Below are 144,179 nucleotides of genomic sequence, written 5' to 3'. Positions count from 1 at the left end.
CAGTACAAAATCAACTGAAGGGACACTGACCTTGTCACATGCTAATTCTACTCTAGTGGGTGATTCCGAGATGCGTGACATGCGACGTGAACTTGCCGATTTGATATCTGAGCTTCGCGAATTTCGAAAAGAGTTCCGTCAATCCATATCTAGTATTGGGGAACGGATGGACGGGTTTGAGAAACGACTAGAAGCGGTCGAACATAGGGAGCTGGCAGTAACGACGCCCATTACAAATGAAGTTGTCGAACTTCAGGAGACGGTATCTCAGCTGAGGCTTCAGCTTAACGAGCGTGACCAAGAATCACTGCTGGCGGATCTGGACATCGGACATATCCCTGAAATAAAAGAGGAGAACCCTGTTCACATTGAAACGTCCTCGCCACCAAGCTTGGTATCACTTTGGAGGACCGAGACTTTGTCTTTGCCGAGCGGGTTGGAGCGCCAGACTTGAGAAATAGCACTGACAATGTATCTGGTGAACGCGCCCGCCATCTCGTCGTTAGGCTGGCGCGTCGACAACTGCGAGACGACTTACTACGCGAGGCGCGCGTGCGCCGCAATATTACATCGGCCGACATAGGTGTGAACGGCCCGCCACGTAAAATATATATAAATGAACGACTAACGCGTACAATCGACAGTTATTTTATCAAGCCAGAGAACAATGTCGAAAGCTGCAATGGCGATATGCTTGGACGCGAAAAGGGCGCATCTTCGTCAGGCAAAACGAGGGAAAGCAGGTGCATACCATTCGTTGTGAAAAGATCCAAAGCTTAAAACAAAATTCATATTATATCAAATTAGTTTATTTACTAGAACTATATCTCGTAATAATTTCAACCTAATTCAATCAATATTAAATCTTAAAATACAATTTATTGTCTGCACTAACATAACTCTAATAATTAGTTACATAGATCAGCTTATCTCCAATTAATAATTAGTTACATAGATCAGCTTATCTCCAATTTAACTTTCTTAAAGTATTTTAAATTATTTAAAAAATATATACAGTCATTAGTCTTAAGACTTATCACTGGCAATCATTATGTTCAATACTAACACACTTAAAATAGGTTTGTTTAATGCAGGTTCTCTAGGTTCAAAAGATGATAATCTTGCTGTATCCGTTTCTCGCAATGACATTGATGTTCTTGCAATAAATGAGACTTGGCTGAGAGCGGGCGAGGAGGGCCGAGCTCCTATGTTGCCAGGGTACCGGCTGCAACACATCCCGCGGCCACCCTTCGTGCGCTCACGCGGAGGCGGTGTAGGCTTTTATACTAAACAGAATATAAATGCACGCACTTTGGTGCATCCGGAGGATCCACAGCACAAGTCAGTAGAACAAATGTGGCTAATGGTGACTCTTAAAGGTAGGAAAATAGTTATTGGTACGGCATACCGTCCTCCATGGCATGACATTGATATATTTTTTGATGCAATTACTGACACTATTAGTTCTTTACGTGGCTATGACAATGTTATATGTTATAAGGAATCAATCACCACCCTGGATCACAAACACCATTAGACTCATGATGAAATTGCGTGATGAAGCTTTAACAGCATACCACAAGACCAAATGTGATAAGAAAAAAGCATACTACAAGTCTTTAAAATCAACTGTAAATCAAGTTCTCTTTTCTGAAACAATGGCTTATTATAAATATAACATAAATAATAAAATTCATAATCCAAAACATCTTTGGCGGAACTTAAAAAATACTTTGCTGCCCAAAAGTAATGTGGAATTTCCTTCATTCTTAAATAATCCAGCACTTATTAATAATCACTTTCTAAATATAGCACACACATCAAATGTCAATATCTCTTCCCTCACTTACTTTAAATATCATAAATATAATATAAATGCCACATTTCACATAAAACAAGTTAGTTCAGAGAGTTTGACTAAAATTATTAAGAGCTTAAAATCAAATGCTGAAGGTTGTGATAACATTAGTCTAGACATGTTAGTAATGACTTTTCCCTATACAATATATTGTATTAGAGAACTCATAAATGATTCAATAACAACATCAACATATCCTGAACTTTGGAAACTTGAAATTGTGCGTCCTTTGCCTAAAATATCAAACCTGTTAGCTTGACTGATTTAAGGCCAATCAGCATCTTACCATGTTTATCAAAGATCATTGAAAAAGTTGTGTGTTCTCAGCTAACTGATTATCTCGAAATCAACAATATTTTGCCTTTGAGTTACAATCTGGGTTCAGGTTCATGTGTAGAATCTTAGTGTAGTTAGATTTTTCTAGGGCATTTGATTCTCTGAATATAGACCTGTTATTATCAAAACTAAATTACTACGGTTTTGATCAAAATGCCTTCAAATGGTTCAATAGTTACCTTAGTAATCGTTACCAGTATGTAAAGTTAAAATGTAAAAATGGAGTCCCGCAAGGATCAATTCTAGGACCAACTCTTTTTATATTATATTCAGCCGATATTACGACTAAATTAAAACACTGCAAATATCATATATATGCAGACGATTTACAGGTATATATTTCATTCAAACCTTCTGAAATAGACAGCGCTATTTTAAAACTAAATGAAGATCTTTTGAGAATATGCTCATGGTCTGTTAAAAATAGTCTCTTTCTCAATCCAGTTAAGACTAAATACATGATTTTTGGTAGCAAGTACCAACTGTCAAAATTATCGCCCTCCGTTTGTGTAACACTTAAGAATGACCCTATAGAACGTGTGTATGAAGCACGTAACCTAGGACTGCACATGGATTGTGATCTTCGTTTTGAAAAGCAAATATCTAATTCAATCAGGAGCTGTTTTTATAAATTAAAAATTTTGTACAAAATGCGACCATACCTTAAAGAAAGCTTGCGTGTTCAATTGGTTAAGTCACTTGTGTTATCAAAACTAAACTATATGGATTCAGTGTTCGGTCCACGTTTACTCGCAAAAACACAAAAATTAATACAAAGAGTTCAGAATGCGTGCGCCCGTTTCTGTTTTAATATCCCTTTGAGAGCCCATGTAACTAACATTTACCAGTGGGAGGCTCCTTTGCACAGGATGCCGGCTAGATTATGGGTACCACAACGGCGCCTATTTCTGCCGCGAAGCAGTAATGTGTAAGCATTACTGTGTTTCGGTATGAAGGGCGCCGTAGCTAGTGAAATTACTGGGCAAATGAGACTTAACATCTTGTCTCAAGGTGACGAGCGCAGTTGTAGTGCCGCTCAGAATTTTCGGGGGTTTCAAGAATCCTGAGCGGCACTGCATTGTAATGGGCAGGGCGTATCAATTACCAGCTGAACGTCCTGCTCGTCTTGTCCCTTATTTTCATAAAAAAAAATGTAACACCTTACTTAAATAGACAATCAATCCTTAAAATGAGACACAGGCGCAAATTCCATCTCGCTTGTCTTCTCTTTGATGTCATTAAGTATAAAGCTCCTTCATATTTGTATGATAAGTTGTCATGGGCATCAAGTCGTCGTTCTCTAGGCACACGGCAATGCGCAACGAAGCTTTTGACGCAGAGTCATGCCACAGCTACTTTCAGAGGAAGTTTCCGTCGCGTCACCCAAAATATGGAATAAGGAAGGAACCAAGGAACCTCCAATATAAACTAGGTTTTCGTAGTAAACTTAAAGTGTTCCTTAATACTCATCAAAAAGTACAGGAAACTCTTTTACTTGACACTAGTGCTATTTAAAAATAAATTATACGACCTGTTATTGTCATTTCTTTTTAGAGAGATTCTTATTAATATCAGCAGTATTAGCACCCAATCAATCACGCAATTATACTCACTTGTTATTATTATTATTTGCTTTTAGTGTTCTTATTTATATTACTAATTATTGAAATAGGTCATGAAATATTTTGTAATTTTTGTTTTGTGTTAGTACTTTTTTTTTGTAATATTATTATTATTTTAGTTGTAGTAATTGTAACCCTTCATATAATATGTATAACCTTTAAGTAGTTTGATAATCCGCTAGACCACCTGGGGTTCTCCAGAAGACCAGCACTGATCATATCACCTGTGGGTATGATCAGTATTATGCTGAGGTGAACTCCAATTCTGCATGTTGATGTAAATTAATAATTAAGTTTACTTGTATACTAGGTTTAAGTTGCAGAATAAATGATTTCTTTCTTTCTTTCATTAGTCAAAGTCAAAAGTTTTTATTTGCATAAACATGTTAGATTGATGTTACATAAATATTATGAAGTACATGTTTGCCACATTTATGACGTGCAAATTTTATAAAAATACATTTCTAAATCATTAGTTACAACAATATCAATTTAACAAAAGCTTAGTAGCAGTATTCTATACTATATATAGTCAAGTTTTTAGTTGAAAATATTCGTCTAATGAATATAAGCAGTTTTTACTAAGGTATATTTTCAATTTGGATGAGAAATTCCTATTTGACGATACCTTATTATCTTTGGGATGTGATTATAGATTTTTATGCACATACAAAAACAGTTTCTCTGTAATAATGTAGTTCTACAGCAAGGTACTTGTAGTTTGGTGGAGTCCCTGGATGGGAAAAGAGAAGTGTTTTCATGTTTACTGAATTCGCAAAATTTTTTTCGAACAAACATACAGCACTCAAATATGTAATTCAAACCAAAACAAACAAAAGAGTAGATATGTTAGAGCGAGACAGCGTTAGCCGCCATTATTCTTAGTACAATGTCATACATTTTCAAGCAATTTTGCCCTGTGCTGCCCCGGGGCGTAAAAAGAATAGGGTACTCCCAGGTCCAAGGGTGTCGTAAGAGGCGACTACGGGCTTTTTGAAAGTGGGAGAGTCACGCTGCTGTCTTATGACGTCAGCACAATCGGGCCAGACTCGTCCGGGTTACTTACCACACTCGCACAGAATACCGGCGTGAAGTAGCGGCCTAGTGCCGCTATGTTTCGCATAGGTTAGTGTCGAGGACCGGAGGCCATTCCCCCCCGTTTCTCCCCCCCCCCCCCCAACCAAATATGAGAGCGGTCCTAAAAAAGAAATTACCCCAGGAGGGTACCGGCTCTTGTAGCGCCGGAGAATCCCTCCCCGAGCATTCGCGCTCGGGCTGCCCCTCGTATTCTGGGGAGGGCACAGTACCGCGTATGTCACAGGACAAACAGGGCAGCAACACCACGGCACCCCGCTCCACGCTTAATGTGGACTTTTGTAACATCCGGGGAATTCACTCCAACTTAAACGCCGTCCACCACCACCTTGAGACGGCGCAGCCGGCCTTGTGTTTCCTTACGGAGACGCAGATATCTCGACCTAGCGATACGTCATATTTAACGTACCCCGGGTACAAAATTGAGCATAATTCATGCCTCATGCTGGGGTATGTGTGTACGTTAGGGAGGATATCTGCTGTCGCCGTCTCGGCAATTTTGAGGGTGGGGGCCTGTCTACTCTCTGGCTCCGCGTAGATTTAGAGGACCGCGTCCGCATCTATGCGTGTGTCTACAGGTCCCATAGTGGTAACGCAGAAACGGATCACCTCATGGGCTGCGTTCAAGCGGCATTTGATGACGTGCTTGCTCAGATCCCCTCCGCTGAAATCGTAGTCTTGGGTGATTTCAACGGGCACAATGCCGTATGGCTTGGATCACGTACCACAGACTACGCAGGGCGATCTGTGCATAATTTTGCATTGGCGTATGGTCTGTCCCAATTGGTTGTGTCGCCGACGCGGCTCCCGGATGTGGATAGCCACATGCCGTCCTTATTAGATCTTCTGCTGACTACACATCCCGATGGTTACCAGGTCTCTGTCGACGCCCCTCTCGGAACGTCCGACCATTGCAGACCACCAGCGACCCGCCGCGTTTGGCACTACAAGTCAGCAGATTGGGATAGGATGCGTTCCTTTTTTGCATCCTACCCTTGGGGCAGGGTTTGTTTCCCTTCGGATGATCCTAGTGCCTGCGCCGTTGCAGTAGCCGATGTGATACTGCAGGGCATGGATATTTTTATACCAAGCTCTGTAGTACCGATCGGTGGCAGATCACAGCCCTGGTTCGATGCGTCAGTTAAAGCAGCATCTGACTGCAATAAACAGGCGTATCGAACTTGGGTTGCGGCGCTGGGCTCAAAGGCTCCGAACTGCAAAGTTCTGAAGAGGAAATATAACCGTGCCTCCAGATTTTTTAAGCGGCAAATCGCCCGTGCGAAATCGAAGCACGTCGTCAAAATTGGCGAGCAGCTTTCCAGTTACCCGACCGGAACACGCAAGTTCTGGTCGTTGTCGAAAGCTGCTCTTGGTAACTTCAACCAGCCGTCCATGCCGCCGTTGCACATGAGGAATGACACCCTGGCCCATACTGCAAAAGAGAAAGCCGATCTCCTGTGCACTCTTTTTGCCTCCAACTCGACTCTTGACGACAACGGAAAAACACCGCCGACCATCCCGCGGTGTCAGAGCTCCATGTCTGAAGTACAGTTCCGACAGAAAACTGTTAGGCGAGCTCTGTTTTCGTTGGACGTCAGGAAGTCGAGCGGGCCGGATGGCATTTCTCCAATCGTGCTTAGAACGTGTGCCCCTGAGTTGACGCCGGTGCTAACGCGTTTATTCCGGCACTCTTATTCAAAAGGCGTAGTCCCTGATTCATGGAAGTCAGCCCTTGTCCATCCGATCCCAAAAAAAGGAGACAGTTCGGATCCGGCAAACTACAGGCCTATTGCTATTACCTCCCTACTCTCCAAAATCATGGAGAGCATAATTAACCGCCAGCTCTTGGTATACCTTGAGGGTCACCAGTTGATCAACGACCGGCAGTACGGCTTTCGCCATGGTCGGTCGACTGGCGATCTTCTGGTATACCTAACACATAGATGGGCGGCGGCTATTGAAACCAAGGGGGAAGGCCTGGCAGTTGGTCTGGATATAGCGAAGGCCTTTGATCGTGTATGGCACAAGGCGCTCCTCGCAAAACTTCCATCATTTGGGTTTCCCGAGAGCTTATGCAAGTGGACCTCCAGCTTCCTCACTGGGCGCAGCATACAGGTCGTTATCGACGGTTATTGCTCGAATCCCAAGCCCGTGAACGCTGGAGTGCCCCAAGGCTGTGTGCTATCTCCCACGCTGTTTCTTCTGCATATCAATGATATGTTGGACACCGCCAACATGCATTGCTATGCAGACGACAGCACTGGTGATGCCGTATACACGGGCCATGCAGGTCTCTCTCGGGAAAACGTCGACCAGTGCCGGGAGAAACTTGTGTCTTCTATCGAGTCCTCTCTCGAGAAGGTCGCGGAATGGGGTAAGTTGAACCTTGTCCAATTTAACCCCCAGAAGACTCAAGTTTGCGCGTTTACCACTAAAAAAACCCCATTTGCCGTATCACCGCTCTTCGAGAACACTTCCCTTAAAGCCTCGCCTAGTATCGGAATATTGGGTCTCGAAATCTCGAGCAATTGCCAATTCCGTGGCCATCTGGAGGGCAAAGCCAAACAGGCTTCAAAGAAACTGGGCGTCATAAATAGAGCACGGCAATACTTCAAGCCGGCCCACATTCTAGCGCTCTACAAAGCGCAGGTCCGGCCTCACATGGAGTATTGCTGTCATCTCTGGTCTGGCGCACCCCAGTATCAGCTCGATCCATTTGACCGCGTGCAACGCAGAGCAGCTCGAATTGTCGGGGACCCAGTACTCTGTGAACGGCTGGATCACTTGGCGTTGCGTAGAGACGTCGCTTCATTGTGTGTCTTCTACCGCATTTATCACGGGGAGTGTTCCGAAGAGCTGTTCAACCTGATTCCTGCCGCCGAATTTCACCTTCGCACGACACGCCACTAGTTACGATATCATCCCCACCATCTGGATGTGTGGCGGTCCTCCACAGTGCGGTTTTCAAGGAGCTTTCTTCCTCGTACCACGAAGCTGTGGAATGAGCTTCCTTGTGCTGTGTTTCCGGGACGATACGACATGGGTACCTTCAAGAAAAGCGTGTACACCTTCCTTAAAGGCCGACAACGCTCTTGTGATTCCTCTGGTGTTGCAGGAGAGTGTGGGCGGCGGTGATCACTTAACACCAGGTAACCCGTACGCTCGTTTGTCCTCCTATTCCATAAAAAAAAAAAAAAAGCATAGACCAAGTATAGTAACTAGACGTCGGTTTGACGTGACCAACATGAGACAGATAATATCCTATAGACATGGGTACATAATATAACACAAGTGTTCTTTTACTATCACTTACATCGTAAAACACAACATCGCACTGTATTTCCTTCGATTCTACTTAAAATTGTCACTGATGATGAATAAATTGTGGATATTCACACGATTCACAACAATAATAGCTTTTTTTATAGACGCTAATGAAAGTAAACAAAAAATTTGTGCAGCGCTGTCAATTTGTTTAGCACACCGGGTGTGCTGACCTTGAAAAAACCGGCATGCATGGCGAAACGAAAATCAAATCACTCTATCTCATTTCTTTACATAAGACTCGCAAAGTTTTTCTTTTTCTCGTGTGAGTGAGACGGAAGCTATCAATTAGTCTAGTTACTAAACTTGGTCTATGTTTTCAAGTTTATTAAGTAGTTGCGCCAGGCTGCGTTTCTATACTATCCGGTTTCTTCGTCCATTATTAGGACAGGCAAAGGGTTCGAGACCATACAGCCATATTCGTTAGAGCGCTTTCGCACTACGTCTGATCAGAGGAATGTCCGAATCCGGAGTGGTAGTAGAAGTATTCTATGGTACTTTATGATATGTATTTTAATATGTGGTTTTAGTATATGATATAATGGTATAAATGGATAACTTATCCGTAAACTATTTCATTTTTGACTTAAGACTACCTATATATTCGCCATACAAATAATTCAGTCAATACCATTATTTCGTTACATATAACAATAATTGATATAATGATTAAAGCTTTGCCGTTTGCCGGTCAGCAATTGTAATTATATTATTGTAACTATCTGACCCAGCAAACGTGACATCACGGATGCAACTGCGACGGTTTCACCTCTTACGAAATTTAATTGAAATAAAATAAAATATTAGGATTCCAAGTGTTTAACTGTGTTGTGAGTAAAGTATAGACTTCGGTTCAGTAGTGATAGTGTTTTAGTGGATAGATTTCAGCAAAAAGTGACGGAAAGCAATTAATTCAACACACCAAGTACAAATATTATATTGTTTTAAAAGTGGGTAGTTCAAAAAGCGGCTCGGTGACTCAAATAAATAATTAATCTAGCCAAAAATTACTGTTGCGAGCGATTTACACAGACACGTGTTTGTGCAGACTGCTTCACGATAATCAATACGAAGGTTCAATATGGCGAAGTGTCGCGGGTGTGGAAAATTCCTGTCACCGCTAGGTGCCACCCAATGTGCGTGTTCAGCGATTTATCATAAGGCGTGCGTTGCAATTCCGGAAAATAAACAAACTCCATCAGGTTGGATATGCCCAGAATGTAAATGTAAACGTCCAAAAACAGACAATACGGCAACCCCAGTGAAAGGCACTAAAACAAATACTTCAGTTTCCTTAGATAAATCCACTACGGAAAATGCTGCTAGCCAATGTACCGAGCCTTTGATCTCCGCAAGTCCAGAGATTCACAGTCTCAATGACACGGCACAAGATATTACCCAACCATTTAGGACTGGTCTGGAAATTCGTTTGTTTCGGGATGAACTACGCCAAGTTAGGCAGGAATTTAAAGAGATACTGCTTCAAAAGTGAGTGCTTTGGAGCAGACTATTGTCCAACTTAGGCTAGATATCAATGTCCGAGAGCAGGACATATTACAGTCTGATATTGAAATATCCAATCTGCCCGAGGTAGCAGGTGAAAATCCAACCCAAACGTTCATGGTTTTGGCGACAAGGCTAGGCGTGTCACTTAAACATGAAGAAGTTGTGTTTGCTGAAAGGATTGGCAGAATGGTCGAAATAAACAAAGGTGAGAATAAAACAAGTCTGCGTTTAGTGGTGCGGCTGTCGAGGCGCCAGTTGCGGGATGAACTTATCCAGAGCGCTAGAGTGAGGCGCGGTGCTACATCGGCAGACCTCGGCATAGACCTTCCGCCACAACGATTTTACGCCAGTGAACGACTCACTCCGGCTAACAGGAAACTTTTTTATTCCGCACGCGAAGCAGCTAGAAATCAACAGTGGAAGTTTACGTGGACAAAGAGAGGAAGAATTTATATCAGGCAAGGAGAAGGAAAACCGATCCATAACATCCGTTCTGATGACGATCTGGCACGTGTTTTTGGCTTTGGTTCCGTTGGAAGTGCTAGCGAGGGCTAACGCACGTCACAAAGGCGCCGTTGGTACTATGGTTTGTTTTATTTCATTATAATGTGTGTATTACTAACAAAGGTGTATATTTGTTCAGTTGATCACCAACGAAAAGTGTCGTTCTTAATTTTAACAAAAAAAAATATTGTCTCACTATATTCGTTATGGATTAGAAATATTTTTGTTAAGACTTATCATTTGCGTGTATGTCATGTTATGCTATATTATTTTTTATGTTTATATTTAACACTAATACAACAAATGTTATCTTTTTTTCGCTATATATTTATTATTCAGGGTATGAATAGTTTTTGTTTCCAGCCATTCTGTTTTGTAACATTATGTTATGTTCCAGCAGATTCAGCCTGCTTAAGTTATAAGAATAATCATATTTTGTTGAACTCTATGATAGAAAAGACTATATACAAGCATAGGCAAAAATAAAAAATTGTTTAAAGTTGGACTTTTCAATGCTGGATCTCTAGGAACACGACACGATGAGTTTGTGGTGGCTCTGGAAAGCTTAAGTATTGATATTTTAGCGATTAATGAAACATGGATTCGGAAAGGGCAAGATGAGCGGGCCCCTATCGTACCAAGTTACAGATTAAGGCATATCCCCCGACCTGTTAGTATACGTGGTGCTAGAGGCGGTGGGGTGGGTTTTTATATAAGACAGGGCCTTAACGTGCGAACTTATCAGCATCCTGTCTCAAACAATGTTGAACAGATGTGGCTCGGGACAAATGTCAATAAACACCGTTTTATTATTGGTACGGCTTATAGACCCCCCTGGCTTGATGTGAATGATTATTTTGATGCAATCACACAATCAGTATCTTCGTTTGGTAATGCAGACTATGTTATACTATTAGGAGACTTAAACATTAATTTATTGAAAGGAGAGGATAGTAAATCAAAACTATTTTGCGAGTTTTTACACTATACCAATTTAAAGCAACTAGTTACGGAACCAACGCATGTTACAGACCAAAGCAGTACACTTATAGACGTGATTTGTACAGACTCACACATACAGGAGGTTAAAGTAACTCACATTCCAGAACTTGGTAATCACGCGATAGTTTCAGCCACCATAAATCTAAAAAAAGACAAATCCTTGCCAAACTGGATCAATATAAGACCCTTAAAAAACATTAATATCGTAAGTTTTAATAGGGACCTAAACAATATACCGTGGAATTCTCTTAATAGTTTAAATAATGTAAATGAAATTGTGTATGAATTTAATAGAATAGTTGAAGAATTATTCAACTTATATGCACCGTTACAAAAAGTTATGTTAAAAGAGCGCCATCCATAACTGATGTTGTGAAACTTATGATAAAACTTAGAAATGAAAGTCTTGAACGGTCAAAAGTAATTGAGCTTGAGACTCATAAAAAACAGTATAAAGACATGAAAGCTTTAGTCACACACGCATTGGAATCGGAAAAAAAAGCTTTTCATGAAACCTATATTAATGCCTATATTAATTCCCCAACTATATTATGGCGAAATCTAAAGAAATCATCTCTTATAATAGACAAGAAAAAATCTAAAGAACTCCCAGCTATGTTAAATGATCCCAATATAATAAATAAAAAATTTCTTGATATACCAGGCGATGGGATAGTATCATTATCGGATCTTACTTATTTTGAGTTTCACCGGCATGGAATTTCACAGTTTGTGCTGCAGCCAATTGATGAAATCATAGTTTCTAAGATTATTCAGAATTTGAAGTCTAATTCTCAAGATGTGGATAAAATATCTCTTCAGATGCTGTTACTGACATTGCCTCAAACTTTACATATTATCACTTCTATAATCAATAAGTCTATGACAACATCTACATTCCCTGATGCATGGAAAGTAGCTAAAATCATGCCTCTGCCTAAAAGCAATAACCCCCTTAGTTTTAAAGATCTGCGACCAGTCAGTCTCCTGCCCTGCATATCGAAAATTCTAGAAAAGGTTGTGGCTTATCAGGTAACTAAATACATCGAAGAAAATAAAATTTTACCACCTTTCCAGCCAGGATTTAGGAAAGGACATAGCACAACAACTGCAACAGCAACTGTTATATGATATCCTGACAGCACAGGATCAGGGTAAGGGTACCTTGCTGGTTCTTCTGGATTTTCCTATGGCGTTTGACTGTATAAACACGGATTTTCTTCTCTCTAAAATTTCATATTACGGGTTCGATATTTCAACTGTTAAATGGTTTGATAGCTACCTAAGCAATAGAGCACAGTTCGATGAAGTCAGAAACAACGATGGCAAGTGTGCCATCATGGGTTGAGAGTGCTCAACCTCCGATCTATCCCCTGTAACTAGAGGCGTTCCCCAGGGATCGATTCTTGGCCCTTTGCTGTTTGCAATTTATACAGCCGATATTACGAATTGTATCAAATATTGCTTATATCATCTTTATGCTGATGATACGCAACTCTATATTTCCTTCGACCCTATAGACACTGTGGCAGCCACACTTAAGCTTAATTCTGACTTAGAGCAAATACGTTTATGGGCAAAAAGGAATTGCTTAGTGCTAAATCCCATTAAGTCTCAGTGTATGGTACTTGGCTCTAAAAGTGTTGTTAATAAAGTAAACATGCTTAATCCCATAATAAAAATTAATAATAGTATTATTGAACAAGTCAAGGAGGCTCGTAATTTGGGAGTTGTTTTTGACACCGCACTGCGCTTCGAAACCCACGTCCTTAATTCTGTCCGCAATCTCATACCATAAAAGCGATATCTCTTAAAGTTGCTTTATAAACTGAGGCCCTATATTAGTGTAAAGTTAAGAATACGTCTATGCGAATCGATTGTATTATCAAGACTGAATTATGCTGACGCTGTTTATGGACCTCGACTCTTAAGCAGGACTGCAAAGATTATTCAGCGAGTCCAAAATGCCTGCGCCAGGTTTTGTTTCAACATCCCTGCTCGCTCACATGTCACTCCTTACATTAATGAAGCAAACATTTTATAAATGGAATCACGCAGAAGACTACATCTCGCGACTCTACTCTTTGGAGTGTTTAAGAGCGGTATCCCAAAATACTTACTTACGTGAGAAACTTATGTGGTTGACTGATAGGTCAGCAGGTATTAAGCGAGATTTTTACCTGACTTTATTGGCTACTCCGAGGCATAGAACAAACGCATTTAAGGGAAGTTTTAAGTTTGCCGCAACTAAGTGCTGGAATGACTTGCCACCACCAGTAAGATCACTAAAATCATCATTTAAAAATAAATTAAAAACTGATCTTTTAACAACACAAAAAAATTAAATTAATCATTCCAGTACTTAGACCGTACGTCCTTGGTGCCTACAGGCAGCGGTTGTGTTTTTGTAATACTGCTTTTGATTTGTTGTCTTACTGTTTTCCTGTTTATTTTTATTTGTTTTTCGTTTATTTTATTTAGTGTTTTTTTTTTGTTTCTCATCATATTTTAATTTTAATAAGTTAGTAAATTGATTGATAACTCGACCAAGCTGTATCCGTGATGACACTTTTGATTTGTTGTCTTACTGTTTTCCTGTTTATTTTTATTTGTATTTCGTTTATTTTATTCAGTGTTTTTTTTTTGTTTCCCACCGTATTTTAATTTTAATTAGTTAGTTAATTGATTAATAACTTGACCAAGCTGTATCCGTGATGACACCCAAGTAAGGCTCCCACTGAAAACCAGCGCTGCAGCTTGCTGCAGCACAATGCTGAGTGAGAGATCTGTATTTGATCACATACTACAATTATGGTTGATTTTATTTTAGATTTAGTATTGTTTTATTGTATATATTTTTTGTCAATTTTATTTTAGTGTTTTAAGCTGTGTGATCAAATAAAATAATTTTCTTTCTTTCTTATGAAGTATGAAGTTAACACACAGTTGTTTAATTCAGTAGAGTGAAGGTAAGATCGAACTACAAGGATGTGTAGTGTTGATCTACCTTCATAAGTACTTATAATTAAACATTCATAAATACTGTCTGATTGAGAACTGAGTTTTACTTACCTTAATGTGACTGCAAGCATTTCTTCTGGCGGTATACATTGTCTAAATGTTGTGTCTTGCCGCATATTATCTTTTTTGTGATGTAAACTAAAATCAAAAGTTTACACACTTCCGTAGTAAAATACTATAAAATTTGCTGTCGTATTGACGTAACACTGCGCGATGATTGAAAAAATATCTAACAATGCTTCAGCTCTTCAGCGATACGTGAGTGATAGTTGGTAACGCGGCTTTAACTAAAGTCGGAAATGTAATTCAAGATCAAAAATGTAAACAAATAAATATCATTGTCAAAATGACAATTAAGAGATTATCAACATTTTTCTAGGTAGTTTAATACTTAACTTATTTTGATTAATAATACAGAAATATATATTATATATTTACAAATGTTTTTATTTGATAATGGTAACCAAACATATAATAAATAATTTCCATATTAATATTCGCTTTCTGATTTGGGGTCTGATGTTGACGAATCGGAATTGGTTATTTTTATAATAAATTTTATTTTCCGCAGCCAACTTGTCCCCAGCAAAAGTTTGATAATTTCAGTTTTCTCTTTTTATGATTTCAAACTAACTTTTATCATATTTTCTTCAAAATTTATTTTTTTATTTTTGGATTTGAGCTATTCAATAATTTTCGTGTGGCAGTTGTGGGGCTCGATTCTTACCTTCGGGAGTGGTAAGGGATATTAAAACGAAACGAATTGGTTTTTAGCTTTGACAGTATGCCGTTTAACCATTTTTCATAATGAGCGAATTTTCAGTGTTTTTTTTTCTTGGAATCGAACATTAATAATGATCAATGAGATAAATCTCCATCTACAAAATCGTCCTCGCTGACTATATGCGATATTATAAGCTTTCTTTTTCGGTTAGAGCTTTTAAGCCTGTGGTTAGGCACTCTAAGAGCCTTCTGCTTATTTAGGAGTTTTAATTTGAGTATCAAACCACATTTTTGATGTTGCGTGACCTGTGGCGCTTGTAGGTGGCATATTTAAAATTTATATATTTTAGGACGATTCTCATCGTGTGCAATGAAAAATCAAGCAGATCAAGATCGGAGTTAACAGGAGGAGGATTGAACAATCTTAAATAATATAATCATCTGTCATCTGGATTGTAAACATCGTTTAGTGAAGCTCCGTGCAATTTATAATTTAAAATAGTTAAAATCGAATATCAGAAGTAAAATTTGAATACACATATAAAATAACAATTTATTAAATGTGTTTAATAAGTTTTTCTTAAGAAATAGTTAATATTCTCGTTACATTTACGAAATCAAAATTATAAGTGTATGATGTGTTCGCAGTAAATCATTGACCTAGTTCCATCCAGCAGTCTTTTAGTGTTTTGTAAATTCAAAATAGTGTAAATAAAATACTTTTCTCTGTGAAAGTGAATGTATAAGAAGATAAGTACTAAAAAAAAGTTATATACTATTTATTATTTACAAACCAAAAGTGCCTATTGTGAGTTGTAACTTGTAGGTAGTTAAAAAACTTTGCCCTTGATTCGACCTAGTAAGACGTGTTGTTCGTTCTGCTCGAATACTAAACGCTTTTTACTGTCTTGACGTCACTGTCCTAGTGGCACACTGCATGACTAGAGTTTTAAATCAACACTGCATCGAACCGAGTTCGAATCCCATCCGCATAGATCAAATATTTTTAATTTAGTTTAATTGTTATCACTGTTAATTTAAATATATTTTGTTTTTATTACATTATGGCAAATAACTGTAATGCGTGCAATAGCAAAATTATGTCACTTGAGTATTTCGAATGTGCCTCATGTGGTAAACTCTATGATGTAGATTGTCTCAAAGTCAATAGCAAGCAGTTTGACACCTTTTCTTAAGAATTTAAGGACACTTGGATCTGCCCTGGGTGTGTATATACCAGACCGAAAACTGATAATTCCACAACACCTATACAAAGCAATTTGAACTCAACCTACACGAACGAACAAGGAAATATAAACTTAATACGGGGAAGCCGAGGCAGTAAGGCTGAAGAGAAGTCAGAGCTAGCATCTGTTTTAACCGAAATCAGACTTCTGAGACAAGAGTTACAAGCATTGAAGCAGCAAAACAGTGAGATATTCCAGGATTTAAAAACAGTTAAATGTGAACTACATTCGCTTACCATCAAACTCGAACATTATGACAGGAAATTTTTGACTCAACAGACAGAGATCACAAACCTCAAAGGGTCTCTCCAGCGCATTGAGTCAACAATAAATAACTACGAACAAAGTCTTTTAAAAAAAGAAATAGAAATTGTTGGTGTTAATGAACAGAAAAATGAGAGCATAACTCATATAGCCATGCTTATATCCAAAAAAACTTGGAGTATCACTTAGCGAAAATGATGTCGACTACGTAGAAAGAGCTGGCCCAAAAGCCTCGCAAATGTCTAAATCCCGATCTTCTCCAGTTACGCGCCCAATTGTTATTCGCCTTGTTCGACGATCCAAAAGGGACGAAATACTACAGGCAGCAAAGCTAAGACGTAATCTTACATCCGAAGGAATAACTGCTGAACAACCATCAAACATATTATATATTAACGAACGCCTTACGAAATTTAATCGGCAATTATTTCGTGAAGCACGTCAACAAGCTAAGGAACATAACTTTAATTTCTGTTGGGTCCGAAACGGAACTATATATGTCCGTAAAGCTGAAAAACTCCGTTACGTCACCATCAAATCTGGCGAAGATCTGCAAAATTGTTTCAAAAATAAGGAAACACAACAAAACATTTCAAACATTCAAGAAAATACATCTTAAGAGTTCTATTTTGTTACATTTCATAAGTATTAGTTTCACCACCTTGAGGTTATATAATTGTTATAGATACAATCTGTTCTCAATCATATTATCATTCTCTCGCGGCGCTGCGATGTGAGTCGGTCGTGTGCTTGTGCATCGTAATTCGTAAACATTAAATCTAAGTACGATGTCTAATTACCAAGGACTAATAGTGAACGAATTTCTTACTTTTGTTCAAAATAAGATTGATGTGCTTGATGAGTTAAGCATAGTGCAAATATGTTGTTCAAACTATAGTGATAAAGAAATCGAAACCGGCAAGTCCATATTGTATGAAACGATTTCTGATGGATCGAGATGCGTGGTAAGAAAGGGCGAAGACAAGAATAAAAAGAACATAAGGGACGTTATAAAGCTTTTAAAAGAAGTGGACCCTGACAAGGTGCCAGTGTGTGTCGCCAATGATTTAAACCGTCTGCCGCCGGTCACATTTGACCACGTGGATGTGACCCGCCTCTTGAAGGATATAACTTTGCTCAAAGACGAGTTGCAGAACTTACGTAATGACACTATTTCCAAAACGGAATTAAATAATTTTGAAACGAAATTGTGTAAACAATTGATAGAATTACGTTATGATAAAACTAAAATTAACAAAGTCAGTTCCCATCATCGCTCTGACTGCATCCCAAACGTCAAAATGACGAGCAATCAACATTGCGTAAATACTCAAGGAAGCGATGCTACGGACACAGCGGAACGCCTGTATCATACTGATAGCACGCCCGCGTCGCACGCGCCAGCTGCAACCGTACCTACCTACAGGGATATTGTATCGCATGATTCACGCATACTTACTCAAACTTCAGACTTAGAAACGCGAAGCGTTATTGACGAAACTGAACCATTCACGTTAGTGACAAAAAAAAGGCGTAGTAATAATAGAATGAGAATTAATATGCGTGGTACTTCGACAGGTAATTGTAATATAGAAGTGGCTGAGTCATATGGTGCAATATATGTATCACGTTTAAAGAAACACATAACCGCCGATAATATATCAGCGTATATCCAAACTCAAGGTCAAACATGCACTAACGTGGAGCTCTTAACTCCTAGCAGAGAGACACTGTTTAACTCTTTTAAGATTACTGTGCTACGTAACAGCTACCTATATTTTTGGATAAGGAGTTCTGGCCAGTAGGTTCTGTATTCCGCCGTTATTGGGAGCGTAAAAGGACAATTAGCGTCCCCTAGAAACCTAATAAACATAGAACATGAACAGTACAAACAAAGATAATACTGCTATAATGGCTTCGTTTAACTGTAAGTCTATTAAAAGAACGATTCAACACATAAGATCACTCTGTAAGAGGGCTGACGTCATAGCCATTCAGGAAACGTGGCTGCTTCCGCATGATCTTAATTTCCTAAATGAAATTGACGATGATTTTGGGTGCATGGGAAAATCATCGGTTGACACGAGTGTAGGAATCCTGAGAGGGCGTCCCTACGGCGGGCTGGCCATCCTGTGGCGCAAGTCCCAGTTCTCCTGAGTGACTATAGTGGAATGTAGTAGTGACCGTTTATGTGCTGTCCGTGTTAATACAGGTGCCAGTGAATTTCTAGTCATTAATGTGTATATGCCAGTGGATTGTTTAGACAATCTCCCTGAGTATACTGATGTGTTAGCTAGCATGTATTCCATAGTGGAAGACAGTGGTCTGGAAGTGTCTTACGTACTAGGAGACTTCAACTCACATCCCGGTACCAGATTCGCTGATGAAATGTTATCATTTTGTACGGAACAGCAGTTGCTGTGTGCGGATATGGAGTTTCTAGGATCTAACTCTGATACCTTTACGTTTATGAGTGACGCCCATGGCTCACGACGCTGGCTAGACCACTGTCTAACTACTTATGCTGCGTGGGACACTAACTAAAGTACAAGTAGACTACAATGTTAATTGGTCAGATCATTTCCCACTATTGATGTATTGTAATATGAATGTAATCATATCAAAATCTAGAGTGACCGATGTGCCAAATATTATTAATACTAAGATAAAATGGGGTAAAAGAAATGATGAACAAATTGATCAGTATAATAAAACATGTAATTATAATTTTATGACTATGTCTCTGAACTGTGATAATTTATCTAGTGATATATGTTTTAATACGTCTATTGACACTTTTTATGCAAAAATTATAAATGTACTTTACACTGCATCCATTTTAACTAGTGGTACTCGCTGTGGTCGTCAGAAAAACAAAAAAGTAGTGGGCTGGAACTACCACGTTCAACAAAGTCATGCAAAAGCGCGCCAAGACTTCACATGTTGGCTTAATAACGGTAAGCCTAGAACCGGTTTTATATTTGAAAGAATGTGCAATAGCCGTAAAATTTTTAAGAAAAAGTTAAGGTGGTGTCAGGATAACGAAGAAGTTGATGACAGTATTGTGGATCTGTTGCGGTACTGGTACGAGAACCAAATTAACAATGTTAGATGGGCCGACACGCTCTCTAGCGATTATAGGCTAGCTTGCGGTGTGCGGCAGGGGGGGTTGACCTCTCCCGACCTTTTCAATTTGTATATAAATGACCTGATCTCTGAATTGAGGAGGACCGGAGTCGGATGTCATATCGGGGATTTGTGTGTAAATAACCTGAATTACGCTGACGATATGGTCCTCCTCAGTCCATCGATCAGAGGTCTCCGAAAACTTCTTGGTGTATGTGTTAAATATGCTGAATCACATGGTCTTAAATACAACGCCAAGAAGACAGAAATGGTGATATTTAAATGGAAAAGAGGCCCGGAGAGGATACCGGAAGTTTGTTTAGATGGCACGCCAGTGCGAGTTGTAGGGTCCTTTAAATACTTGGGGCACATACTTACCGATGATTTGAAGGACGACCAGGAGATGGAACGGGAAAGGCGAGCCCTGTCAGTACGGTGCAACATGCTCGCGCGGAGTTCGCCAAATGTAATGATCAGGTTAAACTTACTTTGTTTACAACTTTTTGTCAAAATTTTTACACCTGTCAACTTTGGTCATCATATAACAGAAAATCATATAGCTCACTCAGAATACAGTACAATAACGCTTTTCGAATATTAATGAAAAAACCTCCCTACTGTAGCGCATCGGGCATGTTCGCCGAGGCAGGAGTTGCCGATTTTTTTGCGATAATGCGTCTCCGCATCGAGTCGTTCTGGAGTCGTCTGCGCGGCGCTCAGAATCGTATCCTTCGAACCATCGGTGATTGCCCGGATAGTCATTTCTTCAGGCATTGGTTGTCCGTGTACCACAGCGAGAATCAAATATGACCGTGTGTAATTTTATTATTTTTAATTCTACACTTTTGTTTTATATTTTATATCTTATGTTTTAAACTTCACTTATATTTAAGTATATCTTATTTGTAATTTTATTTTGTGATATGGACTTGCTCTGAAATAAATGATTTATATTATTATATTCAAAGTATCACAACAACTTTCACAACACACACACACCCTACGCATACAAAAAACATTATCTTATACACGCATTATCTTATACTTATTCACAAGCATTCACTATCCAACACAGCTCTTATAAAATTCAAAACGTAATTAAAAGAACCCGTAATTATTCGTTGTCCGACAACTTATGTATCTCTCACTTCAGCAATTTAATAAATATAATTGTCTCTTGTCTTCAACCAACAACCCCAAAATACCAAAGAATATATTATATTTACCACAACTCAAATGGCTAGTAACATGATAAGTGAAATTGATAACATCTTGAATATAACGTGCCATAAGGTTGAAGACATAGAATCGTGTAACGCTCTGCTTAAGTTGGGAAAATATAATTTTAAAATTTTAACATTTAATATTCGAAGTCTAAATAAAAACTTTGACCTATTCAGAGCAAATCTGCAACGTTTTGTTATAACTTACGATGTGATTATTTTGACGGAATGTTGGCTTGATGATTATTCAATAGTCATGCAGTTAGATGGATATGATTCGTTTAGAACTTATCGAGCTATAAACCAGTGTAGTGGTGTTGTCGTTTATGTCCTAAACGGAACTTCAGTGTCTGTATGTGAGCCTGAACTGAATGACGCAATTTGTTTACAAATTGATATTTACAAAGGTCTAAAAATCATAGCTATTTACAGATTCCCATCAGTAAAGGACACCACGAATTTTTTAGACGGCCTGGAAAGCCTCCTTACGAAGGAATCCTCAAAAAGCTCACTAATAATTACTGGTGACATGAATATAGATATATGTCCTACAAGTGTGGACCCACGACGTCACGAATACCTGTGCCTGATGGCCGAGTTTGGTGTGTTGCCTGTATTTTTAAAACCAACTCACGGCAAAACTTGTTTGGACCACACTTTCATAAAGAACAACATGTGAGCAGAGGGTTTCATTTGCAGCGCGGATCTGACTGATCACGATATGACGATTACGTGTTTAAAAACTAAATACCCGGTTGGTCACAAACACTGTAGAACTGTAACAAAAACTGACTATGACGCAGTCACGCGCGATCTACAAAATACTGACAGGATACTATGGACGTCTCAAGGTCAGTAGAAATTTTCTCACATACAATTAATACAATTATATCCAGACGACACAGATCAGAGGTCACGCTCAGTAGGAATAAATTTAACATTAAACCCTGGATTACGCCTGGTTTAATCCGATGTATTCGAAACAGAGACAAACTCCATCAAAAGTACAAAAATAATCCAAACGATGAAATTAAAAAGGTAATTTATATAAAATATAGAAACTTCTGTAATAATCTACTACATCGACTAAAGTACAATTACGAACGCTCACTTTTGACAGAAAGTAAACATGATAAAAAGAAGCTATGGAAGGTGATTGGAGATATTACTCATCATAAACGCTCACAGCAGAATGCTGAAGAATTAATTAAAACGTCTGATGAAGTAGAACATTGTTTAAAGTTGCATAACGAATATTTTGCATCTGTGGGTAGACAACTTACTAAGACAATTCTTGACAACATCAAAAAAACTGAGGAAAATTTAGCATCCGAAATAATACATATAAACACTCCAACAAGATCATTTTTCATGAAACCAGCTGACGAGACTGAAATAAAACACTGGTTAAACGATTTACTAGTAGATAGTGCTTCAGGAATAGACCAAATAGGAGCAGTAGTACTTAAGCAAAACTCGGACCATATTACTTTACCGCTGACTCATATAATAAACTTGAGTATCACTACTTGAGTCTTTCCTGAATCATGGAAGCTAGCAATGGTAATTCCAATATATAAATCTGGATCAAAAGAAGTGCCTGGAAACTATAGACCAATCTCATTACTCAGTGTAGTATCAAAAGTTTTGGAAAAGGTAGTCAATTCCCGACTCACTTCTTATCTTGAATCTAAGGGCCTACTCTGTGATCGTCAATTTGGTTTTCGTCGAAGAAAATCCGCAGAGGATGCATGTTTACTGGTAACAGAATTGATCTCACGGTACATGGACAGTGGACATCGATCTATTGGGGTATTCTTGGATCTGTCTAAGGCATTTGATACTGTCTCAGTTTCAATACTTTTGAAGCGACTGGAATGTATGGGCATCAGAGGCCTTCCTTTGAAGTGGTTTTGCTAGTTATCTAACTGGCAGGAAACAGTGTCTGCGTGTAGGTAAACACATTAGTGAATTGCAAGAGGTCACAGTGGGTGTTCCACAAGGCTCTATCTTAGGCTCAACCCTGTTTTCAATTTACATGAACTCCCTACTTAAATTGAACATTGAAAACGCGGATATCGTTTGTTATGCTGACGACACCGTAATATTATTTAAAGGTAAGTCATGGGAAGAAGCAAAACACATGTCGGAAAAAGGCCTCTCCGTAGTAGCTAACTGGTTAGAAAATAACCTCCTGACTCTTAACCTCGGGAAAACGAATTACCTGTCGTTTCACATAACAAAAGCTAGTGCTCCAACCGACTGCGAATTCATTCAAATACATAGATGTGATAAAGCAGCAGAAGCACCATGTTTTTGTCCAAAGATACAGAGGACGACAGAATTACGGTACCTGGGAGTCCAATTGGATGAAAAACTCACCTTCTTGCCGCACATCTTATCCTTATCTGGAAGAGTTAGAAAACTCATGAATATCATAAGACTACTCAGGAACTCAGCTGACTGCCAATTGCTTAAATCAATCTATATTGCACTATGTCAATCAATCATTATGTATTGCATAACAGTCTGGGGAGGAGCTGCAAAATCTCATCTAATAATATTAGAGAGAGCTCAACGAGCCTTTCTAAAAGTCATGTGCAGGAAGCCACGACGACACCCTACGGACAGTTTGTATACGGAATGCGGCGTGCTAAGAGTTCGACAATTATTCACATTGGCTAGTGTAATGAAGGAGCACAAAAATGTTCTCAATACTCCGGGTTTTGCCACTAATAAAATGAAACGCACGTTTAACATAACTCGCCCAAGAATTAATACCAAGTTTTCGGAACGACTGGCACCTTATATATCTAAATATTTTTATAATTTTATGCATAAACATGTTGGTATATTAGACTTAAGTACAAAAAATATGAAAATAAAAATCAGTAAATACCTAGGAGAATTATGAAAAAACTGAAAATATTTTGATCCCTTGTATTTAATTTTACACACATAAACACACACACACACACATGTTTTTTTTTACTGTAGGTAGTCCTTCTGTAAAAGAAAGCATGCACTTTTCTTCTTATTGCTGAAAAAGTAATTTCCTCAAATTTGTCTGGAATATTATTTTAAAGAGGTGGTTCAAATTCTTCAGTGGTTTTATTTTCTGCTCGTCTCATCCCGTATTTTCATAAAAAAAAGACCCCATACTGATGCTTAGGCCAATTTTGGTAGACATGCTGTTATGATAAATAATGCCTGTAAGGCATTCATTATCAGAACCGTTTCAGACACAGAAATAGCGTTGCGCGCGTTTTTCAGCGGTGACAGAATGTCCTGTTTGGTCGAATAACCTGGCTCAGCATCCATGCTTCGTTATGTTAGTTGCAACAACGTAATAAAAAAAAATGATAAACAAAATAAAGAAAACTTAACAACAAACAAAAACTTAACTACTACAACGGTAAAGCAAGACAAGCACATTCAATCACAACGAACGTCAGAAACCGAATGAAAACAAAATGAAAAAAATATGGCGATCAGTGTCAGTCATACCTGTCACTACGACCAAGATATTATTGTTTACGTTTTTATTCTGTAGACGAGCCAAATGTTTAGAGCTTCTATCTTATTGCCAGTGTCAAAGTAAAGTTTGCACAATAAATTTACATTATAATTTTTGGGTGTATTTTACGTTAGATTGCAAAGAGAAAACGTGCAATATTTAAGTACTTATATGTATATAGACTACACTTATAATTTTAAAATGATATTTTAGTACAACAACATTGTTTTTCATTTTTGATCTCGAATTATAACTTCGACTATAATGTATATAATTCTAATGTATTCATGTTGTTTCATTATTCACCTGTTTATTATTCCTAAAGTTAATTATCATTAAGTTTTACTTCAATCGCGCGTAAAGATTACACGCACACATTTTTTATTGTAAAGTATTTCCTTAAATTAACGGAATTCTCACTAGCAAGGGACGCGAGTATAAACTATTTAATAGAATAAAATATATTTGTATACTTCAATAATCCACTGTACCCCATGATCCATTGTTAAGTTCGAAATATCTTATTATTATTAGGTACGTAAATTTTCCTATTTCAATCAGCTATTTTATGTTTGGCACTAAAGTTACCAAGTTTAAACCACGTACTACTCACCAATTGCGCACTGACGTATCTCTGTTCGTACGAATTGCCGCGAACATGCATCGTTATGCAGGTGACAGTAGTGCCGTTTGTTCCGCCCATGCAGGTCTGGCGGGGAATTGCGACCAGAATCTTGTTTCTTCTATAGAGTAATCTCTTGGGAAGATCGCGGATTGGGTTAAAATGATCCTCATTCAATTTAACCCATGGTCTCAAATTTGCGCATTAACCACAAAAACAGGCCCATTTTCGTAACACCGCTCTTCGATAACATTCACCTGGTACGTATTGAAATACTAAATCTGGACCGATTGCCAATTTCGCCATTTTCCATCAAAAATAGGTAAATATCCCGAATATGCTCAATAACGTTATGCAGTTTTTCTTTTTTTTTTTTACATAATCTAGTGTTTTAGCTAATTACTTAAGTATATTAATTAGTCACAGCACTAGTTTCTCAATATGAAGTTAACACACAGTTGTTAATTTAGTAGAGTGAAGGTTAGCCTTAATAAAAGGCAGTTGAATGATTGCATAACTTTACTGTTGATACATCATCTACAATACACTCAAAGCACACATTCAAAATAATCAAGATCATTTAGTTTAATTCTAACAAAAACGAAATTGTACTAAAATACGTCATGTAATGATCTAGGTACATGACACGATATCATTGATTGAACATTCAATTATTAGCTATTTTAATATTTTATATTTTTAATTAAGATATTGTTTCAATACACTATTTTATTTTTATTATTCCGTATTATTTACTTTTATCCTATCTTCAAAAACACCAATACAATCATTTACATTATTAAAATTTTGGGCATAATGTTAGTGGTGTCTTCAGCTTGTTAGTCAAAATAAAAGTGTCAACTGACACGATAGGGTTAAGGTCGATCTTCCCAATAGTTCAGAACAGCATATACGGTCACAGGATCAGATCCAAAAATAATGTTGTCACAAGAATAACAATAATGTCCATAATTATACACTCTCATCAAAAAATTTATAATAATATCTTTGAGACGGCAACTAGTTAAGAAGATTCTTTAGGACATTAAAAGAAAATTGTCTAATTTTTTAAAACTTTAACAAAACTATGAAAATATGAAAAAAAAATTCTTTAAAAATCCGATTTCAAAACTAACAATGGAGCAAAATTTTTAAATTAACAATCTGACTCTGTTTTAATTTATTATGTCAAGCAAGATAAATACTCGATACATATTTGGAATAAAATTTACATCATTGTATAAGGAATTTAATTTTCTAGACACTAAAGCAGCAATACTTGTTATATATAGCTGTGTTTGATTGCTGAGTTCCGCGATCTCATCATCATATGAAACGTTATTGCATTTTTGTTTTATCATAATATAAATCCTTTTAATCTCATTCAAACAATACTATATTATTTTGTTTGACACTAAATTTTCACCTCCTTCATCCAGTACAGTTTGCCCTGTTTTAGTTGCCACTAAAATTTATCGATAATTTTTTCTTGCTAAGAGAGTATTCATCTACCTTTTTATAGATTCTTTAAATAAACGTGGACTCATTTTGTAATGAGAATTTGGCATTACATTTTTTTATTAGAGATTAATACTATGTCATTCCCTCCAAGTAAATATATTTAATGGAGTAACATTAAGCTTTTCATTGAAATACATGTGCCTATGTCTACTATAACATTACAAATTTTGAATTATAACTAATCTAACATTTATAACACAAATTATTTCAGTCTAACAATTTGCTAAATTAATAAAGCATTAACAAATATCCTACAGCAGTAATATCAAAACAGTGATAAATACATAACAGATTGCATCAATAAATATAGTATTCCATAATATTTATTTTAGGCTTCATTCCAAATTTCATAATTTCACAGATCATTTAAAATCCACAACACAAAGCCCATTCATTTAAAAAACACTCATTAATATAATTAGTGTTTGGAATGATCAATAAATTAATAATGTTCATCTTCATGTATATGTAATATAATACTGGGCTCATGACAGTCACGAGCTACACCTAATAACTATTAACATCCATCGCTACAAGCTGAATATTGACAGGAACACAAAACAAAACTTCATGAACATTACCCACTTGAGTACAAATGGGCTCTAACTAGATTTGTACTTAGACAGAAGGCGACAAATAAATACACTGCATTATATTAAATGAATACACAACATATTTCAATTCACAGTTCAAGGTTCACTGGTCAGGGTGTCACTCACTCACGAGAACTTATAACGGGACCGACACGATATCAATTGGTGCAGTATTTAACAGAAACGACCTACAGCATTCATTACAGCGAGCTAAGGGTAGGGCCTCACTCTGACTTGGATTCTATATTATGTTCTAATCGAGTATTTATTCCATTTGAATATTCGTACTACTGAAAACCTCTTTCAAGCATGAATTTAATTATTCAGCTAAATATAACTATCTTTCTTTCTATCTTTATAAACTTTTTTAAAATATTGAATAAATCTAGAAATATTCTCGATGTTATCTTATACTTAATATTACCAAGTATAATGTATGTGGCGCCATTTGTATGTACACATAAGTGTTAGCAAAATTGACGCATCCTCGACTTTTGAAGGGGATTTGCCACTTTTGACACAACAGACGACTCTACACCAAGCTCGATAAAATGAATATATCAGTAAATCTTGTATTGAGGACGGCAAGGAACAACGGTGCCCATTTCCGTGTAGTACAACTCAAAGGTAATATCGGGGAAGTGCAATATGTTAGTGCCTGTACTCGGGCCGGTCGCGGGCGTGTCGTCTCGCGGGTCATTCGCGGGGCTGCGCCGGGCTCCAGGGGTGCGCGGGCGGCGGCTCCTGCCCGCTCACGTCCAGCGACAGGCTGTTGAGCAACATGTCGAACAGAGTGTCCTGGAACGACGACACATATTACTGTCAGCGGGCTGTGTCTCGTGAACTACAATAGTGAGACATCTGTCAATTTTTCGCAGTGTGTCTATTGCCACTGTAAATAATAAAAGCATTACGGCAAATATTACCTCCAAACAAATTAAAAATAAAATATTTTTAACGAATTTATATCAAAACTACCTACTTACGAAATAAAGATCGACGCATCTAATGTGAATTGTACTATTGTTGTTAGCCTTTCATAAAGACAACACTTTTTTTTTATGGAATAGGAGGACATACGACCGTACGGGTCACCTGTTGTTAAGTGATCACCGCCGCCCATACTCTCTTGCAACACCAGAGGAATCACAGGAGCGTTGCCGGCCTTTAAGGAAGGTGTACGCGCTTTTTTTGAAGGTACCCATGTCGTATCGTCCCGGAAACACCGCACAAGGAAGTTCATTCCACAGCTTTGCAGTACGTGGAAGAAAGCTCCTTGTAAACCGCACTGTGGAGGACCGCCACACATCCAGATGGTGAGGATGATATCCTAACTTGTGGCGTGTCGTGCGAAGGTGGAATTCGGCGGCAGGAATTAGGTAAAACAGCTCTTCGGAACACTCCCATGATAAATGCGGTAAAAGACACACAATGAAGCGACGTCTCTACGCAACGCCAAGTGATCCAGCCGTTCACAGAGCACTGGGTCCCCCACAATCCGAGCTGCTCTACGCTGCACGCGGTCAAATGGATCGAGCTGATACTTGGGTGCGCCAGACCAGAGATAAAACCAATACTCCATGTGTGGCCGGACCTGCTCTGTGTAGAGCGCTAGAATGTGGACCGGCTTGAAGTATTGCCGTGCTCTAATGATGACGCCCAGTTTCTTTGAAGCCAATTTGGCTTTGCCCTCCAGATGGCCACGGAATTGGCAATCGCTCGAGATTTCGAGACCCAGTATTCCGATACTAGGCGAGGCTTTTAGGGAAGTGTTGTCGAAGAGCGGTGATGCGACAATTGGGGTTTTTTTAGTGGTAAACGCGCAAACTTGAGTCTTCTGGGGGTTAAATTGGACAAGGTTCAATTTACCCCATTCCGCGACCTTCTCAAGAGAGGACTCTATAGAAGACACAAGTTTCTCCCGGCACTGGTCGACGATTTCCCGAGAGAGACGTGCATGGCCCGTGTATACGGCATCACCAGTGCTGTCATCTGCATAGCAATGAATGTTGGAGGTGTCCAACATATCATTGATATGCAGAAGAAACAGCGTAGGAGATAGCACACAGCCTTGGGGCACTCCAGCATTCACGGGCTTCGGGTTCGAGGAATGTCCGTCGACAACGACCTGTATGCTGCGCCCAGTGAGGAAGCTGGAGGTCCACTTGCACAAGCTCTCGGGAAGCCCAAATGATGGAAGTTTAGAGAGGAGGGCCTTATGCCATACACGATCAAAGGCCTTCGCTATATCCAGGCTAACTGCCAGGCCTTCCCCCTTGCTTTCAATAGCCGCAGCCCATCTATGTGTTAGGTATACCAGAAGATCACCTGCCGACCGACCATGGCGAAACCCGTATTGTCGGTCGTTGATCAACTGGTGACCCTCTAGGTATACCAAGAGCTGACGGCTAATTATGCTCTCCATGATTTTGGAGAGCAGGGAGGTAATAGCAATAGGCCTGTAGTTTGCCGGATCCGAACTGTCTCCTTTTTTTTTTGGATCGGATGGACAAGGGCTGACTTCCATGAGTCAGGGACTACGCCTTTGGAATAAGAGTGCCGGAATAAACGCGTTAGCACCGGCGTCAACTCAGGGGCACACGTTCTAAGCACGATTGGAGAAATGCCATCCGGCCCGCTCGACTTCCTGACGTCCAACGAAAACAGAGCTCGCCTAACAGTTTTCTGTCTGAACTGTACTTCAGGCATAGAGACAGACATGTCATTCCTCATGTGTAACGGCGGCATGGACGGCTGGCTGAAGTTACCAAGAGCAGCTTTCGACAACGACAACTTGCGTGTTCCGGTCGGGTAACTGGAAAGCTGCTCGCCGATTTTGACGACGTGTTTTGACTTTGCACGGGCGATTTGCCGCTTAAAAAATCTGGAAGCACGGTTGTATTTCCTCTTAAGAACTATGCAGTTCGGATCCTTTGTGCCCAGCGCCGCAACCCAAGTTCGATACGCCTGTTTTTTGCAGTCAGATGCTGCTTTAACTGACGCATCGAACCATGGCTGTGATCTGCCACCGATCGGTACTACAGAGCTTGGTATAAAAATATCCATGCCCTGTAGTATCACATCGGCTACTGCAACGGCGCAGGCACTAGGATCATCCGAAGGGAAACAAACCCTGCTCCAAGGGTAGGATGCAAAAAAGGAACGCATCCTATACCAATCTGCTGACTTGTAGTGCCTAACGCGGCGGGTCGCTGGTGGTCTGCGACGTGGGCGTCGTATAGGCACTACACTCCTGACCAGGCAATGGTCGGACGTTCCGAGAGGGGCGTCGACAATGACCTGGTAACTATCGGGATGTGTAGTCAGCAGAAGATCTAATAAGGACGGCATGTGGCTATCCACATCCGGGAGCCGCGTCGGCGACTCAACCAATTGGGACAGACAATACGCCAATGCAAAATTATGAAATTATGGAATGGCCTCCGGTCCTCGACACTAACCTATGCGAAACATAGCGGCACTAGGCCGCTACTTCACGTCGGTATTCTGTGCGAGTGTGGTAATTAACCCGGACGAGTCTGGCCCGATTGTGCTGACGTCAAAAGACGGCTGCGTGACTCTCCCACTTCTAAAAAGCCCTTAGTCGCCTCTTACGACACCCATGAGCCTGGGACTCCCCTATTCTTTTTATGCCCCGGGGAAAGTACAGGGCAAGCACTGTCATTTGATACACATACATTTGATCAGATATAATGCAAGTGGCTCGGGTGTGGCTGTATATAGTACACCATTTATTTCTGCCAGATTCTGCCCCACCAATTAACATTGTTTACACAAAATGTAAATATTCAAAAATTAGGTTAAGAATACAATATGACCAATAAAATTGAATAAATAATACAAAACTTGCGGATAAAAAATATTAACTCAACCCTTCTCTCGTCCACTTCACATTTCTTAGGCGGCCATTTGTATTACATATTTTCAACGCATAAACGATCAATAAAACGACTTTTTTAAAATTTATTATTTTTCATATTAAAATTTACGTTTAAACAAAACTAGGTCAACTTAGGATCTAAAAAACTACATATGTTACAATTAATGCAAAATATTAATTAATATTACGTCACAACTTTAGTATCTAATTAGTTTAATAAAAAACACTGAAAATGTTGTAGACTTAAAACAAAAAAATATAACTTAGCAGGTTCATTAATATTGTCTTAGCTGCAAAATTTTTTTCAATGGTTAATCCTTTAATTTGTAACTACTGTTTTGTGTTGTTAAATTTTACTACTCAATTAAGGGCAGCTCATATAGCAAGCGAGGTATGAGGTAATCGTCAGTTCGTTCGCCGTACTTAATTAAATTTGTAATAAAAATACTGCTATTTGTTTAAATTAATTGAAATATGTTGTTAAGGGGCTGTTTCACAATGTCCAAGTAGAGTTCCTGATTGACTACTTGCTACCTATCCGTCGAATCGAATAAAGACATCATTTGCGTTTCACAATTTATAGATATTTAGCAAATAAGGGCCATTTAAATAATAGGATGGATCTTAGAATAATAACGCTACAGAAGTAGCGTCGGTAACTTCATTACAAATAGAAAGGAGAAGCGATATACAACTATGGCTGAAATAGAACGGGACAAATCTATTGATCTTACATCTCTGTCGCGTAACACATTTATTTGTTTGGCCAGATGTTAACTTATGGGACGAATAAACAAAGATATGTTATTTCATCGAGTTAGCGAATAGTATTTTTGTGATTTTATTGTTATGAAACATATTTGGTGTGTTAAAGGTATTTCTATATAGTTATAAAACTTAACAATATGGTTGGGTGTATTGTGTATTGCTACCAAAGCCGTAGTTAATATAAATAATCCAGGAATTCGCTTCCACGCGTAAGTATAATTTTCACCTAACGTTTCAATATAATGTGCAACAAGCTCGACTTAAATACATTTTATATGAAATATTCTTTCCAAAAGTATTGATTTTTTATTCATAGTCACCTATTTTCAGTAAATTTATCGTAATAATAAACATAACATTAACCAGTGACAACGAGAATTTTGCAATAATTTGGTGCCATAGTTTTACCCATGTAATAGGGTTTTTGTTTAAGGCGAGGTTTTCCCAACACTTTAGGTAAAAATTGCGCGAACGTTAGATTCGATGGGTACGCATGGACACGGGCGTCGGGCATGGCTGAGAACGATCCGAGCGATGCGGGTCAACGACCGCCGACCCAGAAGGACCGCGTAATATTTTTTAAAACTTTACAGTTGCGCTAGAGTACGGAATTACTGTGATATTTTTTTATGCATTTTTGAAGTAAATCGTTTTTAACGACATGAGAGAAATGTTATATTACGCGCAAAATTATGATTTCAACATTATGGATATCGTATTCGAGATTCTCGAGGCTGCAGAGAACGAATTTGGGATCATTTTTGAAATCCAAGATGGCCGCCACGCAAAATTATTTTTTCAACAATATGGGTATCGTATCCGAGATTCTTGAAGGTGCAGAGAACTAATTTGGGATCATTTTTGAAATCCAAGATGGCCGCCGCGCAAAATTATGATTTCAACAATATGGGTATCGTAACCGAGGTTCTCGAGGGTGCAGAGAACGAATTTGGGATCATTTTTGATCTCCAAGATGGCCGCTGCGCAAAATTATGATTTCAACAATATGGGTATCGTATCCGAGGTTCTCGAGGGTGCAGAGAACTATTTTGGGATCATTTTTGAAATCCAAGATGGCCGTGTCGCAAAAATATGTATTCCACAATATGGGTATCATATCAGAGGTTCTTGTGGGTGCAGAGAACGAATTTATGATTATTTATGAAATCCAAGGTGGCCGCCACGCAATAATATTTTTGGATCCGTCCACCACCACCTTAAAATTCGCAGCCAGCCTTGTGTTTCTTAACGGAGACCCAGATATCTCGACCTAGCGATACGTCATATTTAACGTACCCTCATGCCGGGGTATGTGCGTACGTTAGGGAGGATAACTGCTGTCGCCGTTTCGGCAATTTTGAGGGTAGGGACCTGTCTACTCTCTGGCTCCGCGTACATTTAGAGGACCGCGTCTGCATCTATGCGTGTTCTACAGGTCCCATAGTGGTAACGCAGAAACCGATCATCTCATGAGCTGCGTTCAAGCGGCAATTGACGACGTGCTTGCACAGATCCCCTCCGCTGAAATCGTAGTCTTGGGTGATTTCAACGGGCACAATGCCGAATGGCTTGGATCACGTACCACAGACTCCGCAGGGCGATCTGTGCATAATTTTGCATTGGCGTATGGTCTGTCCCAATTAGTTGAGTCGCCAACGCGGCTCCCGGATGTGGATAGCCACATGCCGTCCTTATTAGATCTTCTGTTGACTGCACATCCCGATGGTTACCAGGTATTTGTCGACGCCCCTCTCGGAACGTCCGACCATTGCCTGGTCAGGAGTGTATTGCCTATCCGACGCCAACGTCGCAGACCACCAGCGACCCGCCGCGTTTGGCACTACAAGTCAGCAGATTGGGATAGGTTGCGTTCCTTTTTTGCATCCTACGCAGGGCGATCTGTGCATTATTTTGCATTGGCGTATGGTCTGTCCCAATTGGTTGAGTCGCCTACGCAGCTCCCGGATGTGGATAGCCACATGCTGTCCTTATTAGATCTTCTGCTGACTACACATCCCGATGGTTACCAGGTATTTGTCGACGCCCCTCTCGGAACGTCCGACCATTGCCTGGTCAGGAGTGTAGTGCCTATCCGACGCCAACTTCGCAGACCACCAGCGACCCGCCGCGTTTGGCACTACAAGTCAGCAGATTGGGATAGGTTGCGTTCCTTTTTTGCATCCTACCCTTGGGGCAAGGTTTGTTTCCATTCGGATGATCCTAGTTCCTGCGCCGTTGCAGTAGCCGATGTGATACTACAGGGCATGGATATTTTTATACCAAGCTCTGTGGTACCGATCGGTGGCAGATCACAGCCCTAGTTCGATGCGTCAGTTAAAGCAGCATACGACTGCAAAAAACAGGCGTATCAAACTTGGGTTGCGGCGCTGTGCACAAAGGAGCCGAACTGCAAAGTTCTTAAGAGGAAATATAACCGTGCCTCCAGATTTTTTAAGCGGCAAATCCCCCGTGCGAAATCGAAGCACGTCGTCAAAATCGGCGAGCAGTTTTCCAGTTACCCGACTGGAACACGCAAGTTCTGGTCGTTGTCGAAAGCTGCTCTTGGTAACTTCAACCAGCCGTCCTTGCCGCCGTTGCAAATGAGGAATGACACCCTGGCCCATATGGCAAAAGAGAAAGCCGATCTCCTGTGCGCTCTTTTGCCTCCAACTCGACTCTTGACGACTACGGAAAAACACCGCCGACCATCCCGCGGTGTCAGAGCTCTATGCCTGAAGTACAGTTCAGACAGAAAACTGTAAGCGAGCTCCGTTTTCGTTTGACGTCAGGAAGTCGAGCGGGCCGGATGGCATTTCTCCAATCGTGCTTAGAACGTGTGCCCACGTTGATTCAAAAGGCGAAGTCCCTGACTCATGGAAGTCAGCCCTTGTCCATCCGATCCAAAAAAAAGGAGACAGTTTAGATCCGGCAAACTACAGGCCTATTGCTATTACCTCCCTGCTCTCGAAAATCATGAAGAGCATAATCAAACGCCAGCTCTTGGTATACCTAGAGGGTCATCAGTTGATCAACGACCGACAGTACGGCTTTCGCCATGGTCGATCAGCAGGTGATCTTCTGGTATACCTAACACATAGATGGGCGGCGGCTATTGAAAGCAAGGGGGAAGGCCCGGCAGTTAGCCTGGATATAGCGAAAGCCTTTGATCGTGTATGGCCTAAGGCGCTCCTCTCAAAACTTCCATCATTTGGGCTTCCCGAGAGCATCAATCTTGGATTTCAAAAATGACCCCAAATTCATTCTCTGCACCCTCGAGAACCTCGGATACGATACCCATATTGTTGAAATCATAATTTTGCGCAGCGGCCATCTAGGTTTCCAAAAATGATACCAAATTCGTTCTCTGCACCCTCGAGAACCTCGGATACGATATACATATTGCTGAAATCATAATTTTGTGCGGCGGCCATCTTGGATTTCAAAAATGATCACACAACCGTTCTCTGCACCCTCGAGAACCTCGGACACGATATCCATATTGCTGAAATCATAATTTTGTGCGGCGGCCATCTTGGATTTCAAAATGATCACAAAATCGTTCTCTGCACCCTCAAGAACCTCGGATACGATATCCATATTGCTAAAATCATAATTTTGTGCGGCGGCCATCTTGGATTTCAAAAATGATCACACAACCGTTCTCGGCACCCTCGAGAACCTCGGACACGATATCCATATTGATGAAATCATAATTTTGCGCGGCGGCCATCTTGGATTTCAAAAATGATCCCAAAATCGTTCTCTGCACCCTCGAGAGCCTCGGACACGATATCCATATTACTGAAATCATAATTATTTGCGGCGGCCATCTTTGATTTGAAAAATGATCACAGAATCGTTCTCTGCACTCTCGAGAACCTCGGATACGATACCCATATTGTTGTTATCATAATTTTGTGCGGCGGCCATCTTGGATTTCAAAAATGATCCCAAAATCATTCTCCGCACCCTCGAGAACCTCGGACACGATATCCATATTGATGAAATCATAATTTTGTTCGGCGGCCATCTTGGATTTATCTAACTTCCCTAAAGTACATACATACAAAAATCCCGCGTGGCATAATATTCAAAAAATATTACGTAAATTTTATTTTAGTACTTTTCGACTTCCATTTACCTATATATTTCAATAAATACGCTGTCGGATCATCATTATTTTTTTAACTATGATTCCCGCTTTGTACTTGTTTGCTAAAATCTTACGTAATGTGAGCCCGAGAGACACGAACACAGTATCTTCCTTGACAGTGGTCACGGGCGTACTGCTGGCATGAGCGAGCATGTAACCAAGGCGTCGCGTTTGGTTTATTACGAAAAAAATTTATATAAAATAATTCACAAAGCGTATTGATAAATCCCACAATGAAAACTTATAAATACTAATAAACTATCGAATAAAATAATTTTTGTGTTTATAGCTATCATAGTTTTATGATAATATAAAAAATAAAAAAAAAAAAGAAAACCCACCACCACCTTGAGACGGCGCAGCCGGCCTTGTGTTTCCTTACGGAGACGCGGATATCTCGACCTAGCGTTACGTCATATTTAACATACCCCGAGTACAAAATTGAGCACAATTTTTGCCTCATGCCGGGGTATAATCTGTGCCGATCTGTGCATAGTTTTACATGGGCGTATGGTCTGTCCTCATTTGGTTGAGTCGCCAACGCGGCTCCTGGATGTGGATACTGACTACACATCCCGATAGTTACCAGGTCTCTGTCGACATCCCTCTCGGAACGTCCGACCATTGCCTGGTCAGGAGTGTAGTGCCTATCCAAACCACCAGCGACCCGCCGCACACATCGACGAAGTTCGGAACAATAGACAATATTCAAGTCAATATCAGTCATATATTTATTTGTTTTTTGTTTCACTAAAAATATTGCCTCCACATATTACCAACTTCTCTTCATGGGTATCATTTTCATGGTTTTCGGGGTCAACAATAACGAATATGGGGTCAAAATCGAAATCCAAGATGGCGCATATGAAATTTACCAACTTCTCTTCATGGGTGTCATTTTCATGGTTTTCGGGGTCACCAATAACGAATATCGGGTCATAATCGAAAGTCAAAATGAAGACTATGAAATTTACCAACATCTCTTCATGGGTGTCATTTTCAAGGTTTTCTGGGTCAATAATAACGAATTTCGGGTCAAAATCGAATTTGAAGATGGCGCCTAAGAAAATCACCAACTTCTCATCATGGGTGTCATTTTCATGGTTTTTGGGGTCAACAATAACGAATATCGGGTCAAAATCGAAATCCATGATGGCGCCTATGAAATCTACAAACTTTTCTTCATGGGTGTCATTTACAGCGTCAGAATTAGAATTCATTCATAAACTTAAATTTAATTATAAAAGGCCTGTGTAACAATATCCCACATTCTAAATTAATTCTTCATTCCATAAATATAGAAATATTTACGTTTCGACTTTTCACCCACAATATTTACGAAACACATTCCGTTACCAATCTAATTAAAAAATCTCAAAATTTAATCTTGAAAGACCTATAAAATGATACCCTACATGCAAAAAAAATTCATCCCCTTTTTAACCACTAGAAACTCTACCCCTCTTATCAATTATAATCACCATATGATGTCAAGAAGAGTTATTTCAATAGATATTGTAATCATAAGGTATAAGCTATTACATAAATGTAACGTATATCTTCCTTAATCCCGCATTATTTTCAAAATACCAAAGGAAATATCATGTATCAAACCTGAATTTAACTTTCAAAGACCTAACTCACGATACCCCACAAGTTAAGTCTCCAGTATTTTTTTCAACTCCACTTTTAGGGGAGGTGTCTTTAGGGGGGAAACTACGTCTAAAGCACCAAACAAAACGAAAAATGACGTGCGTAAAAGTAGTGAAGTTGTTTTACTTCATAGCGGTACCATCTGCTTCATGCTACATTAACCCTTTCTTAATCTATTTCAATCAGACTCAATCTCCCTCCCCTCTTCTTGGATAAAAACGTCCTTAATTTTCGTGACACTTTATTCCGTTTCATCCGTAAAAAATTTACCCTCATGCGGGCAACGAAGTTTCACTTCAGAACTGATCCCAAATTCGTATTCTGCACCCTCGAGAACCTCCAATACGATATCCATATGGTTGAAATCATAATTGTGGGCAGCAGCCAATTTGGTTTTCAAAATTGATTCCAAATTAGGTCTCTGTACCCTCGAGAACCTCGGATTCGGTATCCATATTGTTGAAATCATAATTTTGCGTGGCGGTCATCTTGTATTTCAGAAATGATACCAAATTCGTTCTCTGCCCAGTCGAGAACCTCGGATTCGATTCCATATTGTTGAAATCATAATTTTGCGCGGCGGGCATCTTGGATTTCAAAAATGATCCCAAATTCTTTCTCTGCGCCCTCGAGAACCTTGGATCCGATATCCATAATGTAGAAATCATAATTTTGCGTGGCGCCATCTTGGATTTCAAATATGATTCCAAATTTGTTCTCTGTACCCTCGAGAACCTCGGATTCGGTATCCTTATTGTTGAAATCATTACTTTGCGTGGCGGTCATCTTGTATTTCAAAAATGATCCCAAATTCGTCCTCTGCGCCCTCGAGAACCTCGGATTCGATACCCATAATGTTGAAATCATAATTTTGCTCAGCGGCTATGTTGGATTTCGAAATGTATCCCAAATTTGTTTTCTGCACCTTCGAGAACCTCGGATACGATATCCATAATATTGAAACCATAATTTTTCGCGGTGGCCATCTTGGATTAAAAAAAAAACTAAGTTTACTGCAGACGACGTTATGCGACAGAATTGCCATCTAAAGTTCTAATATTTAACTACTAAACGAATACATCAACCAATTATCAAAAATACATAGGTATTAAAAAAAACAAAAAACAAACTTGCTAAAGTATCAAATTCATTTGAATCCCGCAATTAACTTTAAGTACGTGTATGTGTTTGAGTGGTGTCAGTGTAGTGGTGCGATTCGATACCTCTCTGTTTTGAGAACGCGTCCTTAAATCGACACTACAACTTTTAAATCGTCACTACAAATATTTTTCTTAGGAAATTAATTTATTGTAATAGCATAATTTATTGTAATGACAGCTCATAATCTCCAACATTAACAAAGATATCGACATAGTTGTTTTTTTTAATTCGCTATGTCTTAAATAGCATGGCTGTTTTTATAAATGTGTAATGAAGTGAAAATGTGTAATGGCTGTTTTCTGCATAACTAGGTCCAGTAATTAAATAATATAAATTATTAAGTATGTATACATATTGTAAGGCAAATATAACTTCGCTTTGCGCAATTGTAACGACATATTACTGTCAATGCCATCGTTTACCATCTTTGTTCGACTGTGACTTGTGTTATGTTGCATTTCGTTATAAGTCCGGATTTTTTTGTTGATTTCGTTTCTCGCAAGGATAGAAGATTTATTTGATATATGTTGTTTATTATTTATATTCCATCTAGTTAATAATAAAATCCGGGAAAGGTAGAGATCCGGATTAGAGTCTAAAAGTCCGAATTAATCCGGACGGATGGGACCTAGTCTTAACAATTATTTTGAAAGTTCAACTTAGATTTAATAAGAAACCGCAAGTTGTAAGAGAGCTATTAAATGCTGCACGTGGCAAGCTTGTAAACCAATTTCAATAGGTGGGACAAAGCTCTATAGATTTTCTGGCATTGTAATTTTATACAAAAATTTGGCAGTCATATCTATTTTTCTGTTTCTGTTTATGTGTAGTTCAATTTAATAAATGAATGAGTTTGTCATCTCACGTTATAGTCCAGTATGGCCTCCACGTCCTCGGTGTCACTGAGGTCTCCGCACGAGCACGGCTCCGGCGCGGCGCGGGGACAAGGGCTGCTCGGGGGACTGGCGCCGCCGGCCTGACCTGGGACGGGGAACTACTGTAGGCATGCTCTCTGTGTGTAGGCACGTAGGCTAGCACTAGGCATTCGATCTCGATGCTTTTTTATGTTTTTATATTTTGATAAGCGATTATCAAAATAAAAAAACATATATTTATACATATGTATATTGTTATATACCCAATAGTTTTTTTTAGCCACGCACCTAATAGTATGACTTCTTGAAAAGCAAAATCATTTACTTATTTAAAGTGACTATGTCACGTCGTCCTTAACCACAGCGCTAGGTAGCCCATTCCATAATTTGCAGCAGTGTAACAGAAAGATCCACATGGTGTGCTAGTGTCCAGGCCAGTTCGCTCACCGACGGGCTCGGTCCGCAGCTGGCCCGGCGACAGCGGCCCGGCCCGCGCCCTGCTGCGGGTGCGCGTGTCGCTCCCGCTGCCGCCCACGCTACAGCCCCCGCTGCCGCCCATGCCAGATCCCCCGTTGCCGCTTACGCTGCCGCCTTCGCTTCCGCTTCCGCTGCAGCAACGCTCCAGCCCGTCTAGCTCTTCCATACACATCGACATCCAGTTGCGTTTCGGGTCAACTATCACAAAAGAGATAGGATTCACGATTCTATTAACAATTAAATCCTGCAAAGCTCACTAAAAATTGAAATTGAATGGACGAAGGCAGTGGGGCTCCTATCGTAATGGTCATGTGGCACGAGCTACATAGTTCGCGTGAAGAGTAAATTTTCGGATAAATACATAATAACAATCAAAATCGAAGGACAGGACCTAAGCATGGAGTTTGACACTAGCGCCACTTTTTCAACTATCTCGCTAAAAGATTATAAGAAGCTACATATAGATAAAAAGCTATTCCATACAAACATGAAACTAAGAACATATCCAAGCGAAGTATTCACACCCATCGGTGTTACGTTTGTCAAATGCAATTATAAAAACCAAACATTCCAAGGAAAATTTTACATAATCAACAAACATGTAGATCCTATCACGGGAAGAAGTTGGATGAAGGAGTTTGATATCGAACTGGCAGAAATGAGAACGATCGAGAGATCTGAAAACCATTGAATCTTGAAAAAATACTACAAGAGTACGAATCCACCGTCTTCAGCAAAGGATTGGGTGAAATTCCAAACGTTCGAGGCCATTTGACCCTCATAGATAATGCGCAACCGATCTTCATCCAACCATGGACAATTCCATATGCTTTATATGCTCGAGCCAAAGTAGATAAGAAATCGACCGATTGGAAAAACAAGGAATCACAACAAAGATAGAGCACTCAGACTGGGGGACTCCCGTGGTTCAAATAGTTCAAAAAGTCCCAATGGGACTATCAGACTGTGCGCCGACTACAAAATTACCTTAAACAAAATGATTAAAGACTAACAATACCCAATACCATAATTGAAGATGTACTGGCTGAAATGAACGCCGGGCAGCTCTTCTGCACTCTAGACATCACTCAAGCTTACTTAAACATGGTCATGGATGAAGAAAGATCCATTTCTCGAAAAACTCAAAGAGAGTAATCTTCGTATAAACAAAGAAAAAAGCCAATTCTTTAAACGAAGTATCAATTATTTAGGACACACGATAGATAAACATAGATTAAGTACATAAGAATCAGGACAAAATAAAAGCCATTTTAAACGCACAACGCCCAACAAATGTAAATGAACTGAGAACGTTACTAGGCATGGCAAATTATTTCAATAAATTCATACCTAATCTAGCATCCATCACGGCCCCATTAAATAATCTGTTGAAGAAGGCTGCAAAATTTAATTTGTCCGCAAAATGTGAAGAAAGCTTGAAGAACATAAAGGATGAAATAATTAGCGAAAGAGTCCTAATACACTTCGATCAAAACAAATCACTAATTCTAGCAACAGACGCTACAGGTCTTGGGGCAATCCTAAGCCACAAACTACCAGATGGCTCCGAAATACCAATAGCATTCGCTTCCAGATCTCTCACAAGCATCGAAAAGAAATACAGCAAATAAATCGATAAGGAAGCAACCGCTATTTTCTGGGGCTTAAAGAAGTTCTTTCATTATTGTAACGGCCGGAAATTCACCCTAATCAGACTATAACCTTCCTTCACCTTCCTTAAAGGCCGGCAACGCTCCTGTGATTCCTCTGGTGTTGCAGGAGATTGTGGGCGGCGGTGATCACTTAACATCAGGTGACCCGTACGCTCGTTTGTCCTCCTATTACATAAAAAAAAAATATAAACGCCTTACATCTATTTTACATCCGCACCAAACCCTGCCAACCCTGAGTACTATGCGGCTGTTCCGCGGCTACGCACATTTCCTATCAGGATCCGACGACAACATTGAATATATTCTATATTCTAAGTCAATATTCTAAGCATTCAACTTACAAACGTCGCAGAAAATTTGACACCTCTGTTAGTTGACATACTTCTCAAATCAATGTGGCTAATCATCCTTTCAGAATCCAAATTCGTACTTAACATGAGATCTGACACTTGATTATTACATTTTTGCTTTTGTTCTGGACATGGTTAATGTCGAATCATTAATTGAATTGTCATGTGACACAGGATTTAAAGATATAAGTATTTAAAAAAAAAGCAATGATAGACTAGGTTCGCGGTAGTCACGTTGTCTATAATTGTGTTTTAGCAGATTCTATTCTAGCCTAGCAGATTTTTTCCCATTTAATTATACAGTAGGAGGAGGAAACATTAAAATAACTGGGACAGGACATAATAAAGTATGAGATGGAGCTAGCAGCCAACGTCGTCAGTGGACACCTACCCAGGCGCGTGCAGTAGTTGGTGCGCGAGCACTTCGGCGTGAGTCCGTTGATCTTCATGAGGTTCAAGAGCAGCATGTCGGTGTGCGCGGCCGTGGACAGCTGCGGGTCTGCGCGGGGCGCGGGGCCGAGGGGCGCGGGGCCGACGGGCGCGGGGCGCAGGCCGGGGGCGCTGCCGTCGCTGGCCGCGGGCGTGACGCCGCGCCCGTGCGCCGCGCACAGCAGCCGGCTCAGGATGTCGCTGTCGTCGTAGCCCTGCGCCACGTTCAGTCCGTACGCGTCCTCGATGTCGTTCTCACCTGTAATGTTTTAACAGTTAAACATATATATATATATTCATAGCTTTTCTGTGTTTGGTAAGAAAAGTGATGCTATATTATTAACGATATTATGTCAGAACAATATATTTATATAATACATTAAAATATGTCCAACATTAATATATTAGACAGTTGGTGCAAAGAATGACTACATTTTTCTATACAATATAAAAATACAATACGTCAAAATACAAACCGTAACTTCCAAATTATATTTACTGCAAATAAAATGTTGCAAGAGATATCTAGATTGTTTTTATGGGTGTCTTTCGTTTTTTTGTTGATTAATTAGTATGTTACACAACGTATAAATTCCTGGCAAGAATTGCGATTACGATGTTCTTATACGAAAAATTAGTAATTTTTTGAATACACTAGCATGTACAACGCCAAAGCGTCACATTGCTGCCAACATAAACTCACATCTACTAACGGCCGTTCCCAATATTCCCAAGTCTATCTCTTACTTGAAATAAAAATCGTAACTATCGTTGGACTTTTCTGTCCCAATTAAATTATCGACGGTAACTCACAGTACACGCTGTCTGTCAATGGGACGACGTATAGCTTACCAGCGATAGAAGTTTGTATGGAAATTGCAAATCACGCGTCCCAATATAAGGCGATAAGAATGACTTATCGGGTATATTGAAACAGATTCACATTATTGACAGCTAATTACTTACAGTAAAAGGTAGTAATTTATCTCTATCTGTAGATAGTATATTGGGAACGGCCGTTAAGGACGCGTTCTCAAGACAGAGAGGTATCGAATCGCACCACTACACTGACACCGCTCAAACACATACACGCACTTAAAGTTAATTGCGGGAATCAAATGAATTTGATACTTTAGCAAGTTTGAATTTTGTTTTTTTTAATACCTATGTATTTTTGATAATTGGTTGATGTATTCGTTTAGTAGTTAAATATTAGAACTTTAGATGGCAATTCTGTCGCATAACGTCGTGTGCAGTAAACGCAGTTTTTTTTTAATCCAAGATGGCCGCCGCGAAAAATTATGATTTTAACATTATGGATATCCTATCCGAGGTTCTCGAGTGTGCAGAGAACGAATTTGGGACCATTTTGGAAATACAAGATGACCGCCGCGCAAACTTATGATTTCAACAATATCGATACCGAATCCGAGGTTCTCGAGGGTACAGAGAACGAATTTGGGATCATTTTTGAAATCCAAGATGGCCGCCGTGCAAAATTATAAATTCAACATTATGTATATCGAATCCGAGGTGCTCGAGAGCCAGAGAACGAATTTGGGATCACTTTTGAAATACAAGGTGGCCACCGCGCAAAATTATGATTTCAACAATATGGATATTGTATTCGAGGTTCTCGAGGGTGCAGAGAACGAATTTGGGATCATTTTTTAAGTGAAACTTGTTTGCCCGCATGAGGGTAAAATTTTTACGGATGAAACGGAATAGTTTCACGAAAATGAAGGACGTTTTTATCCAAGAAGAGGGGAGGGAGATTAAGTCTGATTGAGATGAATGAAATGAAAAATGAAAAATATTTATTTCAGTAACAAAAATGGTACAAACATAATAGTGTATGTGACTTTCTATTAAGTGAGAAACACCTCTGCCAGAAGGACACGCTCTTCCACATCAATTAAAATTAACCGTACCAAAAACTAGGGATCACAAATTAAGTTTAAAAATATAATGTAACAAAAGAAGAGAAGAGAGATAGAAAAGAAGGGATAGAGTAAGAAAGGGCGAATGTAGCATGAAGCAGATGGTACCGCTATGAAGTAAAACTAGCGTTGTATCATGCAGGTTTAGCGCGCGGCCGCGAGTAAGTAGAACATCTTCCCTACTAGCTTTGTATCGTGCAGGTTTAGCGCCCGCATGCGAAAACGTAGAACATCTTCCCTATCAGTGCGGGTTTAGCGTACGGCCGCAAGTAGAACACCTTCGCTCCTAGCGTTGTATCGTGCAGGTTTAGCGTGGCCGCGAGTAAGTATAACATCTAATAATTTCCTATATTGACAAAAACCAAATGGCTTAGAGAACAGATAAGGATAATTATTAATATAAACGAGATTTAAAATTTAGTTTTTACAAAGAAGTTTATTTTTTCTGTTGTCTGATGCTTTGGACGTAGCTTCCCCCCTAAGGACACCTCCCCTAAAAATGGAGATGAAAAAAAACCTGGAGAGACTTACCTTGTAGGGTATCGTTGGATAGGTCTTTGAAAGTTAAATTCAGGTTTGATACATGACATTTCCTTTGGTATTTTGAATATAATGCGGGATTAAGGAAGATATACGTTACATTTTTGTAATAGCTTATACCTTATGATTACAATATCTATTAAAATAACTCTTCTTGACATCATATGGTGGTAATAATTGATAAGAGGGGTAGAGTTTCTTGTAGTTAAAAAGGGGATGAATTTTTTTTTGCATGTAGGGTATCATTTTATAGGTCTTTCAAAATTAAATTTTGAGATTTTTTAATTAGATTGGTAACGGAATTTGATTCGTAAATGTTGTGGGTGAAAAGTCGAAACGTAAATATTTCTATATTTATGGAATGAAGAATTATTAATAATTAGATATTGTTACACAGGCCTTTTATAATTAAATTAAAGTTTATGAATGAATTATAATTTTGACGCTGTAAATGACACCCACGACGAGAAGTTGGTAAATTTCATAGGCGCCATCTCGGATTTCGATTTTGACCCGATATTCGTTATGGTTGACCCCGAAAACCATGAAAATAACACCCACGAAGAGAAGTTGGTAAAATTCATAGGCGCCATCTTGATTTCGATTTATTATAGACCTTATATTTAGAGATGGACTTCAGATCACAAATTCTTCAAAAAAATACAGAAACATAATTTTTAGAAAATCTGACTGCGTACAAAATATGTTAAGTATCAAAGACAGTATTGTAGAGCTTATAAAAAATATTCATGTTCGTACAGCGATCTTTCCGAGCACGAGCTCGACGACTCGGTGTCTACTCACGACGGCGGCCGAGCACTGACTGACGTTGTTTCGATAGATCTTTCTGTGCAATGCGTACGGAGTGACAAAATAAAATTACCCTTAATACCACACATTAAAGCATGAGCTATGCTTTTCAGAAAAATATATGAATTTTAGACGATTAATTTTTATTTTATTCTGAGATTATTTATAACATATTTATTTCCCATGTTTTTGAAAATATTATATCTGCTTTCCTTACCTATTTTTTAAGAGACAAAATTATGCAAGTAGTAGCAGAAAAATTTTCCTGAATGAAGCTCCATTTCGTCAATTTTGTGAAGAGGTAACGGATAATCGTTTTACGACATAAAATATCAACATTTCAAAGCAAATATTTCGCGCTAATTGGATATAAAGAAGTTATCTATTTGCGGCAGTTTTTAGTTTTGTTAGATTTAGTTGCATTTCATCCCAAACTAAAAATATCTTATTTTTGTCGCATTCGCAAACGCGTCCTTAAAGCCTGTAAGCAGTATAACCAATTTCGCGTGCGCACTCGCACATAAACTTCGTTTATTCGGAGAGTTATTGTCTATTAACAATAATGATTATTGATTATTGTATCATTTACTTCTACTTCTTACTTCGACTACACTCTACAAGTGTAGTCGAAGTAAGAATACGAGAAAAAAATTACCTACAATTTATTGACATTATAATGTTGACTTCTCTGACTTGGTTACTTTGGTTTATTCATTTATAAATGTTTTAACACTTATTTTAAAAAGTTCCTTCACTGCACTTTTTTATTATAAATAATCTTAAGTCAAGTCACTTTTGCTCACTATTTAAGTTCTAGGCACCGTGTAACAAATAAAACTAAAACTTCATTTTCAGATAACTTTCCTGAAAATTGTTAGCTGGCTGAGAAATAAAATAATAACGTTATTATAGACAGCATTTATAGTAAGCGATTGACTTTAAAAATTCAAATATATATAGATAGGTTATCTATGTTACAAAAAAATTCAGGAAATTGTGTTTTTTCAAAATCTTTCAAAAAGAGATCGATAAATGGTTGTCATACATATACTCGTACTATGACTCAGTCACAATATCTCGTTTGCAACCTTAATAATTTTTAAGTTTATATAAATTTAACAATGATATTAAAAAAATGAGGAAGTTTTTAATTCTTGTAAATAAATAGAAAATTAACATTTTTAACACAAAAATTGAGTACATTAATGATATATCCAGTCAGTAATGTTATACTTACCTTTACCAATTTTATAACAATACTAACACTGTGATCAAAACAAATAGGTTCTCTTCTAAGGATTTTTTAACTAAATAACAAATATAATATTAAAATAAAAAGTAATTCTTAGTCAATAAAATCCACAAATAAATTTAAAATACAAAACAGATGAACGAATGAGATTTTATGATCTCATTTGCCGTTAGTAATCGATAGTCAAAATTATTTTTTATTCTTAAAATATAATTTAATTAATCTGAAGACGGTAAGCGCATTTTTTACTAGAAACAACATGTAGAATAGGTGGACACATACTACCACAGAATAGAAAAAACTTGTAGAAGTGCCACGCAGCTATTGGGTGAGAAATTTTGTGAAAAATATTACAAACATGATTTATTGTGAATGTATATATATACATATATAGACATGTCATTGAAATATATATATATATATATTTCAATGACATGAGGAATCTAAATTGTATTAATATGGTTACAGCATCATCTGGCATTGTAAAGTCAAAATCGTCACAGAAGTTTAGGGGCACTTCCACTTGTCTAAACTATTCCGTGTCTACCTTAATGGTTCAATATACAATAATGCACTAATTACAACTTTGAATATGTTACTATCAATAAAAACAGGTTTTAGCTGATTTCTAGATCATTGTCCGCACCAGGTTTTGGGTGCTGTTGCTTCTGTCCCGTGATTACAGATTAGTTATATTTAGCGAATGACGGATACAAAGTCATCAATCTGCGGTTACGCTTCAATAGTTGACGTACTTCATGCAGTACGGGGCAACAACACAGTGTGATCATGTCACAGCCCCTCGTATGATAATGGGTTCCATATGTCTGCCATCTATAACTGGCGTTAACTAAGGTTGCAGAAATTGGCTTGCTGTAGTTCCGCTAGCTCATTCTATTTAAATTAGCAATATTTAGAAAAAAAAACAGTCCAAACGAGACCCAAAGAGAAAGAGCAGAGCTAATCCGGTAGATGTCTGATCCATTAATGGGCTTATAAATGATGTCTAAATGATAAAACTAAAAAAATAGATGAGCGAGGGAGGCAAGCTTCAGTTTTCGGCCCGACTCAATAAAGTTCATGATCGGGGCTATGGTGTTATATTTTAAACTTTGTGTTATGAAAGAGCTGAATGACATCCAGTATTAATGATTAATAGACTTAAAATATCGTTAATTTAATAAAATTTAAAACACGACATAGATGGAAAAACAAATAGCAATTTACAACACAAATATTATTATTTATTTCCTTTCTATTGTTTACTTTTAAACAGATCTTTCACATCACTATTCCCCGCCTACTTAAAATTATCACATTCGGAAAGAATTGTTTTTACGGACACATTGTCGGCTTCCTACTTTAATATTTGTTTCGAATTTATTATTATTATTATTTATTAAAAGGGCCCGGGCAGTTTTCTAACAATGATGATCATATTGTATACAAGCGGGAGGTAAACTGTGGTGACATTTTCACGAATTATCAAATGTTGAGTAATTAAATATTAATTTTCGAATGAAAAAATATTGTGCGAAAAGATAAACACTTCTTTCAAATGCAACTGGACGTGTTGGGATTAAAGCGTGTTACTAAACAAGCAAACGTGCGAATAGTTAATTAGAGGAGGTGAAAGGGAGATGTGGATGTGGTGTGGATGTGGTGATGTGTCGCAGGTCGGCAGGTCTAGGAGTGTGAGTGGGGCGCTCTGCGGCGGCGCCGCGGCGGCCCGTCCGAGCTCGGCGAGGGCGGGGACTGGTCCCGCGAGCACCAGGCGCAGCCGCTGAGGCACGAGTCGTCTGCGGACAGGGAGGGGGCTAGGGAGGACACTAGACATGGTTCTTGGATAGGTGGTCAAACTACAATGGTTTTACATACAAACATATTTAATACCGGGTTGATATGCAAAATTATTCGACGATTTTTGAGTTACTCAATATTTAAACGTGGCTAAAATCACGGTTGCTCTGTGACCATGGTATTTAAAACAACGTTACAATTTCGGAAAATTTCAAAAATCCTCGAATCATGGTAGATGTAGTACAGGAATCCCGTGCCCGCCCACGATAGTTAACTTTTTGCCGTCCACAAGTTCCAGAAGCATGCTTTAAGCTAGCCAGAGCACACCCGCGAACGCGACACGATAATAATCATTATTCAAATAATAAAATACTTTCAATGTAACATGCATCGTCTTAATTAATCCGCGACTATTGACTTAGAAAAGGCCGCTTATCACCGAGTCGCCATCGCGTCGGATCGCCAAATATGTGCTATATTACATAATAATAAGCTCTACAAAAACTAAACGGTCTAAACGCAAAATCGTTGCACAACGAAACCTGCCCAACTAATGACTCATCATCTTTTTATCGACACACAACTATCCCATTGCATTTTCGGTATCTACTCTGATACCTAAAGAAATTCACGTTCAATGCAAGAAACTTCAGCAGAAAAATACAAAAAAAAACGTTTCAATTAAAGTTACTCCCGATAAGCTAATATATAAGTGCAATAAAATACTCAAATGTAACATGTGCACCCCGGTAAGCTGATACTCACTGGCTCATTTCAAACCGCCAATGCTACCGAACTACAACAGATTTACAAAATATGGAATATAGTATCAACCAATAGTACCTGACATAGTTTCCTCGTCGACGTCATTTTCTTCATTTGAGTTCTCTTCGATCTGATGCATGTTATTTTCGTCAATGAAACCGTCCAGCTCGCTGAACATCAGATCCTGTCATCAATACATATTACTAAGGAGGCGCTGCTAATATAGGTAGTACCTATATTAGATCTATCTGTTTTCAGTATCAATTAGTTGCTTTCCGGCTTTCGTAGCGTGAGTTTCTGCCACTTTTGTAGTAATAGTCGGAGTATTGCCAATTTTCCCCAGTTGAGTTCCATTTTATTTGAGATATCAAAGCTAGACTATATTGTTCTTGCACTGCACAGTATGCGACCAGGCTAGTTACATGATCAAATTTATAAATTGTAATATACGAGCGTATTTTTTTAAAATAGTGTTTTTGTGTTTGAACCAACTTAGGCCCACCTAGAAAACCACCCAAAACTCCACATGCCAAAAAAGAAGACGACACTGTGAGTAAATCTTGCCAAAAACCATCTGTCTACAAATACCACCTCCGAGGCAATAAATGGTGCTAAACTTCATAAGACAACTATGACAAATACTATCTTGACTCACTTCATCTGCAGTCCCCTGAAAACGAAAACTGGAAAGGTCTTGAATCGTCGGGTTAACTAAAATAATGTAACTTTTACGCTAAATGTAATGTAAAAAACAGTTCCAACTACACGCGTTTTAATCCTTTAAAGTGTTTTATTGTGATAATAATAAAAAAGAATATAAAAATAATGTGTAACACTCGCGTTAATCAAAGAAAATAATATGTTATGAATATATTGTTACTTTAGTGAGAGGCACTCTCTCAGGATCGAGAGAAGCTCTTTAGAGTGCCTCGTGTGGAGGTGAAACACGCATGCCAAACACAAATAAGGAACAGGTAGAATTATTTATTTCTTCGCCTTTAACTAAGATCTACATTTAAAGTCTTTGATGCTCTAACACTGGCGCTTAAGTGGAAACTGCACGTTATTTTGCGAGATAGTTTACAAAATCCCACCCTTCCGATTGGCCATCTCACTACTAATCGACGCATAGTACCGACCCTTGTACTATACTTCCTTGTAAATGAATTTAAAAAAGGTGAAGTGAATACAATAACTTGAATATCGCCGTGTAAGTGGACGGACAATAGAATTACTAATAACTTGTAGTGTTGTGTGAACACGTGGTGGCAGCAATACTTCGTGCCAGCAGTCAGGAAAGGCAAGTGAGTTGCATCCCCTGTTCACTACCTTTCTGTTAAAATCAGTTTGTTCTGCCAATTACATAGACAGTAGGTAATTTTAATTCTGAGGAAAACGCTCATCCATTAAGAAAAACCGATAAAAATACAGTACATTAAATTGAGAATATGGTAATTAAAAACCTCAAACAATAATAGAAAATTAATCACTATTGTTCATATTTAATAATTAGCACTTCTTCAACTATTTTCAATTTCGTGAACCTAAATTTGTCTGTTTGAATGTCAACTAATAAATTATCTTGATCCTTTCCTAGTTTTCACAAGTCATGACATTATATACAGCACATAAATATGTAGGCGCTTCAGGTTGGTTAACAATATCTAATGCATTGTGAAACGCAAACGATATATTCGTTTGATAGATGAGTCGCAGAAATATTTTATTTGTACATGCGAAACAGAGCCTTAGTCTTTTATTTAACACTAGCCGACCCGCCTTGGAGGCAATAAATGAGCAGATTTTTAATTTTAGTAATTTCAAGTATTTTAATGATTCTTTATTGGCTATGTATTCTTGTGAAGAAGACATTTCGACATCAGGTGCAAAAATAAATAATGCAGAAGGTCTTCCGACCTGCGAACATGCCATCATGGAAAAAACATGGATTTTCTATATTCAGACCACAAATTTTCAAGGATTGGCCTCGTGATTTGTTTATGGTCATGGCGAATGCAAAACGGATCAGAAATTGAAGTCGTTTAAACTCAAACATATTCCATATCACATCGCTTCGCTGAATGTGGTATTAAAAGAAGTCAAAATTACCACTTCACTCTTAGTAGCAAAATGTTGCGAGTCAATAATGGCTACGATGTTTACCTTTGTTAAAACAATAAAATGTATATATAAATACACTAAGTAATAATGTATATATAAATGTATATATTATTACTTAGTGTAGCCCACTCGCACAACAAATATAATGAATAGCATGCTTACGCCGGTATCGCTGCTGGACTCCGAGTGTGTGTTGTTGGTGGGCCCGGGCGGCTCGCTCTTGGCGGCGGTCGTGAGCTCGGGCGACGACACGGACGAGCACAGCGCGCCGCACGACGCCGGCGCGGGGGCGCTGGCCACGGCTGCCGACACACGGGACTGATATACCGACACTGAGCTTCACCGAAACGGGAAACCGCTCTTTATATATATACTAGCGAACCCGACAGACGTTGTCCTGTGACTAGTGACTATATACGTGGAAATCTCTTATATATATATAGATTGACCATGGGAAATGGATTTTCTAGATTCGCGGATTTGCGGGCTAACTCGACATGCAAAATGTTCATGAAGGAGTTGCTGCAGATCATGAAGAATTGCTATTATCATTGCTGCATTGATCTCTTCATGTCGTTGTTCCTCCATTGTGCCCATGAAATATAATTGTTAAAATTTATTGTGTGCATCTTCGAGAGATTGCAATGATCCAATTCGATGGTGAATCTGTCCTTGTATCTACAAAATCAAAAGCAAAGTCCGTATTACTGATTTGTAAACACTTTTTTTTAGAATGAGTATACATAATACATAGGAATAGGTATGTTATTCTTCTACTGTATTGTGTGTAAGAATATAAATAAATTAATACCCTGAATATCGGATTAAATCGTCGTTCTTAGACAATGTCTGCCCCAAATGAGGACATTTGGAAACACACATTGTATTTTTGAGTGTTTGCTAGAAAATGTCGTGATTACGGTAGTTCCCCACTAAGGCAGCACAATCCTGGCGTTTCTCCGGAAAATACTTGCAAACAACGTCCATCGACCCAATGTGAACGCTAGTATGCAAGCCGTAATCAGTACTGCAATCGTATCGAAATGCTGCTCGATTCAAATCAGTACTTCATAAATTTCTTCTTGTGCGTCGAAAATTATCTAGTTGTTGATCTCCGAGGTTTTCTGGCTGCCTCGCTTTGCTCTTGTGCTTCAGAAACACAACGTCGAGCCCATACTAACGCGGTGCTTTTTACCTGCAATTTCTTGTTCGTCGACAGTACAATTCGCAATGTTTCGAATCCTAGTTGCATTACATCTATGTCGGGAAAGATGGCACAATAAGCTAATAGGAACTCGAAACAAACACACCCACAAATGACATTCTATACATCTTATGTATTTTTTTTTATTTTATTACGTCATTGCACCCACCAGTCAACTTGAATAACAAGACGTGCACTGTCAATTGTATTTTCTTACCTATGTAGCGTGAAACTAACAAAAAACTTCATTGAATTCTTTCTATTCTCGAGATGTTATGAAAATGTCAATCCATACAAAATGTATGAGAAAATAAATGTTTTTATAATAATATTTTTTGTAATTTTTTCGATATTTTTTTACTTAATATCCCATTCCGGACTAAGAGAAACCCAAAAAATCAAACAACAGAAAAAATGGTCTAGCCGTTCTTGAGTTATAAATGGTGTAACTAACACGACTTTCTTTTATACATATATATAGATATACACGCTAAAGCAGTATGGAAACTACAGACATGCATGACACCTGCTTATGTGTGCGTGCGTTATATCTAACGTTTGTACGTAGTTTACATAATGCTTTAGCTGATATATATACTGTGGCTGTAAGCGAATGAAAAGAAAACAGCTTGAGTTCAATGTTCCCGCCCACATCTCATGATATCGACTTAAGATATTTTAGTTTTTGTAATGTCCTAGTGACCTAAATTATCAGAACCAGTACGAGGAATCAAATATTTCCGAAAATCTTCACACAATTGAGATCGATGAAAGAATACTTAGAAGGTTGTTAAGTAAATTGGATATTCGAAAGGGCGCCGGTACTGACGGTATACCAGCTATTTTTATAAAGAAATGTGAATCGGGCCTATTACATCTACTAACACTCTTTAAGCGCTCCATTAGCGAAGGGACCTTCCCTAAATGTTGGAAGGAAGCCCGAATAGTACCAATACTTAAAAAGGATTCAAAAACAAATATTGGTTAGAAAAAATTGTTTAAGATCATATTTATAGAAATTGCCTACAATGCATCCCTATCAACCAACACGGTTTTATTAAATCTCGTAGTGTCCTAACTAACTTGCTTGAGTTCACTCATACCGTTAAGTGCGACATGAATGATAGAACACAAATAGATGTAATATACACAGATTTTGGAAAGGCTTTTGATAGAGTCAACCACAGTACAATACTAAAGAAGCTTCACGCACTTGGAATCAGAGGTAACCTTCTTAGATAGACAGAATCGTATATAAGGAATCGCTGTCAGGCCGTCATCCTCGGTGGTTTTAGATCAGACTTTGTTGAGGTGACTTCTGGTGTACCTCAAGGATCGCACCCGGGTCCTTTGTTATACAATATATATTTATATGACAAAAGTGATTGTTTTGCTAATTCAAACTTCTTGCTGTATGCTGACGACAAAAAGATTTCACAAATAGACGATTGCTTTATGTTACAAGATGACTTAAATAGACTGTCACAATATTATAAATTAAATAAAATAACATTTAATATTGCTAATGTCAAATTATTACATTTTCACGAAAGCAAAATAACATAAAATTTAATTAAACTTTAAGTAACCAAATTATTTTGAAAATAACTCAAATAAGGGATTAAGGTGTGATCCATGATAGCAAACTAACCCATAATAAACATATCGAAATAATAACACAGAAGGCTCATAAAAATCTAGGGTTTATTTTTCGCACTTGCGAACCTTTAAATGACATTTTGTGCCTAAAAGTTCTATATTATGCTTACGTGCGAAGCATCCTTGAATTCGCAAGTGTTATCTGGAGGCCTACATATCAATGTTATATTAACTGCCTTGAAAAAATACAAAAGATATTTATGAAAAAAATTTAAATCTCAATTCATTCCTTTAGACTACAAAGAAGCATGTCATTATCATAAAATCAATACCTTGGAGGATAGAAGAGATGTTATTGATATGTTACTCCTTTATGATATATTACATAATAAATTTGACTGTCCAGATATCTTAACCAAAATATCATTCCAGGTACCAACATTGCGTACCAGGCATACTAATTTATTTAACATTCCCTTTGCTTCTACTAAGTATCTTAAATATTCACCTCTATTTCGAATTCCTGACATATAATAAGATATTTTCTTCTGTCGCCATTTTCAACTTATCACGTTCGAGGTTCAACAAACTGATATTAAACTGTTTAAATTGCAGGAGTTGATCATCAGTATATTCAGGATAATTTATTAATCGTCACACCGTAATTTAAACATTATATTCGAACAAACACTCACATTCACTCACACCACTCACATTCACTCACACTATTCACATTCGCTCACACCACACAACCGACTCACCGTTTCAGTTACTCAATATGGATACGATTTCTTCTTTTCTTTATATTTAATTTTTTCTTGTAAGTTTTTCTTAATTCTTATTTAGTATTTTTCGTTTTTTCTCAGACTACTTTGTCACATACTTATTGTACTGTTAATAGTATTCCTTTTAATTGGCGTATCTACTCTGTATTTTTTTTTTATATAATCTTTTCATTTTGTTAGCTGTAAGGAATCATAAATAAATAGTTAGATACTGTAACAAGGACACTTTACAATACCTGTATAGTTTTGGAGGCCTTTCCGGCTGATGAGGATACATTTTTATACATTCACTTGGAAATATGAAACTACTAAAATGGTAATTTTTGTAATATTAACATATAATAATTATTAAAACTAAAAAATAAATTTAACAAACTAGTAAAGTACTGCTTCAGCGTCTATTTAATTTTTCATTCCCATATAGGAAATTCAACCAGTCTTTTTATTTATTTAACACCAACAAGACAAACACTAACAAAAGTATAATAACATTATTACAATAAATAATAAATTCTAAGTGTTGACTTAATTATAGGTGTTACACACATTTCAAAAACATAGACACAAACATATTTCATTAAAATGAATGCAGCATTAAGAGATCAATAATATTATATAATAATTAAAACATGCATCATTTCACAATTATATAAAACAGACTTAAACTTATCAGTATTTATTCATTATTTGAATAAAATATACTTATTGCCTATAAATTACAAAAAAAAACTATGAATATAAATTAAATAAATTCCACGTCCCAGTCTTCACGCAAATATTGTGTTGTTCAAGAATCGAAAACTGTCGGACGGTTTAAATTGAATGCGGACTGAACGGGCGAAGCAACCTGCTATGCCCTCCGTCTCATCCGATCGAAAAACTGTCCCACACATCTACGATGTGGTACAGTTTTTCGATCAAATTATAGTCATAAACAGCTCGATGACTTTGTGTATTTAAATAGCATATTGGTAGTATAGGGCCCCCCTATCACAATGTCCAAGTAAAGTTACGAGTAGGCTACTTGCTACTTATTTATCGAATAAAGACATCATTTGTGTTTCACAATGTACTAATAGTACGTGCCATTTAAATTATTGGATGGATGTAGCAATCCTACTAATCTGATGGATCGCCTGACAGAGTGACAAGCATTTGACAAAATGATGTCAATTTACACAAATAAAATTTGAAAAACAACAAAATTTTATGAACGATGCGGGACTCGAACCCACGACCTCCGGCGTTCCGTGCCGGTGCTCTAACCAACTGAGCTAACCGTTCGAGTATCGTATCGTTATAAAATCTTGTATGCTTTGTTCAACTCTCAGGTTGTGGCTTCATCTACAGGATCTACTTTATAGTTGATAACCTGCTCAACCCCAATATTTGCATATTAGGAAATTGACTTGAGATGTCGCTCTTGTAAATCTAAACAATTTGTTATGTTTTTAAAGTGATAACCCTCACTTCTAGGATGAATACACAAATAAAATTTGAAAAACAACAAAATTTTATGAACTATGCGGGACTCGAACCCACGACCTCCGGCGTTCCGTGCCGGTGCTCTAACCAACTGAGCTAACCGTTCGAGTGTCGTATCGTTATAAAATCTTGTATGCTTTTATTTGTGTATTAAAGAGTGTGAACCTAGAAGTGAGGGTTATCACTTTAAAAACATAACAAATTTATGTCAATTTATACAATGGTAGAGGAGCCCAAGAGCTAATTAGAGATTTACTCGAGCGTCGTGGGCACCTATTGGATTGTAATGATTAGCTATCAAATAAAAAAACGTTTATAATATGATGTGTACCCTGTCACTGGTGGGGGGAGTATGGACAACAATGTAAAAAAACAGTCACAAAGAAATACTAAGGCGATTCAGTTGTTAATAGTGAATGCGCCCCACGTGTTACCTACTGATAACGGAAAAATATTAATCTGCCGGATTGCAGGGTGGGATGTATATACGATGGGTTAAAAAATATGAAAAAAGATCTTATTTTTACGCGTCGATGAGATATTAAGTGAACCCTATTGTAAATCTTATTCCAAAAGACTAACGATTTGGACGTGACGAAAAGATCTACGTGTCACATATAATAATGCGTTTAGGAGGTTGTTGTCGTGGCGTTGTAGTGCTTCTGGAATGTTTGTTGATGCATCTGTGGAAGGTTTCCAAGCCATAATGCGCAAACAAGCGGTCTCCATGCTGCAGCGTCTACGAGTAAGCAGTAACCGCATCCTAAAGATGATTGCTGCCAGAGGTGACTGTTCCTTCCAGAAACACTGGATACAGTTAGCTCTAGGTTTATTAAAATATTTGACTATTAATACTTACATAGTTCATAAAAAATATTTTTACTTATATATGTATATGGAGATCTCTCTGAATTAAATAAATAAATAAAAGAAGTAATGAACGATTTTTGAAAATGCAAATAAAAATCGTTCCATCATATGCTCATCGTGATCTATAACGATTGATTTTTTACTAATGTGATTGGCTGATCTAAACGTTCGACCCTATATACAGGACTCAGGTATGTTGGGAGTACTTCACAAGGTGCAATTTTGTCCTTTTTATGTTATTCTGAATGCACTTGAATAAATCCCAAAATCCCCGCTTGGGCTCCTTTACTATAATGGTTTGTTTATGTCATGACTTATTGACAATTATGAAAGGCACATGATAATTTATAGTAGTAGTAAGTATATTAGTTGACATTCTCAAATTTGGTTATATGACAGCGGAATGCAATTATGACGAGATGATTGATTTTATTGTGAAAATAGTATAGTAGTAAAAAAATATAAATTACAACTGTAAATGTTCGGAAAATTTAGCTGTTGTTTCGTAGCAGTAAAAATATGGATTACGATTAATCAAATCTATTTATAAATGTAAAAAGGATAATGATTCAGTGTTAAATTAACCTTTTTTTTTCAATTTTATTGATTTTCTAATCCATATTTTTGCTGCTACTTAATAACAGGTGTGAATTCTTTATGAAATGTCTTTTGTTGGACTTAAATTTTCCGAACATTTTCAATTGTAATTTATATTTTTTTACACCATCAGAAATAAGTTATTTCAACGAACAAAGAGCCCACAAACTTTTTGAAATAGTTGAAAAAAATTGACGTCAGAATTTTCGATTGAAAAATAGGGTGCTTTTTTGATATTAAGTTAAAATAAGGCGAAAAAATAAATATTTGAAATCAAATAAATTACAGTGTATTTGGGACATAATAAGGTAAGTTTTTACCAAATTTCGTAGAAAAAAAATTTTTTTTTGAAAATTATATAAAAAAAAAAACAAAAACTTGGTTTTTTGAATTTTCCACCTAAATTTTGAGGTTATGTGAAAAAAGTGCAATTACAAAAGTTATAGATCTCTTTATTACCTACAACTTTGCCAATTAACTGTTTGCTATAGGACTTGTAGTTTTGCCGGAAAACGAGATTAACCGTTTTTTACCCTAAAACACCTCCCCTTTTCCACTTCCCGACCTCAGATCGCCGTAATTTATTTTTCCCTTAATTTTTGTTATATTCTCGTCCTTCTCCAATGGATTTCATCCTACTGTACTTATTTTGGTTTCAAAAATTATCGACCCTGGTCTATCTATTTTCCATACTTCTTTATCGTCATTGGACATTGTGAAACAGCCCCATAGTATAAATGATGTATCTAGTAAGAAATAAGTCTAAATAAATGTAATATATATAAATAGATCAGTTTAAGTTCTTTTCACACCCGGGTCACCCGTTTCACCCATAATAAGTGTAAAAGTTGTATTGTGCACAAAACATTGTAGGGAGTTATAAATTCAATTTTATAGATGTGAGAAGTAGTAATTGTTTAGTACACAGTGTTATCGTTACCCGCGAGCGGCGGCCCCTTGTCGGGCGCCAGGCGCTCGGGCCGGTGGCCGCGCTCGGCTCGGCGCCGCAGCCGGCCGCGCGGCGCCGGCGCCGGACACTCCGCGCACGAGAGGACCGAGGTGGCCGACCTGGGGACGAGCAACTGGGCTCACATTTTACAATTCACAAAGCAATATTGAAACCTTTAGGAAGTGCCAATAAATTCAATAAGAAAAGTAATGTCTCGACATTCTTGTGTGACATTTCCGCGACTTACATGAATAAAGTGATTTCGATTCGATTTGAGGAATCGAGAATGTTGCCGTTATACGTTACAACACTACCTTATTTGTCCGTCACTGAACTGTGAGTTATATTAGATAAGAAATATTGGTGTGACGATGGTTTCTTGGGTGACCAGACATACCTAGAAGTCGAGGGGTAGTTATAGACGGCGTCCAAGGCGTGCTGGTTGCTCCGAGCCAGCGGCGGGTAGTCCAGCGAGCAGCCGGCGGCCGGCTCCAGGAGGGAGGAGCCCGTCACGACTGTGGTCAATATCATAATAAGGTTCAGCTGGCGGTAGTTGATGCTTCGCCTGTTATAATGCAGTACCGCTCGGGATTCTTGAAAAACCCAAAAATTCTAAGCGGCACTACAATAAGTTGTTAAGTCTTATTTGCCCAATAATTTCAATAGCTACCGCGCCCTTCAGACTGAAACACAATAATACCTATACACTATTGCTTCACGGCAGAAATAGGCGCCGTTGTGGTATCCATGATCTCGCCGGCATCCTGTCCTGAGGAGCCTCCCACTTGTAAAAGCTCCTGTTAATCAATAACGGGTTCACATGATTTCAACAGTTGATATCGATTGACTTATAAATTGCATGCAATTGGAACTGTGTGTACTTCGAATTCACACGATAAAATTAGATTCAATATAAATTTCTCATCTACTAACATTAATAGCTTTAATTCTCTTGTTGATTCAATTACGACAGGTATGTGACGCTTCAACCGTCAGCGTTACACGTTCCGCTTTGTGTTTGTTTATATTTTTTACTTATTAACATTATTTCCGTATTATTAATGTGTGGCAAGTTACGGTGGTGGTGGCTTATAACAAACTTTTTGTCATGTTGGAACGCAAAGACTGCCTCGACTAAGTATTTATCAAAGCGAAAAGGATATCTTATTAGCTTGACTCTCAACAATAAAGTGACCCCCGATACCCTGCCTCGCGCGATAACTTTTCTTTACGTGAGGTTCCACAGTTCACTGTGTGCACTCTGGCCCACCTCACTCGCAAGCGGTTCACGAGCTGCCGGTGAGTGGATCACTAGGTAAACCCTCTGCACTGATGCATTTCTCATTATGCGTTCACTGGTGAAAAATGCGGCGTCTGCAGATAGATAACGTGGCTACAAAGGACGAGAGCGAGTGACAGACAACGATGCGGTGCTGGTCGAGTCCCGGGGGCATCCAGGACGAGTACTGAGCTTAACGTTTATACAGCAGGTGGCCCCGTAGCGCCGAAACAGAAAGCTTGAAATTATTTGACTGAAGCAAATGTCGCTACAGAACATACTTGGACTGTTGATACGCTGGCCGCTGAGCACGGCGAGCGGCGGGAACTTCCACTGCGAGTAGGTCGCGTCCGGGCCGCTGCCGTCCACGGGGTTGTTCTGCGACGGGTTGTCGACGTCGAGGCTGTGAGAGGGCACGGAGCCCGACGAGGGCCTCGTGGCCGCGATCGAGTTGCGAGATATCTCCAGACTGAGACGCTGGAAGGTGTTGTCAGAGAGAGAGCGGGTACACGGACTAAATATATTTGGCGACTGGTTAGTGAAACAAACGTCTAACGTTACATCGTATGCATTTTACATCAAAAAATCGAATAGTTCTTAAAATCAACATAGCAGCTATATTATTTACCTAATTTTTGGCACAATATTATAAATAATAATAAATTAAAAACGATATTCTGTGAGACTTAGAGCAAACTTTATAATTATTTTCAAAAAATTATTAGTATATCATGTTGTCAAGCAATATCAACAACGTTTGTAATTTTTTTAAACATGGTTATAAAAAAAACATTCAATGACGAAAACTCAATATTGTAAATGCTCGCTCTTTATAAAATCTGTGTTCATTTATTTTGGTTCACATATGTATTATTTGACTGCCCTTATTTTATACCCGTGTAACATACAGGGTTATTGTTAACTCGACGCATTCCCGTTAGGAGGTGAAACGTCGTATTTACTATATTTTAACCTCGATATATATAATGCAAAAGAGAACCATTTTTGAGTCATCAAGAGACTCGTCTCGCGTTGCCAAAGAGCCATATTTGTATGATCCAAATACTGGATTGTCCTCCTAATTCTATTATTTAAATTATTCTTCATCGCTGGGAAATTACATTCTACATGATTACATATTGACCTACTTCTTTGAGATCATTGATTTGCACAACATGCTGGTTCTGCATAGATATGAGCTGGTTGATGTACCACTGCTGGTCGCGGCAACGTTGGTAGAACGTCGGAGGCCGCACTTGGAACCTGGAAGAGAGTCAATACCGAACCTAACAACGGAACATCTATATTACTTATGGGGCTACATTTAAAATAGATTGGAACGGCATGGGCTCGCCACAACGTGCACCACCACATTTTAAACAAATTAGTATACTAATTGTGAAAATATTTTCTTATAAAGCATTGTTGAGAAAAGGAAAATATACTAGAATAGGCCCATAAGATAGTTACATGTTAGCATCATAAGCAAAAAGTAAAAATACCTACCCCCTTGAAGTGCTACCAGACCTGATCATGCAATGTAAACCTAGTTCGCTACAATTCCGTCCATGACCGCTGCATAAAGTTGTGCACTCTATCTACTGAGGGTAAATAGACTGTTGGTTGCAGCCCGAGCCAGCCATCAGCCAAGTGGCTCATATGTTTCATACGCACTTTTTCCACACACTTACGAAGAAAATACAAACATGTATTGTATAAATCGTTCGAACAAATATGTACGAATGACAAAATATGACAAATGAATGGCGCGCTTGTTTATTACATATAGCCATACAGCCTACTTGAAAACATGTATTTTATAACAAATTATTGTAAAATATAAATAATTGTTAATAATATTTTTTCGTCTTAATTAGGGACACATTTATTTAATCCAAAAATGTAAATGCATTTTTTGTTGTTACAAAATACCCGAGTAAATCGAAAATGCTCTGTTTACTCACATATAATTTGCAGTTAGGTACTAACTTAACTTTTGCAAGGATAATTCTGTTATGCACTAGTGTGTTATATTAATATTACACGCGTGTGTTATAGTTCGGTTTATGGCCTAAAGAACGATGTAATTCGTTCGTAGATATTCAAAATAATATTATAGTGATGACAAAATAGTTACCTCAATATAAGCGTGTCGTTCTCAGGGTTGAGGTATCCCTCGCTGGCTAGCAGGTCAAGTCTGAAGAAGCGGTTGTATCCCCAGCACTCGCCCACTTCGAAGTCGGAGGCGAACTCGCGGACAATGTTCTTGGACGGGTCGCGAGACACCTGATGCAGCATCTCCACACGATATTCGTACCTGACCCCAAATTAATAACGACATTAACGATAACAATCATTTGATAATTCAACTTCATCAATAATCTACCATCACCGCCACCTTGAGACGGCGCAACCGGCCTTGTGTTTGCTTACGGAGACGCAGATATCTCGGACCAGCGATACGTCATATTTAACGTATCCCGGGTACAAAATTCATCATGATTTTATGTCTCATGCCGGGGTATATGTGTGCGTTAGGGAGGATATCTGCTGTCTCCGTCTCGGCAATTTTAATTGTAGGGATCGGTCTACTATCTGGCTCCATGTAGACTTTGAGAACCGCGGCCGCATCTGTGCGTGTGTCTACCGGTCCCATAGTGGTAACGCAGAAACGGATCATCTCATGAGCTGCGTTCAAGAGGCAATTGACGACGCACGCTTGCACAGATCCCCTCCGCTGAAATCGTAGTCTTGGGTGATTTCAACAGGCCCAATGCCGAATGGTTTGGGTTACGTACCATAGACTACGCAGGGCGATCTGTGCATAATTTTGCATTGGCATATGGTCTGTCCCAATTGGTTGAGTCGCCAATGCTGCTCCCGGATGGGGAAAGCCACATGCCGTCCTTATTAGATCTTCTGTTGACTACACATCCCGATAGTTACCAGGTCTCTGTCGACATCCGACATCGACTCTTGACGACTTCGCCGTCCATCCCGCGTCATGTCAGAGCTCTATGCCTGAAGTACAGTTCAGACAGAAAACAGTGCGGCGAGCTCTGGACATTGCTCTCATTGGACGTCAGGAAGTCGAGCGGGCTGGATGGCATTTCTCCAATTGTGTTTAGAACGTGTGCTCCTGAGTTGACGCCGGAATATGACTATATTCAAAAGAAGTAGTCCTTGACTCATGGAAGCCGACCCTTGTCCATCCGATTCAAAAAAAGGAGAGAGTTCGGATCCGGCAAACTCATGGAGAGCATAATTAACCGCCAGCTCTTGGTATACCTAAAAGGTCACCAGTTGATCAACGACCGACAGTACGGCTTTCGCCATGGTCGGTCGGCAGGCGGTCTAGGCGAGAAAGCAAGGTAGAAGGCTTGGCAGTTAGCCTGGATATACCGAAGGCCCTTGATCATGTATGGCACAAGGCACTTCTCTCAAAACTTCCATCATTTGGGCTTTCCGACAGCTTATGCAAGTGGACCTTCAGCTCCCTCACTGGGCGTAGCATATAGGCCGTTGTCGACGGTTATTGCTCGAACCCGAAGCCCATGAACGGCTGTAGTTGGAGTGCCCCAAGGCCGTGTGCTATCTCCCACACTATTTCTTCTGCTTATCAATGATATGTTGGACACTTCTAACAAACATTGCTATGCGGACGAGAGCACTGATGATGCTGTATACACGGGCCATGCAGGTCTCCCTCGGGAAATCGTCAACAAGTACCGGGAGAAACTTGTGTCTTCTATCGAGACCCCTCTTGAAATGGTCGCGGAATGAGGTTAATTGAACCCAGAAGACTCAAGTTTACGCGTATACCACTATAAAACCCATTTGTCGTATCACTGCTCTTCGACAACACTTCCCTTAAAGCCTCGCCTAGTATCGGAATACAGGGGCTCGAAATCTCGAGCGATTGCCAATTCCGTGGCCATCTGGAGGGAATTGGCTTCGAACAAGATGGGCGTCATTAATAGAGCACGGCAATACTTCAAGCCGGCCCACATTCTAGCGCTCTATAAAGCGCAGGTCCGGCGACACATTGAGTATTGCTGTCATCTCTGGTCTGGCGCACCCCAGTATCAGCATCGATCCATTTGACCGCGTGAAACGCAGAGCAGCTCGAATTGTCGCTTCATTGTTTCTTCTACCGCATTTATCACGAGGAGTACTCCGAAGAGCTGACATGATTCCTACCGCCGAATTCCACCTTCGTATGACACGCCACAAATCAGAATGTCATCCCCACCATCTGGATGTGTGGCGGTCCTCCACAGCGCGGTTTTCAAGGAGCTTTCTTCCACGTACTACAAAGCAGTAGAATGAAAACTCATTCTGAATGAAACCATTGTGCGGTGTTTCCGGGACGATACGACATGGGTACCTTCATAAAAAGCTCTTTCACCTTCTTTAAACGCTCTCTCCTGTGATTCCTCTGATGTTGCAAGAGAATGTACAATCGTTTTTCCTCCTTTTCCATAAAAAAATCTATTGAATAATACAGTAAGATAATAAAGTGACAGCAAAGTGATGATCTGTTCATCAATTTGATGTTTCTGAAACACATTTCATTACATTCATTTGTTTCAATGGTAGATAAATGTGGTTTCGAAAATTGCCTTTCTATAAAGAAAGTGATTACTTCTTAAAAGAGCAATAAAAAGGCAAAATTTCTTTTCTTTTTTTTTCTGATATTTCCGAGCAAGCAATGATTTCAATGATTTATCCAAATGACATGTTGAAGCCTCTTACATACACAAGTAGATAATGCAAAAATTATAGTTTTTAAATATGCTGTAGATAGCGCAGTGTCTAAATAAGGTATAAGTTTAACCTCAGTCTGGTACTTGATTATTTATTACTTTTGAATGGAAGCAGTTAGTAGACATTAAGGAAGAATACAGCAACAATAACACCAACACAAGACAAACATCAAAGTATTTATGAGTAAGTAAGAGTAGATAACAGCCTACGAGGTCTGAAGCAAAAGCTGAAAAACTTGCTCGAAGGGGCAAAAAATAACAACATAAGTTCACATACGATCAGCAAGATACTGAACGTGTATTACTATGATCAGCAATGGCAATGTCCTTACAAACTTTTAATGCAACTGAAATATTAACGTATTGTTCTTTGTGTAAAGATGTAATGGAACAATTTGGCCGCCTGGTGTAAGTGATAGTTTTGCCCATAACAATCTCACCCACGCCAACAGCCAAGGAGTCTTTTAACGGCCAAATTTTAAATTCAAAAATATTTCAAAAATTGTCATAAGTGAAGTAGTAAGAGGTGGTACTCCTAAGTCCAGTGTTGACATTTTATACATAAACTGCATTTTCAACTTATTTCACCAGGCTTATGTTTTGGTAAATTAATCAGTTCATATGTAAATATTGTATTCAAAAACAGGAAAACAAATGTAGATAAATAAACCATTTTATAAACATTTCTTTAATAACCCACTGATAATTTCTAAGAATTAAGGATATTAAAGCACCATGTTGAAACTTTAGAAAAGAGGTGTCTGTCTGTACCTCTCTACTGATAAGAGCATCCAGTATATTTTACATGTTTTACTATTCCTTTTATACATTTTAGACGAACAATAATATTTCCGAATGTGTGAATGATTTAGCTAGCAGGAAATATTTTATTTTTAAAAAAGGTACTGGGAGTTTGTTGCGTCATTTCTTCACCTACATACAGCGCGCCATATGCGTGTTGTATCAATTGATCTTAAAGGAATCAACTTTAGGAAACTAAATGCTTATTATGCTTTAAAACTGTACTTTTTTATTAGCTCCCATGAAAAAGTATCAATCTATCCCATAACTATAGTTTACATTTTTGTCCCAAGATGCGTAAGATGTTTGTGCATAAATGGTTGCCGTAAAAGTATATCATGCGTACTACAGATGGCTAAATTAACACAGATTTATTATTTAAATATTGATAGTAAAATATTATATATTTCAGTTGCATTTGGGCATAAATGTCACGTGGTGAATGCATGAATGATTAAACAGCTTGGTAGCCATGCTCAGAATCCGGCGTACGTTCCACTATGCCAGTTGCTTCTATCCTAATTACAGAGACAATGTCTTTTTACTCACCTCTTGCCTACACTGATTCGAGCTTGGCTTGCAATCAAACACTCATTACAATAACGATTATTAGGTCATGAAAAAATAAAATATTTACTTGAAATTTGAGAATTATAATACATAGATAGCAATAGATTCCTGCTACAGATTTAAAAATTCCACTTTACGCCACTAACCATCCGATAGCATTCATCCGGAGTTTTTTCACGGAACTGTGTTCGATTATGTAATAATTTAAAAAAAGAGATTATTCCACTTCTTAAAGTGCCGGCCTTTACGTTAATAATTATTAATACCTGTTAATATCTTGTTGCAAGAAACCGTGAGCGGCGGTGATGACTTACCGTTTGGTGATCAGCAAGGTGGTTTTACACCTCATTCCGTCGAAAACAAATTCTTGTGAACACTAACCCTACTCCTTAGACCTTCTACGAAGTTTCGACTGTCGACCAAAACTTTGAGCAACTAGGCTGGAGACCAAGCTTAACCACTAGGAATAATCGTCAGTCGATGATAAATTGCATATAGCTTTTCGTAATTATATTTCTAGTATATATTTATCTGTATCGAAAGCCTGAAACAATTTTGTACGCGATTTTCTGTCACCTTGACAGTTTGAAGGCTTCGAATATGAACCTGTGCTCCAAATTTTTTTTTTTCATATAAAAGGGGGCAAACGGGCGCGAGGCTCACTTGATGGAAAGAGGTGTGGCAGCCGCCCATGGATATCGACGACAGGTTATCGACGACGGATTATGCTATAGTTCATATTGAACGTCCGTAAGGTGAATCGGATCGGGAAAACATGCGGTGATTGATTTCACAAAGTGGCTGTGCGAGGCAAGAAGTTCCTCGCAAAACGCGGTTGTAGAATGCCAGACGTCAACATGTTTGCCGGCGGAATGTAGCATTTAACATAATGACCGGTCCTGGAAATCAGCCGCTGGTATCAACCCTAACCACACCTCTGAGCACTCCCCGTGAGGAATGCGGTAGAAGATGCAGAGAGAATTCCAAATCTCTATGCAATGCCAAAGAATTAAAGCGATCGAAGATTGGTCGCCACTCGCCAACGACCAACAATCGTTTCTGTAGACACCACTGCAAGTCACCAGCTGTCCCGGACAATCGAATACGTACAGAGACACGAATATAAACCATTGAAAGGCACAGTGAGTAATATAAATAGCTCCTTAAATGTAGGTTACGTGTAATGCAGTCGATAGTTAGCGTTTTGTCTAACGAAATCTGTATCAATAACAGAGCATGTTTAATAAGTAATGGTGCCATCTGATGGAATGGTGCTCAACTGCCTCTAACAATGACAATATGTCCGCACGTGTACCGAGTACTACCGCGATAACAAACCATGCGCTTTAAAATGACTCATGTGCCTTTAGGTTAGGTTATTGACCTCCAATTTTCCGCAGACATTTCAGATGATCCATTATGCGTAAAATGTTGGCTGGTTACTGATTCATGGTGTTGATTGAGGTTGCCAAGTATATTTGCCTAGATAAGGTTGTCAGTTCTCACATTACAGATACCAACAGCATATATGTGTCTTTTCAGAGAGCCGTGCTTGTGCGTGCCTTGTTATGGCGCATATAGCGCGAACTTTATTAATTCTATTTCCGAAATACTGTGTCTATGAACGCTGTTGGTTTTGGGCGTCCTTTATAAACCACGAGGTCATATGCTTTCGATGTCAATACTTTGGTGCCCAGACCCATTAAACGAAAACCGAAAATAAGCAATAATTAGGAATACATCCTACACACACGGCTTACACTTTACAGTGTTAACAATACATTTGAAGGACCATTGATCTGTATTTTGAGGACGATACGAAATACCTTAAAAAAGCGTGTACATCGTAAAGGCCGGTACTTCTCTTGAGCGAGAGCATAAGTCGTGGTGATCATTCCCGTCAGGTGAGCCCTTGTTTATCCTCTTATTCCATAAAATAGTGAATACTACATAAATAAAGTAAACTAACTTGGTTGTCTCTGGTAGTCCAGCACTGAGTTCAAGGAACACAGAGAGGTAGTTGCCCCGAACAACTCCATTGCCATCCGGGTACACCTTGAGCCTCCAGCAGAGTCCATGCACATGGAGCGGAGAAGAGTATACAGGAGCGGCAGCGTGCTGCAGCTGCGTGAAGTTGCTGAGAGGAAATGTGCTGCTGTCGTAGCTCGGGACGATTTCACTGACACAAAGCATTCAAGTTTCATATTAGATTCACTTGTCTTGTTATGCATTTATTGCTATATGTATGAATAATGTTTTTGAAAATGTTATTTGATAGTTTACATCAATTTATAAATTAAAATATTTAGTGCAGAAATAAATTAAATTATTATTTTTTAAAAATGCCAACAGACGCTCGGCACTTGTAAACGCCTGCCATTTTGACATCATTATCATATCAGCCAGAAGACATCCACCACTGAACAAAGTCCTTCACAATGATGGGTACTGTGCTATACCTCATCCAACACATGCCAAAATGACATAACAATAAATAACCAAGAAGAGACTATTGGTTGAACACTGTGCACACGCATTTGTCGCCATTTTTTCAAATTCGTATTAAATATTATTTATTTAAAATAGTTAAATTGTAATCACTCAATTAAAAAGTTGAAAGTTTATTATAATATGCATATACTACAATAATTATTACATTTGTAAATAAATTACCTATGGAAGTCAGCTGGCACTGGAGCAGTGACAAAGCTTGCCATTGGCTTCTTTCGGATTTGGTGAATCATCTGCATTAGTTCTCCACTCCTTGTAATTAATTCGGATCTGATGCAAGAAAAAGAAAATTAAAATAATATAGCTTATTATTGTATATTAATAAATAGTGTTATATTGTATAATATATAAATGATTCTTCTTGCTACTTGATTGTATCATTTATGTTGAAGTATTAAGTGTTCCACTAGAATGGTCCATATACAATAGTACCTTAGGGCTACAAAGCTCCTTCAAAGTTTCATATCAAACAAAACTGCCAATATTGATGTGGAGAATGCCCACTTTACCTAGAGCAAAATATGCTCTATTATTATTTCATAAAATAATGTTTTTATAACGAAAATAATTGTTATAAGTATTATTTATTATTTGTTCCAACAGGGTGAGCACTGTGCATACAATTCCTTAATAACTAACAAATATATTATAACTATATAAGTGACACCTCAATTATAGATGCAAAACGAGAGCAATTAACAAACGAACACAAACAAAACATTACTTACGTTTTAGCAAATTAATATCAATATAAAAAATAAATTATATTACTATGTATTTCAAAATTTTAAATTAATTAAAACTGTGAGAAATATATTAAATTTGACCTAAGGAAAAAGAGCTCATAAAATAAATCATTGTTAATACATTAGTGACTAAATTTCAAAATAAGACGTATTACACATATTATTAGCGAAAGCTGTTTGTAGCTGTGGATGTGATTAGAGAAGATATCAATAGCTTGGTGTCTTATCGACAGCCCACCACCCTTAATATAATTATTATCGCCATTGACAGTGCAGTTATGAGCAGCGTTGTTAGTACTTGTGATTCTGTTCAAAGGAGAATGGAGGCCCAGATTCGACCGTGCTGAACTCGTTCTTGGGACAAAAATGTTAAATTTTGAAATTAAATAAGGACTGTCGATTGTGCCATTGACCAGTTTGTACAAAAATACAGCATCATGTAATTTTCTGCCGTTATTTAAGGAAACTAAATCGAAGCATCGCAAACGATCTTTATAGTTTGGGAGTTTCTTGGCCAAATTACAAGAATAAGATAGGTGCCATAAAAATCTCGTTTGTACACTTTCCATACGACACTGCAATACTTTACAAAGCTACGCACTAAACAGTTATATTGTAATATTTTAGTGCTGGATAACTTAAACTCCCTGCTGCTTCTTATGACAAATCCAAGAGTCTTGAAGCTTCTCTTTACAATGTTGTCAATATGTACATTGAATCTCAGCTTACAGTCAAGGGTGACTCCCAAATCGCAAATATGATCAACCATGATGTAGTATGACCTGGGTATTTTTGTTTTCTTTCTCGTGGAGCTTATAACATATCATTTCTGATTATTTAGGGACATGCCATTTATACTACACCATCTGCTCAATCTATCCAAATCTCTCTGTAGCAAAACACAGTCATCAGACGAGTTAGGTCAATGTGTAGTCTTAAAATAAGGGATAGCTGATGTAAGCCATTCTTTAACCAACTTAAAATTCTTACTTTGACCTCACTATATATCTATGAAATAGCATTATTTGTAAAAACTAACCCTGATACATTTGTCAGAACATCTGAAATCCACAATATAAATTTGAGAAGCAAGAATAGATTACGTTTACATGGCAGCAACACAGCTTCGATGTACAATAGTGTTCTTGAAATGGCGCCGAGAATATTTAACAAGATACCTACACATATCACAGAACTTAAGTTGAAGTGTTTTAAAAAGAAACTATAATGTGCTAGTGACAAAATCGTACTATTCCATAAAAGACTTCTTTTCAGATGCAACACTCAAGTAACATTTTTTTAAATATCATTTTACTTAATTTAATTTCTTTTTACCAATTTCACTTGTTATTTGTTATTTCAAAATATTCAATTATTGATATGTATATCAATTAACTGTCATTGTGTATATATATATATTTGTTTGACTTGTTATTAATTACTATTTGTACGCCACAGCATGCGGGCAAGGAATGGAGAACTTTTATTGTGATTTGAAACATCTATGCCCATGACTACAAATAAATGATCTTATCTTATCTTATCTTAATATCATTTATAATTATATTGAAGAGCAAGGGTCCAAGATGAAGGCCCTGCGGTACCCCAGACACGGCTGTAAAACATTTAGAGAAATGCCCACGATTCGATCCACTAATTATGACTTAAACCAGTTCAACAGAATACCGGACAACCCACAGGACGAAAGTTTCAGAAGGGACTCGTGATGTACTCTGTCAAAAGCCTTGCTGAAGTCAGTATATTTAGCGTCTGTACAGCCGCCATGGTCCACTTCCCCAATAACGTCTTCGACAAAAGAAAACAGATTAGATACAGTGGATCTAGACTTTACAAAACCATGTTGTTCTAGGACAATCAACTGTTTGAAGTGCTAGATGAGTGTGGTAAAAACTAGCTTTTCAAAAACTTTAGCAAAAATGGGTAAGAGAGAAATGGGTCTATAATTTGTTGCTCTTGTAGCATCACCACTTTTATATAACGGCAGGATACGAGACGTTTTCCATGTCGTTGGGAATACTCCAGTTTCCAAGGATTTGTTGAAAATAATGAAGAGAGGCCAAGCCAAACCACTGGCACAATTTACTGCAAAAATGGACGGTATTCCATCAGATCCGGCGCCCTTACCAGAGTCAAGTCTTTTTAATACTATATATACCTGTTTCTTAGTAACAGATATTGAAGCCAAAAAAATTGAGGTGAGAGGTGTATTAGGCTCAACAAAAGTAGTTGGTCTCGGTTGTAAACTGATGAGAACTGAGTGGCAAAGAGATCACAAATTTCAGGACCATTTCTTGCAGTGCTGTCATTTAGAGTAATTTGAGCGGGATACTTAGTCTTTCCTCCTCTCTTAGATTTAACAAAGTTCCAGAATAACTTGGGATTAGATGACATTCTAAGTTGTTTAAGTACCTTGCGTTATTAGTTTTATGAAGTTTATCCAAAACGTTCACGTAATATTTCAAACGTAACTAGATCTCTAGGGTTATTGTATTTTCGATATTTTATTCTGTATCTATATTTTTCTTTTATAGTTCTTATAAGTGCAGTGGAGAACCATAAGGGATATTTAGTGCTGCGGGGTCGGCTTTTTGGTACATATTTAGATATCAGAAATCTCAGAGTACTATAGAATACTTACACCATGTCATCAACTGTAGAACAATTCTTAAGCTTAGCATTCCAATTAACATTATTTATTTCATTCAAAATCTTCGCGTAATCCGCTTTGTAACGAAGTTTAAATTCGCGGCTCGCGGATAGGTTTCTACGCTAGTGAAAGAGATATAGAATTCAAAAGGAGGATGTAGCGGATCGATTGCAATTGAAGGCTTTAGGCATGTTAGTTGTGATAAAGGTATGGAACGTAATAAATCCAGCGTTTTATCCTTATAGTTAAGACCTGAGTTGTTTTGACTGAGATTGTTCAGGGATATGAAGTCTATGTTATATATGTCTATGCTAAGTTAATTGTGAAGCGAACTGTTAGAGAGTTGCGGAGCTAGAGCAAGAGAATTAGTTTTCTCCCAGATTATGCCACTTAAAGTCGCATAAGATGAGAGCGCCGCTAGAATGATTTTCTAATATGTGATTAGTATTGATGAGAAACGTGTCGAGTATATGAACTTGAACCGGCGGCGGAAGATAAACACCACAAATAAGTAAATCTACAGGAAAATAATTTATCTTGTACTTCAAGTTTAAACCAAAGATCCTCGCAATCCGATTCAAACCCAAATAAACGAAAGGATTTTAATCACTTGGAGACTGCAATCAAAACGCCGAAAGCCACGACTTTTGCGATCTCGCCTATACACATTATAACGATCATCGAAAATTTCGCCATCGGATACACTGCTATTCAGCCATGTCTCTGTAAGAACTAATATGTCATAGTCGCAACACACTATGCTATTAAATAGCTCGACAATTTTAGTTCTGAGCCCTCTTACATTTTGGTTATTTAAATTAAGATTAGATGTAGTGCCCTTTAGTAAGTAGTAATTATGGCAAACATAGCTTTATTATGGCACTTGATTTAGGATATGTATACTTTCAATATGAATATAATTCTACTCCTCGTTCCTGCGCATGAAAAAACGTCCATCGAGCACCCAACAGATATCTATACTGAAGTACTTTCGCCTTGCTGCGGGCTGCGGCGTGGGTTCTTGTCGGAGGCAAACTTCAAATAACTTGAGTTTAATTTGTAATTTTTGTTGTTCTTATTATATTTTATGGTAGCTGCAAGAAATTCATCGCGCATACGCGGGCTGTTGAATTTTACAAGTATAGAGCGTGGGCAGGGGCCTGTATTATCCATTTTGGCCAATCTCGAGCAGTAATAGATATTACTTTTGCTGACGGGACATTTAATTATTTTGCCGAGTTGTTGAACGATGGTGTGCAAGTTTTCTTGTTGTGCTCGGGTACACATTGTAGTTCGATATTGGTTGACCGCAACTGCTGGTCCAACCGAGAGAGCCGCGATGAAACCAAGTTGTAATTTTGACGTAGTGTTTCATTTTCTTTTTTTAAGCCTTCCACCACTAAGGACTGCGCTTTCTGTACTTCTCTAACTTTTTCCAGCTCATCATTAAAAAACGAGATCGAAGCTTCAAGAGGCGATACCGTTTTCTGGATATCTAATAATTGAGGCATAAATTGAAGCTTATAAGATGTTAGAAGCTCTTCGCGAATGATGTCACGAATACTACTTGCTGTTAGGCACGAGCAGTTAGCCTTGCTTGCTCTGAACAAAGTACAAACAGTCACAGTGTAGGTATGCGCGGCGAAAAAGGTCTAAGCGACGTGCATATCGCGTCGCTTACGCGTTTAATGCAGTGACTCAGCACAGTAATGTATTATGAGTATTATTAGGGATAACTTACAGATTTTAAGTTCAATCACAATATGTATCACTATTATTATATCTTTAAGGATTTTAATACACCAAAACTCACATTTTAAACTGTATTCAACTTCGAAATATAACTTATTATCGTGGTATTTAAAATAAAATGACGGATCAAAACGAGTAAGCAGCTGTCCGTTTGAGCGCGCGCGAACTATCATAATAAAATATTATAACTTTTTAGTAACGGAATAATATATATTATAAGCATTATTTGGGCACTAATTAATAAAGTGTTGTTTATTAAACCATTATCACCTGGTGCTAGTGTGGAGTTTATGTTCAACCTCCTGTAACAAATGCTCCAGTTGTTCAGTCTCTTGCGTGAGGCTATTCTTCTGTCCCATCAGTGTCAGGAGCTTCGCTTTGAGGGCAGAATCCAGTCTTGAGATCATCAGTTCCACTGCATTGCGTATCTCGCGCACTCGCTCATCTTTCGCCGCACGCACTGATTCTACATTGCGCTCCTGGAAGAGATAAACAACAATACTATAAAAAAATATTAATAAAACAATCCGACAGACTGATACAGTCTCTGGAATATTTGTAGTATAACATGTGAAATCACAGCAGTCATGATTGAAAGCAAACCTTTATTAATCCATATTGAATTTATAAGTAAATAACACTAATCCCTATGTTCAAACCAAGTTTTTGGTAAATTCTGTACAGAAATAAATGTGTTATCACCTATCACAAACATTTCTGTATTATAGAAATGTTTTTATGATTGTAGTGATGTAAAAGTATGTGATCAAGTAAGTAACATTCACATTTATTTGTAGTAAAAAATAAAACTTTCTTTTGAAAAAGTCTAGCAAAATTGTATTGTACATTACCACATCTTGAAACAAGCTTATAAGCTCCAACAGTCTACGTCTTAACTGTGAGATCTCATCTCGGATTTGAGTCACATGTTGGTCATAGACTTCTTCCAATGGCTTGAAAGTGTGACCTGAGTGAGTGCCTCCCCACAGAGCACACTGGTGGCAGATGCAACGCCGACATGTCCAACAATAAACTGATAACTTCTCCTGATGTGATGGACATCTAAAAATTATTCATTTTTAAAAAAGATAATTGCTTATATAGTATACATGTTCTAAGCAGATGAGTAGTTAATTTTTTTCTAAAAAGTGAAACCTCAGAATAATAATCAACTTAACATAGTAACAGCCTCAGTTTCTGATTCTTAGATAATATTTTCATAGAAAAACTTCTATGATCAAATTAATAATAATAATAAAATATGCCATATTCATTTCAAAATCTTTAAGTAGTTTACTTAAATAATAATTATGATTAAATATGTAGATCCAAAAAATATTTTTTTCAAAATATTGAATCACATTTTTCTTAAATTGTCAATGTTTTGTGCATTTCCTTCTGAGCTTGTTTAGTTAAAATTTGGCAAAATAATGTTTCAGTCATTCAACAGTGTAATCCAACCTGTTATCCAACATGTCTATATGTTGGATTACAGCTGATGAAAGATTACAGGATGCAAAGGATTACAGGGAGTGCGAGTTTAGAGGGGATCTACTGTAATTTGAAAACAAAGATGTAAAAAAATAGAGAAACTGTTCAAAGCCATTAAATTTAATTCAGAGTCAAAGTCAAATAAACTTTATTCAAATAGGCTAAATTCACTTGGCTGTGAAGACACCTTGCTTTGGTGTGTGTCTTCTATTTACTTCTTCGTACAATGGGAAGTGTTCAGAAGAGGTGTTTGACCTGGCACCCAATTCTACCTTTCCATAACTCCGTGTACAATCACTTAATAGGCTGGCAACACATGTGATTCCTCTGATATAGATTTTCCATGGCCATGAAATGAATTAAAAATAAATCTCTGATATCTATAGGAAAAAACCGATGTCCACAGGATGGTAAGTGATATGATCTGCCTGCTGCAATACAGTGTCATTCAAGATTCATCAAGTCCCAAAACTGTTAATAGTGTTCAAACCTAATTGTCGCCTTGATAAATAATGAATTAATCTGGTAATTTCAAGCTCTAGCACAATTCAAACATAAGCTCAAAATTGCTTACACAATTGAGTTTGGAAACAATGGTGCTGTGATATCAATCCAGCTAGAAACTTAATCAAAGTTGCCTCTTACTGTGTTACTGCCTAATACAGTCAGTATTATTTACTATATATAATACTGAAAGTATATATTATTTACCTTAACAGGATTTAATATGTATGAGGTCTCACAAATGTATGGAGTTGGGACTTCATTGTACTTTAAATTATTTAAATATATCTTCGATAAATACCTATCTCTGTAGCTATCTCTTTGACAAGCAGAATTGGTCTGTTGCATTGTTTCTATCTGCTGTGTGACTTCTTCCACCCAGCGACAGTTAACCAGTTCATGAAGGTGAAGTGATGCACGGCAGTGCGGACACTGGGACCTTTGTTCTGTCAGCCATCGACGAATACAGGCGTAGCAGCAGAGTTTGGAACAATGAGGGCACAGGTGTGCATCCACAAGTTTCTCCATACAAATGAAGCAACGGAATACATCAGCCAAAGTCTGCAAAACCATCATTATCAATTCTCAGTTCAAGGCAGGTCATCAACAGAATGTAGGACAAATCGATTTACCTCAACAATCTGCTCCTCGCCATTTCCATTTCCTTTGTCTCCTCTTGCAGCCATGTTTCTGAGAATATGTCCTTTCTACGGGGGTAATTTGTATATCACCATAATTTGGACATTTTTATTCCTTATTCCTTTTAAAATAAGAACAAAACATATTATACAAGTCAACGCTCGACTTAAGGAGCAAACGATCAATAAGAATTTCGACACTTCCGTATTCGATTCTCAAACGCGAATGAAAACAAATTTTTAGCAGAAAAAAAATACATAGTAATTGCCAGTACATTAGAATTTTCCGATTTTCAAGTACTATGGGCTAATCATTGCAATAATTGAAATACTTCGTGAATTTATGATAAAATGTTATTTTTAAACTGTGGCTACACTAATGGGAAACGTCAATGCTTCATCCCGTGCCACTATTTAAATAAAGATTATTAATTAACACTAAAAGTGGTCACGCTTGAACGGTCCACGTTCGCACCCATAGTAAAGCAATAAATTGAAAAGACAACTAAGTACATGCATCTGCACTATAATTCCTCTGGATACCCGAATGTACTGGGATTCACGCTATATTATTTCTATATACACAGATTATTTTGCCTCAAACTGGGTATAGCCTGTACTATGGGTGCAAGACAATAATAAAGTTATTACAATACACGTACATACCTAAACAACATCCACTACTCGGAAACAAACATCCACATTCATCATATAAATGTTTGCACCTACCGGAATTTAAACCTCCCGGGGTCACTTCCCTCTAGCTCAGTCGACAGGTCGCTTACCACTACCACTAGGCTAATAAGTTATTATTGTTTTGATAACACTACTACTGACTAGGCAATTTATTCAAAACAGGACTTAAAATTACTCATTGAAATTCAAAAACTACCACCTATTCGATAAAGCATGCCTCTAGTATGCATCAGCATGTCTAGATGTCGCATAGAAAATAAACCAACTGGATCCATAATTTTGCATTGAAGTGTAGAATGTTACAACTGGGTGTGTACGTACGTGTCTCGAACCACGTAGTTTGTAATGCGCTCCACAGCGATTCGGCATTATCGGCATGGCGGGCTTAGCCCATATTTAAGTAATACAGCAAGATAGAAGAAGAAAGAGAATCTTTTGTGACTATAACCGATTTTGATTGAAAAATTGTAAGCAGTTAGCCTCGTTTGGCATTAGCTCTTTACTATTTTGAATATTACGATTAGGGTGGTAACAGGGGTGCCCCAACACCCCACCCGAGCAAGCACGCGCCGATTTATTGAAAATTATTGACTGTTTCGCTCTAGCATTTGCGTGTTCTTTTGACTTACTGTGAGACATCAGTAGCTGTTCCGCGGTGGGAGTAGCAAAACGTTAATTTCGTTCGTGTGTGGGGTGTTACGTCTCACCTCTTACTATTTACGTATGTATTTTCTTCTGTTAATATAATTTTTGAAGTGAAACTTCTTTGGAATCGTTGTGATTTGAAACTCGATGAAACGAAAAATTGAGACGATATAAGCGCGTTAGCGTTGCCAGCTATTATTAATAAAACTTCTATTTTGGCTGCCGCGCCAAACTATGGTTTCAACAATATGGTTATACTATCCGAGGTTCTCGAGAGTGCAGAGAACGAATTTGGGATCATTATTGAAATCCAAGATGGCTGCGTGCAAAATTATTTTTGGGGCTGTACGGATAAGTGGTGGTTATAATGATAACCCTAATCCCCCCAAATAACTAAGAGGTATATTTCGGAAGTTGTTGTGCCACATGGTACTAAAATCGTTGAAATAAGTAAACTGTGTGGTGCTAATGAAGACGAACGCGAAACACTAGAAAACGTCAGTATTTTGATGTGTTCTTCTTCTCTGCATAATATTAATACAACTGCTCCAACTTCACATACTGATGATGCAAATGAGAATGCAAGTTTATGATTATATATAGCAAATAGTTGGATATATAGCTAGTTTTGTGGTGAGATCTCTATGTCACCATTTAAAATGCGTGGGATGCAAGTGACGTGTTAACTGTGAATAGTAAGTTTGAGTACTTACCACAAATTAGTAAGCTCACGAGAAGCAGATCGAATAATACATGAGGTTTGTAAAGTTACATAATTTGTAATACTTTTATGTAATATAATTGTTTACATTAAAATATTAAATATTTTTTAAGCTTGGTGAATAATAGTAAACCTTACATTTATCCTGGTACTCCTGATACTCTATATCCATATGAATCTCTCGTAGCCTACCCCTGATTAAATACTCATTGAAAAGTATTGAAATATGTGAGTTTTCATTACAGTAATTGTCAAATTCACTTTGGCAATGGGCTTGTGGGGCTTGTAATATTTCTTGAGTTTTCTCTTGAATCTTGATATTGTCGCACACAATTAATAGTTAAATAAATAATTGTATTATATTAAAAATATTTTGCTTTTTAAACTATTTTTACAGTGGGCGCAAAACCAGTAGAACAGTCTGAATACAAGGCGTATGACTGTGCAATTGTACAAAAACACATCTCAGTCAGGCCTGTGTATTTAATCCTTAGTTTTATTTTAATTGCAACTTTAACATAAACAGTGACAGTGAGGTATGTCTTGGCTAAGAGATACCAATTCACTCTTGATTTGAAAGTATTTAGGTTTTATGTTGCAGGAAACTTAGATGCTGGAACCCATATCTGACTTGTGTCATGATTGTGACTTAAGATTGGAGTATTTGCTTTGCGATCGCTCTAGACTGGTCATTTATCTAAATATTTTTAGTCTTATTTGCGGACTCTAATGCCAAAGGGACGCTGCTATTTTGCCATGGCTCATTAATGCAACAATCAAGTTTCTTGAAACCATAGAATTATTACTGCACTTATTGAACTTTCTAGGAATCCTAGAAAGCTCCAATGAGACTCGATGGGTTGACGCTAATTTTCTGGGAACGGCGAAGGACCTTTAATATGGAACACAATATTGGCCGTGTCGTGTCAGGGAGATATCTAGATAGATCAAAACTGTAAGACGCAGCAAAAATACTGAGACCGGCAAGCGGCGCAAAGATGTCACTTTCCGAAAATTACATATTATTTGTTCCATTTTCCATGGTGCTGGAGATCTTGGGGTCATAGAGTATTAGTGCTTAAAATTAGGCTAGCTGTCATCAGTGTTATTGTTAAATAAATCATAAAAATTATATATTTTTTTTGTTAATTTCCTTGATCCTAAATTTTAGTACTATAAATATAATCGTGATGGAGGCGCTCTAATCAAAGCAGTGAAAAATGCTGGGAAATTTAAAAAAATTGATTGTGTATCTACGGATTGACTAGGGATAAATTTCAAATATATTTTCCTATAATATCATCAGATCAAAATGTAAACAGTGGTGCTGCCAACAATGTGTTGTTCATTGTGCGTGTCGAAATGTACCAAAATATCATTTTAAAATTATATGCGTTGTCTGTATACATATAATTAAATATTGCACAAAGTTTTCTCTTTCTAATATAGCATAAAATACATCCAAAAATTAAAATGTATTGTGCAAACTTTGCATTGACACATTAAATATTGCACAAAGTTTTCTCTTTCTAATATAGCATAAAATACATCAAAAAATTTAAATGTAAATTTATTGTGCAAACTTTGCATTGACACTGGCAATAAGATAGAAGCTGTAAACATTTGGCTTGTCTACAGAAGAAATACCTACGTAAATAATGTTACAAGAAATCTTGGTCGCAGTGGCAGGGATGACTGATCGTCATATATTTTTTTTATTCGGTTTCTGACCTGATCATCGTGATTGAATGTGCTCTTCCTGCTTTTCGTTTATATATTAAACTATATTTTATATGTTTATGTAATAAACATGGGTCAATGAAAGTGTGTATTAATAAGATATACCTATACTATATACATTTTGAAAGTGGGAGAGTCACGCTGCTGCCTTATGACGTCAGCACAATCGGGCCAGACTCGTCCGGGTTACTTACCACACACGCACAGAATACCGGCGTGAAGTAGCGGCCTAGTGCCGCTATGTTTCGCATAGGTTAGTGTCGAGGACCGGAGGCCATTTCCCCCCGTCCTTTCCCCCCCCCCCCCCCCCCCCTAACAAAATATGAGAGCGGTCCTAAAAAATAAATTACCCCAGGAGGGTACCGGCTCTTGTAGAGCCGGAGAATCCCTCCCCGAGCATTCGCGCTCGGGCTGCCCCTCGTATTCTGGGGAGGGCACAGTACCGCGTATGTCACAGGACAAACAGGGCAGCAACACCACGGCACCCCGCTCCACGCTTAATGTGGACTTTTGTAACATCCGGGGAATTCACTCCAACTTAAACGCCGTCCACCACCACCTTGAGACGGCGCAGCCGGCCTTGTGTTTCCTTACGGAGACGCAGATATCTCGACCTAGCGATACGTCATATTTAACGTACCCCGGGTACAAAATTGAGCATAATTTCATGCCGGGGTATGTGTGTACGTTAGGGAGGATATCTGCTGTCGCCGTCTCGGCAATTTTGAGGGTAGGGGCCTGTCTACTCTCTGGCTCCGCGTAGATTTAGAGGACCGCGTCCGCATCTATGCGTGTGTCTACAGGTCCCATAGTGGTAACGCAGAAACGGATCACCTCATGGGCTGCGTTCAAGCGGCATTTGATGACGTGCTTGCTCAGATCCCCTCCGCTGAAATCGTAGTCTTGGGTGATTTCAACGGGCACAATGCCGAATGGCTTGGATCAGGTACCACAGACTACGCAGGGCGATCTGTGCATAATTTTGCATTGGCGTATGGTCTGTCCCAATTGGTTGAGTCGCCGACGCGGCTCCCGGATGTGGATAGCCACATGCCGTCCTTATTAGATCTTCTGCTGACTACACATCCCGATGGTTACCAGGTCTCTGTCGACGCCCCTCTCGGAACGTCCGACCATTGCCTGGTCAGGAGTGTAGTGCCTATCCGACGCCAACGTCGCAGACCACCAGCGACCCGCCGCGTTTGGCACTACAAGTCAGCAGATTGGGATAGGATGCGTTCCTTTTTTGCATCCTACCCTTGGGGCAGGGTTTGTTTCCTTTCAGATGATCCTAGTGCCTGCGCCGTTGCAGTAGCCGATGTGATACTGCAGGGCATGGATATTTTTATACCAAGCTCTGTAGTACCGATCGGTGGCAGATCACAGCCCTGGTTCGATGCGTCAGTTAAAGCAGCATCTGACTGCAAAAAACAGGCGTATCGAACTTGGGTTGCGGCGCTGGGCTCAAAGGATCCGAACTGCAAAGTTCTGAAGAGGAAATATAACCGTGCCTCCAGATTTTTTAAGCGGCAAATCGCCCGTGCGAAATCGAAGCACGTCGTCAAAATTGGCGAGCAGCTTTCCAGTTACCCGACCGGAACACGCAAGTTCTGGTCGTTGTCGAAAGCTGCTCTTGGTAACTTCAACCAGCCGTCCATGCCGCCGTTGCACATGAGGAATGACACCCTGGCCCATATGGCAAAAGAGAAAGCCGATCTCCTGTGCACTCTTTTTTCCTCCAACTCGACTCTTAACGACAACGGAAAAACACCGCCGACCATCCCGCGGTGTCAGAGCTCCATGCCTGAAGTACAGTTCCGACAGAAAACTGTTAGGCGAGCTCTGTTTTCGTTGGACGTCAGGAAGTCGAGCGGGCCGGATGGCATTTCTCCAATCGTGCTTAGAACGTGTGCCCCTGAGTTGACACCGGTGCTAACGCGTTTATTCCGGCACTCTTATTCAAAAGGCGTAGTCCCTGATTCATGGAAGTCAGCCCTTGTCCATCCAATCCCAAAAAAAGGAGACAGTTCGGATCCGGCAAACTACAGGCCTATTGCTATTACCTCCCTACTCTCCAAAATTATGGAGAGCATAATTAACCGCCAGCTCTTGGTATACCTTGAGGGTCACCAGTTGATCAACGACCGGCAGTACGGCTTTCGCCATGGTCGGTCGACTGGCGATCTTCTGGTATACCTAACACACAGATGGGCGGCGGCTATTGAAAGCAAGGGGGAAGGCCTGGCAGTTGGTCTGGATATAGCGAAGGCCTTTGATCGTGTATGGCACAAGGCGCTCCTCGCAAAACTTCCATCATTTGGGCTTCCCGAGAGCTTATGCAAGTGGACGTCCAGCTTCCTCACTGGGCGCAGCATACAGGTCGTTATCGACGGTTATTGCTCGAATCCCAAGCCCGTGAACGCTGGAGTGCCCCAAGGCTGTGTGCTATCTCCCACGCTGTTTCTTCTGCATATCAATGATATGTTGGACACCGCCAACATGCATTGCTATGCAGACGATAGCACTGGTGATGCCGTATACACGGGCCATGCAGGTCTCTCTCGGGAAAACGTCGACCAGTGCCGGGTGAAACTTGTGTCTTCTATCGAGTCCTCTCTCGAGAAGGTCGCGGAATGGGGTAAGTTGAACCTTGTCCAATGTAACCCCCAGAAGACTCAATTTTGCGCGTTTACCACTAAAAAAACCCCATTTGCCGTATCACCGCTCTTCGAGAACACTTCCCTTAAAGCCTCGCCTAGTATCGGAATACTGGGTCTCGAAATCTCGAGCAATTGCCAATTCCGTGGCCATCTGGAGGGCAAAGCCAAACTGGCTTCAAAGAAACTGGGTGTCATAAATAGAGCACGGCAATACTTCAAGCCGGCCCACATTCTAGCGCTCTACAAAGCGCAGGTCCGGCCTCACATGTCATCTCTGGTCTGGCGCACCCCAGTATCAGCTCGATCCATTTGACCGCGTGCAACGCAGAGCAGCTCGAATTGTCGGGGACCCAGTACTCTGTGAACGGCTGGATCACTTGGCGTTGCGTAGAGACGTCGCTTCATTGTGTGTCTTCTACCGCATTTATCACGGGGAGTGTTCCGAAGAGCTGTTCAACCTGATTCCTGCCGCCGAATTTCACCTTCGCACGACACGCCACAAGTTACGATATCATCCCCACTATCTGGATGTGTGGCGGTCCTCCACAGTGCGGTTTTCAAGGAGATTTCTTCCTCGTACCACGAAGCTGTGGAATGATCCTCCTTGTGCGGTGTTTCCGGGACGATACGACATGGGTACCTTCAAGAAAAGCGCGTACACCTTCCTTAAAGGCCGGCAACGCTCTTGTGATTCCTCTGGTGTTGCATGAGAGTGTGCGCGGCGGTGATCACTTAACACCAGGTGACCCGTACGCTCGTTTGTCCTCCTATTCCATAAAAAAAAAAAATGTTTATGTAGCGGTATATTGTGTGTGGTATATTTGCAAAAAAGTGGAAAGTGAATATTTTGCTTTCATACAATATGAAGATTTTATGATTACATTTACTACTATATTATATAATACTTTTACAGTGGTTTCATACTCAAATTAAAACTCCTAAATAAACCTTCTTAGTGTCTTACCACAGGCTCTAAAGCTAAAACTAGAAAAGGGAGGCTTCTTATATATTTTAGGCAGTGAGGATGGTTTTGTAGATGGAGCATTATTAATGTCCGAATTGAAGTGGTTAAAGGGCATAATGCCAAAGCTAAAAACCCATTCGGTATTTAAAGTGAAACTTTTATTACACCGTCTCAAACTTTTTCGTCTGTGTATTGCATGTCGCGTGACGGTCGCGCGGCGCCTATAGTTCGCAGCAGCTGACCGTGTTGTGTATAGACTATTACTACTGACTAAGTCTACTTTTATTATTTCCCATTATCATTCCAATTTTCCAAGTATAAAATTAAGATTGATAAAGAGATTTTTATACCCGTAATGGAATATTATTCCAAAAATTTTTTAGTTAAATGTGTATACTAAATGTGAAAAAAAGTTTCACATTTCACCGTGGTTTCATAATACCACACAATCCCTTTTTTGTTTTATTGTCCCTTACCACTCCCGAAGGTTAGAATGGAACCCGACAACTGCCCGACGGAAAGCGCAAATTATTAAATAGCTCATATCCAAAAATATAAATTATGAAGAAAATATGGTAAAAGCTCAGTTACTAGAAATCTTAAAAAGAGAAATATCTTATTATCAAACTTTTTCTGGGGACAAGTTGGCTGCGGAAAATAAAATTTATTATAAAAGTCACCAATTCCGATTCGTCACTATCAAGCTCTTCAGACCCCGAATCAGAGAGCGAATATTAATATGTAAATTATTTATTTTATGTTTGGTAACCATTATCAAATAAAAACATTTGTAAATAATTTATATACATATGCTTATGTTTTATCTATTATAAATCAAAAGAAGTTTATTAATAAACTACCTAGAAAATATTGATAATCTCTGATTTGTCATTTTGACAATGACATTTCTTTGTCTACATTTTTGAGCTCGAATTACATTTCCGACAATCAGCTGGCGTGCCAAGCTGCCAAACCGCGCTTGGCGGACGAGCCATTTGTGTCTACAGACCCCAAGGTCACCGCATGACGCAACGGGCTCGGATTACAAAATAATTTATTGCTTTTGAAGTGTTTGTTTATAAAAACGAACGTCGACGCTTTTGTTTTTAAACAAGCTAGAGCTTTGTTAGATAACATAAACAATAGATACTGCATAATTTAAACAAATTTCGTATTAAATAATGTTATGACTGTCATGCATTTTTTATAATTTTTTTAGATTTACCTACAGATTACATTTCGATTATTACTAATGAATGTAGTAATTTTTTATAACTAAAACATACTTCAAAGTTACTAATTAGTAATATAATAGTTACTAAAACATCAGATAATATAAAAAAGAATTTTTAAATCGACTGCTACAGATAATTTTGAATTAAAAAAAAAATCTTTTATAGTTACCTTTCTTGTGGTATACATATAGTAAATACGGTGTAGGTACGCAATCCATTTTTAAATTTCCCACCATTTCCGTAGCTTTCATTTGATTTGTAGTTAGAATATAGTAGGTAGGTACTTAGTCATACATATATTGAATTTAAATATGACCACTAGATGGAGCTGCTTTCCAAGAACCAGAATTTGACGTGAGATTGAGATGTACATCTATTTTAGGTTAGTAGGTACTTAGTACTTTAGTAGGTATCTATGTATTGTCAATTTTGGTGACTGATAACAGTACCTTGGCTTGAACTGTAGATTGTTTTCAGTAGAGTTTCCTTAGAAAAGCTTTCGTTAAAAATGTGTATTGTAACAGAGATAAATAAAACTTAAGTGCTCTCGTACAGAGTAGTTTATGTGGCAATATATTTACTAAACATCTGATTCAAAATATCCGCCAAGTAAGTAAATATTAGTAAATGTGTTTTGTTACAGGAAAAAATAACCTATAATTCTTTTATTATTACTAGAATTCCTTGAAATCAATGTGATATATCTAAATTAAATTAACTTAATTATTGGTTAAGTTATGAGGCAACATAAAAATTGGTCAAATATGTTGCTTTACCAGTAACTTTCAAATAAACATCGTTATGTAATCTTATTGTTATTTTACAGGATGCTAACTTAATAATAAATATTTACCATGACATATATAAAAGTTATTTGTGGTAAAATTTGTTATCGAAATGGAATACAAAACCTTTCTACTAAATCAATACTGTTGAATATTGGGGTGTGTATTAAGTTTCTAAAATTTTTAATTTAATCATAAATAAAAATAGTCCTAATTAACCAAATAAATTTTACAATTATATTTAACCTGCAGTTATATCATCATAGTAATTATTTATACTTTTATTTCTCTGATTATAGAATGGAAATCTATTACAACATGTAGCAAGGATAACAACATCAACATTTCTAAACAACAATTTGCAACTGACCAATCAATCCACAGTAAAAAAGAAAGAAAAAAATGTGCCTCAAGATAATAGAGTGTGGAAAGAGACACCTACTCATGATGTCAAGAATAACCTAGTCCAGTATTGTATGATGCTATCAAAGTTTCGTCTAACATGTAAGTATTGCTATTAAATCTTGGACCAAATCAAGAATTGAGTTAATCTTTTAATGAACTTAATTTAAATTTGAAACATTTAAAATTTATGTAACCATTGGTAATTTTTCAGTTTTTTTGAGATTTTCTTTCACTATATTTATCATATTTTATATTATTATTACATTCTTAAAATGTTTTCAATTAAATGAGTGATATTTTTTTCTTATAGTAGGAAAATTATATTATATTATTAAAGTAATGATATTAATTGTTAGAATTTATTGTTTATAATTTTATTTTATTTATTTATTATATAATATGTATGTCTTAAAAAAATATGTGCAAATGTACTTTATTGTCAATATTAATGTGATACCAACATAACATGTGCAAATAAAAATTGATGTTTACTAATTTGTTTAAAAAATACATGCTGGTAATCATGTGGGGTTGGGCAGGTTATCAACTAAAGTAGATCCTATAGATGAAGCCACAACCTGAGAGTTGCAACAAAGCATACAAGATTTACTGAGATAACTCAGTTGAAAGAGCACTTGCACGGAACGAGAGAAGTTGTGGGTCCACATGCTCATAAAATTTTGTTTTCAAATTTTATTTTTGAATCATGTAGTTGATCTGTTGTAACTTCACTTTCAAGACTTATTTGCTTATAATATTATTGCCAGCTTCTTAATACATTCATTGCTACATCAGAATAATATATTTGTTTTCATATCCAAGTATAAAAGTATGTTTAAACTTTTTGTAGACTGAAAGAAATTAGTTAAACTATAAACAATACAAAATAAACTAGTAAAGCTACTGTTTCATTATCTCTACTTAACTTCAACTGAAAAAATCTCCACAGAAACAAAAATTATGACCATCAGACAATTATACACACACACTACATGCATACTCATTTACAAGGTTTTAAATAAAAAAATTCACATTAACACAAACTTCTTTAAAAAAAAGAATTTAACCAGAATTGTTACCTTTGAGGGAGTTCAGATATATAACAACCTGCCCTCAGAAATAAGAATTGCCAAAACATTGACTTCTTTTAAAGCGAGCCTTCAAAAGCATATACTCAATAATTATGAAACATTTCAATAACATATGTAGGTTGTTTTATGTCTCGTCTATTTGCCTTTGTATTGCATTCTGTACCTACCAAAATCATTGTTTGTAAGTACCTACTGTAATTGTTAAAATATTAATTTCTCATGTAAGTCACAATAGGTCTTAATAGAATAAAGTTATTTAAACCTAAAGTTGACCCTATACAGCTTTAATAAATGTTGTGTGTACAAAGTACACATGTCAGAAGTGAAACTTCTTTGGAAAACTATTTTTAAAATCTCCTAATTATCCTAATCTGTTCTCTAAACCAAATGTTTTTTGTCAATATTAGTAATTATTAGATGTTCTACTTACTCGCAGCCACAGGCTAAACCTGCAAAATACAATGCTAGTAGGGAAGTTGTTCTACTTTTTCGCGGCAACGTTCTAAGCCTGCATGGTACAACGCTAGGAGTAAAGATGTTCTAAAGATGTGCTAAACCTGCAAGATACAAGTATTCGCGTCCGCGCGATGAACTCTCGAGAACCTAGATACGATATCCATATTGTTGAAATCATAATTTTGCGCGGCGGCCATCTTGGATTTAAAAAAACAATTTGCTATAAAATTTCTCTCATACGTTTCACTTCAATAATTTTCTGCCAATAGCAGTGAGTGTGTTAACTGTCCAAAGCATACAATTTAGTTTAAAAATGTGGTGATTTTTTTTTAAAGTTTATGTTTTTGTAAACTTTATGTGATACAATTAATTTTTAAAATTGAATATTTTGTATGATATATTCTCAATATTATCCCATAATGATTTGCTTTTCCAAGTATTTAATTCCTTTATCTGTAAATTTTATTAGTGTATTCTATAGATAATTAAGATTATGATTTCTAACATATTTATTATTTTAATTTGGTCTGTTTCAGCATTAGTTGTAATGACATCAATGGCTGGATATGCATTGGCTCCAGCTCCATTTGACTTAACAACATTTGTACTTTGTGCGACCGGCACTGGACTAGTCAGTGCTGCAGCTAACTCTGTCAACCAATACCATGAGGTACCATTTGATGCGCAAATGTCCAGAACTAAGAACCGAGTGCTTGTTAAGGGACTATTAGAGTAAGTTTAATTTTAATCATTGAGAATTGAGGCAGATGAAGATTCTCAATAATAATAATTACATTGTTATTATTATTTGAAATGTTTTATACTTAGAGGTTATGTAATCTTCTTTATAATGAAAGTGCCTGAGAGATAGGAACATTATAACTGAATAAAAAAAATTGCTTCAATTATTATCATATTTGAGATGAGGACTCTGGAAGATGTTTAGTTATACAACACAAAAGTTTTTTACAGCATAAAAATTCTCAAGTACAAATTACTAGTTTTTTTTAGAAAAAGTGATCAGACAAGCATGATGTTCACCGGATGTGCTCCTTATAATGCTTTGCCTCTCACTCAACCTAAAATTCTAATCATAATTTACTGTTAATTTTTTTGACATAGCTTTTTCTCATAAATAATTTCAGTAATAGTAAATGATGAAACAGTTTTTTTGGTAAAATTAAAATAATGGTATGGATGTTAGTGCATTTATTTTCCATTAGAATTTCATAAATTAAGGAAACCAATCTTAACATCAACAATTACATAAATATTTTGTAATTTTTGTTAGCTATACAAGTATTTAATATAAATTTTAGGCCAGTCCATGCAATTGGGTTTGCTGCTGCAACCAGTACAACCGGTTTATCTCTATTGTATTTTGGAGTCAATCCACTAACTGCGGCACTGGGTGCTGCCAATTTGGTTCTTTATACATCAATATATACTCCAATGAAGAGAATGTCAATACTCAATACTTGGCTTGGTTCTGTAGGTGAGTATCATGAAATTAATTTGTAATGGATGAAATAGAGGAATATTAATTTGTAAACACACTGTTAGCGGGCAATAATTAATTACCTGGTGTTGAGGCGTCCCTACACCTACATATTTGACCCCCTGGTTGAGTCAAATCTTATCTATACTCACAATATTGGTGGTTGCGCTGCTGTATATATATTTATAGTTTTATATATTCGCGCGTATTAGTTCACATTTCATATATAAATGTTACACCAAAATTGGACAGTTTTGGTTCTATTCTATGCATTTACTTCTTATACAGGATGTAAAGCAACCACATCCTTAAAGTGGGGGGTTGCAATTGGACCATAATTATGAACATATTGGCACTGAAATTTTTTAAAATAAAATAGTCCCAAAAATTATTTAAAAAAGCCTACAATGAAGAAGGTAAATGCGAAAAGGAATGCGTGAAGGTATCGAGTTGAAATTCAAACGATATACACAAGCCAACAGTCCCTTAAACTGTGAAAAAAATCAAACTTCTAAGTTAACGTAAAAAGAAGTCATTTTTGCCGCAAAATCCGTATACAGTATGGAACTGCTTGCCCTGTGCTTCCCCAGGGCGTAAAAAGAATAGGGGAGTCCCAGGCCCAAGGGTGTCGTAAGAGGCGACTACGGGCTTTTTAAAAGTGGGAGAGTCACGCTGCCTTCTTATGACGTCAGCACAATCGGGCCAGACTCGTCCCACGGGTTACTTACCACACTCGCACAGAATACCGGCGTGAAGTAGCGGCTTAGTGCCGTTATGTTTCGCTTAGGTTAGTGTCGAAGACCGGTGGCGTACATGTCACGTACCACAGACTACGCAGGGCGATCTGTGCATAGTTTCGCATTGGCGTATGGTCTGTTCCGATTGGTTGAGTCGCCAACGTGGTTCCCGGATGTGGACAGCCACACGCGCCGTCCTTATTGGATCTTCTGCTGACTACACATCCTGATAGTTACCAAGTCTCTGTCGACGCCCCGCTTGGAACGTCCGACCACTGCCTGGTCAAGAGTGTAGTACCTATCCAACGCCCACGTCGCAGACCAACAGCGACCCGCCGCGTTTGGCACTATACATCAGCAGATTGGGATAGGATGCGTTCCTTTTTTGCATCCTACCCTTGGGGCAAGGTTGGTTTCCCTTCGGATGATCCCAGTGCCTGCGCCGTTGCAGTAGCCGATGTGATACTGCAGGGCATGGATATATTTATACCAAGCTCTATAGTACCGATCGGTGGCAGATCACAGCCCTGGTTCGATGCGTCAGTCAAAGCAGCATCAGAAATATAACCGTGCCTCTTTCCAGTTACCGGACTGGAACACGCAAGTTCTGGTCGTTGTCGAAAGCTGCTCTTGGTAACTTTAACCAGCCGTCCCTGCCGCCGTTGCACATGAGGAATGACACCCTGGCTCATACGGCAAAAGAGAAAACCGATCTACTGTGCGCTCTTTTCGCCTCCAACTCGACTCTTGACGGCAATCACGACACCGACCATCCCGCGGTGTCAGAGCCTGAAGTACAGTTCAGACAGAAAACTGTTCGGCGAGCTCTGTTTTCGTTGGACGTTAGGAAGTCGAGCGGGCCAGATGGCATTTCTCCAATCGTGCTTAGAACGTGTGCCCCTGAGTTGACGCCGGTGCTGGTGCCGGTACGGCTTTCCCCATGGTCGGTCGGTACATGATCTTCGCGGCGGCTATTGAAAGCATGGGGGAAGGCCTGGCCTAGATATAGCGAAGGCCTTTGATCGTGTATCGCACAAGGCGCTCCTCTCAAAACTTCCATCATTTGGGCTTCCCGAGAGCTTATGCAAGTGGATCTCCAGCTTCCTCACTGGGCGCAGCATATAGGTCGTTGTCGACGGATATTGCTCGAACCCGAAGCCCGTGAACGCTGGAGTGCCCCAAGGCTGTGTGATATCTCCTACGCTGTTTCTTCTGCATATCAATGGACACCTCCAACATACATTTCTATGCAGACGACAGCACTGGTGATGCCGTTAGACGGGCCATGCAGGTCTCTCTCGGGAAATCGTCGACCAGTGCGGGGAGAAACTTGTGTCTTCTATCGAGTCCTCTCTTGAGAAGGTCGCGGAATGGAGTAAATTGAACCTTGTCCAATTTAACTACCAGAAGACTCAAGTTTGCGCGTTTACCACAAAAAAGAACCATTTGTCGTATCACCGCTCTTCGACAACACTTCCCTTAAAGCCTCGCCTAGTATCGGAATACTGGGTCTCGAAATCTCGAGCGATTGCGAATTCCCTGGCCATATGGAGGGCAAAGCCAGATTGGCTTTCAAGAAGCTGAGCGTCATTAATAGAGCACGGCAATACTTCATTCCGGCCCACATTCTAGCGCTCTACAAAGCGCAGATCCGGCCACACATTGAGTATTGCTGTCATCTCTGATCAGGCGAACCCCAGTATCAGCTCGATCCATTTGACCGCGTGCAACGTAGAGCAGTTCAAATTGTCGGGGACCCAGTGCTCTGTGAACGGCTGGATCACTTGGCGTTGCGTAGAGATGTCGCTTGATTGTGTGTCTTCTACCGCATTTATCACGGGGAGTGTTCGAAAGAGCTGTTTAACCTGATTCCTGCCGCAGAATTCCACCTTCGCACGACACGCCACAAGTTAATATATCATCCCCACCATCTGGATGTGTGGCAGTCCTCCACAGTGCGGTTTTCAAGGAGCTTTCTTTCACGTGCTACAAAGCTGTGGAATGAGCTTCCTTGTGCTGTGTTTCCGGGACGATACAACATGGATTCCTTCAAAAAAAGCGCGTACACTTTCCTTGAAGGCCTAGCATATATGAAATAAATGTAGGTATACATCTAGTATGTAGTATGTTAGCATATTTGCTGACGATATACCAAAAATTAACAAAATCCGTGCATTGGTTTTGTAAAAAGGATTTTTTTTTATATAAGAGGGGGCAAACGACATGGGGACAGGTGAGGCAACCGCCCATGGACATCCGCAACAACAGGTGTGTCAGGAAATGCGTTGCCGGCCTTTAAGGTGGGAGTATGCTTTTTTCTTGAAGGTCCCTAAGTCGTATCTGTTCGGGAAGACCGCTGCCGGTAGTTGATTCCACAAAGTGGCTGTGCGAGGCAAGAAATTTCGAACAGAACGCGCGGTTGTGGAATGCCAGACGTCTACGTGATGCGGATGGTACTTTGCACGTAATGTCCGGTGGTGGAATTCGGCCGCTGGAATCAACCCGAACAGCTCTTCTGAGCACTCCCCGTGATAAATGCGGTAGAAGATGCAGAGAGAACCCACATCTCTACGCAATGCCGATCGGAGATGACTTGATCGTCGATGATTCGAGCCGCTCTTCGTTGTATGCGGTCAAATGGAAGAAGCTGGTACTGGGGAGCACCCGCCCAGAGGTGAGAACAGTACTCCATGTGAGGCCGAATTTGCGCCTTATAAAGTTGCAGGCGGTGGCTTTTAGTGAAGTACTGTCTCGCCTTACTGAGTACACCAAGCTTTTTAGAGGCCATTTTGGCCTTCTCTTCCAAGTGACCACAAAACTGAATGTCGCTCGATATATCGACGCCAAGTATGCCAATACAGGCTGTGGCAGTTAGAGGAGTGATCTCGAATCGAGGGGATACGACAAAGGGAGACTTTTTAGTGGTGAACGCACAAACTTGTGTCTTCTTGGGGTTGAATTGGACTAAATTTTGTCGGCCCCATTCCGAGACTTTGCAAAGTATAGTCTCGATTTCAGACACAAGTTTGTTCCGGTTCTCGTCGACGCTATCCCGGGACGTGTTGGCACGGCCGGTGTAGGAAGCATACCCTGTGCTGTCGTCTGCATAACAATGAATATTACTGATTTGCAGCATATCATTGATATGCAGAAGAAACAGCGTAGGGGATAGCACACAGCCTTGCGGGACACCAGCGTTTATGGGTTTTAAGTCGGACCATGCACCGTTGATAACAACCTTGATGCTCCGATCAGCCAAAAAGCTTGTGACCCATTTGCACAACTTCTCGGGAAGCCCATAGGATGGCAGTTTCGCTATAAGCGCTTTATGCCACACCCGATCGAAGGCCTTCGCTATGTCCAAACTCACCGCCAACGCCTCTCCCTTCGACTCAACCGCTTGCGCCCATTTATGGGTGAGGTATGCAAGAAGATCACCAGCTGAGCGACACTGACGGAAACCGTACTGGCAGTCGCTGATCAGCTGGTGCGCCTCTAGGTATCCCAAGAGCTGGCGGTTGATGATCGACTCCATTACTTTGGAGAAAATGGAGGTAATGGCAATGGGGCGGTAGTTGGATGGATCTGAGCGTACACCTTTCTTAGGGATCGGGTGCACTAAAGCCGCCTTCCATAATTTCGGGACTACGCCTGATGAGTAGGAGAGCCGGAAAAGACGGGCAAGGACCGGCGCCAGTTCCGGAGCACATGTCCGCAGCACTATCGGGGGAATGAAATCGGGCCCGGTCGATTTATGAATGTCCAAGGTGAGAAGCGCCTTAAGCACGGCACCATGCCGGATTTTTACCTCCGGCAAATATGAATCGCACCGCGGAACATGCGGTGGAGAACGCACGAGTTCCCGAGGGAAGGCGTGCAAGTCTCTCGCAAATTCTCCCAATGTGCTTCGACTTCGCGTCAGCAATAACTCTTTTGAAGGACCTGGAGGCATGATTGAAGTGTTTTTTAAGTTCGCTGGAATTCTCATCCTTAGATACCACCGCATTGACCCAAGCCTGATAGCACTCCTGCTTTCGGCGAGAGGCCATTTTGCAGGAGCGGTCAAACCATGGTTGGGACCTGCCACCGATAGGCACAGAGGAGGATGGAATGAAGAGTTCCATACCTTGCAGTACCACATCAGCAACAGCGTCAGCAGCGGCATCTGGAACTCCCAGCGAAAAAAAGATCTGCCTCCACGGGTAGGATGCAAAAAAGCACCGCATCTCGTCCCACTCTGCTGACCTATAGTGCCACAGTGCCACACGCGGCGACAGCCTAAGAAGCGGGGCCGTGTTACGCGCGTGATCGGCACGGTGCTCCGGATCAGGCAGTGGTCCGACGATCCCAGAGGAGGGTCAACGGAAACTAGGTAGCCGTCCGGATGTGAGGTCAACAGAAGGTCCAACAGTGAAGGTGTATGATCTTGCACATCTGGGATTCGCGTTGGCGCAATAACCAGTTGCGTCAGACCATATGCTAAGGCGAAGTCGTGAACAGATCTCCCTGCATGATCGGTGGTACGTGAGCCTAGCCATTCGGCGTGGTGGGCGTTAAAATCGCCAAGAAACACGATCTCTGCAGTGGGGATCTACTCCAACACGGAATCTGTAGCCATTTGGATGTGTTCGAGGAGCCGGTTAGTCTCTGCGTTACCGCTATGGGACCTATACAGGCATACGGACATAGATTTCGTGACCAGAGTGGCAATTAAGAATGACTCGGTAGAAAATAAACCCCGCCCAATTATATTAAAAATGCAGGCACGATATAAAAAGGATGACTTTCTTTCATCACTAAGGAAAATAAAAAATTTAAAAGCTTCCGACCTTGGATATGCCGGTGTTAATACTCATATATATGCTAATGATCACCTATCAACCTATAATAAATCTCTTCTAAATGAGGCTAGACGAAGAGCAAAGGAGAAAGGCTTCATGATTTGCTGGGTCCGTAACTGTACGATCATGGTTCGGAAAACTAGCAGCTCACCGGTTATTCATATAAGTTCTAGTGAATGTTTAAAGAAAATCACAGAAGTGCTACCATACTAAACTCATACATGTTTGTCTTTGCTTTGATATTAATGACTTTTAAAATTATTTATAGATATTATAGTTTTAATTGTAGTTGCTGTTTTTGCAAGCTTTATAATGTGGTTGGTTCTACGAGGGAATGTTTCTATAAGCTAGTTATTTTATTATTTATTATAAGTGCTTTTATTTATTGCCATACAATTTTGTGGTGTATGTTTTTAAACTTATTTTGTAGAAAACTGTTTGAACAAATTTTGGATCGAATTATTACTTATGATTACTATTTATTAATGCTTCTTCTAACTTAGTATGGCTCTAACTATATTTTACCAAAACGTTAGGGGATTACGCACCAAAACAAAACAATTTTATTTGAATCTTTTGAATATGAATTATGATATAGTTTGTTTGAGCGAAACATGGTTGTCAGAAGGATTTTTCAATGAAGAATTTTTTGACTCGCGATATAGTGTATACAGAAATGATCGTGATTACAAGCGTCTAGGAGTGACTATGGGTGGGGGTACACTGATTGCTGTACGTCGTAGTTGTGTTACTGTAGACATGCGTCACTCTTACGTGCCTCCATGTTTGCCTGATGCGGACATTACTTCTCTGGACCTACTTTTGGAAAAGTATACAACCCGAAAAAAGTTAAGGGTTTTCTGCTGTTATTTTCCACAAAACACACAACAAAGTAACTCTCAAGCTACATTTTTTGAATATTTATCTGATGTAGTAATTAAATTCCCAAATGATAAATTCATAGTATTAGGAGACTTCAATGTTAAGGATGCAACATAGCTGCATGTTCCCGGAGGACATATTACCATTGTAAACACTTCTTATAATAATTTAGTTAACCAGCTATTCGCATTTATGACATTTACAGGATTTAAGCAGTATAATAATATTTACAACAATAATAATAGACTATAAGATCTTGTTTTATCTAATACTGTTTGTGTGGTCAATAGAACAAAACCATTAGCATTGCCAGAAGACGGTCATCATCCATCCTTAGTGGTGAAGGTTGAGAGTGAAAAAAATAACATGTACTTACGAGCACCGACTCGTGTTGTTCGTTGTTATCACAACACCGACTACAATGCAGTTAATGATGAATTATCAAAAATTGACTGGGTTGAAGAGCTCTCATCAGAAGATATAACATGTGCCGTAGGAAAATTTTATTTTATACTTAACCATATTATAGATCGAATTGTCCCTACAAAACTAGTGCCTGAAAATGATAAGTTTCCATCGTGGTACTCTAGATCTTTAATAAAGTTAATTAAGAAAAAACTGAAAGCTCATAAAAAATGAAAAATATACGGAAGATAGTGACTATGATAGGTTCTCGGAATTACGCCGTGAAACAAAACGTTTAGAAGCAGAATGCTATGATTTATTTATAAATAAGGCCGAAAATAATATAACAATTCTAAAAAATTCTGGGCATTTGTAAAATCTAAGCGAAGTAGTAATTGTATTCCAGACTGTATGTACTATGATGATGATACTGGATCAGACGGTCAAATGATAGCTAATATGTTTAACACATTCTTTAGCTCCGTTTTTACAGCCGATTCTAATACTAGATTTAGCCATGATAACTTACCATTAAGCTATACTCAAACTTTTGCGAGAACAATAGACATTACACGTGAAAAGGTAGAAAAGTACTTGTTAAAACTTGACCCAACCAAAGGAAGTGGTCCCGATCATTTACACCCAATTTTACTGAAGGCATGTAGTAGACAAATTTCAATACCTTTAGATATACTCTTTAGGAAATCATTACATTCAGGTAGTTTACCATCAATATGGAAAATGTCTTTAATTGTTCCCATTTTTAAAAGTGGTGACAGACATAATATTAAAAACTATCGTGGGATTTCAAAGATATCGGTCATCCCAAAATTATTTGAAAAAATTATCTATGACACTTTATTTCCTTTATTACGACCACTAATTATTCCACAGCAACATGGATTTGTAAATAAACGCTCGACGGAAACTAACCTTTGCGAATTTCTAGATGAAGTAATGGATGCTTTAAACAATGGATTCCAGGTAGACACAATTTATACCGACTATTCAAAGGCGTTCGATAAAATTTCGCATGCTCGACTATTATTTAAACTTGAGCGTATCGGTATTCAAGGAGATCTTCTAAGATGGCTGGAGTCGTATCTCCGTAACAGAACACAAGCGGTAGCTGTTAAAGGATTTATCTCTAGTTTTGTCCCTGTTACATCGGGCGTTCCTCAGGGCTCTCACCTTGGCCCATTGTTATTTAACATATTTATTAATGATGTTTTGCAATCTTTTCAAAATTCTAATATTTTACTTTATGCGGATGACACCAAAATATTTAAAATAATAAAAGAAAAACTGGACTGTGTTGACCTACAAAGCGATTGAGTTAGGAAACTATTGTTCCGCTAATGACTTATACCTCAATGTTGACAAATGCTGTATGATAACATTTTCGAGGAAAAAAATGCCAATTTTCTTCAAATATAAAATAAACAATAAACCCCTTAAAAGGGTGTCAGAAATAAAAGACCTTGGGGTAACGCTAGATTCGGCTCTCTTATTTGAAAATCATATAGACAATATGACAGCAAAAGCTTATAAAATGCTTGGTTTTATATTCAGACAGGGAAATGACTTCAAAAATATTCATACTTTTAATCTTTTATATAATGCTTATGTCAGACCATATTATCGATATAATGCTATCAAAATTAAATTATTATGGATTTGATTTTGCTGCATTAAAATGGTTCAATAGCTACCTATGTGAGCGTCACCAATGTGTACAGCTGTACCACAACAGTTCTTCCTCCTTGACATCTGACACTTTACCGGTTGTAGAAGGAGTACCGCAAGGTTCTATTTTGGGCCCCATATTATTTATTTTATACACAGCAGACATCAAAAGCCATATCAGACATTGCAAATACCACTTTTATGCTGATGACACCCTAATATATATATCTTGTAAGCCAAGTGAAATAGATAATGCGGTCCAGTTGCTTAATGATGACCTTAATAGTATTATGTTGTGGGCCCAGAAAAACAGTCTATGTCTTAATCCGGTGAAATCAAAATACATAATTTGTGGCACCAACAAACAGCTGAGCAGTTTAAAGTCTTCACATGACATTATCTTGATGGGTGAACCCATTGAACGTACATATGTAGCACGTAATCTTGGTCTTCTTCTCGACAGCAAACTGAGATTCCATGATCACATCACTAGCCTAGTCAGTAACTCTTTTTACAGGCTGAAAGTATTATATAGGATGAGACCTTATCTGTCAAAGGAGATGCGTATCCGTCTTGTTGAAAGTCTAGTTCTCTCAAAGCTGAATTATACATATGTTGTCTTTGGCCCACGTTTAGTTTCTGTAACTAAAAAATTGATTCAGAGAGTCCAGAATGCATGTGCCCGTTTTTGTTTCAATATAAAACATAGAGACCATGTCACCCCTTTCTTGAATAAGCATTCAATGTTAAAAATGAAACATCGGCGAAAACTTCATTTAGCTTGTATCCTTTTTGGTGTATTAAAGTTCGAAAAGCCAAAATACCTTTATGACAAACTATCTAGAACGGCTAGTCTTAGGTCGTGTGGGTCACGGCATTGTTCTGTTCAGATGGTTATTGAGAAGCATCGATCGGCGTCATTTAGAGGGAGCTTTCGTTACTCGGCATCCAAATGTTGGAATAACATCCCACCGCCTATTAGAAATTTAAAAAGTCTATCCTTATTTAAAACGAAATTAAGACAATTTCTTTTACAGGAGCAAAGAGCACAAGAGAACTTGGCTCAAGATATGAGTGTAATATAGGTTAGATTCAGATTGCTCTTGTCTCTTTAGTACTATAGGATCTTCCCTCTTAAATTAATAAGTGATTCGATTGGCAACCGAACTAATTATCTATTTTCGTTCTCTAATCATAGTTCATTTTAATAATATATTTATCTAGTAGGTACTTATTCTTTGTATGGTGCTAGTATTTTTATTATCATTTTGGTTTTGATTGTATTACACTGCAAAATAATGTCGTAGGTATTTTTTAGTTCAAAATAATTGTAAGCCTAATGCACAATATAAAATGAATAACATATTAGTTGACAATAATTGTTTGTTGATATAATGTGGCTCTAGAAGTCCTGCAATTATTTTGACAGTTGACAGTGTCATCTGTCACCTAGACAGTTGGTTGACGCTTGAAGACCACAGAGCAAGCAACCATCGGTTCGATACTGGTTACACCGAGAAAGTCGCAAATGAAAACGTGTAATTCACAACAAAATTAAAAATTATAAAAATCATAGCGTACATTCGTATTGGGACAGCTTCAAGGTCACAGAATGGCTCAAGCGGAAGATCGGCGCTGGACATACATGATGTGTGTCAGCATATGCCGAGCTTGTGCCTATTTGCAGCTGATGTTTTTTATTTCTATTATGTTTAAGTTTCATTTTAATTTTAAGCTGTAATATATTTTGTTTTGGTAAGCTTACTTTTGTTAATTACACATTTTTTAGCTGCAAATAAAATATTTTATTATTATTATTATATTTAGAATATGCCTCGACTGCTTGGAACCCACGTTATACAAAATATATAGATGCTATAGAAAGTGTACAAAATAAATTTATTAAAAGATTAAATTATAAGTTTCAAAATTGTAATACTCCTAAATTTAATTACCTATCTTTACAACAGCGTAGAGAATACAGAGATCAAGTTTTCCTTTTCAAAATATTACATGACTTAATTGATTCCAATCGTATTTTAAGTAACATTAAACTTAACTGTCCAAAACATTATACACGTGCTATAGATACATTCTTTATCCCTGTTCGTAGAACTAATTATACTAGCAATTGTTTTATTATAAGAGCATGCAACACTTATAATAATAATTATAGTCACTTAGACATTTTTCATAGCAGCTATCCAACTTTTACTAAAAAAATTAAAGAATATCTTAAACATTCTTAAAATATGTCCAACCGATAAATTTGATAAATTTTGTTTCATTTGTATTTTTGTGTACTTTTTTCGCCTTATGTTTAATTGTATATAAAATCGTTATATTTTGTATTATATTCACTCCTACTTTGTTTATATTTAAGTGGAAACTTTATTGGCTTGTGAAATATAAATTATGTGTTACAATGTGTATATAACTTAAGCTGTTTGTTTTCCAATAAATAAATAAAATAGAAAAAAAAAATAGAAAATGCGTAGATTCGCGGATGGTCATCGCAGTCTACACGCAGCCAGATGACTTTTCATTTTGAGCAAATTTAAACGTACTGTAGAATTACGTAACTGGGTCAACGATTCAATGAACTTGGATATTTCAATATCATAAGGCGGCGTTACCGGTTTGCCACCAAAGAAAAGCCGCCTCAGTGTACTGATACGTGTATTTTATAGTCTAAACACATGGTCGAATTTGGTCCGGCTGAACTATCGGACGCGGTCTGGTACCCAGGGGCGTGCATTGGTTTTCCAGCGCGGTAGGCACTGGAAGTCTAACTAGTCGTATTTGCGATTAATATTTAAAAATTTAGTTCCTGTTTTAAGGATAAATATAAGTTCACTTACCAACATTCTTCTGCCGTTCTGTCAGATTGATCGTGTTTTTAGCTAGATTTATCAAATTATTCAAGTCATCGTAACCAGTAGGTCATTCCACACAGTTTTCGTTCTTGAAAATAAACAGCAGGGGAAGTAGAACAATAAATTGGAATGGCGGCATCCAGCTAGCCTGTGTATTTTTCGTAATACTTGGTATTGAATTATCTCATAGTTTTACCTTTTTGTTGAGTTAAACTAATATTTGGCATTGGTCTATAAAGAGAAAAAAAAAAAATTTATCTACGAACGAAAATTGTGCAAAAGGATAATTACCTAATTTATGTAAACAAATCGTATTTTCGCCACAATCGCGACACTGGAATTTCTCCATTATATTTTAATTCCTTACTAGTTATCTATTTTAAACACAAAACACACAGCAACTTCTTTTTTTTTCCCAATACAAAAACTAAATATATAAATAGATAACAATAAACAAATCAACACAAAACAAATAACTAATGTAATTAGCTTAATTATTCACGCCCGTGTAAGTACACGAATGACGAAAACACAACAACTAAAAAAAATGGCGCTGTCATTGTTGATTACTGAACAATATTTTTTTATTTCCGGAAATGTCATATTTTATATATTTCACAATCATGAATCACGTCATGTGCGATGTCAACACTCTTATGGGAGCGCAGTAAGGCTGAAACTCGGACACTAAGCGAACGTGACTCGTCATAATAATTACTCATAAATCATAATGTAGGTATAATTTATTTCGTTGGTTTAATCCGTGGCAGCTGCAGTTGTCAGTCGGAAGTGTCATAAGCTTGCCTACCCGGACGTGCTAAAGATGTCAAATTGCGATGGTCATATTTAAGAACGATAAACATAGTTATTGTATATTTTTTGCTGTGGTCGTATAACCTTGACAAATAAATTTTGTTATAGAAATTGAACGTACATTAATTGATAATGCCTACAATAGGTATTTAGTATATCGCGTAACGAAAAACTTTCTGGTTGGGTGTTCAATAGAAGATCAATTATAGAATAAAATAACTAAATTTATCTGAATTAACTTGAAATCTAGTGTAGATATATTATTTAGACTCTAAATATGGTAGGTAGGCTATGCCTATTGGCATATATGGAATGCATGCCCCTGCTACCGGACCATATTCGATGGTATGTCGCATTGTCCATCGCAAAAAATTATTATTATCACCGTCCGGACCGTACTGAGTACGACGGCGGACCAATTGGCGCGAGGTGTCCACCCACGCCCACTGGACCGTCCTATGGTCCCGCCGTACCAAATCCGACCATGTGTTTAGGCTAAAATACACGTGTTAAGTCACTGACGGCTTTTCTTTGGTAGCATAGTACACGTGCCGACGGTATCTCTTTGACGCCGGCGGCGTTATTCAAAGGCAAGGTTGAACTTCGTACGGCGTAGGGTAAGGACATCTTCTATCGATAATTAGCTTTCTTTATAGGGAGTTGTAATCGATAAACAATAAGCTGTTTAAGTTTAATGAAATTTTAGTTTAGAGATAATGATTGTAAATTAGTAAAAACTAAACAATAACAATTTATAACTGTTTACAATGACGTTCTATACATATAGACAATGCACCTCATACAAAATCAAAGCCGAAATATGGCACATGCCACAAATGACACCATAATCACCTTCGACTTCTATGTTTATACATTTCTGCGTTTACTCTAGTTCTTTAAAATATTATTGGTCAATAGGCAGCAATGTAAACACTACTTCAGTTTCAGCTGCGTATTTTGAATTTAGAACCCGATTTGGACAGTGACATCAGTGGAGTAGCATATTAGGTATTTTTTAAACCCAGAGGAAAAAGAGGGTTGCTATAAGTTTTACGTTCGTCAGTCTGTCCCTATTTTTCGATCAAGATCTGTTAAGTCGGTAATCGGTAAATTTTTACGTTTTTAATCAAAGATCATACTCATATTATAAAGGGGAAAGTTTTGTATGTTTATTTATTGGCTTGTGTTTATAATTGTTACTTCTTTACGTTCTAAAAGGAATTGGATTTAATAAGTTAAGGTAACCTTTAATGAGAGGAACTTATACTCAAATATAATATTTTTATTTACATAAAATAATTAGGTAAACTGGTTACTTAAATGTTAAGTTCCTTGAATTAAATAAAATTGGCCTTTAGGTTTAGATATCTTTTCCGGGGTATCTTTTTGTTATATGTAGTGTAAGCGCACATCAACATATATTTGTATGACAGCTTTTGTGAAATTTTAAATGTGGTGTAATCCAAAAAACTTAAATCCTTTAGTGTTGAAATATAAATATGCTTATTTGGTTTGTAAATTTCTTTACATCTCTCTCATGCTACCAACTGTTCTTTCAAGTCTCTTTCATTATGTCGTGTACGGGAAAGCTGAAAAATATTAGCTTTTACATATTTACGATGTAAATAAGTATCAATTATCACTAGGTAACGATACTTCCGTGATTTACACGTTAAGTAAAAATTGCGTATTTTTATACACTTTAATTAATAAATCTAATTCTAGTAACGATTATTGGTATTTTTAAATTTAGTATCGTTAATTTTCTCTTAGGAATGGTTCCATTACTTTGTTATGGATCCCATTAGCAGAACCTAACCAAACTATCAACAAACTACCTTTGAAGTAAATCCTTTCCAATAAAAAAAGAATTATCGAAATGGGCTGGCGCGATATTGAGTTATTCGTAAATTTTTTGCGCACATACGTATAAGAAATTTAAGGCTTTTATGGTTTCCTCATGGTTGCCATTGCCAGATCTGGACCAAATTGCAATGGGACCACACGGGAAGCACCTTTTTATGATTTTATTTAAAAGCTTCAAATAAAAAAAGAATTATCAAAATCGGTTTACCCAGTCGAAAGTTCTGAGGCAACAAACATAAAAAACATATCGACGAATTGAGAACCTCCTTTTAAAAAGTCGGTTAAAAAGAGCGAGTCTATTGTTTTCATTTCTGACTGTCCCATTTTGACAAGCGGGTCCTGTCTGGGGTCTTGTCAAAAATTATACCATATTTAATGAAAAAATATTCGTTTTATTAAATTACTTACGCTTTTTGCATATCAATCATATATAAATAAAATAACCTTACCGATGATAAGTCACACCATCTTTTTTTTTGAGTCGTTAATGTATTATCAAAGTACTTTTTATAGCATACTTAGGCTTGTTGATTGACTTACAGTTGACACATGACTAAGGAGAAAAGTGTGCTTACATTGTCTTTAAGCACACTTTTGCCGTTCCGTTATCAGACTGAGAATGATATGTTCATATGTATAGAACGCCATTGCTTGTTTACAATTTGAAAACAACCTATCAAAAATCGTACCAACTTACTAGTTCGCTCCTCAGGAAATCACTCAGATGTTTCATACTTATTGAACTTACAAAAATAATCTATTTTTTTACAAGGCTCATCCATTCATTAATTTATTAATTGTTAAAAATAGTAAAACATCCGAATAACACAAAAATACTAGTTTTTAATGCCTTGTTTAGGTTGTTGGTAAGTAATTGTAAATAAATAGTAATATAGGTAGGTAGTACCTAATGATATGTACATAACCCTCGGTGGTCGAGTCTTATTCGCACTTCTATTCTATTCTTCCTACTGTGGCTTCTGTGGAAGTTACACCAAGAGTGTGCCAATATCACGTTAAGGTAGACCACCAAGCTTAGAGTTTTTGTTTTGTTATTTTAATGGTAGTGATCGGTGCTAAAGATTGAAACAAGTTTTATTTTCTTATACCTTATTTGTCTTATTCGCACTTGTTTATTATATGTAATGCAATTACTATGTTTGTGTAGGTACTTGGATTGTACTTTTTTGGCAATGTCCTTTTTATTATATTTACTATCAGAGCTTTTATATATAAGACATATAATGACTTCCAGTTGGTGCCATACCACCGCTCATGGGCTGGGTGGGTTGCACGGGCAGCCTGGACACTGGAGCCTTAGTTCTTGGTGTTATATTGTACTCCTGGCAGTTCCCACACTTCAATGCGCTATCCTGGAATCTACGACCCGACTATTCCAGAGCGGGGTATAGAATGATGGCGGTAACAGATCCTGGTATAGTATGAAATGAATCTTAACATTAATTTATTGAGGAAAAATTGTGAATTTTCAAGTGCTTTTGTAGCCTGCCTTTTTTAAATAGTATTAGGATTTATGTAAATTGTCGTTAAGGAAATATATATTTATTTAATTGAACGATTTACCCTTGTTATTTATACGTAGGTCACACTAAAAGTTTTGCGTAACTTAAAAATATATGTTATAACCAAAATATTATGTTTATTGCTTTTCAAAATGCTCTCCATATACAGGGTGTCTCGGAAAGAATGGATAATCCTTAAACCCCGCACGGGACAGCTCTCCAGCGCTCAGAAAATATATCTAAAAAAATAATTCATGTGCACAACGACCACAAAGTAATGAAATTTGTGGCGTTTTTGGTGTCGTTTTATTCCTGATAGACTATACTACTAGAAATACATTAAATAATATAAGTATCTATGATACTTTTTTCAAAAACAAAATAAAAGCTTGAGTTTTTGACATGAAATTTGATACCAAAATAATTTTAAAAAAATATGAAAACGTAAGTGGCCAGCTATTTTATTAAAATGCGCAGTTCATACAGTTTACAAAATGGTATAACACATCATTTTATTTAATACTACTACGAAGTTATTGCCATTGAGTTGCAAAAAGAGTAAATACGACTAAAAAAGAAAAGATAAGTCTTAATACATTTTAATGATAATAAAAACTTCGGGTGTACATAAATCGAGCTTTATTCACAACAGGTGTTCAAATTGTCTGCCACCGACTCTAATACACGATCGACATCTTCTAATAAAGGCTCTGCTAAGATGACATGCATAGTGTCGTTGATTTATTTTTGAAACGGCCTCTTGAACACGGCTGCGTATTTCCTCCAAATTTTAAATTGTTTTCGAGCACACTATTAACACTCTTTTGATTTTCAAGTGGAATTGTGCAGATGGGACCCGTAGCTAAGAAAAAAAATGGGATCATTTTTTTACCAACGTTTCTCGGCCTGCGGCCCGATTCACGTAATTTTACATGAGCGATATCGCAGCGATATCTGTCGTTCACCTCCGATTCGTATTCAAACGTTCGAGAAACGATCCTATCCAAAAATCGCTAAAGCGTATTCACGTCAGCTAGACTAGCTTCAGTCGTTGTGTCAATGGTATTCTGCTATCTTTTTACAATCGGTTACCAACGATTTAATGTCAAATCGAACGTCTGAGAAGTCGCTTAACTGAAGTTAGTAATTTACAGTTGTTGGCTGTTGTAAGGTTTTTCATATTCAAATTCAAATATTTTTATTCAAAATAGGATGAGAAATCACTTATTGAAAGTCAAAAAAACTAACACCCATTTCAAAATGAATGCCTCAGGCCTGAGAAGAATGGGCGCAAAAAACTCAGCGGGCTTTTTTTTTCATCAAAAATATGTTTTACAATTAAAGTAACATTTACAAAGTAACAAAGTAACATTGTACAATTAAACTTATTATTTAATAGCTTGAGGGCGGTCGCTCCATTCCCAATCTGTGGTATCATCAAGAAAGTCATTTACCACACAAACGTTTTTTAACAATTCTTTTGAATAATGTAATACTTTTGTTTTGTACATTTTCTGGGATCTTGTTGTAAATATATAATATGTAAATATAAAATATATACATCGCCCCACAAAAGACTTCAGTAGTGAGTAAAGAGTAGTAGGCATCATCAGTTTATGTCTGTTCCTGGTGTTAACATTATGGTTATGACAGTTTCTGGCAAATTCACTTATGTGTCTATGAACATACATTACATTATCAAGAATATATTGAGAAGCAACAGTCAAGATGTTAATTTCTTTGAACTTTGCTCTAATGATTCTCTAGGACCTAGGTTATAAATAGCGCGAATAGCCCTCTTCTGCAGCACAAATATTGTATTAATATCGGCAGCGATTTATCAAGGATTTAGTCCTTGGTCTTATTGAAGACCTCGTTCCTCTAATTCCATGAGCGTAATACTATACTTAGTTTCCTATTTAGGTTGGTAGTTACCAAGAAAGATCTTAGTAAGTACCTACTTACTTATCTGACTAGATATTTACTATATTTAAGACTTTAATTAAATAAATTATAAAATCATGTGCTTTTTTACATTATAGGTAGGTATAGCATTAGTATTTTATGCTACAGGATCTTACCAAACCATTGTTGGTCAGAGTAATTTTTTTTTTGTTTTTTTTTTTATGGAGTAGGAGGACAAACGAGCGTACGGGTCACCTGTTGTTAAGTGATCACCGCCGCCCACAATCCCTTGCAACACCAGAGGTATCACAGGAGCGTTGCCGGCCTTTAATATTTTGTTTGTTGTAATTTCAACTCAGTAGGTATCTCAACCTACAGTGTCTAGAGCAGTGCGACAGCTGGTGACTAAAGCACTCAATGATGTTGAGTTATTAATAAAAATATTTATTTTCCTCTTACTCAGGTTGGAAGAAATAAATAAAGAGAAGGTATTTATTTACCTTTACCTATGTTATTGGACTAATTAAATACCTACTTAATTATTTATTAAATATTGTAGGTACTTATTACAGCTTTTATGAAAAAACTTAAATAGTAGTATGTAATTCAAGCTGACGCACGATTACAATCTTCTTCGAGCTCATTTTGTTTAATCGAACAAAACGAGACGAGAAAGAGTTACCAACACTTGGGCGAAAATCCAGTTTGACTTTGATGTACCTACGGCGTTTTTTTTTTATTACAACCATTTGGGTACGACTTTTCATTTTCAGCCAATTTCTGTATAAAAATAATTATACCTTACCTTTTTACTACTCTACGGCTTCAAATATTGTTAGGTTGAATACTAGTAACTGAGCAAAAGACGCTGATATCATAATAAACATATTTAAAAGAATAAGGTAGAAAATAAAGGAATAGTAGAATTAGACTGGCAATGTCCTATCGCAAGTCGTCGATAAGTCGCTGAGTTTCAGTCCTATTGAGTTGTCATCCTATCGAATCAGTACGTGAATACCAATTTTGGACCAAGTTTCAATAGGATGACTTCTGAACTACAACGATTTTTGGATCGTTAGAATATACGTGAATCAGCCTACTGTTCTCATTCTCAAACACCCACTCACAAGATAGCTGTTGTTTTTTTCGGGTTCTAAACAATAAATCCACGTGTCGTCTCCTGTGACAATGTTATAACCAGCATTAGAATGTCCGTGGTCGTACTTCATTAGCATCTGTGATCACCATTCCACGCGAGCCCGCTTCTGGAGGTCTACTCGCAAAATCGACAACGATATATTCGGAACGATACGATAATACTCCGAACTCTCAACAAAGTTTCAATTTTAGTTTTGTTAGCCCTGGAGAAATAATTAAAACTTTTAAATCTCTAGACATGAAAAAAACTGCTGATATATGGGGCATTTCTGTTAAAATAATAAGTTCAATAATTGATGTCATAGCACCATATCTTGCAATAGTATTTAATAATTGTATTAATCGTGGCGTGTTTCCTGACCTTCTGAAACATAGTAAAATTACACCAATATTTAAGTCGGGATGCTCTTCTGACCCGAACAACTATCGTCCTGTGTCGGTTTTGCCGACCCTTAGTAAAATTTTTAAAAATAATTTTAAGCCAAATGCTTACTTACTTTAACTCTCATAAGTTACTTCATTTGAAACAATTTGGCTTTACTAGGGGACGTTCAACAACGGATGCAGGTGTTGAGCTGATCAAGAATATTTTTGATGCCTGGGAGGAATCGCAGAATGCACTTGGCATCTTCTGTGATTTATCTAAGGCTTTTGATTGTGTTCAACATTCAACGCTGGTCAGGAAGCTATACCACTATGGCATGAAAGGAACTTCGCTCGATCTTCTGACTTCATATCTAAACAATAGAATTCAGAGGGTCGACGTGAATGGCAGGAGATCTCCTGGGACTCCTCTCAGTATGGGGGTACCACAAGGGTCTATTCTTGGACCGTTCCTCTTCCTTATCTATATATATTTTTTTTTTTTTATGGAATAGGAGGACAAACGAGCGTACGGGTCACCTGGTGTTAAGTGATCACCGCCGCCCACACTCTCCTGCAACACCAGAGGAATCACAAGAGCGTTGCCGGCCTTTAAGGAAGGTGTACGCGCTTTTCTTGAAGGTACCCATGTCGTATCGTCCCGGAAACACCGCACAAGGAAGCTCATTCCACAGCTTCGTGGTACGAGGAAGAAAGCTCCTTGAAAACCGCACTGTGGAGGACCGCCACACATCCAGATGGTGGGGATGATATCGTAACTTGTGGCGTGTCGTGCGAAGGTGAAATTCGGCGGCAGGAATCAGGTTGAACAGCTCTTCGGAACACTGCCCGTGATAAATGCGGTAGAAGACACACAATGAAGCGACGTCTCTACGCAACGCCAAGTGATCCAGCCGTTCACAGAGTACTGGGTCCCCGACAATTCGAGCTGCTCTGCGTTGCACGCGGTCAAATGGATCGAGCTGATACTGGGGTGCGCCAGACCAGAGATGACAGCAATACTCCATGTGAGGCCGGACCTGCGCTTTGTAGAGCGCTAGAATGTGGGCCGGCTTGAAGTATTGCCGTGCTCTATTTATGACGCCCAGTTTCTTTGAAGCCAGTTTGGCTTTGCCCTCCAGATGGCCACGGAATTGGCAATTGCTCGAGATTTCGAGACCCAGTATTCCGATACTAGGCGAGGCTTTAAGGGAAGTGTTCTCGAAGAGCGGTGATACGGCAAATGGGGTTTTTTTAGTGGTAAACGCGCAAAATTGAGTCTTCTGGGGGTTAAATTGGACAAGGTTCAACTTACCCCATTCCGCGACCTTCTCGAGAGAGGACTCGATAGAAGACACAAGTTTCACCCGGCACTGGTCGACGTTTTCCCGAGAGAGACCTGCATGGCCCGTGTATACGGCATCACCAGTGCTGTCGTCTGCATAGCAATGCATGTTGGCGGTGTCCAACATATCATTGATATGCAGAAGAAACAGCGTGGGAGATAGCACACAGCCTTGGGGCACTCCAGCGTTCACGGGCTTGGGATTCGAGCAATAACCGTCGATAACGACCTGTATGCTGCGCCCAGTGAGGAAGCTGGAGGTCCACTTGCATAAGCTCTCGGGAAGCCCAAATGATGGAAGTTTTGCGAGGAGCGCCTTGTGCCATACACGATCAAAGGCCTTCGCTATATCCAGACCAACTGCCAGGCCTTCCCCCTTGCTTTCAATAGCCGCCGCCCATCTGTGTGTTAGGTATACCAGAAGATCGCCAGTCGACCGACCATGGCGAAAGCCGTACTGCCGGTCGTTGATCAACTGGTGACCCTCAAGGTATACCAAGAGCTGGCGGTTAATTATGCTCTCCATAATTTTGGAGAGTAGGGAGGTAATAGCAATAGGCATGTAGTTTGCCGGATCCGAACTGTCTCCTTTTTTTGGAATCGGATGGACAAGGGCTGACTTCCATGAATCAGGGACTACGCCTTTTGAATAAGAGTGCCGGAATAAACGCGTTAGCACCGGCGTCAACTCAGGGGCACACGTTCTAAGCACGATTGGAGAAATGCCATCCGGCCCGCTCGACTTCCTGACGTCCAACGAAAACAGAGCTCGCCTAACAGTTTTCTGTCGGAACTGTACTTCAGGCATGGAGCTCTGACACCGCGGGATGGTCGGCGGTGCTGCTCGCCAATTTTGACGACGTGCTTCGATTTCGCACGGGCGATTTGCCGCTTAAAAAATCTGGAGGCACGGTTATATTTCCCCTTCAGACGGACGGAAGGACGGGGGGGGAATGGCCTCCGGTCCTCGACACTAACCTATGCGAAACATAGCGGCACTAGGCCGCTACTTCACGCCGGTATTCTGTGCGAGTGTGGTAAGTAACCCGGACGAGTCTGGCCCGATTGTGCTGACGTCATAAGACAGCAGCGTGACTCTCCCACTTTCAAAAAGCCCGTAGTCGCCTCTTACGACACCCTTGGACCTGGGACTACCCTATTCTTTTTACGCCCCGAGGCAGCACAGGGCAAAATAAATATAAATGATCTTCCTAATCTTATAGAGAAAAAACATAAGGTAGTATTGTTTGCGGACGACACTTCACTGATTTTCAAAGTGAAAAGAAACCAAGCTATGTATGACGAAGTGAACGATATTTTATCTGACATCGTGTACTGGTTTAGCGCTAATAACCTATTGTTAAATAGCAAGAAAACTAAATTCATTAAATTTACCATACCAAATGTCAAAAATGTAAATGCAAATGTTTTGTTAAACGGAGAGGTGATAGAACCGGTTGAATCTGCTATATTTCTTGGCATAACTCTAGATTCCAAATTACAATGGGGCCCCCATATTGAAGGATTGGCGAACAGACTTAGTTCTGCAGCATACGCGGTTAAAAAAATTAGACAATTAACTGACATAGATACGGCGCGACTAGTATACTTTAGTTATTTCCATAGTATTATGCCATGGTATATTGCTATGGGGCAACGCTTCTGATATTAATACAATATTTGTGCTGCAGAAGAGGGCTATTCGCGCTATTTATAACCTAGGTCCTAGAGAATCATTGAGAGCAAAATTCAAAGAAATTAACATCTTGACTGTTGCTTCTCAATATATTCTTGATAATGTAATGTATGTTCATAGGCACATAAGTGAATTTGCCAGAAACTGTCATAACCATAATGTTAACACCAGGAACAGACATAAACTGATGATGCCTACTACTCGTCTTAGTCGAGTTAGTAAGGCTTTTGTGGGGCGATGTATATGCATTTACAACAAGATCCCAGAAAATGTTCAAAACAAAGGTGTTACGTTATTCAAAAGAATTGTTAAAAAACGTTTGTGTGGTAAAGGTTACTATAACATAAATGACTTTCTTAATGATACCACAGATTGGGAATGGAGCGACCGCCCTCAGGCTATTAAATAATAAGTTTAATTGTACAATATTACTTTGTAAATGTTACTTTAATTGTAAAACATATTTTTGATGAAAAAAAAGCCCGCTGAGTTTGTTGCGCCCATTCTTCTCAGGCCTGAGGCATTCACTTTGGAATGGGTGGTAGTTTTTTTTTGACTTTCAATAAGTGGTTTCACATCCTATTTTGAATAAAAATATTTCAATTTGAATATATCGTACTCACTCTACTCTAACAAATGTTCATATTCCATATCGTTTATCATAAGAACATCAAAATCATAGACTAATATTTTGGTTTTTTTACGATGTTAGAGTGTAAAAAAAGTAACTCAACCCTTCTCGTCTATTTCATATTTCTCAGGCGGCCATTTGCATTACTTTCTACGCATAACGATCAACAAAATGACTTAAATTAAGTACTTGGTAGTAAAAAAAAGCCTGTTGAATAGTAAACCATACATTATTATTTTCAAAATATTTATTAAGTATGTATATTGTATGGCAAATATATCTATACAGCTTGAAACGATAATAGCAACGACAGCCTAGGAGGTGTTTGTTTGGCTCATAGCAATCCCCAATAGTCCTCGAATTGTCTCATAGGTAATCCGCGGGTTTTCTTCAATTAGCCACTTAACAGTAGCGACATTATTTTCGTTGACGGCAGTTGAAGGCCGCCCTTCACGAAATTCGTCATGTAAAGAAACCCGACCTCTCTCAAATTCAGCAAACCATCGCCTCACGCTGCTCAAGCAAGGTGCTTCTCTCCCAAAAGCATTTTGAAGACGAGCGGCACAGTCTTGCGGAGAGAGAGAACTTTTAAAATCATCGCTCTAAAATCTTTTTGACTTAATTCCATTTTCGTTGCGTACGTAGAACTTTGATGTGTGTTAAGAAACAATTGACAAATGATTTTTTTTTTATTCGCGACTCGTGATCACACCAGTGTGACTACGAGTAATTTTTTTTCCTCGTCGTCACACCAACGGTTTTACTACTTTTAGTGTGCCCCATGTATTGTAGCGGTAGAACCTTTGGGAGCTAGACTTTGTGAAGGCTAGTTAGTCGGTTGCGTCCCACGAGTACCGGAGTGCAGTTCAAACGTTATCACGAAACCATAACGGTAAAGATCGGTTGTCGAGACAGGCACTGTGGGTTTCGCAGTTTTCGTTTACATTTACTTACATTAGGGAGGTACAATAGACATTTCTGTTGCTGTTCTTCATTGTTCTGTGGGATAGCTTTGCTTTAAGATATTATTGCGGCGTGTTCGCGCACGGTTATCGTATAGATTCCACTTTTCATCATACGTCATAATTCGTCCCAAAATCTTTAATATTTGTATTGTATTTTGCATTTAGAACCCGACAGATACATCAGTGGAGTAGCAGTTAAGTGTTTTTTAATCCCTGAGGGTTGCTATATGTTTTACGTTTATCAGTCTGTCCCTTTTTGTGATCAAGATCTGTTCAGTCGGAGGTTTTGAACGTTTTTAATCAAATATCACACCCATATTACAAAGGTGAAAGTTTGTATGTTAATTTATTGGTTTGAGTGTATATTTATTACTCCTTAATGCTCCAAATGGATTTGGATCTAATACGTTAAGGTAACCTATAATGAGAGGAACAAAAACTCAAATATTATATTTTTATTTACATAAAATAATTCGGTAAACTGGTTATTTAAATGTTAAGTTCTCTGAAATAAATTAAATATTATGTTAAAATTAGTCTTTTAGACTTATACATAAAGTGACTCAGCAACACTGGTGGAGGAGACAAGAGTGCTTGAAATAGAAACTGGAATGTCAGAAATAAATTTGTCAAATGCAGAAGCAACTTCCTACACATATTGAATTATTGTATTGTTTATATATTGATAGATTGTATTCAATGTTGTTGTCTGTCACTCTTACAGATTCCCAGTTAAAAACATTACATATCACCTTTATTTTATTCTGTGCATTTTTAATTATTTGTCTGTTATGCATAGACTTTGTAATAGAACAAACACTTTTAAATAATTAATTAACTTGAGACAAGATGCATCATGATTATATAATGATCTCTCACTATATAGTTCATATAGCCTCTGTCTGCTCTGCCAGCTGTTGCACAATCATTAAATGACAAGAGACCACCTGATTTGAATGTCTTAGTAAATATAGAAGCAAAGTCTGTTTTAATTATTTTAAATAACATATCATACATTTTATTGGGATTAATATTATATTTGAATAAATCCAAATTTGAGAGTTTAACCGACACACTACCTCTATATTTCTCCATTCGCCTATTATTAACAGGAACAAACGTAAACTTTTTAACTCTAGTACATTTATTGACCTCTATATTAAAAGTGGCTTACTGACCAAAGTGGTCTGAACTCAGTTTGTTTATTATTGCCTGAGAAATGGGTTTATAATTGGTAAATATGTTATCAATAAAGCTTTTGCAGGTGCCGGCTACTCTAGTAGGCTTTAATAAAATATTGGTTAATTCATATGATTTCAACAAAGATCTGTAGGTCTACTCGCAAAATCGACAACGATATATTCGGAACGATACGATAATACCCCGAATATATCGCACCTACCTTACTCTAACAAATGTTCGTATTCCTTATCGTTTATCGTAACAGCGGCGTACCCATAGACTAATATTTTGATTTTTTTACGATGTTAGAGTGAATGAATTATGCGTTGAAAAACTAAATATTATCTGTGCTATGTCATTGTTAAGTGCCAAAGTCAAAATATAGTTTAGGCACTAAGGACCATACCAGGCTCTGCACCACCAATTTGCATCATTTAAAATATTCAAAAATTATGCAATGAATATAATATGACCATTTATTGATAATACAAAACTTGGAATATTAAATTGTAGAAAAAAGGAACTCAACCCTTCTCGTCGACTTCCTATTTCTCAGGCGGCCATTTGCATTACTTTTATGCGTAGAAAGTATCAATCAACAAAATGACATATTACTTGGTAGTAAAAAAATCCTGTTGAATAGTAAATCACATATAATTATTTTCATAATATTTATTAAGTATGTATATTGTATGGCAAATATATCTATACAACTTGAAACGATAGTAGGATCGACAGCTTAGAAGGTGTCGTTGAGATTATCGTAAAAGTGACGTTTGATTATTTGTCAAATTCGAATATTCGTCTCTGACATTTTCAACTAAGAGTAGGGTTAGGACCGATAATGGGTTGGACGGGTAGCTATCACGCGTGAGTCGAGTTTTAGTTACCACTTTTTTTAAAAAGGCTTTACCTACTGCAGCCTATTGTAAAATTGATTGCAGCAGTTATCTTTTCTGTTATTATACATTTATTTTGGTGAGTGGTCTTAACATTTTAATATAGATATTAGTTCATAATACATCTAACCTAACTAACAGCAACTAACTTCTACACTATGGAGATCTCTCCTCCGGAACCTCCGGATCCACCGGATATTCCTGCTCTAACCGGCTCGAAACGACGGCTAGAAGATAGTTCTTCAGGAAACGCAGCGCCTAAAAAAACAATTATCGATACGGACATGGCTTCTGCCTCTATCCAAAATGTATATAGTGATCCATCGTTAATAATTGGTATCAAACAGTATACAACATTTGATAAAGGACCTTTTTTGATCCACGTCTCCCGCACGGAAGAAGACCCTGCCTCAGGTCTCACTATAAAGCCAATTAAATTCGGCCAGCTTCTCCACAGGCACAAAATTGCTAATATTTGCCCTGACGGAATAAAAAAAGTAGGTAGAAATAAAATTTCAGTAGTATTTAAAACAGCCAAAGATGCCAACAGTTTTCTGGATAACCCACTTTTAGCTGCTAATAAATATACCGCAACAATTCCCAACTATAACATCACTAAGATGGGTATAGTTCGTCAAGTCCCAGTGGACCTGTCTATGAATGAGTTTGTGGAGTCGGTTGATCTTCCCACTGGTTGTGGAAAGAATTTAAAGGCTCGCAGACTCAATAGGAAAGTAATTGAGGAGGGTAGAGTGACTTGGGTACCAACCCAAACCATTGTATTAACATTTCAAGGCCAATTGCTTCCGGGAAAAATCTTCCTCTTCCACAATTCCCTCCCCATAGAAACATACCTGTTCCCTACTATCCAATGCCAGAACTGTTGCCGCTTTGGCCATATAAAAACAGTATGTAGATCTAAGCCAAGGTGCTTCAAATGTGCCCAATCCCATGCTGGTGATACGTGTGAGGTTACTGATAAAGATGCTTCTTGTATAAATTGCTCAGGTCAACATTTTGCCACCAACAAAGCTTGTCCTGAACATGGTAGACAAAAATCCATTAAAGCAATCATGTCTCAGGAAAACTTATCTTATGAGGAGGCAGAAAACCGTTGCCCGAAATCAGTAAAGCCTTACTCTGAAATTCTCCTTAATCCCTCATTACCCCATAATGAATTACCCCCCTCTTCCTCTCAACCAGCTCATACCACTCAGCCATCCATTTCTCCTACTGTCAGTTACAGGAAAACTGTAACACTCCCTTCACGCTCCAGACCCATTTTAAGTAAGTCCTATGATCGTGCTGCTCATCAGGCCATCATTGCCGATGTTCCTTCATCCTTCCCGAATGGTTCTGCACTATCCCATCAATCCAATTTTTCATCATCAGCGCAGGATGATAACCTCTTGGAGGCTCTCCTGTCCATCATTCTATCCCTGATAACTAAAAACAGTCTAAGCTTACCGTCCAACGTTGCCCATCAACTTTCACAAATTCTGTCCTTAGTCAATAACCATGGCCCCAGTGTCCATTCTGCAATGGAACACCAGAAGCCTACGTCCTAAAAAACCCAGCCTTACACATCTCATAAATAAATACCTTCCTTCTGCCATCGCCATCTCTGAGACATGGCTGGTCCCTGGTTCACACTTCAGGGTCCCCGGCTATGTATGCCTTAGAGATGATCGAGCAGAAAGTGTTGGTGCGGGTTGCGCCTTATTAATAAGACGCACCCTTCCCTTCTCCTCGATTACCCTTCCTAGTCCTCATCCAGGTATAAATATTGTTGCAGCAAAGGTTATGAACATCTCTCTTGTCTCAATCTATGTACCTCAACCTCAGTCAACCATGATTGCTGATATCCTCTTTTTAATTTCATCTATTCCCCCTCCTATTATAATTATGGGAGACTTTAATGCTCATCACACTTCATGGGGCTCAAGCCACAGTGATTATTTTGCCCTCTCTCTGTTAGACATATTTGATGAGTGTGATCTGTGTATTATCAATGATGGCTCTCCTACCCGCAGGGTTTCACCTTCTCAAAATCCCAAAAGTGCAGTTGACCTCACCTTGTGTTCTCCATGTCTGGCTCCTCTCCTTTCTTGGAACATTTTACAAAATTCCTATGGCAGTGACCATTTCCCTATAACCATATCTATCCCTGACAAAGTAATCCCCCCCGAAAACCCTTCCTCATCCTTTAAATATAAATTAGTAGATGCAAATTGGCCTTATTACTCTTCTTGTCTAGATAAAAAAATTGCAGAGTTGCCAGTCACTAACCATCTTAATGTAGTAGATAACTATATGAAATTTACAACCGCTATGATTACTTGTGCTGACAATAACTTCCCTTTGAAGAAACCTATTTTAAATAAAATTTCAACTCCTTGGTGGGATGCTGAGTGCACTGCTGCTGCCAAAGAAAGGAAGTTAGCGGAAAAAAATTATAACAGAAACATGTCACTTTCTAACTTTATTCACTATAAAAAAGTTGCAGCTAAAGCTACATATTTATTTAAAAAAAAGAAAAAGCAAGGATGGATTAACTTTTGCCAAAATTTGTCTCCAAGCACTTCATCCTCAATGGTTTGGAAACAAATTAAAAAATTTAGAGGTTCATTTTGTGCTCAAGAGCATGATTTAAGTGTGGCTTGAATACTTTTCAGATAGAATGTCCCCTCCTTCAGCTCCAAACATGGACTATTTTCCATCCCCTCCAGGCCCTCTTGCCTCTACTCATAGTTTAGAGTCTCCTTTCTCTTTTTCTGAACTCCTTCTCGCTTTAGACGGTCTAGCTGATTCTGCTCCTGGAGCAGATGGAATCCCCTATTCTTTCATCAAAAACTCATCAACTACATCCAAGAAATATTACCTAGATATTATAAATAACCTTTTTGATTTTGGGGTCATCCCTCCACCCTGGAAAAATCAGGTAATAATACCAATTCTTAAACCTGGTCAGAATCCATCTGAAGCCACAAGTTATAGACCAATTGCCCTCTCTTCTACTCTTGCAAAAGTTTCTGAAATCATGATAAAACACAGACTTGAGTGGTTTGTTGAAAACAATAATCTCCTTTCCAACTCTCAATATGGTTTCAGAAAGGGCAAGAGTTGCCTAGATAGCTTAGGCATCCTTACAACTGACATAAGAATAGCACTCCTCAGTAAAGAACACCTTTTGGGAGTTTTCCTTGACATAGAATCTGCATATGATAACGTATCACTTCCTCTACTCAGGAGTAAACTCAATCGTTTCATATGTAATATGTTAATGGAAAGAATAATCACTATCAAAGGTCCATCCTCTTACCTCCCTCCTAAGTCAGTTTGGAAAGGCTTACCTCAAGGCTCAGTCCTTAGTCCCCTTCTCTACAATCTGTATACATATGACCTCAATAGCTCTGTATCCCCCTTCTGCCAAATACTGCAATATGCAGATGATATTGTTCTGTATACTTCCAACAAGTCCATACAGGATTCATCCAATCAGTTAAATTGTGCACTTGAATATCTTGCTGATTATTTAATGCAACATGAGTTGTCACTATCAACTGCTAAAAGCAAAGTAGTTTTATTTACAAATAAAAGACTTTTTCCTCATATTAAAATTAAAATTTATAATGTTGAGTTACCTGTTGTTACCAATGTTAAATTTCTAGGGATTTGCTTAGATCAAAAATTATCAGGCATAAAGCACTTTGATTATGTCTCACAGAAATGTGAGAAAAACATTAATATCCTGCGCTCTGTATCTGGTGTCTGGTGGGGAGCTCACCCCTTCACCCAAAAATTATTGTACAATGCAATCATTCGCAGACACATGGATTACGGCACTATGTTTTTGATCCCAGGAAATAAAGCAGGTCTGAATAAACTGGACAAAATTCAGGCTAAATGCTTGCGCATAATATTAGGAGCCATGAAATCTAGCCCGATTAATGCCATGCAAGTAGAGTGTCTGGAACCCCCCCTTTCACTTCGCCGTCAATTTCTTGCCAATAAATTTTTTCTCAAATTAGCTGAATGTTGTGGACATCCCTTGATTCCAAAATTAGACCAACTATTTGCTTTATACAATAATAATAATATTCCTGAAGACAAAAGACCCTGCATTCTCCACAGTTACTTATTATTCTCTCACCTCTCTTACCCCCTCTTCCAATATTCTAAATTGCCTCTATTTACTATGCCTTTTAGTGCACTCACTTTCCAACCATCTGTAATTTTAAACTTAGGTATAGATAAGTTTTCCATAGAAGCCAATAAAACTTTTTCTCAGATAATGTACTCTGATTTTCAAAATTGGCATAAAATCTACACTGATGCTTCAAAAACAGACATGAGCCCTGTTGGTGCTGCAGCATGGATTCCTTCAACAAGAATTATACTCAGTTACAGCTGCCCATCTATCACTTCTGTTTTCACTGGGGAATCAATTGCCATTCTTGAAGCAATTTTATTTGTTAAGGCTCATGGCATGAACAACTCTATTATTCTTTCAGACTCCAAAAGTTGCCTTCAATCAATACTGTCAAATCCATTTAGGTCTAAAAGTCATTTTCCAATTATATTTAAAATAAGGGAATCTTTGAAAGAATGCTATGACCTCAATATTAACATCGTTTTAGCATGGATTCCAGGTCACTCAGGCATTCTTGGTAACGAAAATGCAGATGCCTGTGCGAAGACAGCTATTGCAACAGGTTCCCTCCAATACTCAAAAATTTTCTCCCATGACTTGCGCACCATCCTGAAACCCACATTGCATGAGAATTGGTCCAGCATTTGGCAAGTTTCCAAAAACTCTAAAGGCAAATTTTATGGAGATCTACAACCCGTAATTCCTCAGCAACCTTGGTTCTCGAAATTTAAAATTCTCAACAAGTCAGTAATTTCAACTATTTGTCGTCTACGTTTTAATCATGCTTGTACCCCAGTATTTTTGGCTAAAATAAGAATTAGGGACAATTCCTTGTGTGAATGTGGTCTAGATGAGGGAAACGTGGATCATTTATTCTTCAATTGCCCTTTAACACAACCTTCTTTATACAATTTTATACCTCCTGAAATTCCCCGCCCAACTTCCTTTAAATGTCTCCTCTCCCTAGTTTTCACTCCTTTTGTATATATTTTGTGTAAATATATTAAAATAAATAAGATTAAGTTGTAAATAGCACTAAGTACTTATATCAAATAATTTAAGTAATTATATTTGTGTGTGTCTATAGTCCTAACAGCATGTATATTTGTTTCAGGTATAAGAAAATAAAACTTGTTTCAATCTTAAGCACCGATCAATACCATTAAAATTAGTAAAAGAATACTCTAAGCTTGGTGGTCTACCTTAACGTGACATTGGCAAACTTGTGGTATACCTTCCACAGGAGCCATAGTAGGAAGAATAGAATAGAATAGGACCGATAATATCGAAAAATGTTTCGTTCGTTCAACGTTTCGACATTGAATACGGTCTAACTAAGAGTAGGATTCGAGGATGCCACGAAATATCCAATATCGATTTTAGGAGTATGTTGGATTTTTCTAATAAATTAATATTTAAATCACCACAAATCATGATATAATTCTAAGACTCAGATAATTTTAATAAAACCTCTACAATACACTTTCAAATAATTCATATACTGCATCTAGGGGTCTGTATATACAGCAATGGCGCGCTCGAGCTCTGCCCAGGCTATTTCAATGGTACGTTCAACAGGGAGGCCCACAATATCTTCTCGTTCTTTGAATTTAAATAATTTACTTACAAGTAAAAGAGAGCCGCCATGTGTAGCCTTTTCTCTGCTAAACACACTTGCCACCTGATGACCACTGAAGTTAAAGATGAGCTCATATTTTCTGAGCCAGTGCTTTGTTAAACATAAAGTATTATTTATGATACATAAATAACTCCAGTTCAAGTTCTTTGCCAAATGATCCTTGCATGTTTTGACGCATCACATTTGCAATTTTACACTTATTACTAAGTATTCTAGTACTTGTTATATTACTTGTTTTTACACTGCTAGAGGAGTCCCCTATTGTCTTATTATTAAATTTTTTGGAAAATATTCCAAATCTTTACTTAAATTAGTAAACTGCTCAATAGAAGCAGTTGTTATTAATTTAAAACTCTGCTCTCTGTCAATATCTTACATTTTTTATAATTCATTATTTTTGTCTATTATCTGTATTTTATTAGATAATGTATTATCATTACATGTTAAAATAATTGGAATTAAACAATAGGGTTAACATATTGTTCAAATTATATCTTATTTTGTTTTCCTGTGGCAAATCAGGCATAATGGCAATGTGAACATTATAAGATTTTCAGTTGATACACAACTAAGGAGGAAAGTGCTTACATTGGCTTTAAGCACACTTTTGCCGTTCCGCTTTCAGACTGCGAATGATATGTCCATATGTATATAGAACGTCATTGCATGATGCATCAAATAATTTAGAATTGTATTTCAGGTCTTTGCAGAAGAGTAGCTTTGAGACACACTGGCATCATAACAGCGACGTGTCTTGCCGCACCTTACCTTGGAGTTACTAATGTTTGGTTTGCGGCTGAGTCATTGCCATTAAATATTTATTTTTCATACTTAGGTAAATTTTGACATTACATTTTATATGCATCGTTGTAACTAATCACTTCATTTTATTTGTGTTATACAGAAACACTAAATTCAGATAATTATTTATGAATATACTGATTGTATATTAGACTGATAACTCGTGAATGTTGGCAGCTTGTGGTTCCTAGTTGACCTGTTTGTTATATTATGAAATGTATTTGTTTAATGTCAATTTAACTATGGCAGTAATCACGACCATCATGTTTACGAAGCATATCATATATTTATACAGTTTATTTTTTATTACTTTTTATGAAATATTTGAATATTTAAAAAACTATTAACTTTGAACACGATTCATATACCTGATGCAGCAAAACAAACTAATTTGTTATGTGTATTAGAACAGGCAGTTGCAAATTTTATACCATCAATTAAAGTTCATAATTTTATACTTAATTATAAAAATTGTCATTGTTTCTGTTTGTAGCAATCACTCCACTGTTCTTATATGGTTAATCTTTTAATATCCTTTCAGCTTGGCAATTTTACAAAAAATCTGACAGTGGCAGTTCAAGAAAGCTATTCAGGTTTTCATTAATTCATTTACCAGCCCTTATGTTACTTATGCTTATCAATAAAAACTATCTGAGCTCGAACGAAAATCAAGAACAGGATGTTTTGAAGCAAGACGTTAATAAAGTACAGGAGACTAAGAGAATCACAGTATTGCCACGGGGCCCTGTTGTAGTGGCTCAGGACTCTGACTTAGATCAATTTAAAAAATGATTCATTGTATTGTATAGATCATTCTATAGTTATTTTTCTGTAAATAATGTACAACTTTAGTTTTGTGATGTTATTTATAGAGCTTGTATAAGATAGTAAATCTTAAATAAAAAACTTTGTGCTTAAGTTATATTTTTTGATTAGTATTAAACAATGTTGGTTCCTTTTAATTTATTTATAAATCAGGACATGAAATAAAACGTGAGAATTATTAAACTTATATTTATTTGTTTTTTATTTTTATAATTTAAATTAGTTACAAATGGAATTAAAATACATCTACATACATACACAACATTCTGACCTGATTTGAACATCAAACAGACGGACAGTGGATAGGTACAAACAAACTATATTAGAAACTTAAAAATGAGTTGTGTGCTGTAAAAATGAACCCGCCGTACAAACAAAAAGGAGCAACATCCTTATTTCCTGAAACAAAGAGTTTAAGTTACTTACATCTCGCTTATTTGGCTACCAGTGTCATATAATGTATGTATGTTTTGCTCTGCGTAAAACTAACCCCAAAGAGTAAGATAGTTCACATTCTTCACACTGTGTGTGATAGTGAAATTTACAACTATTTTGGAAACCTTATACTCAATTGTCTGTTGCAATTTTTTAAGTCAAATTAAAAATTTAAGCCAAAGATTTCATAAGAGCAATCAGCACATGACGGAAATTTTGTTATATTTGGTCCAAAAGTAACAAGAATTTTCTGGATTAATTTTTGTAAGGTTTAATCGTTCAGTGTTCTCATATATGTCCAATTGATCCTATGAGAGAATATGTGCCAATGCCTTGCCCTTCTACTTGCTCTTCTTCAGGAACATTCTGGCATCATTCTTGATGTTCATAACAACAATAAAGCAATCCATGACCAACATATCAACAATATGAGGTTAGCCATCACTTACTTTATGCAGCTCATGAACATATGAAGAGGGGTTAAGAATCTCCTACCTTATGACTTTTCAAATCCTAAGCGTTTTTTAAAAGGATGTAATCCAACATTCCATCCGGGGTCACCTTAGAGAATGCTTAGTTTCTATCTTTGGATTGTATTTCGGCCACACGGATGTCATCCGCGCGCCAAACATGGTAGCAAATCAGTCGTGAGTCGTCCTTTAGCGTGAAGACATCATATCGTGTTGTAGGTAATGGTTGTGGGTAAGAGGGCCTTGCTCTATTTAGAAGTTTGAGGCTTTTTTTGAGGGTTAATTTGTTTCAATAAATTAACACTTCAATTTAGGTTTTGGTAGAAATAAATATTTATTTTGAGATAAATGCAGATATATAAAATCATTATTATATAAATGAAGAGACTTCTTAGAGCCTAGTTACTAATCCTAATATTTCAAATTAAATGATAATAAATATTATATGGATCTCTATTCTTTTCTTATTTCTTTATTCTCGAATACGTCCACACTCACTGACTGTTACAGCACAACTGTCTTTACGGTTTGTGAGATAAACGGATGTAATCTATACTCCTAGGCCGCGGATGGAATCACGCGTACACAATCCAAGGATGATGAAGGTCCTATCATTATTTGGATGACATCTACATGCTATATGTATGACATCAAGCAAGGCCCCTCTGATGGGACGCTGGATTAGATCCGTCTAGAAAAGGCTGTATCCTCGCTAATATTATCAACATGGTCAGTAATATCAACTCACGCTATTATCAGTCAGCTAAATATGTGCCACAAAAATTCTGGACTTATTATCTTGCACAACACCAGAAACAATGGCTGTAAAAATATTATAAAATTCTCTGCAGTGAGGCATTAAAGTTTACAGTGTTAAGTGATCAGTGAACCGTTGCCGGCCTGTGTATGTAGTGTGGTATCATCATCCCGGAGCTATACTAACTTGTGTTTCTTGGAGCTGCGGTCGTGGTCCCTGCTGTCATCGCGGGACCTCTTGTGTGACTTGTGGTCGGAGGAGGACCTCTTATGGTCTCCGTTGGTCTTGCTGTGCTTGTCGCGGTCTCGATCGTGGTGCGACGACTTGCTATGTTGTTTGTCGCGGTTCTTTGATGGACTGGAAGTTAAGTAAAATTATTATTAAGAACATAAGTTATATGAATACCGCCAGATGATTATTGAAACTGTATTTTTTATATTTAAATGGAAGATTATTTAGAGCTGAAACTTCAAATGCCTGTAACTCAAAAGTGCCTTTGTGTGGTTTGGGTCCTTTCTGCTTAACTACCTCCAATTGTGAGTTAAGTCCTATTAAATAGTATGTTAACTTCGCTTACCTGCCACTACTATGCTTTGAAGGACTCTTATGGCTGGAACTCTTGTGATTAGAACTAGAACTCTTGTGACTGGAACTTTTGTGGGAGCTCGAACTTTTGTTGTGCTTGTCATGTTTCCGTTTCTTGTCGTCGTAGCTGGGGCGTCTATCGTGGCCGCCCTTCCGCTTGCGATCAAAGTCCTCGCCGCGGTCGAAAGTTCGCTCTTTCTTGTCTTCTTCGGCGGCTTCCCGTTCGAGGTCTGACCAATCCTTGCCAGATTCTTCATCTTCTTCTGCAATGTCATGCTCACGTTTTAATTCATTTTAGCACTAAGATAAATTAATACTGTTAAATAATAACAAATCGGGAGGAAATCTACACAACCCTAAGAAGAAATTTAATGGTATTGTGTGAACATGATCAACTCATACTGTTTCTCCAAACTATCAACCATCCGACTAACACGCCGTTGACGAGCCGGCGCGGCTGATGAAGCGCGCTTCAGACACATTGGAGAGTACATCCTAAACAGGAAGAAGGTGAAACCTCCTGCCCCTCCATCAATAAAGAGAAATATTGCTCTTTTTCAACTTCTCATGAAAACCTACATTTTAAATACATAATTAAACCAAACAGTCCAATGGTATTCTCTCTCTCTCTCAAAGACTCTGTGAGCAGTACAAATACATTACATTCATAGATTTTACAATTATCATTTAGGCTAATAAATGATGCACTTACCACAGATAGCAAAAACAAGCATCACTTACATAACTCAAACAATAAAAATATGATTGTACTTTTTGTAACGAACATGGACTCATTTGATGGTACCTACATGAATAGTGATTACTTAATAAAATTCTTATTCGTCTAGTCAAGCAGTATATCACATAAGCATGCATCGGACAGGTCGACGTACAACAGAACCTCAGTTCAAATATGGAGGCAACTCACCCTCACTGTCACCGGAGGCATCGGAAGCGTCAGAAGCCTCGGAGTCATATTCCGAGTCATCTTCGGACTCCTCTTCAGACTCTGCATCCGTTGGCTCATACGCGTCATCCTCTTCTTCCGATTCATCGTCCTATAACATTACCGTATTATTTGTTCAGCAGAATATCATCAGTAACTTTAATTTATACCATGATTGATGGGTGGATGAGGGATTTGAACGGCCCCGGGAGTTATAACTGAGCCAAGCCAACACCCTGAATCCATAAAGTAAAAATTTGTATATATCATTTTTATTTATATTAGTTGATATAGTGCACAGTGTTACCTGCGCTGCATTCTCTTCATCAGACTCAGGGTCAAGGAAAGACCAACCCCCGTTTTCGAAGAAGCCCTCAATATCATCAGTGATTGTCTTCATAACTTTAGTCCAGTTGAGAGATTGAATACCCTCCGAGTATCGGATATCACATGAGCTGAAAATTTCAAACATTCATAAACTTAATATAATGGAGAAATAAAGCATTTAATAAATTCTGTTTATGATAATAATATATAACCGGTACAGGCTAGGTTGCATACAACTTCATAGAATAGACCAACTTTGATGGCACAACACAATGTTAGCACTTTGTACAGGAGTGTATTCAAGAATATTGTAGTTATTAAGGGAAATATTGTTTTTTTATAACAAATGAACTCTCATCATTATAATTATTATATTACAGCACTAACAGAATGGCGTAACATGTTATATCTCTACTCGGCGAAAGAAACATTCCTACCATATTTCAAGTGTCTACGCCGTATGGTTCCAGAGATATTGTGTTGAATCAATATGGTGGAGTCTTATGTATTAAATAATTAAAGTAGATTTGAAATCTAGCTACTCTTCTCTTATTATGAAAAAAAATAAATGCTCAAAAGTTGGAAGTGCTTTGGATTCAATACATGTACCACATTCATAAAGGGATTAAAACCACTAATAATGCCTACTGCATTACAGTAAGTGATAACTTTTGTAATGAAGTATGATAAATGATTAATTTATTTGTAAACGAATTATTAATAAGATAGCAATAAGAAAGTTTATTCAATTAGGCTTCAAATAATCGCTTTGAGTCATCATTATAAATATTTCTTTTAAATTACTGAATCTACCATATGTTCGGAAAAAGTAGAGCTCGTGAGAAGAACATACTAGTAAATGTAATGTATTAATAATATATATTATCGTATATTAGATGCATCAGCGTCGTGATTACTGTCACAATTAATAATCCCATAAAATAATGTCATAGCTGGCACCACAAGCAGCACCCGTGCACGAGTTGACGCATGGACCAGCCATTGTTCCCTTCGCACACATTAGACGGAAGGAGTCGACCTGGCACACGACGCCGCCGCAAGTAATGCCACTTAAGTGAGTAAGACTATCATTATGTAATACTCACTTGAGCCATTCTTTAACATGATCCAGCATGTTCATGGGCACAGCGTTCACCATAGCAACTTTCTTAGCGTAGTCTTTAAATACAAACACCATGTCGAAGTTCTTCAGGTGAAACTGTACACGTTCAAAGTGAACTAATTCAACGTCCTCCAATGCTATGACAAATGGTGGCCATTCCGTTAAGTTGACAAGAGCGCCTGAAGTCGGCTGGAGCAACACTGTACTCCGGAATGGTGCACCGGGGAAGCCAAGCTCTCTGAAAACAGTAACAGTAACTCATTAAATTTATTTATGACATACATATCAACCTGCAGACAAATAGTCTAAACAGTATTAGCTTAAAATTCTCTCCGTAAATAGTTAATAGTATAAATTAATAATAATAATTAAACTGAAATTATTGATCAAATAGTAGATATATAAAAAAAATCATATACGTGCTGACAATCCACTTATGGATACTTGGGACTGTAAAAATAGAAGTAGTTTTATTATGATTAAATGAATTTGTCAAAGCCAACAACAAAGGCCTAGCGCAGACAAAAGACTATCCGTGACGCACTTTTAAGTCTGTGATAATAAAACATATAGAATTATATGCAGTAACGCAAACGACGCGCAAAAAGTCTGACACACAAAATATCCTCGACGTAGATATGACAGACCGCGCAGTACAAAAACTGCGCCAAAAAATATAACGTTTGCGTTAACACGAGCTAACGCAGACGATGATCACTTTAGTCTGTCGTCTGATAGTCATAGTGATTGACGTGTATCATGGATCATGGCGCTAGACATCGATGTTGATACAAGAAATAGAAAACAGACCAGCACTGTATGATACATCTTTGGCAGAGTATCATGACAGAAATTAAAAAGGAAAATTGTGGGATGAAGTGTGCAAATTTATTTGGATATAGTTTTAGAACTGAATGTTTAATATGAAACAGTCCCTTTAATAATTCGTTTTGAAAGAATAGAATGAACCCAAAATTCTCTGTTTTTTCTTCTTTTTTATATCTCTAATACGAATTGTACGTCGCTAAGACCTGAGGCATCCTTTCAAATACGCGACATGTCTTCTAATAATTTCCAGATATAATAAAATAATAATCAAAAACATATTAATAACATAAATAAAACTTCACGTTTTGAGTACAAATACTACATAGATAGCTACAATTTTCTTTGTTTCAAAGGTTTCCTTTCTATCAATTACCCAGTACACAAACATTTAATTAATAAAGAAAATTATGACTCAAAAATTTCATTTGGCTCTGTATTTCGGTGTGAAGGGCGCCGTAGCTAGTAAAATTACTGGGCAAAGGAGACTTAACATCTTAGGACTCAAGGTGACTAGGAGCGGCACTGCACTGTAATGGGCGGGCCGTATTAGTTACGTACCTGAACGGTGTGTCAAACTCGACCTCCTGCTTGGTCATGTTCTCCACTCGCTCGCAGAAGCTCTTGAAGGCCACCTTGAGCTTGTGGCGCAGCTCCCGCTCGCTCTGCTCGGCCGCCAGGTCGTCTCTATCGTGCATGTGCTGATGCTTGCCCAGGTCTGTGGTGATCTCTCCCACTTCCGTGTAGAACTGTACGTCTACATGCTTCTTTTTGCCTGAAATAATAATATCCAATATTAAAGGGAGAGTACTGGATCGAGTGCCAGTACAGGAGTGTAGGTGGCACTGAATTTGAATGCCTATTTTTAAAACTTAAAATTATTTATACTAGCTGACCCAACACTACAATGCCATCATAAACTAATTTTGAAATTTTTATAACAAACAAATTGTGTACTAAAATTGCTACTATATTACAAATGCAGGTTGTTCCAAAATTATATTATAGAAATTTGGAGAAAAATTTATAAAAGTGAATTATATATTTTTATATTTGTATGATAACCATGCGTTCATTTAGTGTCGTCATAGTAGCTCCATGCTGAGGTATGTTTTTGGTAATATTTATGTCTGATCAGTGACATATTGACAATTTAATTATAATTGCTCAACTGTACTTGTTGTTACATCATGTAAGGAACCTGGATTTAATAAATTACCAAATGCTTATAAAACAAAAATAAATTAAATTTGCAACCAAATTTTATGAACGATGCGGGACTCGAACCCAAGACTTTTCGGTTCCGTCCGAGCGCTCTTTCAACTGAGCCAACTGTTCGAGTGACGCGTAGGTCATAAATCTTGGTATGTTTTGTTCAAGTCTCAACAAAAATAATTTAAGTACTGCACTTACCAAACATAATGGCATGTTTCAAATGGAAATGCAATAGTATAATCATTTCACCATCACAAGGCTGGAAGAAAGCATTCTTTATGTTATTGTACAATATGTCCACTTTATCGCCTCTGACTGATGTGAACCGAAAACCATTTGTGTGCGCTTCAAGAGAGCCGCTCATACGTTTCGTTACAATATTAGGCCGTATGTAAAGATCTTTTAGTTTTGGGTTTCCTTTACTCTGTGACATCACTAAGGTATCCTGTTTCACTAAGTCCTCCTTTTCTCTTTCTTCCGCTTCACGAGTTTTAAATTTCTTTTGTACTTCTTTAATTAGACGAAAACCAGTGTTGAGATTAGCGGAAGGTGGTGATATTTCACCCGGTTCTTTAGTGTTTGTACTCCGGTATGTTCTGAAAGGCAAAACTTATGAAAGTATTGATAAACTCAACAATTATGATGGATCTGCACCAACTACTACTAAACATTAGTTTTATATTAAAAGGGATAAAAAGAAAAGTAGAAGAAAAGGAAGGCCTCACCCTATGGGAAGCCCATGAACATCTGCTATATCTGAGGATATAGATATAAAATTTATATTATATTTTGCCAGGTTTTGTTATGATGCACTACACATAAGGGTTGTAATACACTTGTTAATTAATAAAGGCAGCTGAAGTGCAATTGCACACAATACTAATCACAATGAAAAATTTATCAATTCAAGTACCAAAATATAAAGTATCAATGAATGAAAATTATTATCGATACTCAGCAACAACACAATATAGAATAATACAAATCTGCACTCTATGTTCTACAGGTTAGTGCAGTTGACTCTGAGCAAAGGTGCTTTCAAATTTCTTTACGGTTAAGGAAAACGGCGTGTGGAAACCTACATATCTCTAAGAAATTCAAAGTTTGTGTGTGAAGTTTGATAAACTCATACTTGGCTTAAAAGGGCTTGAACCCAGGGCTCTTGCAATTCCAGGGAAATTACACGTGTTTACATACATACGTACCACAGGTAAAAATTAATGAATGGATACTGTAAGCCAGTGATAGGATTTACAAGTTATTAACTTGATAAACTTACACTTCTTTCACAAAAGTCGCGTCAGGATGAGCGTAATTACCACCTTCGTTCCTACCCATGGTGGCTCCAGGATGGAAGAAATTAATTCTCAAATAAGTATAGTCTCCTTCCACTGACTGGGATATATTCTTTATGGTTGAGATATGGAATGGTACTGGAATGCCGAATATCGGCAAGATGACTGTCTCGTATTTACGATCTGAAATATAATTTTAAAATAAACAATTAATTATTATAGTATACTAGTTGGTGCCCTAGAAGATCCGACCTATTTTTCTAGGCACGGAACAGAAAAAGGCTAGTGGCGTATGGGCGTTACCCTGTCGACACTATTGTGTACAAATGTACCTACTCGAGGCTCAAGTGAGACCAATCATTTGAGGTCAAGTGAAGCATAATTTTCTTTTAAAAAAATACAAATATGCCTTATTGTGCCATTTTGGACTGTAGAAATCATAACCGCAATATGTCCAACGGAGGAATTTCCTAGTATCGGTCATCATAATTTTCCGAATTAAAAATAATTAATAATTGTTTGTGTGTTGTGGAAAATATACATTCAGTCAAAAAAGTATCGGGAATGAATGATTTGTATATGGTTCCAAATTAAAATTTTGTTTGTTTTTTTTGTTGTTGTTAGATTGACACAACTGTTTTCCATATTGGCGCGGAGTTTGAGTTGCACCTGTTATGTATATTTAATACAGTACTGTTTTTAGTTATATCATATCTAGTGTGTATTGCGAATTTCATAATGGATAAATACATCGAACAAAGACGTTATCTTAGATTTTGCATCGCCAATAGAATTTCGTGTTCGGAGTCACTGGCTTACGGTGAATCGATTTTATCAAAAACACGTGCTTGTGAGTGGTACAAAGCGTTCAAAAGCGGTCGAGATGTGTAGATAATATAGATGTGCGTCGCTCTGGTAGGCCATCAACGTCTGTAACTGAAGTTAACATCGCAAAAGTAAAGGAAATAGTCACTGAAATTCCTCATTCAAATTTCAGAGCGATAGCCGCCGAACTTTCTGTATCTCACGAGTCAATCCGTACCATTTTAACTAATCATTTTGGTATAAAACAAGTTGTTGTGAACTGAACTCAATTCCGGGTACAGCGTTTAAAAAATGTTTTGATGATTGGATTATTCATTGGCGTAAGTATATAGATAGGTAATAAATTAAATTTTCTCAAACATGCATGGAAATATTGTCATTATTTTCGAAAAAAGAATACGCGAAGGAATCGAATTGTCGGACAAGTAAAATCAAATCCATTGCAGGAGCGTTTTTTGAATTTGGAACATTACAACGCTCCTGCAATGTTGTACGAAACGGTGTGCTGGGGTTATTATATTATACTCTTTGATCGGATCTCTTTTGTCAATCTTGGCATACCTTAGTCTCTTTGCGTTTGCCTGTCGGCACAGATGATAAAAAAATATTGGCGGCAAAGCTGAAAATTCGTCTTGATTTTTTATTTACATACCTACATAATAAATATAAATTTAATAATTAAAATGAGTTCCAACGGTTCAGAGAGTCAAATGGAGATTGATTGTACTCCACCAGATGTAAGATTAGAAGCGAAATTGGCATGGAAAACCTGCTTCCAGCGAAGTCAAAAGAAAAATACTTGAAAGTTTATGAAAATTTAATGAGTTGGAAAAAATTGGAGAAAAAAGTGAACATTTTCTTAGAAACAGTATTTTTGGCGTATTTTAATGAGATTGCTAAAACTTAACAACCATCTACATCATCGGCAATTTATTTCACGCTGAAATGTACAGTTCATGTTAAAAACGGCATTAACTTGAAAAATTATGGGAATTTAACTACTTTTCGTAAACGAGAATCGACCGGATTCAAAAGTAAGACATCAAAAAATTTTACTGGCGAAAAAATAAAGCAATTTTTAACTAAAGCTTCTGATGATATATATTAAGCGACAAAGGTAAATTAAATTTAATGTATAATATAAAGTATGTTTTATTTCCCTGCATTCTTTTGAGAAAAGCACTACATATTCCTGGGTGGGAAATGGCAAGTAAACTCATACTCGACCTGCAATTGCCTATTTCCCGGCTATTGAAATAATGTACTATTGGATGAATAAAAAACATTTTGTGAATTATTGATCTTTTCCCGGTACTTTCTTGACAGAGTAGTACAATTAAAAATGAACCGTAAATTATACCGTACTGCAGAAAATAAAAATTTCATATTATTGCTCACGCTGTGACACAACCAACGCTATATTTGGGAAAGGAATAAAAAAAAGATGAACAAGTCTGAGCATTACCTGAAGTTTTCAAAAATTTTAGCAGTAATGAAGAGAGGATTTGATTTTATTAATACATAGAGAATGAATGAGAAATACCTTACATAGTAATCACAAGGATAAATAATGTGACTCTCAGGATCCGGTGTACCCCTCGTAGTCTGAAGTCGAAAATCGTACATGCCAATCGGGTGGCGATAAAAATAGTTGAAAGAAATTTCTAGTATAATTTAAATTTAAAGATGGAATTGTAGAGAATCATTTTGAAAATAGAACAGATCCGTGGGTATATAAGCCGCACTAAGCGTGGCCTACGGCAGTTCTAGTTCAGACTCGGAGAAAGTGTAAAGGAAAAGAAGGAAGAAAAGAGGAAGTAGTGCAAAGTGGAAAGTGATCCAGAAGAAGATAGAAGAGAACTAGTGTTCGGTGCGGTGTGATCCGTTGAAGGTACAGCCGCCGATAAGAGGAACAGCGGCAGACCGGCGAAGTGCAAATAATGACTCGTTCCTATAAGCGGAGTAGGTATTATTTCCAATCTCTGAGCCACTCTCGTGTCAATATGTCTACATAGAGCCTCTTGCTGTTGGGCAACTAATGACAACAGGTCAGGTTTATTACTTTAGTGTGCATGACAGCTACGTCTTAAACTCGGAATTCTCGCTAGTCACATTGTTCTAGTGTGCGTGCGTTGCTGGAAATAGAGGCTAACAGTTCTATTTTCTTCGACGTGTTCACAGCTGTCACAGTCTACCTAGACGTATTAATTATCTAAGACATAACATTATAATATGATAAAATTGTAACAAAGTGAAAACTGCACATTTAATATACTTCCTGTGCTATTTGTCCGTTTGCCTGCTAGTATTTCCCGGTACAACGCAAAAACTACTCAAAATATTTTATTCTATTTTTTGCATGAAGGTCTCGAATACATATGGGCTGATACTTATAAGTTGTCCCTACGTGCGCTAGATATAGACATAGTATATTAACAGCTTCATTGCGTTCACGCCGACGACACTTAACTTGATTGATCATAATACGAAATGTAGAAATTCATTTGTTACTCACCAACATACAACTTGAGTTCTTTCACTTCAATGTCCCGAGGCATTTGGCTGATACTCTTATACGAAACAGTGCTCTTTCTTATCTTCTCTGCATCCTTGCCACTCGACTGTTTCGCAAGCCGCTCCTTTGCCTTCTCATTGAGAGCTATGGCCAACTCCCTCTGATGCTCTTTGCGTTTTTCCTCGGATGAATGTTCAGTACGTAGCTTAGATTCTATGACAGCTGTCCGTTTACCTCTGCCTAAAAATAATACCATATAAAAATTTCTGGCTTTTTTGATATTTTTGACTCACAAAGCAATAATATGATGTTAAATCTATATAAAGTTATATCTTTTGTGTTAATAAAAAGCTATTTTACACGTGTTTGAAGTTCAATTTCATCACTGTCAAGTTTAATATATCAGGCATTGTCATAATAGTCATAATGTCATAAAGCAAAAAATACTTAAATTAGGCAGACCACTTAAATAAAGCAAAAAATAGGGCAATCGGAAGGTACCTAAAAAAGCGAATAATGCGAGCAACTAATGAGTATTTCATTTATAAGTAACTCACCTCCGTTTTCTATCCATCCGCAATTTCATGTAAATAAAAATTTGTCAATATAGCACATTCCATTATTAACAGCAAAAATATATAAAGAAAAAAATACACAATGTAAACACGATTGAGAATCAATTTGTAACAGCAATAGAGATGATACAAATGTGAAAAATATTTACTAGATTATTATAATTAATCACACAGTGGCACCATAAAACATTCTTCTTTTGTCTATCAAGAAGAATATTAACATATTATTTGTATTAACCTCACATAATTGTTGTTAATTTAGATATACAATCTTTATTTAAAACTATTAATAGAGAAAATGCAGTTCCATCTCAAAATGTCAAATCTACATATCCTCCTAGAACTAAATAAACACCAACATATTATATTCAAATTAGAACTGAAATATGTTAATTTAGTCAAGAATAATTTCTTATTTTCACTGAACATACCCAGTATTTCAGTCTTATTTTCTTTTTCCTCTTCTTCCTCTTCGTCATCATCTTTGAGGAAGATACCAATGTTCTTGATCTTTTTTTTGGACTGTGTCAGCAATGACGCTGGCTGTTCTTCATTCACTAATACAGTGTCGCCAATGAAAAGAGCATAAGTCTAAAATAAAAGTTTATATGAGTGCTATATGCATAATATGACTCACACTGTGTTTCAAACAACACAAGAGACAGCTCACAATCTCACCAACATACATTTTGTTAAAATTTCATAGGTTTGTATTTTTATTGAATGGAGCAAGTAAAAAATGGTGAAAATTCAAAATCGGTTGTATCCCCTACCGCACGTAATTCTTCGTTTTTTTATGAATTTTTAAAAATATCATTATGTTTTTAAATATTTTTTGGGTTAAAATTTAATATCGTGTCGCAGAGGAAGAGGGGGAATGTCCTTTCTCCCCTTGCACCACTCCCATGAATACGTAACGCACCATTCTCTTAAGCATCAAAATAATTTAACCTAACATCAAAACATAAAAGTTGCTTAAAAGGCCAATTAAAATCCCCGCTCTGCGGAGCTCATATATGAAAAAAAAGGGGATGGCGGGCCATGGCATTCCACCAAATCCGTCTGAGTCGGAGTATGACTCATGTGTGAAGCACGCTTCGCTCGCTTTAACATCCTAAGTTCTTCTAGTGGCGTCTTATAGACGCCCACGATAAATAAGTTTCTTCCACGCACATTTCTAGTTTGTGTAGATGATGTTAAGTGACAATTAAACTCCAGCAATCATCATTGAATTCTAAAGTCCATCAAGTATAAAAATCCATTGATTGTGACACTTGTCTTAGACATGATCTTACGTCCTTATCGCACATAAACAACTGTTATTCTTATTATTCTGATTTATCCATTTTGGAGTATTTTCCCGAAAACAGTGCATTAATACTAGTACTAGAAAATTGTTAGATTGTTCGTTTCTTTTGTGTTATTAATTATTCATTGATTAAAAATATAACGCCAGTAGTATTGTCTTAATTAGGGACCAAACCTCTAGCAAATACAACACCTTTCTCCCTTAAACTCCTGCCAAACGATTGCAAATCTAACCCTAAAAAAACGAAGTATAAGTAGCCGCAGCTTCTCTTTATAAGAGTTAGTCAATACACAAAGAATAATTAATGACAACAATTTACATTCTCTTTCACACACGCTCTCTCCCTTTTATTTGTCAGTTCTTATATTTTGCTATCATTTGTTATATGACCTGCGCTATCGTGCCCACTATATTTGGACATCAGTTGGCAAAAATTTAAATGGCATATGCAGCAAAAATTTGCTATTAAGAAAAATTGGATTAACAAAAAAAAACGAGCCTTGATTTGACTCCTTTTAAGCAAATATATTTTTAATTTTCTTATATTACCTTTCCCTCTTTTTCTGTAGCTGCTTTATTAGTAAGATTTGCCAGACCAATGTTTATGTTAAATACCATCCCTTTTTTAGCTACAATATTTGTTTTAGGACCAATAACAATTGAGCTTTCTCGAAATTCTATTCCCATTGCAAACCTAAAGAGAAAAAAAATTATGTCAATAAGATATACACATTTAGCACATATTTAATATAATGTTCTTCTCTCTATAATATAATGTTATCATATTAGTAATATAATACCCAAATGATTTGTTCAAGTTATCAACAAGCTCTGGTTTCTCTTTTTTTGCCATTGCCAATCCAGCTTCATAAACAGCAGACAGTTTTGCTCCGGCAACTAAGTTTTTCATAACTTCTTCTTCTAAATTAACAAGGAAATTGTAATTGCTTTGTATTTCATCAGTTGGGTTAACAAGTAAAGTGCGCACTATATTTGAACAGTATGACTTGTATCGTGCTCCCAATGAACAAACTATTGAGCCAAAATGAAGGTGATTTTTGTCTGATACTGCACTGAATTTTAGGCTGTAGTTTCCTCCAGACTGAATTATTGGTGGATAACACATATCAACTTGACTTGTATCAACACCAGTCACATACTTCTTATCAGAAATAGCAGCTTCAACTCCTTCAGCTAATTTTGAATGTTTAACTTTCTGGAACAAAATATAACATTATATACATCCTAGAGGAGAACCAGGTACTTCTCAGAAAATACTACTCAAGCTTTCTGTCATAGCAGGGGAGTTACTACTACTAAGAATATCTAGCCATGTTTCTATGTTTGTTGTAATCTGGAATCACATCCAGCTGTCAATTAATAACTGTGAAGGCTATGACAGACTACACATAATCAGTTTATTCATAATTTAATTTTACATAATACAGACTAGAAATATAATAAGCTGGTTCAATTACTTATTCAATTAGAATTACCTTATCAGAATCAATAATTTCCATGATTTGATCCTTTAAATACTTAGTAAATACGTCAACTGTTACTAAACATGCTTTTTTTATAGTTATAATCTCAGAGTCTTCTTTGGGGGCAGTCAATAGTGCCACAGATGAACTTATATCAATATTCTCAAATTTCTCCAACTTCATTAAGTTCTTCCAACTTTCACAAAACTCTCCAGGATAATTATCTTTTGCAAAAACCCCAAGGGTCTTTCCTGATTTTGATTTTTTGATTTCCTGTATGAGTTTACTAAAATTTTCTTTGTCTTTATCGTTCTGAAATAAATGGCGTACATTATAGGTATATCTTGAAATAATAATAATAAAAATATTATACTAATGACTTGAGCGAAAATATATTTATATAATGAAAAAATAATTGCTTATTATATACTGAACTTTTAGTACAGTATATACATAAGATCACATGATTAGGGCCTCATATAAGAGATAAATAAATAATTGAGCACATAAACAAAAAAAAAATTAATATAATTGCGTATTTTTAACCGACTTCAAAAAGGAGGAGGTTCTCAATTCGATCGGTATTTATTTCCGATTACTCGGAGATTTATGATCCGATTTACGTAATTCTTGGTTTTTTGGTTTCATTTGGTCCCATAAAAATTTTATATAGTTTCGCGCAGTAGTTTTCATTTTATGAACATATTTTATAAAAGTTTTTGTCTACCTGGATGATATAATTGTTTTTTGTGTATGACTCTTTTATGAGTTTTCATTTAGGTTGATGATATATTATTGACTGAAAAAAACTTTAAAAAAACCGACTTCAAAAACTGACAAGTATCAAATAACTAAAAAAGTAGCATAATACACCTCTTGCAGACCCTTAATATTAATAACATACTATTATTAATTATATGTGCTACATATTGTTTGCTTTGAAGTCGGTGCCAAGCCAAAGGTAATAGTAGGTACCTACACTCGCCACGCATGACTTTGAGCGGGATAGCTTCGTCTAAAACAAAACAACCCAAGCGGATAGATACGCGTGACCAGACAACCTTAAGCTGTTTATAATATTAAGTTTTATTTTGTTTAGGGCTTGGCACCTACTTAAAACCTATCAATAGGTAGCACATATAATAGTATTTTATTAATATTAAAGGTAAAGGTTTGCATAAGAGGCGTATTAGATCGCACCGTTGCTATAAGTCGTTAAGGAGTTCCATTGATCATCATATTCGTCTACAACAATTACTTGACCATAACGATGTGACTCAAATATCCGGATATCATAAAAAAGATTCGACCGAGTATCGTTAATTTTCTCCTAAGAATTGAAGTTCCGTTACTTTCTCATGGATTCCATAATCAGAACCTAACTAAAGTCCCTTTAAAGTAAGTATATTCTTTCCAATAAAAAAATAATCATGGAAATCGATTGGCGAGATATTGAGTTATTCGTAAATTTGTCGCGCATATACTTATAGCAAATTTAAGAGTTTTATGGTTTTCTCATGGATGCCATTGTCAGATCTAGACCAAATTGCAATGGGACCACACGGGAAGAACCAGCTTTCAAATAAAAAATTATCAATCCCGGGTCGGTGTGAACCGGTCGAAATTTCAGAGGAAACAAACATAAAAAAGAAAATAACATACCAACGAATTGAGACCCTCCTCCTTTTTTGAAGTCGGTTAATAAAGTAATGACCGTTTTTATAAACGAATAAAACTATATCAAATATGACCAAACATAAAACATAAACTACATACTACAATGACTGAGTCACTTGTATTCTCCTACCTAACCTAACAATAACTAAACAAATGCTATGGAAGCTAGGAAAGAATGCCGTTATTCCCGTACTATTGAAAGAATCATCTATAGGAAATGGCCTGAATATTTGTTTGAAAAGTTGTCCTGGTGTGAAAATTCTACTTTTTAATGTAAATAATTTTGCTTCACAAAATTTGCTGAATATACCATAATACAACAAGACAAACCTAAAGTTTCAAGATCATGGCATCCTGTAATTGAAATGATCTACCCTGCCTCTCAGAATGGGAAAAACTATAAATTGTTTTATGGGTTTTTCGAAAATTTATTGTATATCTCAGATGCAATTTTATATTGCTATTTTTGTATTTAGCTGACTGCCTTCCCCCTTTTCTCTAAATGTATCTATATAACATTAGTTTGTTTAATATAAACCATTATTTGAAGGCAATAAATTTTATAATAATTGTTATCTTTTTCAGACCAGATGTTCTTTTTTTTTATGGAAAAGGAGGACAAACGAGCGTACGGGTCACCTGGTGTGAAGTGATCACCGCCGCTCACATTCCCTTGCAACACCAGAGGAATCACAGGAGCGTTTCCGGCCTTTAAGGAAGCTGTACGTACTTTTTTTGAAGGTACCCAAGTTGTATCGTCCCAGAAACACCGCACAAGGAAGCTCATACCTCAGCTTTGTAGTACGAGGAAGAAAGCTCCTTGGACACGGCACTGTGGAGGACCGCCACACATCCAGATGGTGGGGATGATATCCTTATTTGTGGCGTGTCATCCGAAGGTGGAATGCGGCGGCAGGAATCAGGTGAAACAGCTCTTCGGAGCACTTCCCGTGATAAATGCGGTAGAAGACACACAATGAAGTCGTCTCTACGCAACGCCAAGTGATCCAGCCGTTCACAGAGCACTGGGTCCCCGACAATACAAGCTGCTCTGCGTTGCACGCAATCATCAAGGATCGAGCTGATACTGGGATGCGCCAGACCAGAGAAGACAGCAATACTCCATATGTGGCCGGACCTGCGCATTGTAGAGCAATGCAATGTGGGCCGGCTTGAAATATTGCCGAACTCTATTTATTACGCCCAGCTTCTTCGAGGCCAATTAGGCTGTGCCCTCCAGATGACCACGGAATTGGCAATCGCTCGAGATTTCGAGACTCGGTATTACGCTACTAGGTGGGCCTTTAAGGTAAGTGTTGTCGAACAGCGGTGATACGACAAAAGAGTTTTTTTAGTGGTAAATTTGAGTCTTCTGGTGGTAAAGTTGGATAAGGTATAATATAACCCCATTCCGACACCTTCTCAAGAGAGGACGTGATAGAAGACACAAGTTTCTCACGGCACTGTGCGACGACTTCCCGAGAGAGACCTGCATAGCCCGTGTATACGGCATCACCAGTGCTGTCGTCTGCATAGCAATGTATGTTGGAGTGTGTGAAACATATCATTGATATGCAGAAGAAACAGTGTAGGAGATAGCACACAGCCTTGGGGCACTCCAGCGTTCACAGGCTTCGGGTTCGAGCAATAACCGTGGATAAGGACCTGTATGCTGCACTCAGTGAGGATGCTGGAGGTCCACTTGCAAAAGCTCTAGGCAAGCCCAAATGATGGAAGTTTTGAGAGAAGCGCCTTGTCATACACGATCGCAGGCCTTCGCTATATCCAGGCTGCAATGACTTCCCCCTTGCTTTCGATAGCCGCCGCCCAACTATGGGCTAACACACAAGTATACCAGAAGATCGCCTGCCGGACGACCACGGCGAAAGCCGCACTGTCGGTCGTTGATCAACTGGTGACCTTCTTGGTATACCAAGAGCTGGCGGTTAACTATGCTCTCTTTGATTTGGAGAGCAGGGAGGTAATAGCGATAGGCCTGTAGTTTTCCGGATGCAAACTGTCTCCTTTTTTTGGATCGGATCGACAAGAGTCAGTGAGTACGCATTTTGAATATGAGTGCCGGAATAAACGCGTTAGCACCAGCTTCAACTTAACCTGCACACGTTCTAAGCACGGAGAAATGTCATCCGGCCCTCTTGACTTCCTGACCTCCAAAGAAAACAGAGCTCGCCATATAGTTTTCTGTCTGAACTGTACTTCAGACATGGAGCCCTGACACCGCAGGATGGTCGGCGGTGTTTTTCCGTTGTCGTCAAGAGTCGAGTTAGAGGCAAAGGAGCGCACAGAATATCGGCTTTCTCTTTTGCCATATGGGCCAGGGTGTCATTCCTCATGTGCACCGCGGCAAGGACGGCTGGTCAAGTTAACAAGAGCAGCTTTTGACAACGACCAGAACTTGCGTGTTCCAGTCGGGTAACTGGAAAGCTGCTCGCCGACTTTGACAACATGCTTCAATTTCGCATGGGCTATTTGCCGCTTAAAGAGTCTGGAGGCACGGTTATATTTCCTCTTTAGAACTTTGTTGTTTGGTTCCTTTGAGCCCAGCGCCGGAACCCAAGTTCGATACGCCTGTTTTTTTGCAGTCAGATGCTGCTTTAACTGACACATCAAACCAGGGCTGTGATCTGCCACCAATCGGTACTACAAAACTTGGTATAAAAATATCCATGCCCTGTAGAATCACACCGGCTACTGCACTGGGGCCACTCATCCGAAGGCAAAAATACCTTGCCCCAAGAGTAGGATGAAAAAAGGAACGCATCCCATATCAATCTGCTGACTTGTAGTGCCAAATGCGGTGGGTCGCTGGTGGTCTGTGATGTAGGTGATGGATAGGCACTACACTCCTGACCAGGCAATGGTCGGACGTTCCGAGAGGAACATCGAGAGAGACCCGGTAACTATCGGGATATATAGTCAGCAGAAAATATAATAAGGATGGCATCTGACTTTTCACATCCGGGAGCCGCGTTGGCAACTCAACCACTTGGTAGGGACAATATGCCAAAGCAAAATTATGCACAGATAGCCCTGCATTGTCTGTGGTATGTGACCCAAGCCATATGGTGTTGTGCCCGTTCCATGTTCGACAATAACCTAAGTGCTGATGCCATAAGACGCCAGCATGACTCTCCACTTCTAGAAAGCCCTTAGTTGCCTCTTACCTCTCACCCTTTGGCCTCGACTCCCCTATTCTTTTTACGCCTCGGGAAGCAAAGGGCAATGCTAATGGTGGATATAGCATTGTGGTTGTATTTATTACTAATATAAACTCTCCACAGTATAAGAATTACAATGGAAGGTGTCATAGTACAGGTGTTTTGTAGCCTAATGACTCACAACAACAATTAGTCCAGATAATTGAGTCTCTACTGTATACGATTGTCAGTTGCTTTTAAATCACAAAAATTTTTCTTCCAAAAATGTAGTTTTATAAATTAACCAAAGTAATAAAGATAATCAAACATTATTTATCACAACTTAATGCCTTCTGTGTACCTATTTAATGTCTTGCAAAGGATATATTTTATTAAAAATACTAGGTTTGTATACTCACTCTATCTCTAATTAACAATTTCACTGGTGGTAGGTCTGTTTCTTCCTTTCCATTCTCTATCTGTCTGAGGAATTCTATTTTTTTTTTACTCGCTAGAAAACACATGCTGTGTTCAGTAAGCACTGTTATTGTGTCTGGCAGCTCATATCCAAACAACCAAGTCTGTTGAAATATTTCCAAAAAGGTATGAGATTTAATTTTCGTTTCATGACCATCATTATTAAAGGGTAATTCAACCATACCTGGAAAGCTGTCGACTTGCTATAGAGTGTATCTTCGTCGACTCCAACACATGACACCAAACAATCTACTTTGGCAAGTACATCATCATTATTTGAATCATTTGCCGCAGACTGCAAAATTAAAGAATTTTTAACCATAAATATTTATTCATACATAAAAGACATTATTGCTTACAAGGAATATTTGTTTCTCACCTTCCACGCTGCATATAGCCTCTTCATACGCCTATAAAACGTCTCTTTGTCCAAGGATATGTTAGACATTTTAATTGATGTAAGAAAACATTTAAACTGAAAAATCAACTGCGCAATCACGCGCTGATTCGATATTTTAATAAATTCACTACATCAATAACAACATACCAAGCTTGAAGCTTCCCTTTTAATTCTTTTTGACAGCAAACAAATTGAAATTATGAATGGCGGGATAAAACATAGAAAACAAACGTCAATTATGACATTTAATAATATTTGTACACAGTGTCAATAATCTAATTTTTTTTTTTTTTGGATTTTCTGGCCTGGTGTCCATAATCTAATCTAAGAAGCGCAAGCACAGAACATTTTCACTCTTACCAGCGCAAGTACCTAACTTTTTATAGTCTGTTGCTTACGACTTTGATAACTACCTTAGAATATTGACACTATAGACTGAGTCATAATTGTGTGAAAACGTATCAAAACATCGGCACAAGTGTATGGTATATATATACCATTCTTGAGAAGGTAGTGAACTGTGAAGCCGCATAACAACACCATGTTCAATAACCAAGAATGGTCCTTCCAGCACGACTCGGAGCCGGGTCTACGCACTACACAGTCTGGGTTAGAAACGAATGTTTCGGACTTCATCCAGAGCTGAAGACTGCCGCCGCCGCCGCCATCTAGTCCCGATCTTAATCCACTGGATTATGATTTTTGTT

The 144,179-nt window shown here is 37.8% G+C and overlaps 5 protein-coding genes across 8 annotated transcripts; 2 read left to right on the top strand and 3 right to left on the bottom strand.

Moving 5' to 3' along the window:
- Window positions 1-25,491: 25,491 nt before the first annotated feature.
- On the bottom strand, window positions 25,492-54,412 carry LOC126966362 (uncharacterized). Its single transcript, XM_050810364.1, has 7 exons — window positions 52,222-54,412; window positions 51,935-52,175; window positions 49,730-49,835; window positions 42,507-42,803; window positions 40,063-40,290; window positions 39,606-39,721; window positions 25,492-27,902 (listed from the first exon to the last, which is right to left on the bottom strand). Exons 3-7 carry the CDS (start codon window positions 49,827-49,829, stop codon window positions 27,801-27,803), a joined length of 843 nt encoding a protein of 280 aa, XP_050666321.1. The 5' UTR covers window positions 49,830-49,835; window positions 51,935-52,175; window positions 52,222-54,412; the 3' UTR covers window positions 25,492-27,800.
- A 6,556-nt stretch (window positions 54,413-60,968) lies between these two features.
- On the bottom strand, window positions 60,969-77,220 carry LOC126966316 (E3 ubiquitin-protein ligase TRIM37-like). The gene is made up of 8 exons (XM_050810306.1): window positions 76,982-77,220; window positions 76,651-76,910; window positions 75,206-75,416; window positions 74,625-74,833; window positions 69,351-69,458; window positions 68,647-68,856; window positions 62,678-62,857; window positions 60,969-61,803 (listed from the first exon to the last, which is right to left on the bottom strand). Exons 1-8 carry the CDS (start codon window positions 77,033-77,035, stop codon window positions 61,665-61,667), a joined length of 1,371 nt encoding a protein of 456 aa, XP_050666263.1. The 5' UTR covers window positions 77,036-77,220; the 3' UTR covers window positions 60,969-61,664.
- Window positions 77,221-86,043: 8,823 nt separating this feature from the next.
- Window positions 86,044-123,261, top strand: LOC126966335 (protoheme IX farnesyltransferase, mitochondrial). The gene is made up of 8 exons (XM_050810329.1): window positions 86,044-86,257; window positions 86,475-86,592; window positions 86,733-86,937; window positions 88,922-89,117; window positions 89,705-89,880; window positions 105,245-105,424; window positions 122,149-122,283; window positions 122,791-123,261. The coding sequence occupies exons 2-8, from the start codon at window positions 86,503-86,505 to the stop codon at window positions 123,039-123,041; spliced, it is 1,233 nt and encodes a 410-aa protein (XP_050666286.1). The 5' UTR covers window positions 86,044-86,257; window positions 86,475-86,502; the 3' UTR covers window positions 123,042-123,261.
- Window positions 115,609-121,084, top strand: LOC126966255 (uncharacterized). 3 transcript variants are annotated; one of them, XR_007729701.1, is made up of 2 exons: window positions 115,609-115,627; window positions 120,924-121,084. XR_007729701.1 is itself a non-coding variant. In XM_050810232.1 (2 exons), exon 1 carries the CDS (start codon window positions 119,195-119,197, stop codon window positions 120,836-120,838), a length of 1,644 nt encoding a protein of 547 aa, XP_050666189.1. In that variant the 5' UTR covers window positions 118,992-119,194; the 3' UTR covers window positions 120,839-120,848; window positions 120,924-121,084. The 3 variants fall into 3 exon arrangements, 1 of the variants encoding a protein (XP_050666189.1); XR_007729702.1 differs by lacking the exon at window positions 115,609-115,627 and adding an exon at window positions 115,714-115,735; XM_050810232.1 differs by lacking the exon at window positions 115,609-115,627 and adding an exon at window positions 118,992-120,848.
- Window positions 123,250-143,662, bottom strand: LOC126966168 (FACT complex subunit spt16). 2 transcript variants are annotated; one of them, XM_050810129.1, is made up of 18 exons: window positions 143,452-143,662; window positions 143,257-143,367; window positions 143,015-143,176; window positions 137,773-138,072; window positions 137,077-137,492; window positions 136,826-136,970; window positions 135,399-135,558; window positions 134,950-134,958; window positions 134,393-134,632; window positions 131,037-131,235; window positions 129,956-130,353; window positions 129,104-129,317; window positions 127,701-127,955; window positions 126,575-126,722; window positions 126,250-126,379; window positions 125,314-125,584; window positions 124,923-125,093; window positions 123,250-123,473 (listed from the first exon to the last, which is right to left on the bottom strand). In XM_050810129.1, the coding sequence occupies exons 1-18, from the start codon at window positions 143,518-143,520 to the stop codon at window positions 123,467-123,469; spliced, it is 3,405 nt and encodes a 1,134-aa protein (XP_050666086.1). In that variant the 5' UTR covers window positions 143,521-143,662; the 3' UTR covers window positions 123,250-123,466. The 2 variants fall into 2 exon arrangements, with proteins under 2 accessions (XP_050666086.1, XP_050666094.1); XM_050810137.1 differs by lacking the exon at window positions 134,950-134,958.
- Between the last annotated feature and the right edge of the window lie 517 nt (window positions 143,663-144,179).

Source organism: Leptidea sinapis, chromosome 1 (genome assembly GCF_905404315.1).
Source record: "Leptidea sinapis chromosome 1, ilLepSina1.1, whole genome shotgun sequence".
NCBI classification, from domain to species: domain Eukaryota; kingdom Metazoa; phylum Arthropoda; class Insecta; order Lepidoptera; family Pieridae; genus Leptidea; species Leptidea sinapis.
Note: the sequence above shows the minus strand (reverse complement) of the source record. Positions and strands in the feature narration are given on the sequence as shown.

Excerpts from the sequence above, each read along its gene's own strand:
- LOC126966362 (XM_050810364.1), bottom strand. The coding sequence starts at position 49,829 with ATGTTCAGCGAGCTGGACGGTTTCATTGACGAAAATAACATGCATCAG. Across the intron at positions 42,804-49,729 it reads CGACGAGGAAACTATGTCAG|GTGAGAACGACATCGAGGAC; the intron begins GTACTATTGGTT and ends AAAACATTACAG. Across the intron at positions 40,291-42,506 it reads CAACTACTGCACGCGCCTGG|TTGACCCGAAACGCAACTGG; the intron begins GTAGGTGTCCAC and ends CTTTTGTGATAG.
- LOC126966316 (XM_050810306.1), bottom strand. The coding sequence starts at position 77,035 with ATGGCTGCAAGAGGAGACAAAGGAAATGGAAATGGCGAGGAGCAGATT. Across the intron at positions 68,857-69,350 it reads GTGCCAGCTGACTTCCATAG|TGAAATCGTCCCGAGCTACG; the intron begins GTAATTTATTTA and ends GCTTTGTGTCAG. Across the intron at positions 61,804-62,677 it reads AACGACACGCTTATATTGAG|GTTCCAAGTGCGGCCTCCGA; the intron begins GTAACTATTTTG and ends ACTCTCTTCCAG.
- LOC126966335 (XM_050810329.1), top strand. The coding sequence starts at position 86,503 with ATGACATATATAAAAGTTATTTGTGGTAAAATTTGTTATCGAAATGGA. Across the intron at positions 86,938-88,921 it reads ATCAAAGTTTCGTCTAACAT|CATTAGTTGTAATGACATCA; the intron begins GTAAGTATTGCT and ends GGTCTGTTTCAG. Across the intron at positions 105,425-122,148 it reads GATGGCGGTAACAGATCCTG|GTCTTTGCAGAAGAGTAGCT; the intron begins GTATAGTATGAA and ends ATTGTATTTCAG.
- LOC126966255 (XM_050810232.1), top strand. The coding sequence starts at position 119,195 with ATGCAACATGAGTTGTCACTATCAACTGCTAAAAGCAAAGTAGTTTTA.
- LOC126966168 (XM_050810129.1), bottom strand. The coding sequence starts at position 143,520 with ATGTCTAACATATCCTTGGACAAAGAGACGTTTTATAGGCGTATGAAG. Across the intron at positions 126,723-127,700 it reads CATGTTAAAGAATGGCTCAA|CTCATGTGATATCCGATACT; the intron begins GTGAGTATTACA and ends TGAAATTTTCAG. Across the intron at positions 126,380-126,574 it reads ATGAAGAGAATGCAGCGCAG|GACGATGAATCGGAAGAAGA; the intron begins GTAACACTGTGC and ends GTAATGTTATAG.